Source organism: Buteo buteo, chromosome 11 (assembly GCF_964188355.1).
Source record: "Buteo buteo chromosome 11, bButBut1.hap1.1, whole genome shotgun sequence".
NCBI lineage: Eukaryota > Metazoa > Chordata > Aves > Accipitriformes > Accipitridae > Buteo > Buteo buteo.
The window spans coordinates 40,191,380-40,312,922 of NC_134181.1; the positions used below are offsets into that span (position 1 = coordinate 40,191,380).

The following is a 121,543-nucleotide window of genomic DNA, read 5'->3' on the forward strand; positions in this document are numbered from 1 at the left end:
TTACACTGTGTACACAGCACCAAAAATCTCCTGTAGCCCACCAAGCTGTAGTTTGGGAATAGCCAACCCTGCTAGACACGGAGAAGTCTGTGATGTGCAGAAATCCTGCAAAGCCAGTCACTGCTCTGCTGATATCAGCTGAAATAACCATCTATTAAAGAGAGTGCACCACAAACTCTGCTGTGTGTTGGGTGTGCATGGCTGGCCTACTGGTGGGCTGCTAAGGAAGGTCCTTGCTGTTGGTATAGAGTGGGGACCCATATATGTCTCTTAGGTCACCCTCTCTTACCCTATTTTATTGTGGAGAATGGTTCTTGGAAAGACAGACGCAGTATGGAGATCTGAATAAGGCTCAGAATACTTTTTCTCATGGTAATTTTGAGAGACCAATGACTGTTTATTGAGGACTGGAATGACTGGAACACAAAAAACTTTACCCCTCTTGTCTCTGCCATTTTCAGTGACTTTCTGGACTGTGTTAGACTGCTCATGTCTACTAAAACATGCCTGGCAGAACTTGCTCCCAGAGCCAGATGCTGTTTTGCCACCTGGAGAGAAAAGCGCAGGTTCAATACCACTGTGTACAGATACGGTGTTTCTGCTGTGGCTGTTTGTAGAGCAGTTACCTGCAGTACAGAGGAGAGCATGCAATTTATCCTAGCTTAATAGATGAAGGAAGTGCTTTTAAGAGAACTGAGTATAGGTGGAGAGTGTTACAAGTGAGGGAGCAGAGGTGGTGGCTTGCAACGGTGTGTACAAGGACAGGTCTTGAACCTGACTTCCTAGTTGTGAGGGCTTGCTGAGCAAATGCTTAGATGCTCAGCTGTTTGTGCCCCATTGAGCTGAACTGCATACTTCTGTTTAGAAAGAGCCTAAATGTTCTGTTGATTTAACTGCTCTGTCGTGCATCCTTACCTCCTTGAACTGCTGTTATGTCTTTGCAGTGAGGATGAGGTGAACTTATAGGCTATTTGTTCCCTGTTCCTGGTGCTTTAGCCTGCGACTAGCGCATGCTTCCCTCAGACCATGTCTGCATGGGGGAGGTAGGCAAAAGGCTGCTAAGAGGAACATCTGATCCCTTCCCCAATATGCCAAGCAGTAGCATTGCTGCAGCGACCAGTAGGGCAACTACTGCTGACTCCAGTTCTTCTGCGTCCCAGTAGTAAATGCCATAAAAGGAGGGTGAGGCCTTCTCTGCCCGTTATGGGCAGCTATACCTCCTTCCCTATAAAGTGGTTGAGATGATTCATCTGCTAAATGCTGCGTGCAAGCACTGTCTTGTTTTTGTAACTGTGAAGTAGTGGCATTGTGGGTTTGGTAACAGCCTAAAGGTATTTAGTAGGCTACTTCAGCAGAGGATTAAGTTAATAGGACAAGCTGGAGAGGGAAAGGCCATGCAGTGCTACCGGGTTCTTGTCACTGGATGGTGCTGGTGGGAGGAGTGGTTCAGCCCACACCTCTCTGAAATGCCCCTTCTGCCTTGCTTGCTGCTCCCACATGCTTCTCGCCATGGGAACTGCCGGTGTGAATTGCAGAAGGAGCTTAGGGAAAGCACCAGAAAGGTGGCTAGCTTTCTGTGGTCTTTTTTAGAAGATAATACCCGAGATCAACAGTTTTGCTGCTGGATACAGTATTTTATGTCCCTTTTTTTTCTATCACCACCTGAGCAGAAACCACTTGCTGCAAGTGCAAGTTTCTGTAGGAGATAAATATTCACTTGCTTTGTGAGTCATCTGGTTTATCTTCCATTTTGCAGGGCATCACTAAAACATTTCCTGGATTTTTTTGGGGTGGTTTTCATGAGACACAAGCTCCATGTTTCATCACCCCTTTTAAAACAAACTTTCTTCTTTGATCAGCTCTTCACAGCTCCAAATTTCCCTCTGACTGCATAGACCAATCACCATAAATCAGGCAGAGCTTTAGGAATTGCCTTCAACCCATTTGGCTGCGTGCAGCTCAATAAATGGAGGTTATTATTCCCCCTTCATGCTAAGCTGTGAAAACGCATCAAAAAGCATTTGCTGCTTGTCTCACCTCCAATGCTGGTTTCCCCAAGCAACAAAGGGACTCATCCTAGTGAGAAGGCAGCCTTAATCCCACTTGTGTGATAGCCTCAATTTCCTGAGGATCCTCCAGCTCTTCTTACCTGCAGGGACAGCTTCTTTATTGTAGAAGTAGTAGGTGCACAGAGAGACAAGGAGCCTTGCTGCAGCCATGGCCAGTTCTGTGCACAGACACAGCACTTGGCTGTTAAACCCAATTAAGTTCTGTCATGCCAAGTCCTAAATAGGGGAGGGTATAATGTGATTTTTGTCATATGCCACCTGCCTGAGTGAGAAGCCAAGCACTGCCACCCTCCCACCAGCAGAAGTTTGTGTCAAACTATGAACTCTGGGGCACAGATTGACTTGTTGCAGATATTCAGTCTTTAGAATTACAGAGGTCCAGTTGGATTTTCCTCTTCTTGGCCCTTGCCAATGTGAAGATGTGGGATCACACTGGAAATCTGGATGCAGCATGTGTCTAAATCTTTCCATACGTTTCTTTTTTTGCAAAAGTCTTCTGATAAAGGAATAGCAGAATGTCCCAGAAATCCTCTTTTATTAGCAAAAAGGCACCATTTCTGATTTGCATATGCTGAAGCTGCATATGTTGTCTGTGTCTTGGCAAGGGCAAGCAGCACTTAGGTCATTCACTCAAAACCGCTTGCTTGTAGTGTGTAAAAGTCACAGCTCTATATCATGAGGCCCTCTAACACAAAATGCTTTTTCCTTTTTTTTTTTTCCCTCCTCTCTTATTTTTAGCCTTAGTAATTGTTACCTGCTTGCCCAATTGCTCTTTTGAGGTGAGTGGGTATGAATTTCTTATTGTCCCTCTGTGTCCCCTGCTTGATTTCCTGTATCTATCAGGACCTGGGTGCATAGGTGACAGAGCACTCAGCTGTGCAGCCCCTGTTGGGCACCCTTGCAGTTAGAAAAGCTCACAGAACCAATACGATAGGAGCCCATAATCTTTTTCCTCCTTTGTGGTGTTATTCCAAATGCATCATCCACCTCTTTCTTAAGGCTCCAACCAAACAAATCAAAGCTGTTTAACAGCCCATGTACCAGAATTTCCTGTCCCTACAGAAAGCAAGCATCAGCCAGGAGGAATGTGGCATCTGAAAGGTATTTTCACAGTATCTGTTGGTGATGAAAATGGCCAGACCAGTAGGACTGGAGAGGCAAAGTCCTCTATCGTAAATGTACTCTCTCACCACTATTATCTTTTCTGTAGTCCAAAACCACAATTGCTAAGGCCAAGTTAATTCAGATCTCAAAACCCCTGCACTGAGACACCACAGAAAATGGCTGGGAGTAGTGATAAACTCTGACTTCAGGCATTTGGCTGACACCCTCCTCATTCCTTTCCCATTAACTCTAGACAGCCTCCTAGAACTGTAGCTTTCAGTTGCTGTTTACCTGGGGCTGCCCCAGGACAGGTTATGTTAGAGGAAGACTCCATCTGTCCTGCCCAAGCCCCAGGTTTTGAATGAATAGACTGAGGAAACCAGTAAGGTGGCACTGATTTGAAATACTTTTTTTTTTCGTACTCACAGCTGCAAAGACTGGGAAAGGGCAACATCCAAGGCAGCCACGGGGGAAGAAGCACACTCTAGAAGGTGGATTTAGTCACCTTCACTCCAAGGTTCCTGAATCTCCCAAGTTCACCATGCCCAGGGTCTTTGGTCCTTTTCCAGAAGTCGTGAGTAAGCATGTTTGTCAGTAGGAGCAATCTGACTGTAAGATATGGGAGGCTGCACTTAACACCATACCCACCAGGCACAAGTCCTCCAGGCCATCTGCAGTCTGTGCTGCCCTCACTGGAGCACAGTATGTGAAATATCTTTCCCAGGCTGCAGGACTCAATTACAAAGTTTGCTCTGAGAATTTGCCCAGAAACAAAGACAAGACTTGCCACATAGGAAGTAGTTTTTGTTTGCTTTGGGTAACTCCAACCCCACTTTTAGAGGAGTGGCAGAAAAATCTATTGTAAGACACTCTTAATATCCAGACCTCAGGAGCTTGTCCCAGTAGGAACAGCTGTAAGAAAAAGGGAAGAGCATAAGCTGTTGATTCAGCTAATTTCATGGTAAAAAACCCGTCCTTGTGCTGTTGTCTGATGTGTACTTTTGCCACACATAGGTGGACAGAGCTACAACTTCAAGGCCTGATGTAAAATACTGGTGGACTGGTCTAACAACAGTAGGCCAGAAAAGGTAGGAGAGGATTGAATCATGTGGAGGATAAGGCTGGCTTAAAGCAGACAAGGTAGATAGAAAGGATCTGTGTTTCCTTCCTGGTGATGGGGGAAGAGAACACTGCTCAGGCTCTGTAACACTCTTTTTCTGTTAGTTTCAGCCAGTAACACAAAGATTACCATCCTTTTGTTTAGTCTTTTAGGAACAATATTTCTCCCCCTTTTAAAATCCTCCTCCCTTGCAAATTCTGCATAGGCTGAGAGAATAAAACTGAACACTAGGTCAGTTCTTTTACTGAGTTTGTTGTTTTCCCACAGCATGGCTAATTAACATCCTATAGTGCTCAACCCTGGAGGTTTTTGTAACTCCCTCCAGGCTGGTAACTACATCAGTAAGCTGACAAACACGAACATCTCAGGGTAGGTCTTTGCTAGCTACCTGCAATGACATCGTTACCTTCTGATAGCTGTTATCTCTCTGCATTGCATCTTCCCACAAAAACAGTCCCCAAGGAGTGAAAGGGGAAGGTGTCAATCAGCATTAGAGTGATGCAGATCTGGCTTTTGGTGTAGGAACTTTAGGCTTTCTCTGGCATTTCTCAGTTGAGTGAACTTACTTCTCAGTGGTGTCCTGGGGAACATGCTAAGAGGTGAAGTGCTCTGATCCTGCTCTAAAAGAAGTCAATTTTAGTAGTGCTGGATTAGCTTAGCAGAAAAAAAAAAAGGGAACTCCTCTGTCTCAGCCTCATATACTTGTTGTATATGTACTCATTAACATATAGTAATAAACCACACACAGGAAATTTACTGTAATGTTCACTTACTGTAAGTCATTGTCTTAGTGACTTACAAGTATATAGTGTAATCAGTGGAGGGTCAGGGTAACATGACTCATTTATTAGTGATACTGAAGAGACACCCTGACTCCTGTCCCACAGGCTCAGCTGCTGAACTGGAGAAGAGACAGGGATAGATGTGGGAGGTTTAGTCACATTGCTAATGCCAAGTTCTCACTGGAAATGTTTTCTTGTTTTAGGCTTCTTGGCAATGCTCCCACAACTTCTCAAAATGCTGGCTCTACTGGCACTAAACCTGCAGCCTCTGTTTTTAACACACCTATGTCATACAAGTTCCAAGTTGGTGCAGAAGATGACACCGATACTGAGAAAGCCAGCCCCAGTTCCTCTGCTAAGGAGGCATAAATGTCTCTTCTTCCATGGAAGAACCTATGTGAATAAACACTGTGCAAGCTCCCTGGCTGTGTGTGGAGAGTCTGCTATGCCTTAGCAATGGTTTCTGCAAAAGCTTTGGTTAGCAGGACAGCTGTACTATGCTAAAGATGGAGAGACATCTGTGAGCTTTCTTCACTACCAAACACCAGATACCTAACTCACAGGAAAGTGGGATGTCCATCAAATGAGAGCAGAATGCAGGTAGGGGTCCTGAACTTATCTCGCTTGGCTTCTAAGTGAAGCCATCTCTCCTCTGATCCATAATAGCCAAATCTTGAAATGCATTAAATATCTTAATTCCCCCTACCTTCTGCAGAAATTGGGTGCCTAAGTATCCCTTAGGTTCTGTGCTTTACTTGCTCCTGCCTGACATGGATTTGAATCAACAACAAAGTGGAAAAGAACTTTGCATCATGTAGTCAGTTGTCCTTGCTTTGCTGCTTGACCTTTTAGCAGATGACTCTGGCATCCTTGCTTCCAACTGCTTGTTACAGTTCTTGTCAAAATATTAATACAGGACATGTTATGTGAAGAGTAGGACTGAGGCATTGGAAAGACCACAACAATTAATCTCCCTCATAGCCAGAAGGAGAGCAGTAGATTCATGCAGACGGTTGGGTCAAAAATTTAGTGTTCTAGTCTGGGCAAGATTCTGTCTTTTACTCCAGAAATGGTTTAATATGGCTTACGTTACCACCCTAAAGATCAACAAATAAATGGTTACACCCAGTAGTGATGGATCTCCTGTTTGGAGTGTGGAAAATTACATCTATTAATAGCTTGAGATTACCTCCTGAGGGAGACCTATTGTACAGATTAAATTGTATTTCTCTCTTAATTCATCAGCTGTTAGTAATTACATCCTGCATTTTTGGAATGGAAAATGAATCTAAACTGGCTATTGAGACTGTACTTAAATAAATCATAGGAGGGAGAGGAAATTACAATGCAAATAGTATAAATCTTGTAAACAATTTTAATTCACTACTTAGCTATTCATTAATTAAATAACATCTTCAAAAAACACATTCTGGAAAATGTAACAGCCACGCTGAAAGCAGTGCTGTTCAGATTAGCTTAAAGTAACTCCTCTGGCATCTCAACAATATATAATTTTTAAAGGGTTCAGATAGTAAGCAGTTTAGCTTGTCAACTGACAGTTGAGAGAAATGCTGACTTTCTCTCCTTGCTGGAAGACGTCACCCTTATAGTCTGTGCTTTCAAATAATCTCCTATAAGAGCAGTGCTCTTGTTCAGCTTCTATTTTGACACACACCCCCTTTTTTTTTTTTTTTAAATGACGACAGCAGTTCCTCTTGCCTCCTTTTCCTCTTTGCACACTGCACAGTTGCCTGCTAGTGGTATTGGATCTTCCAGCAGTTACCGTGGTTTTCCACATTGCCCTGCTGTGCTATAGCCTTAAGTTACTTGGTTAAAATCCCTGTCCCTCATTCTTCTCTGGGGACAATTATAAGAAAGGTATTTTGTTCTCAGATACGGTAGTCTGATTATCCTGTCCCAGAAAAGAAAAGGGACTGTTTACAATGGCAAAGTAAGGCAGAAAAGTACTTTTTTCATCATCACCCTGTTTCCTGTTAAGTGGAGATGGTTTCAATGGAGAGAACTGGTCAGGTCGACATATGTGAGGCTTGCTGCCCTCTCCTGGTGTCATCAGGGGCCATGCATTGGATCTCACAGCTGCCTCTTAGATTGAGGTTTTACCCTTTTGAGATGACGAGTCCTGCAGGAGTGGAGGGAAGAAGCTGCTTTATAGGTGGAATTGATTATTTTAAACAGCAGTGTTTTGATTGCGATTAGCTGGATCAATTCAACCAGGCACAGGTTTTGAATTGTCAGTTGCAAAGGCAGCAGTGTTGATCAGGTTCTCTGAATCTGCAGATGATCCCCTGTAGTTTTCTGATTGTGAGAAATGGATTGGAACTCCACACTGCCGAGTCTTCTGGCTTGCCCAGTTTTCTGGGAGCATTAACACTTAGTATGCTCTTTGTTTATGATCATGGGAAACAGTATCATGGCCCATCAGAGCACACCAGTTACAGGTGAAAATTTACAGCCATGTTTTGGTGCACACTGTGGGAACTTACTTTCAGTCAGCACATCTCAGTCTCAGCATTTGATGGGAACCCATCTTCTTACCCTGTAAGGCGACTGACTAGGGAAGGTACCCACCTTGTAGAAATAAGTTTACTCCTGATAGCTACTGAAGCTCATCTTGTTGGGTCATGTACAACAATCAAAGGCAGCAGCTCTCCACAGCGGGAATTCAGTTTTAAGGATGCAAAGTGATCTAACCTTGTGGGCCCAATGTTAAGGATCGCAATTGGTAGCTTCTTCTCCCAGGCAGCAAGAGCAAACCTGTAACCAGAGTATACCTGCAGGAATTCCAGAAGACAAAATTACTGGCAGTTTAGGCAAAAGAAGAGCTACAGAAAGGAGTAAGGAAGTAAAATAGTTGCTGTTAGCAGTGGGAAACGGGGCTGTATGTACATGCTCTGTTGGGCAACTGCACTGAATTCAGGTAGGAAATGTCTTCTTTCAGGAGTGCACAGAAAAGAACAGCTTTTAACCTCTGTCAGTGAAGGATTTGCAGTTTCATAGAAACCGAAACTTCATAGTACATTGAAGGGAAATGTCCTTGTCTTTTAGTAAATCTCTGCAGCAGTTTTTATTAGTTATCATAGGTACTTAAATGCTTCTACTTTGATGATTCTCACATGGCCCAGCTTAGGTACAAGAATGAACCTAAGGCATTTCAATCATTCCTGTACAAAGGATTATAAGCTTAAGAAGTGCAAGCTCAAGGAATTTGTCTCCAATATCCTGAAGCCAAGAGAATCACAATCAGGCAGCCTTGGTTTTATCTTGTTCTGGGAGGCGTTAGAGTGGAGTTTTTTTTAATGTAATAGAACTTGTTCCTGGAAAAATTTCTCTTACACAAACTCTAGTCCAAAAGCTTCTATGGGTTAAACAACAGGGGTTTCTACACTACCTTACCTTACAGATAAGAGGCTAATGGAGAAAACACATTGTGATACAAAGGACAATCCTAAGCAGCAAGCAGAGGTATTTCTGCTCTCTTATTGAGAATTTAATTAGGAGTTAGAGGTCCTAAAATCTGGTGTTTCACACAGTGTGCTGTGAGGCCTAGAAAGCTGCCAAAGGCTCAAAAATTCAAGCAAAAAAAATGTGGGGTGGTGATCTCTTCAGGACTGAATTGTATCAGGTATCTTGGCTTTATGGGCAATTGTGAATTTACTATATTCTGATGGAGGAGGTAGCAGAGAGGGGTCTGAATGGAGTTATTTATAGCGGCATGAAGTAGACTGGCAATAGAGTGCCAGGGAAGCTAACCAGGCCAACTGTGAAGCCAGATTCCAACCACAGTAAAAATAAAATACAAAGAAGCTCTGAAGAGGCTGTTTTGATCCACAAGCAAATAGCAGTCCTAAATTGTGGGGCCAAGGATTGTTGCAGGCAGAGTAGCACAGAAATAGGAATGCAGTGTGGGAGGAAGACCTGCTTACCTGCATAGAGGATCCTGCCACCAGCATGGAGTCTGATTCTGCCAGGCGTTGGTGCACAAAATTCACTTTTTCCCGGCTCACCGTGTCTCCAAAGAATGTCACGTCGGGCTTCAGGATTCCGCCACATTTACTGCAGGCTGGGACTTGGAAATTACGCACCTGCTCATCCGTCAGGACGACATCCCCATCTGGAGCCACACCAAACGCTTCAGCTTTCCAGGTAGGATTCAGAGCTTCAAAGCGCTCCTGAAGCTCAGAGCGCAAGATTTGGTCTCCACAGGCCAGGCAGAAAACCCTGAAATTCAGAGCAAAATCTTAATGCAGAGTTTCATGTCAGCTGAAGATCTGGAGTCTGTAACTTTTTCCTTAGAAGGCCCGGAAGGTCTGTCGTCATTATCCATGTTTATTCACCAAATAGTACAGGTCAGGGAGCTGTCTTTCTACCTCCGATTGTTGTTTTGTAGGAATGCTCTGGAGGAAGCGCTTTGAACCCTCTCTCCCAGTTCAGGCTGTGCTTTTTCATCTGGAAACTTTGGGTGATCACAGCCAGGCTGTGGTAGCCCTTCTGGCACTATACACTCTGCTTAGCCCTGGATAATCCTTGCATCCTCAGGATCCCCTTGTCCTCTTCACTAAGAAGATATTTGCTGTAGCAAGGAAAGGGGAAATTCTGACTGATGCAGGCTCCAAGGGAAATTATCCAAATAATGCTCAAAAAAACGGAGTGGTGTTCACGTTTCTTAAATGCAGTGCTGTGAACAGCACTGCTTTGTGATCTTTTTTTCCACACCAGCCCAACACCACCTTTGAGCATGTCATCTCCAGGAACATAGCATTGACATTTTGCCTCCTTTCTCAGCAGCTAACACTGCACCTGCTTGTCAGTCACCCTGAATGAGAGACCGGAGGATTAACTATCCTCCCTCTACCAACGGAGAGTACCTGTGCGTGCAGCCGTGCAATTCTGTCATGCGCTGGCTCCCAGCTTTGGTGTGAAGGGCATCCACATTCTGGGTCACCAGCCAGTGCAGCTTCCCCAGCTTCTCCCAGTCTCTTAGTACCAGGTGTGCTGTGTTTGGCTGGTGGGAGGAGAACTGGGGCCACCCCACAAAGTTCCTTGCCCAGTACCGCTGCCGGGCACTGGCACTACGAACGAACTCAGCATGCTGGATGGGCCGTCTGTCTGTCCTGGCGTAGAGCCCAACACCTTCAGAGCGGTAATCTGGGATCCCCGATTCAGTTGAGATTCCAGCTCCAGTCATTACAAACAGCCTCTTGGAGTTAGAAACAAAGCGCTGCAGCTCCTCTACTTCCACGGGATCTGGGGGAAGACAGGCTGGCACGAAAGCCAAGTTTGGAGAGATTCTGGATACGGAATGGGATCTGAAATGATGGAATCTGATGGCTCTGCAAACTCCAGACAACTTCCTGGCAGAGAACATGTTCAGCTAAAAGCCAAGAACAGAACACATGGCAGGTAAAAGAAAGCAAAGAGCACCTCCGTAATTCCATTTTCTTGGGATTCTCTGGAAAATGGTGCTGATAAGTACGCTTTGTTCTTTTTTCTTTTTAGTAAAGAAACACAAGTTATTTTGGAAATGTTAACTAAAGCCCACCATCCAAGCACAGTGTTTGTATGTTGCTTTGACAGAGGGCAACACCGAGGACTGCTCAAGGCGCGGGGACAAAATTAGCACCCTTGACTTGCAGGATTCCTGCTCTTCTATCTCGGTGTGAAGGATGGCTGCCTAAGAGGACTTGTAAAGAGCCCAGAAAGACCTGAGCATGCAGAATCTTTCCTAGGTATGTGCAACAGGGCAGAGAAGAAATGGCAGGAAGGCCAAGCACCCCACTCCAGAGGCACTGTCTGGCTGGTTCCTCCCCAAAAGAGACCCTTGCTCTGTTTTCTTTAAAATTCTGCCTTCTCCAAATCAGTCCTTTCTATCTAACCCATCCTTTGCACGTGTTGTGGGAAGGGAGAGAATAACAACCTTGAAATGTTGCTTTTTCAAGACAAAGGCCTTGACTGGAGTTACTCCCGGTTTTTTTTTTATAAAGGCCTGGTGCAGAACAGGCCTTGAAATGAGACTGAAGATGGTTAGGACACTGCCTAAATGCTCTGGCACCTCCTCCTTTGTGGGTACCACCTCCTCAGAGTCACTGGAGAGGTGGAGGGGTACTGCTTTGCTTCTCCAACAGGAACAGGGTGGGAGAAGGAATCACCCAAATGTGTGGAGGGCAGAAACAACTGCCTGGCAGGTAGGAATGGGAGGGATATCCTGCTTTAAGGGAGGAACGGCATGGCCTGTTGGGGACAGGCAGGATGGCTTTGCTGACAAGTAGCCTGGAATTGTGTGGAGGACCTGTTGTGATGGGAGTGGATTGGTTTGGACCTTGATTTTGTTTGGTCTTTCTAGCAGTCTGCAGTTCTCCTTTCTCCATTTTGCTATTTTAAAACTATTTTTTTCTGGGCCTCTCTATGGTTTTGCATACAAAGTACAAAAAGTTTTGAAAGAAACAGTACTGAGAATTGACCAGTATTTCTCCCTCCCAACATATCCCTTAGCAAGGGGCCTTGTGTGAGATCTGGAAGATGGAGGAAGGACTTTATTTACTGATAAAAAGGGATGATCTCTAAAGAGTCATGGCAACAGGCCCCAAATAGTCGAGTGCTTAAAGCTTGCTTGGTAATGTCGGACACCTGGATGCAGAGTCATGCTCACTCGTACTTCTGCCTTCACCTTGACAAATTACTGGGAGGACAGCTAAGGGACTGGGTCTCACTGGGAGTCCTCAGCCAGCTGGAGCAGATCCTTTTCAGGTGTTACAGGCAGTAGTTTGAAGGTGGGGTCTGTGCAGCTTGTTAGCTGTCAAATGGTTAAAGCACATGGGCAGTTTCATACATGCTGCCTATAGAAGACTTGCAGTGCTTGTGAGATCTGTGGCAGCTCTGAGAAAGTCAGAGGTATTCAAGTGGTGAGCTTACTTATCTAAAAGGCTGGCATCTAAGTACTTTTGATGACCTGTGCTTCAGTGCCTGGATGGTTTTTAGGCTCCTGCTGCATCTAAATTGCTTTGCCTCAAGTCCCCAGTCCCCCTCCAGCACCAGTTCTTACAGTAAATAGCACAATATTTGAATACGTTTAAAGTTTCAGTGTTCAGCTGTAAGTACCATGATACTAAACTGATGCTAGTTGGCAAAGAGTAGATTTGTTTCAGTTAATCTCCAGTTCTCAAGGCTTTGCGTCATCATCAGTTGAATTACAGGGAAGACTGGACTTCCTCCATAGTCTGAATTACTTTTTAAATCTAAGCAGTAGATTCTGTTTGCAATGATTTTTGTCTTGTTGTTTAGCAGGAGTTGTGTTGGGCATTCCCACTGAAAAGCTTTAATTTTCTATGTGAATTAATTAGAAGGGACAAAGTCTCCCAATAAACTGTAATTTGCTTTGATAATAACTTCTGTCATGATGCTCCCCAAAGGCTGTTAAGCCAGTTTGACAGTATTTAAATTGCTTTAACTGATGAAAACTCTCCATTCCTGTCCCTTATCATCGAAAGATCTCTCAGAAGGAAACATTCTGAGGGGGAATGAAATGGAGATATAATATGGGTTGGCCCACAAGAGAGAAAAGGCAATGGTAGGCCCAGCAGCAAAAATAACAGATACATTTGAGAGCTGCTGTGAAGTGTAGAAATAGGAAAAACTTACAAAGGACAGACTATTTCCTGTGAAATGCAAAGCTGCTTTTAAAATGAAAATGCTCAGATTAAAAAATAACTACGATATGTAGTAGGGGAAACTCTTTGAACGTACCTACCAAGATCCGAGGCTAAAGTTTGTTTTTAACACGCATCCAAGATGCTCCACAGAAAGAGACCGGACAAGTTCAAGGTGGAAGATAAACAAGGTTCTACAAATGGTTACAGGCCGCCAGAAATTCCGAGGGACAGCCACGTCACCCGAGTCTCTTTTGCTGTAATAATGACGTGGGGAGTGGGGGGTAACAGCCGAACCGAACGCATCTAACGAAATAAGAGTGATATGGTGAATAATGCCTGAAAACTTACCTTTCATAATGCTGCCGTGCCCGACTGCGGAAGGAAAGGGCTGGCCTGCCGGAGGAGGGGTTTTCTGGGAAATGTAGTTCACAAAGAAATCAAGCCCGAAGCACAAAGACTACAATTCCCGTGCTTCAAAGGAGAAAAAAAACCGGAGTTCCTCACTCCTGATAAAGTCAAATTGAAAACGCTAAGAGCTTCATAGCTGCCCTCAAGGAAACATACAAGAATAAAATCAGATTAGATTTGATTCGATACAAATGCAACTAATAGCTTTGATAAAATGCATTGTAGATGCTTGTCCTTATAAAAGCATTCATTTTCTTTTCACTGACGCTAACAGGCTTTAGGCTTAAAATGTGACTAAACAAATAATGGAAGAAAATTCTGCTGAGGGCTGTTAAAGACATCTCTTCTAGCTCAGGAATTCCCTGAGATGTAAATTGTTGGGCTGATACATTTGCTCTGTTCTGGCACTCCTCCTTTGGTACCTACATTTGGCCCCAGGAGAGATGGACCTGTCTGGCAGTCCTGACGTTCATAGTTCAGCACACTTGAGATGACAGCAAAAAGTGTTGGCAGATAGATGTGGAAAAGGCCCGTGGCAGCAAGGATGGACAAATAATTAAAATCTGGTCCATTGCGCTGCAGTTAGTGGGGCTGGACAAAACCCGAGAGGTCAGCATGGCACAAGTGATCTGTGTTCAGCTTTCAGAGGAGGCACGGATGAAAAATGAGAGGGCGGTTGTTTCTTTGATCTGGCTGGACCTCTCCCAGGGCATAGTCAGACACCCTAAGCCACTTCAGGATTAAATTCTTTGCCCCCAAAGGGCTTGTACCAGTAGTGCCGTTCACCACTTCCTTCCTGCGCTCGCTGGGCGCACCAATTGCTGCTACCCCTCAGCACTTCTTTAAGCGGAAGGGATTTCTTCCAGCGTTTTCCAGCTGATCCAGCAGCTCCTCCTTCCTAAGCGGGCAGGGGTGGCTACTCGTGGGGACTTTTTTGAGTCCTTGTGTGAATGTGGCCGGCGGTGCTTTGCAGAGCTGACACCACCCAGCTAGTTTTCAACCCCAGGGCTGTGCTGACCTGCTTGCTGCCTACCCTGCGCTCCCTGGCAGGAACTGATTGTGCCTCTCTGCTTGGAGCAGACATAGGTCTCGATAATCGCATGATAAACTGTGTGAATTGCTTGGCAATAAGTTTTTTTTTCTGTTGTGTTTTTTTGTTTCGTTTTTTTTTTCTCCAAAGGAGTCTTATTTTTCTGGAGAACAAATAAATAGGAGGAAGTCCAGACTGCTGCAAGGTAGCAGCCTGGTACTAGATGCTCGCCTGTTTTACAAAGGATGGACTCTTTCTAATAATTTGGACAGCTTTTCAAATGCGTTCTCCAAATTGCTCTTGCTAATTAGTTCAAAACATTGCAGGGATTTTTAATCCATTTTTCTTGCCTCTCTCTTACAGTTATTTCAAAGCCCAGACGAGCCCGAGCCTGTACATAGCAGCTTGTAATTTTGCGACCACGAAGAAGAAGCGCATCCTGCTTGCGTGGTGCCAACCCTGCCCATCCCTGCCGCCCCCGTGCCCGGCGGAGGTGTGGGGCGTGATCCTCTCCGTGGCAATTTCGTGAGCCTTAAATGACCGTGAGGCTGTTAGTGCCTGTTTTTAGCGTTTAAACGGGTTTCCAAATCGTTGGGTGGTGACTCTGCTTTGGTGCCATCGGGGTGGCGAGGGCAGCCCGGGCCCGGCAAAGCCCGTTTCACCCCGGGGGGGGGGGGGGGGGGCGGCTGCCATGCCGCCCCATACTCCACCTCCCGTGTCGGGATACGGCGATTTTTGGCTAACCGCCCCCCCCACCCCCACCCCCGGCTCGGTCCCTGGGTGGCGGGGCAGCCCCTTCCTTCCCCGGTGCTCATTACCATAGCGCTCTCCCGACACCCCCCGCGTGCCCCGCCGCCGCGCCTCCCTGCCGCCCTCCCCGGTGAACCCCCCCGCCGCCCCTCACCGCCTCCAGCGGGGGAGCGGGGTGTGGGCGGGGGGGCGCGCGCCGGCGCGGGGCGCGTGGCGGCGCGCCGGCGCGCTCTGACCGCGGCGGCGGGGCGGCGGCGGGGGGGGTGGCGGGAGGGGGACGCGTCCTTTAGCTTTGCGCAGTGGCAGTATCGTAGCCAATGAGGTTAATCCGAGGCGCGATTATTGCTAGTTGAAAACTTTTCCCAATACCCCGCCATGACGACTTGAAATATAGTCGGCATTGGCAATTTTTGAGAGCCTCTACGGAGGCTGATTTTACGTGGTTAAGAACAGAAAAGAGGAGATCGTGGAGCCCCGGGTCTGAAGCAACGGGGAACACCCGGGGGGAACGGCTCGGCGGGGGCGCAGCGCGCTGGGGGGGGGGTCCCCAGACTGGGGTGTCCCCGGGATGGACTGATGTTGGCGCGGAGTCAGTGGGGAGCCCCTCATTCAACAGAGAGATGCGCGCCCTGACGTCAGACCTACTTTGCATACTCCTTCCCAGCAAGCTTCGCGGCCGCCCCGCCGCTCGGTACGGATGGGGAGGGGGGGGGAAAACGGGGCGCCCCGCTCCCGGCGGTGCGCGGGAGGCACGGTGGCGGGTGGGAATCGCTACCGGGGAAGGCACGGAGGGGGGTGCGGTCGTGCGGCGAGGGTCGCCCCGACCTCGGCGGCGGCCCCGGGGCGAGGGGCGGCGGCGGCGATAGAACGGGGGTAGCTTTGCGCAGTGGCAGTATCGTAGCCAATGAGGTTAATCCGAGGCGCGATTATTGCTAATTGAAAACTTTTCCCAATACCCCGCCATGACGACTTGAAATATAGTCGGCATTGGCAATTTTTGACAGTCTCTACGGAGACTGAATTTTAGTGTGAAAAATAGATAAAAAAAGGAAACGAAACAGGGTTTTGTGGTAGTTTTGGAAACCTTCTGCGGGTAGAGGTTTATTACGGGAAGGTGCAAGGAGTTTTGTTTTCGCTGCTGGCGCAAGATTCTGCCAAAAGCGTGTTTTAATAAACTGAGGGCGCGTTTACACAAAAAAGCTCGGTTCTTGCCTTTTTCTTTCAAAGCTGCTGAAGGAGGAAGTGGAAGGACTGGAGTGCCGGAGAAGTGTTGCTCGTGTAGCTCTCGCTGAGGAGGATCCCTTGAGGAGCACGACATCTCAGGAGGTAGCTTAGGCAGTGAGGAGAGGGTTGGCATTTCTGGAGCAAGTGAGGGGGAGTGAAAGTCTGCATCGTGTTTGACTGGGTCCAGAAGTCCTCCAAAACCTATTAGGGAACAGCTTTCAGTGCACAGTACTGTAACCTCCATTTTGTGTGGATTTGTTAAGGTATATCCATTGGCATCACTTGCTTTATAAAAAAAAAAAAAAAAGTCTCCTTATTGTCAAAGAAATCACAAACCTTTACTCTGGAAAAAGCAGCTGCTCAGTTTGATGTAAAATCCTATTCACCATCCGTTTCTAATTTGCAGCTGTTGTCTTATTTAATACCTAAGCAAACCCTGTGGAAGGAGACTAGTGACCATTGCACACCAGCTCCCTGGGCTGAATCTCTGCTGGAGCTGGCAGCAGCTGCCCTCTGTCACTTTGTATGAATTAGATGTAGCTTATGCTCCTGACAGGTTACCTCTGAAGTTTTTCTTTGTATGGTTGTGTGCCATCCGGATGCTCCTACCCTGCTGGTAAGACCCTGAGCTAGGCAGCTGTTTTAAACTATAACTAGGCAGAGTAGAAAACTTAGTAGTGAACATTAATGTTCCCTCTTTATCGGGTTTATTTGTAACATTCAGCTGTGCTGGGGTATTATACACAATAGTGACCATAGAGTGACAGTGAAACCTCATAGATGGCATTTGTCCCCCCATTTGTACTTCCTTGCTAGCAATATCAATTTGAAATCAAAACCTGAAGCAACCCTTTGGCAGAATAAGCCATGCTAATAAATACCAAAGGCATACATAGTTTATAGTAACATGCTCCATGTAATTGCTTGATTCATATAAACTGTTGATGAGTATTGGTTTCATCACTTGTTTCTCATCTCTTCTGCCAAAATTGTCTGTGATAATACACTGGTGTGGTGCTTTCATTCTGCATTGCAAAGTCATGTCCTACATCTTATGCTAGAAACCAAGTTTGTTCGTTTTGCTGCAATAGATCCTTCCAACAAGTGTGAAGTTGGACCCTGAATGGGGAAGTTGCATGTTGAGGTTTACTGCCATTGCCTTAAGCCTAAAGCTCTGCCTGAATTTTTCTTTTATGTATTCACCTGAAGAAAGAGCTACATCCCCTTTTATGATGTCCTTGTGGCACAGCACAGAGGACACACACTGCAATGAAGTCATTCTCATCGCTCTGCAGTTTCAAGTCACTCACTAGAAAGTGTACAGGTAAGCTCTAAATGTGCCTTACAAGTCTGTGTAGCTTCATATCTGTTCTTCTCTGACATAGCTTGTCTGCTGTAAATAACGGTGTTTTTCATAGGAGATATGAAATGAGCTTGGATTGCTCCTCTGTTTGGCAGCCAGTCTGCGATTACAGCCCTGAAGGGGACAGGTGGACAGTTAATCCATCCAGTCTCTGAGTCTCAAGTGTGTGGAGGTCAGTGGGTTAAGCCACCCTTCTATGAAGCTGGTCCGTAACTGGTAAACGATGCTTTGACTAGAGGGAAAGGTGCCTTGAGCAAGTACTCTGAACGCTTGGGTTGTGTGGAGCCAGGAGGTCCTGAAGTCCAACATTAGGTTGATATTGACTCATTGTCTGACTTTATTTCCAGCTCCCAGCCCTGTTTCCTATCTGTAAATGGGGGCAATAACTTGTCACACATTCTGTGAAAGATAAGCCGAGTCATAACATGTCTTAGTCACAGGGCACAATGTCAGAGGAAGCCCCGTGTATTCCTGTGCTGTGCTACCTGCATCCATTCCCTAGCGCTTCCCATCCGGCACCAGTTATGAGGGATGTAGGTGCTCTCAGCATCAGGTCCCCCTCAGCCCCCCCTGCAGCCTCTGGGCACGCCTTGGGTACGCTGCTCTGGTGGAAAAGAGTTTGCTGGAGGTGGCCATCACTGGGGAACTGCAGCTGCTTCTGCCAGCAGCTGGCAGCTGCATCAGAATGGTGCTTGAGCAGCAAGCAGGTGTTTGTGAGTGAGAGTTTCAGAGGCGGAGCGTGGGTAGATGATGAGAAAACAGGAGTTCCAGGGCATTAGGAAGGACAGGAGAGGATGAACGTTGTTTGGGTGAGTTTAGCTTGAGCCCATACCACTAAGCAGTTGTCTTAGCAGCTTGGGGTTTAACCTGCCCCTGCTCCTTAGACTATCATGGGAGGGTTAAGGACTGGCAATTTTAAGTAAGAAATGTTATTGGGTGAAGAAGATTTCAGTTATGAACAGCATCTGGCTATGAGGAGTGCAATGAGAATAAGGTTGGTTTTAAAAGTCATGTTACCAGAGGATAGTATCACTTGTGACAGCCCTGCCTTTCCACCTCACTGATCCTTTCATTGCAGTGCTGAAGCCATAGGCAAAGCTTTAGAGGCAATGACTTTTTTTGCACTGAGCAGCTTGGACACAACCTATTTTTTGTGGGTGCAACCCTATCTGGTGCTATGACATGTTAATTTCAGCCCTGAGATGGAATAGAAACTGCTTTCTTGATTTGCACTCCCGAAGGACACTGTAGGAAGCTGCAGATAAAAATTGCATATCAGGCTATAATATGAACAGGGCATTTTATTTGTGCAGAGGTAAAAATACAACCCAAGTCAAGACAAGTGCCTGTCATGTGTTGCTAGAAGAAACAGACAGATCCCAGGAAAGGACACGTTTCTGATGACCTTAGGTCCACTATGCTACCAGTAAATGCTAGTGGTTTATGTTGCTCCACCTGGGGGGATGCATCCTGAAGTCCTCATTGCGCAGCCAGTGATAGGTTTTGAGCAAATGTAACAGTCCCTTCAAATAATGTTTTAAATTTTGCTCAGGGACCAGCAAGGGTGGATATCACGCAAGATCCTTGGCATTGATAGTGAAGCACACGGTGAAAGTCTTTACTGATATTTGTATTGTACTCAGATCTAGGTAAGGATGTAATTTTCTGAGAAGTTCTGGATTTGGAGTAAAACCCGGAATGAATTTCCTGGAGGCCGTTGATTATTCGCGAGCGTTGGCTGGGACTAGGGAAGGGATATTTCCATGCCCCCCTAGTGATAGTTCTCATTGTAGCATGTCTTAACACAGGAAATAATGATGTCTGTTGAATTGTGCTAGCTGGGGAAACTGGGTGTGTTTGTGCCTAGAGAGTGAAAAATGAAGCATCGGAGATTGCTAGCAGCTGACCTCATGTTCTGTTTTTATGAAAATGCAATCCCGTAACCTCAGCTCGACAACAGGACATGTGCTGTTCAGCTCTGAGAACATTCTCTGACTCGGTAGTCATTTTGTAAGGAAAAGCACTACAGGGGTCATGTTTCCTGCATCCTTAGCTGTTCCCACACTGATAGTTTTCGGTGTATCCCTCATCAGATTAGGAGCTGAACACTTGGGCTGAGCAACTGTTTTTACTGCCATGTCGACTTGGCCAGAGAGCGATGGTAGAGTAAACAGCGGCTCTGACGAGGGTGGAGCTGCTCTGTGGTTCGGGCAAGGCTGAGGACTTTGCTGCCTCGGAGCGTGGTTTGGTGGTGGTTTGGAAGGCAAGGCAAGTCGGAAGCGGTGGTTCGAGATGCACTGTCACGTGAGGGCTGTTACGGTTTTTAAACGAAGCAAAGGAGAAGTGGTCAGTGGCTTTCCTTTATGGCACCAACAGCTTGTGGAAAGTTGTTCGGGAAAGGTTTCACTTGCCCAAGCTTTCACGGTGCTCGGGTAAATCGTCAGGGGCTCAGAAATGTCACTCCGTTCATAGGCTTTTGGGGGAGCGCAGCCGCAGAGCGCAGGGCTCCTCGCGGGGAGCAGCACCCCAGCCGAGCCTGGCACGACTGCATCGCAGCCCCCCGGGTGGGCCGTGCCCCTCGAGTGAAGAGGACAGGGTTTTGGGTTGCGTTCCTGGCCGGGCACCGGCAGCCTCGGACGCGCGTGGGGTCTCAGGACGGCTCCCCGCGGCAGGGCAGGCTTTGCCCCGGGGACGGAACCCGGCCCTTTTCCCAGGGCACTTCTCCGGAGCTTTACCGGAGCTCGGGAACGCGGCCGGGGGCCGGGAAGCCGAGCCCGACCCCGGAGCCGGTTTGGCGGTTCCCGGTGCCCCCGACAGGGGGCAGCGCCGTGCGGGAGCGGCGCGGAGGGGGCGCGGCGCGGCGGGGCGGGGCGGGGGCGCGCGCGGCCCGCGGGCGGGCGCGCGCGGGGGCGGGGCGGGAAAGTTGCGGGGCGTTGAGGCGGGCGGCGGCGGCGGTACCGGCGGCGGAGCGGGCACGGCGGCACCATGGACGATTTGGGTGAGTTCCGAGCCGCCTGTAGTCCCCGCGGCGGGGAGGAGGAGGAGGAGGAGGGGACCGCCGCTCTCCCCCCCCCGCTCCCCGCCTCAGCGCCCCGGGCAGCCCCCGCGGCGGCCGCGGCCCGCCCGGCCACGCTGCGCCCCTCGGCGCCGCCGCCGGGCTCCGCGCCGGGGGGTTCGGGCCGGGCCTGTCGGCGCCCGGGGACGTGTCGCTCCCCGCGGACCGCGCAGGCCCTCCCGGCTGGCAGCGCTGATCCCCTCCGCCCCCCAGGCCCCTCGGTTGGGCTGCCCTGGGGCCGCCGGCAGCCACCCACCCCCGCCCGCGGTGCGGGCCGCCGGTGTTTGTCCCGAGTCTGCCCCGGTCGGGAAAGGCGTCCTTCGGTGCCGTACCCCGGGAGCAGCGTGGAGCGTGGTCGGGTTTCGGCAGACACCTCCTCCCCTGCCGCTGCCTCTCGAGCCTATTCTTGGGCGAGATGTGTAACTTTGCACGGGTGTAGAGCGATCGCTGGGGAGCCCTCGGGGGCCAGGCGAGCACAACCCCTTGCCCAGCGTCCCGCCGGGCTCAGAGCTCATCCTTCGCTTCCCTGGGTTTCTCCCAGGTGTGCCAAAACCTTCCAAAACTGTGTAGCGGGGAAATGTCAGGTCTCACTGGAAAGATCTAGAGAGTTTGAGTTCCTTTGGTACCAAGCCGGAAAGGGGGTGGATCTGCCAAAATCCCTTGTGCACTGGGAGACATTAGGGTGACTGAGTTCCGCTTATGAAACCGATTAAATCAGACACTGGGGAGGGGCCGCAATCCGTTACTTCCACCCTACCTTTAATAGAAACCAGACCTTCTGTTAAGATATGCTCCAGGAAAAAAAATGCAGTTTTATTACTGGATCTGGAAGCTCACGTTACAGTGCTGGCATAAAGCTGGTGGTCACGCCTTCAGAAAACAGACTCTAATTTGGGCTAATGATAAAACTTACAGGGCGAGGAGTCCATCAGCTGCATGGCTTCCTGGTGAAAGGGGCACCACGAAGGATTCATTCTTAGGGAGTGAAACCTTACCCTCTGCCAGGGTGAAGTAGCTGGTGGTGCAAACAGAATTAATTTCTACTGCAGTTTCTTCTCACAGTTATTGTTTCTTTAACTGGAGACAGTTCTGTTTACTGTTTCTTATGTCCCTCAGCCTGGTTATCTCTTGGAGATTTGGTGCAAGTTTCTAGCTGTTCAGGAATGCATTGCTAGTCAGAACAGGATTCACCCAGTCTGTGTATTTACTTGATGAGTTGCCTTTCAAGGTGAGCATACAGATAGCATTGTGTAGGGCCAGTTTAGTGTCTCATCAACATGCTCTTTAACGAACCACGGGAGCTGTACTGTGCCCACTGTGATGTTGCATTCTTTTCCGGTTGTCCGAATACGCTACTGCAGTTTCAACACATTTTTCCTTTCCTCTGTAGGAGGGTTGGAGGTGAACTGCAAAGAAAGTCTGAAAAAGATCCAAACTTGTGTCTGTTTTGCTCTTCTGAGGTGTTAAATGTATTGGCACAACCAAAAATTAAAGTTGTGATCTGATCTTTAAAACAGAAGTTTCTGTCTCAGCAATTTGATTCATCACGTCTTAATTACACCATGTCTTTCTCAATTTTTGTGCAGTCTTTCAGACTGTACAAGATGTGATTATCTAAAAGCAAGCAGTTGAACAAAAAAAGTGGGACCTTTTCTCTCTCTAAGCTTTTCTTTGCTGTACAGAATTCACCATGGAAAGGCACGGCAGCTATTTTCCCTCTGGAAATCATTGTTAGCCCCCAAATTGCTCACTTCTTTTTCTAAAGCCATTCACCTTGGGGTGCGTAAATAAGGGAACAATTCTGTGCTGATACAACTCTCCTGAAATAAGTCAAACTTTTGAATTGAAGTGAGAGTTGTTTGTTTTTCTTTCCTCATTATCTATGGGTGGATTATCTGAGTTGCGAATTAACTGTGCCATGGATACAGATGTCTGCACTGGCTGTGTCCAGAGTCAAGCTGGTCTGGCAGGACTTGTTGGTTCAGGCACAATGCCATGTGGATATAGCTGCACTGCTTCCAGGGCCAGTTTTGGCCCAAAAGTAGTTTAGCATTGAGCCTGAGCTAATACACCTTGCAGGTTCAGGGTTGATGTCAAGTAAAATCAGCTTAGATATTTCCACACCATGCTTCTGAATCTATGTTGTGCAGAAATGACTAGTGACTGATGGGCCTTGCTAGACACGAGGGAACACCTCACAGAGCCTGTTGGTGTGGCTGTTCTTAACTCCCTGAATTTATCAAAAATCTCCTCCCTCTTCTGGAGCTGACAGAGTTGATCAGTGTGTGCTTGTGCACTGTACAATGGAGGTCCAGAAGTATCTTAATTTCATGCTGCTTGGGCTGGAGAGGTTATGAAACATCTGTGAGAATGGATTTGTATTGCTTTGGGGATTCATTGGGAGTTAAGAAAAACTTTGTTCCTTTTGTTTTCCCCTCAGTGTTGAAGAAGTGGTGTTACGGTGCACAGTGCACACAGGAAACTGTTTCAGAGCTCTGCAGGCGGAACTCGTGCACCCCATTGCGCTGGGGGTGCACAGGACACTCAGTGCTGGGTCTCGGTATAAACTAGAATAGCACATTGTGGGAAGGGGGGGAGGAGACGGTGAATTCGAGCAGCTGACCAGACTTGTCCAGATTGTCTTCCTTGAATCTAAGGAAGCATATTTTGCGGATGTGCTTGGAGTTTGACAGGAAGCTTGGTGAATGAGTTTGCCATTCTGCAGTGTTGTAAATTGGCACAAAGAGTAAAACTTTGTCCTAAAGAGTGACAATCCTAACTCAGGGCTATCGCCCCTTTCAGGGGATTACCAAAGCACAGCGTGTTGTTACATGCTGTGCTTCCAGCACACAAGTGACCAACTGCACATATTTGCTTCAGGCTATTTGAGATATTGAATTAGATGTTGATTATTCTTGGTTCTGTGGTGCTACCTCGTCTAAGTAGTATGTGTGAACAGACCCGTTAGGATCTGCTGGTTGCAGAGGAAGAAACCTAATTTGTGTAGTGTGTCATGTATTTTATGGTGAGAGGAGCAGGAGAAAGGAAACTTTACATTTGCTTTAGTCAGATACTGTTTGATTTTTGACTTTGAATGTTTTTTGCAACCTTTTTCTGAAAGGGGTTGTTTGCAAACACTACTGTGATACTTTTTTTTTTTTTTTTTTTTTTAAGCTTTGGTAGCTCCAAACAGAAATGGTGTTGCTTTTAGAAGCTTTCTTTTGATGGCTTTGGAATTCTTGCTTCTCTTCTGCTTGATGTTTTTTTTTCGTTTTGTTAAAAGGCTTCAGATTTTTTTAATCTGGGTTTTGCAATCAAAAACAAAACAGCATTCACTAGAGCTTGTAAAAGATGTTTTACAAAGAAGTTATTTCTGTTTAATAAGAATGTATTTATGGTAGTATTTTGGCTGTGCGTGTAAACTAGACTGTAAGCTTCTTATTTTAGGTGTGCTTGCTCACATCTACAAGGATTTTTCTTTTGCAGGTTTGTCTAGCAATGTGGCTTCAAAATTCTGGGTGCAAAGGTTCAGTGGCTCAAGGGATTTTACTTTAAAAGTTGTTTCCCTCTGATTTAGGAACTCTAACCCACCCTCTCTTCAGGGCTTAATCCTCTCAAGATTGACTTTAAAGGGAGCAATCTTGCCATTGATTTTTCATGGGAGTGTGGAGGGGATTGCATGTGTTTCCATCTGTCATCTGTCCTAACATTTGGAAGATTGCTGTGCTCTGCAGGGCTATGCTGTCCGTCTCTCTTCTGAGGGGGATGCTTGCCTGTTTCTGAGTCAGTTCCTTCAATTTGGAAGTCATATGCAGTGGGTCTTGGTCTTACTTGACTGAAAGTTTAGTGTGAAATTGCTCGTGGTCAGCTACGCCCAGGAAATGGTATTGGGGGAAACGCTGGTAAAGTAATTTGGTCCCTTGGCTTTCTACTGGCTCAGGTTTCTGAGTCATTCCTGCTGCTGGGCGAGAAGACTGTAAACAGAACTAATACTCTGCACAATGGGGTTCTGACTTGTTTTAGCTTCTTAGCTGTTGTGACCGCTCATAAAACAGGGACTTCATTGTCCTGAGCAGCTCAGACAGGGAGTCCTCTGCCTCAAGCAGTGTGTGATGTAGAGAGAGGCTTCTTTTCTTGTTGCTCTATTTCCATGGAAAGTCTGGACTCTGTGCTGTCTTTAGCTCCTTTGTCCCTTGCTGGGAGAGGTCAACTTATCCCAAGTATTCAGCTGCCCTCCTGGTTAAAATTGATCCTCTGACACCATCTCTACCACTAGAGAAAGAAATGGGTAACTTCTCATACATCTTTAACTCTGTCTCTCTACTTGTTCTTTCTTTCCCAGGGAATCATGATAGTTCAATTTCTCTGGACCCTTTTTTCCTCACCTTCTTTGCCCTTGAAGTGTATTATATGCAACAAGTTGTGAAACTGAAGAAATGATGGATAAAATTCCAAAGTCTGGCAGCAGAACAAGCAATAATAATGAACTTCTAGTTAGATCAGAGTTGGTTTTCTGATCTAGTGCTAAGACAGACATACATAAATTCCTTAAATTAAATCTGTGCAACTAGAGGGGGGGAAAAATCCTGTCCGTGGCCACAAAACAAATCTGTTTGAATCGGACTAATGTGTTAGTTGTGATATCCAGGATCTGCTGCAACTTTGGAGATAGCCCAAACACATTCTGAATTCAGTTGTGTTATGCTAGTGGAAAATCAGTGCTAGTGAATAGGATCTCTGGTCTCAGTTTCCTGCTCTGCATCTCAGGCTACGCCTCCCTCCCTGTGTGTACTGATCTTCTGTGTCTCTTTTTGTCTGATGCGGAAGCTGTTAATGAAGATGCTTTTCTACTCCAGCTGCCTGAAAGCAAGACATTGTCTGTGGGAAGCTTCCCCAGGCTATGATAAGATGGGGTTTAGGGAATGAGTTTCTTGGTCAGTTTAGCCTGTCCGAACTAACTTAGGTTTAATAACAAGCCCTGGAAGTGCAGGTTGTAATGACTGCTATTATATTTTAAAATGCTAGGTAGGGAACTGTGGAGACCTTTGGGTCCTGTTCTTGTTTCAGTGTTTGCAAAATCTCACTTCACATCTCATCCAGATTCAGATAGCAGCCAAAAATGGTGATTCCAGCTTCCCCATGCCTTGTGTGCTTGCTCCTTACTTAGCGAGTATCAGGCTCCAGAGTGAACTGGTTCAAATTTCTGGTCTTTTGGAAAACCAGCCCTTTTCCCGCAAATTGAACAAATGATTTGCCATTGAATCAATAAGCTGAACTGTCTTACCCTGTGGCAAGGTAACTAGATCCAGTGCAGTGTAGAAGCAAGGAGTGGCACCATTCCTTTCCATTTTGGGTTGAAGTTAAATGGATTGGAGAGAAAGTGGAAGTTGCGATTTCAAATTGGTTTGGCCTGATTTAACTGCTGCTGTAAGGTGTGTTGTGTTTACTGCCCCCATCTCCCTTCCTTGTGTCCACAATAACTGTTGGGCAGTTAGCTGGATCAGCAAGCTGATTGTTCTGAAAGTCATTTTTTTACATGGACAGTGGACTGGGAAGTAGGTGAGCCTACCTCTTCTAGTTGTAGCTTATGTTTAATCTAGCATAAGGTAACCATTTATCCACAGCCTCAAAAACTTGCCCTGACTTTAGGCATATTGTTTCTCTGTCTGTGAAATAGGGATAATAGCTCCTTACCTGCAAAGTATGGTTAATGTTTGTTGAGATCTCTGTGTTTCTGAAATAGCTTCCAGCTGAATATATCAGAATAGTAACTCTTTCAAGCTTTTCTGGTCACCATTGCTGGAAAAGCTTGCAATGGCAAGTTTGAATTAGATTTGTAAGTTTTTATTCCCTTCTCGGCCCTGTTTAATATTCCCTCTCTGCCATTCTGATTGCTCATCCTTTCTTCATCCTCTGTTATGATAGGCTGTGAGTAGGGAGAAAAGATTTCCTTTCCCTTCCAAGTTCCCCACAGTAGTTCTACTCTAGTCTTTCCCTTTACCACAGAGCGTCATGAAGTCATTCAAAGAATGTTGTGTGCTAAAGATATACTATGGAAATAGGAGGTGGGTGATGACTTTCTCATATCACTCTTAGCCGTTTTTCCCATTTGTGCTTACTCTCATCGCAAATGGCCCCAGAGCCTCAGAAACTAGCTGTCTGGGGACAGTCTTCCTTGATTGACTAGTGTTAAAATCCATGCTTTCTCTTCTGTGTATGTGTGTTTTTAAATCCCAATAAAGCAAATGAAGTAGAAATGGCAACGAGTGCTGTGGAATAAGTTTGGTGTTGGCGTTTTGGTTACTGGAACTTGAGTCCCGGAGATTATCTGTTTGTGCTGTTTAGGAGTCTGGTAAGCTCTTTTTCTGCTCATATAAATGTAGCTTTTTCTTGTAGCAGACAGTAATTATTCTGAATTTACATGGGAAATTTATCTAAGCAGTTTGAGACAACTATGAGCTGAGGATCCAAGAGAACTTACGGCAAGCCACAGGGGGAGGTAGCCTTGCATTGTTATTGCTTGGCTCCTTTTCCCCTGTGCTGGACTGTCTCTACACTGCGAAGGAATTTAGTTCAAGTTATTTAAATGATTATGAGGTAGCCTGAAGTCTTCAAATGCAGTTTGTCATGCCACTTCTCACAGTGTTCTTATTATCATACGCAAGTTTGGTGTAGATGGCTTTGCTGGGTGAGCTACTGAGTACATCTGGCTGGCAGCATGCAGTGGAGTGTAGCTTGATTTCTTGTTTTTTACTGTTTATTGCACATGTTTAAACCTCTAACATCTTGCAAACGATGTGAAGGAACATCAAAAAAAAGTAGATGGCGCTCCAGGGAATAAACTTTCTGAATGACACTTTGCATGGGGAATTGTGCTTTAAATGGCTGAGCTATAAATCAAACTGTATGGGGTCTCCAGGAATAAACCAATCCCATGTTTTTGTCACAAAATTGAGCTGGCAGACAGAATTAATCTAGTGTCTGTCTAGATGCCTGATAGGATCTTGCTTTATTTCTATCCTTGAAGAGCAAGGTGAGCAGAGAATTTCACTTCATGCTATAGGAAACCTGTGGTGGTTCGGGGACTGTGATTAGGCTGTTTTTTTCTAAGAGCAGGAGGGGGCAAATAAAGCCAGAAGTAGAAAAGGTCACGGGCAGGAGGGCTGTAAATCATTTGCCATGGATTAGGGGCTTAATGCTCCCTTGTTCTACCCTCTTTCATGGTTCTAAACAAGTTCAGGGCTTCTCTCTGAAAAGGTTTCTTTGAGGTTGAAGCCACTAATTTTGGCTGGGTCAGACAAAAGAGCCTAAAGCTTAACTGTAAGTCAGTTGAGGTTGCTGGTGCCCCATGAGTTGGAATAAGATGATGTCCTGGCTGGTCTTCTCCACTTCTCATCTTGTTTGACCATTAGTTGGGTCTGCTGCTCCCCATTCCTCAGCACCAGCACCTGTCTTGGGACTAGGGATTTTTTGTTGCTGCTAGCAAATTACCCCTTTTCGGCAGAGGTGGTCCACAAGAGTAAGATGCCTAGCAGTAGTACTGCTGGTTTGGAGCTCTCCCTCTCGTTCATTATGGTTTTATGTGGGAGACACTTCTTGGGCTGTGTTGGTCTGGTTAGGCAGTGTGATACACAGCTGGAACTATTCTGCCTGGCTGTGAGCAGCTCCAGCAGTTAGACAGGATCCCTGCAGAGAGCTGGAGCACTGGGGGAGGGAACGAAATGCCATTTCATCCACGTCATGAAATCTCTTATCAGTGGCCAACTCAGTGTTGTGGGTGGGTGAGCGGTGCTGGCCAGAAGAAGCTGTCTTTTATTTCTGCTGTGAAATGTGAGGAGCTCAGCGCTGTCAGGCTGGGAGCTGTGGAGTAGCTCTGTGGAGTTTGGGATGAATTTGTCAGTCAGGTTCTTATAATCCTAAGTTTGTCGTTTCAATCTATCCTGCTGGTGCTTAATCTTAGATTTGCTACTTGGCTGTCCTGAGCAGTTCCCTTGGGCAGTGCCTCACAAGCACAGCTACTCTGGCATGCTGCTCCTGTACTTCTTAATTGCTTAAATCTGGTGCTTCCAGTACCTTCTCTGCCTTGGGATCATGCTTAAAAGCCTTGGCCATGCAAGTTAGAGAGAAAATCTGTTAGGTTATCATTCATTTTTCTGTAAGAGTTGGTTAAGGGCTCAATTTGTTGCATGCTACTTTCCCATCAAATGTGAGGGAGGAAACTACATGAAACAGATCACCATGCTATATGGCTTATGGTGGTGTGAAACTCAGAGACGTTCTAGGCTGTCTGGATCTGCTAGAGTCCTCTGATTGCATTGCTTAGGTTTGAAAAACACTCTGTGTTGGATGGAATAGCCGGTGTGATGTGAGGTGTTTGGTGCCACTTTCTCTGGAGTGGTATTGCTCTGGTGTGATCCTGTCTTTGCAGGGTTGGGAAGCTGTTGGGGAGGAGGGTTGAAGACAAGGGGTTGGGGGTAGTGCAGGGAGGAAGCTTTATGTAATTCTTGGCTGGCTTCTGAGTAATTGTTTTAATGAAATGGAATGCAGTGTATTCAGTGCTTGCTTGGCAGAAACAGCTATTTTTTTATTTTCTATTTTTTTGGGGGGGAAGGAGTTGGAGTTAGTCTATTTTCCAGCTGCTTTAAGCAGTTAGGCTTGGATTTGTCACAGAGATAGGAGTGGAATATTGTTCTCAGCGAGGGGGCAGTTGCACTGCTCTGTGTGTGTGTGGGAGGTTGTCTTTGTACATTCAATGTGTAAATGGAAGAGCCTGGTTCCCCTGTTTCTCTGTGCGTTGTGAATGCTGGTGTGGTTCTGAAGTGGATCAGATTAAAGTACACAACAGTAATGGGATGATAGTGATGTGAGTAGGTACACGTCCATATAAAAAATATATGCATCTAGGTACTTGATAGGAAAATGAATCAATTTTCCACAGTGCCCTACTTCACTGTATAGCAGGGAAGAATATGATCTGTTGAGACAAAGAAGTCAACTTAATTTTCAGCAAAGCAGAAATGTGGGGGCTGGGAATCTTGACTTCTGTAGACTAGTGCAAAATATTCTCTCTAGTTATCTCAGATGATTGTTGACTTTTATCATCGGATTGGTGGAGGAACAATCAGAGATCATGCTGAAACCCCTTTTTTAGAAAGTAATTTGAAGAAGGATTCCTTTCATGTACCTATGATAGGGAAGTTTATTCTCATGCTGCTTCTATTTCAGTATTGCTGACATTTCCATTTTTGGTCAGCACTGGAGATTGGTCTCTCTTACTCATCTTTACCTCTCAAAAATCTACTTTCTCTTTGGTCTTTATAATTTTTTTTTTTAATTGCGGTTTTCTGTGGTCATGAGTTCTCTTGTGAGTAAAACAGCCTTCAGTTGGTAGAATAAAATTTTTCTTTGTCTAATAACAAAACAACAACTTCTGTGCAGGGCACCAAGATGAAGAAGCTGTCATGTGTTTAATTGCTTTATTAATACTGCTCTTGGTAAAAAGAAATCCTCACTATTTCTCTTGCTGGTGACAAAACAAGCAGGAGACTAGTGTCTAATACTTCTGTCACAATGCCAGATGATAGGTAGAATAATAGGTCATCTACATTCTCACAGTCGGAAGAGATAAGAAAACCTTAAACATGCTCCAGCTCTTCTCCATCTACTGGCTACAATATATTTCAGTTCTAAAACTGTTAGTTTTCTGTCTGGCTTTAACAATTTTCTTTCTTTCAGTGGGCCTCTGTCATGACATTGTGAAACTCTTGAGCCGCATTCTTCTGCCAATGCTAAAAAAATAATAATGCAGAGCTCTAGAGCTGTAGAGCAATCACCAATCTCCATCAAATTACCACCCACATCTTCTCCCAAAGTAGACTGGGGGACCAGTTCCCACATTAATTTCTGGCACATTGTCCTCCTCTTGTTCCCAGAAGCTGCTTTTAAAGTAAAAAGAAGCTGCTTTAATTAGATTTTTAACCATGTGCTTCTTGGCCCCTTGTACTCTGTTGTCTTTCAATTATGTTGCTTGCCCATGGTCTGTAATTACTTGGGTTATCTTTTTTAGTAGAATGTTCATCAGATTGAAAGCTTCATTCTAAAACTTTATACCTATTATAGTTGTAAGTGGTACTAAGATCCACATGACTGAAAAATGTTAAATATTTTGTTGTAATTTCCCCCTGCCCTGCTCTGTGAGTTTACATTGTGCTTTTGGCAGCACTTTGTGTGAAGTCAGTTGCTGATGATGACTTACACTTTCTGGCTTATAAAGAGTTCGGTGTTGCTTCCAAGTCTGTTCCCACTCTCTGTTGCAGAGAACCCTTGCAGAAACGAAAACTTCTTAAAAAGAAAAATCCACCATTTTGAGAGTACTTTCTTAGTAATTAAATTTTTAACCAGCTAGTTAAACCACATACCACATTTGACAAAAGTTCCTTTTCTAAAAAAAGGGAAGCAACCTGCCTCAGTGGTTGGCAGGTCAAGCCGGCAAGTCTTTTTAACTTGTCTTTATTTGAATCTCAATATCCTAACCTTTTATCTGGCATCCTTAGTATCTGGGTGAGATTTGCTGGGACTTTATTTCTCCTTATAGGCACAGGCTTTTCAAACTTGAAATACCTTGGTTTCTAAGGGTAGATTTGCATTCATTGAACGCTCTTTGCATTTATGCTCTTGGGAGATATGCTTGTTACTTACTGAATGGGAAGTTCCTGGAGTTAATGAAAAATACTCTCTTCAAGGACTAAACTCTCAAGTCTGCATTCTGATATCACATTTAAGAGCCTTCAGGATAGGAATGCCTCAATAAGACTGTACTAAATATGGATACGATTGCAGTGTCTCTTTAGTGTCCCTGTTCTTTATTGCTGGAATCTTTCTTTTGCTGGTAGCCAGGCATTCTATATCTCATGGGCAGAATTTGTGCTTCTAATGCTTTTAATGAATTCAGAATTTATACTAATATTTCTGTCCTTCATTTCATCACCTTTATGTGTGTCTCAAATTTTGTAACTGGCACTTTGCCTGGATGGGTTTATATTCAGATCTGTTTATGCTGCTTGGATAGGATTTCCACTGTTTAAAAGACACTTTTTTTCCCCTCCCTTAAGTTTCGTGTCTATTCTTGCATAACCATGCAAAACTTACCCTTCCCTTTATTGGTTGTAGGGTCCACATGCATTCCTGCTTCTGTTACTTTTTAAAAGGTAGATAATTAACTTAGAATGTGCAAGCTCTGACAGCGTTTTGTCTCTGACTGGGTCCAAACCCGTTTTTACATATGCAGATGGATAGATATTTAGCAATCTTATTATTGACTATGGTTATCTGTGTGGCAAAGGTGAGATGCTGGGGTATCTGAGGTGGTGGTCCTGCTGGCAGTGGAGCCAATATAATGGCTTGCTGCTGCTGAAAGGGGGGATGGTTTTACTTTCACTCATTCTTACCCCTTTTCTGCTTCCTTGTCTGGCTGTTTGGACAGACCCCTTCCTTCTTGCTGACTGCTGTGCTCATCCCTCTTTTCTAACCCCAAAGAAAACAGTCAATTTTTTTGGCTGGGTGTATATTCTGTTGAACTGGTTCACAGAGGGGTCTTGTAAGAGCCAGAGCCAACACAAGTAAGTGGCAGCAGCACATGTCTGGAAGACGGAGTAAAACCTCTCCATTTTTGGCAGTGATGAACTGTTAATTCGCCTTTCTGCATCTTGTGAAACTGTATCCTTCACTCCAGGGTGCTCACTGTCCAGTGAAACTTCTGTGCTCTGTTCCTGTGTAAACCCTGATGTAACATGTTTCCCTTAGATGAGTTAGAATCAGCAGTTACCAAATTACCATCTCCATGTAGTAAGTGCTCTACAGCTGTTGTAAGGTGTCCTCTTAAGTGGTCAAACTTACACACTTGTCATTTCCACCTGAGGGCTCTGGAGCACAAGTAAATGAGACTTGCTGTTGCCCAAAGATTTGGAAACCACTGCTGTGCGTTTACCCTGTTCTGATTTGCCACTGCTTATGGCACTAAGCTACTGCTTAAAGGCTGCTCAGAGGAGTTATCCAGTACTGGATTAGCATGTGTTGTAACCTCAATGCTGTTTATGACAATTTTCAGTTCAAGTCAGACCCAACTGCCTACAGTTATGCAAATCTCAACCAAATACAGTCCACCCAGGGCCTAAAAAATGCCCTTGTCTTACCCTCATTTCAGTGGGCATGTAGAGGGTTGCTTGGTAGTAGCTGGATGCCACACACCTCTGCATTTGGCAGTTTTTCTCTAAGTCCTGTAGTCCAGGGCTGAGCAGTGTCTGGCACGCAAATGATGGCAGTATTTTCCACTCTGGTCTACTGTCCTTATAGTTGTTACTGTTCTCTGCCTGCCTTTTCCAGAAAGGCATGAGAACAGATTGCCCAGTTCAGGTCTCTAAAGAGTGTACTTCCGTGCTGGAGGAAGAAGGCTAGTCTGCTGGAGCAGACAGATGACTTTCTTTCCCAGCAGCTCTACATGCTGCTAAGGAAGAAGAATAATAGGTAGAAGGAGTCTTTCCTTTCATTGCACAAGGAGGGCAGACTGACTTTTGGCAAGATACTAATTATATGGCATCAACCTTACGTACATGACTTGGAGAGAGCAGCACGGGTTTGGAGTGGCGTCCGCTGTAGCAAAATTGTAAGGCATGATAAATTTCCCAGCACTGTGATGCTCTTACTGCCCACTGGCACTAGTTCCATGAATGTTTGCCTGACTGATCAGCCAAGGGACTAGAACTACCTCGAGCCCTGGACTTTTGTTTATTCTCTTTACCAGAGCTGTAGTTTAAAATCTGTAGTGTCTTGTTTCCTGCTGTTTCTATACCCATCCTTGGACTCTTTGCTCTGTTTAATGGAGGTCTCCTTTGTACTAGATTTGTTAGATGTTTGTAAAATGGCAGTGCACGCTGTGTGTTGACCTAGCACTTGCGGAGTAGCTGCGTGCTGATGTAGCAGGAAGGGTCTGGTTCTTCAGATAGCTGGCTTGGCTGAGCCCCTCTTCCTGTAGGAATACAAAGGAGTTGGTATTTTGATCAGAGGCCTTGGCCCTGGGAAATTGTCCCAGAGGGGTCAGTTCAGTGGCTGCTTGTTTGGTTTTCATGAATATTTTTGTTTTGTTTTGGCAGAGGAGAGGGGATCTTGTTGGACTTTTTTGAATGTTGATCCTAGTTTCTGTGAACTTTCTGAGGGAAGCCAGCAGCAAATAAAAATTCTTTGACATGCATGAGGAGGGTTAACTTACTATTTCGTGCATGTAAGGATAGGCAGAGGACTAAAAAGGTTAGTGTATTGGTGACTAAAATTTTTATTTTTAATTTTTTTTTCCATCTAGGATATTGGCTGAAATCCAGCCCAGGTCAGTACTGAGACAGTATTAACTGCTTAGTTGCTTGTGTAAAACGTTTACACTCACTCCAGTCTGTTCCTTCCACCAAACTCAGCCAGAATGCCACTTGACTCTTGTTCAGTTTGAGAGTTGCTGTGTTTGAACAGAGCTAATGTCCCTTACTTTTGTCAGAGTCAACTCGCCTCCCTCCCAGAGACAGTTAGGTCAACATTGGCCATTTGCTAATTCCTTTGTCTGGGACTTCCTGGAAATGACTGAAGATCTATTTGCTGTCAGGCAGAGATCAGAAATAGATCTTGCACAAGAAGAGCCACTCTAGGAGAGGATGGTCAGAGGCAGTACTTACCCTCCTTGGAGACCAAAGCTGTTTCCAATTTGGCAGTTGACACACAGGGAGTGAAATGAAGACTCTAATTTTTGTGGATCGTTGTTCCTCATAATCTTTCACAGGGCTAACTATAACTGCCCGTAGGAACAACATTCTATTTGCTTCCAAAAGGAGAGGATTCTGACAAAAGACTTGGTAGCAGGTGGAGCTCATAGCAGGCTGCAGATTCAGACTGAGAAATTCCAACTTAAGTATTTTTAGTACAGGCCTGAGAGTGAGACTTGCTTTCTATTCTGATATAATGTGGACTTGCCATGTTATGTTTGGCTGTTCAGGACTGCATATCATTTCTCCATTTCTGAAAGTTAGACGATTTTTTGTGCTACCAAGGGGGTGTGAATGTTAAGGTGAGGATTCTGATTCGTGATCCTCATTGGAATTCAGGTGCGGTGGCTACAGACTTTACTGCCTATAGTTGCTGCAGGTCACAACCTGTTACATCGATATAAAATGGAGTACATGGAGGTTGAGGGTTAGGGTGTGGAGCTGTCGACTGCTGTGACTGAAAAATGTGCCTGAAAATGACTTCCACTTCTGTTATCAGTACTGTAACTTGTGGGTGGGACAATTGTCTGAGAACAGTAGTACTTAAATCATGGTGGTCTGAATCACTGGAGGGTCATGAGTTGGCTGTTTAAGTCTGTGTGAAGCATTTCACATATCACAAACTTTTCTTCTGCAATCTCCAACTTCTCTGTCCAGTAAACCAGAACCTGTTTTTGTGCTCTTAAACATTGTACAAGGGTTGAGATTAGCTCAGCCTGCTGCTTTTGCATACGCTGTGTCACAGGGTGTGCTGGAGCTATGACTTGCAAACCCTTCACAAACTTTTCCTGACTCTTCTGAAGATTGTTCATCGAGCAGTGGAAGAATTTTTTGACTAAGTTTATCCATCTTTGGTAATTGTTTCCTGTTGTTCAGAACTTGGTTTGAGAGTACAGTGAATCTAGATAGAAAATAACTCCCTGTGTGATTCCTTTCTCTTTTAGCTTCATACAACTGTGGGTTCATCTGTCTGTGAATTGCTATACAGAGGCATTCAAGGCTTGTGTACCTGGGGATCTGGCATTCTCAGAAGCTTATGGTAGCTGTGAAACTGAAAACATTTATTTGTTTAGTAAGCTGGACCATGAATTCAGTTTAAGGCAGCAGGTCTTAGCATAGGGTGTTTGTTTTGTCCTGGCATGAGCTGTTTGCTGCTCGGGACTGTAAACAGAGGGAAGTAATATAAGATGCCTCTTCACTTCAAGTGTGGAGAAAGCTGTGCTATAAAAAAAAAAAAGAGGATGCTGTATATGACAGGAAATAACCCTTCCCTCCCTGCCTCCCCAGCGCTTTCTGGAAATGAGAAATAAATGGAAGGACACACCTTTGGGAGGGAGCAGGCTCTGAAACCAGAGATGTCACAGTGCTGCTAGTAAGTTCAAGTACTCTTCTTGGAGGCAATACGTGAAGAACACAACATCCAGCTTAAGCTGGATTTGTATGGCCTTGCTTTGCTCTATGCTGTCCTTCGATCTTCAGTGCCAGTAAGAGTTTGTTCTTCCTGATGTTTCTGTTGACAGCTCTCGAATGTGATAGCCATGGCAGTGGAGCAGACAGCTTAGGTTAATTTGAAGACCTTGAAAAGGCTACACTTGATTCAGCAGCTTTTTGGCTGAAAACAAAAAATACCATATTCAAACTATATTTTCTTTGGATATTAGTGTGGTAACCTTACTGTTTTTTTCTGGAGCATTAGGTACATCCCTCCTGAAAGGAGATGGTACTTAAATCACAAATCACTTCCAGTGTGAGGATACTCAACAAACCTGTAACATATTGACGAATATTTCTCTTTGACCATGTAAGCAGTTATGTGCCTTGTGAGACTTGAATTCCGTTATTTCAGCCATCTAATGAACTGTTCTGAGGTAGTGGTAAGGGGTTGAAAGTTTTTCTAAGGAAGTTGGAGGAAGGCAGAAGGCCTGTGCATTTCTCTTTTGTAGGTGGTGGTTCATTTCTCTCAGCCAGTTTGAGCTGGGGTCTAATTTAGTGTTCAAGAGCTAAGTGGAAAAATTCTGGTCCTACAGGAAAATCTTCTGTGGTTCCTTCACACAGCTTGGACTGTAGGCCAGGGAGTGCTGTGGATTTGTGTCGTTCTATCCAGGAAACTGTGCTGACTCAGACCTTCGAGGCAGTTGCAGTGTCTCTCAGTTTGCATGCTGTGTTGATGATCCCATGCCCTCTGGGTCTGGTTAAGATTAGTTTACCTTCCTGCCAACTCTGTGATGTGAATGGAGCCAGCAGTCAAAGGATTTCCCAGCCTGTTGCATCAAAGATGACAAGAGGTGGATCTGAGGTTCTCGCTCAAGGAATGGGAGTGTGATTCCCATGGACTGCTGGTGTCATGCTGCAAACTGGTCAGCTGGTTTCCTACAGAGTCTCTCTGTGCCCTTGAAAGCCTTGCTGCTGCGTTACACAGGAACTAGCTGACCCCTTGTGATGCTGGCGCTCTAGCACCTTCACCATTCTGACAAATACACCATTGCTGAGGTTACAGGGCAGGTCTGAGTTTCAGTGAAATGCTTGTGTTAATTTGAAAGGAAGTGGTGTGGCCAATTCCAGGAAGGATGCAGTGACCTTTATGGTTTTCCAGCACACGTACAAATAGCCCTCTTGCCCCTCAGAGGGATCCAGTGGAAGGTCTGAGCTCACATGATAGCTTCTGTTGGGTGTTTATAGAATACAAAGTTGGCTCATCTTCAAAGTTTTATGGTCAAGAGTAGTCTCTGTCAAAAGCTAACTAACTCTTAAGCTTGGTGGCACAAATGAAATAGCAGCAGTAGGTACATGAAGTATGCAGCCCTACTGATTGAGCCATATCAAAATTCTGGGGCTGCAAAGCCAAAATAAAATGTCAGTGTAGGCTCAGGTGGAAGTGGCTGGTAGTGGTGAGGGATGTCTTCAGAATTTAAGAGCATTTCAGTTTGTGCTATCTGCTCATTACTCCCTTTTCAGGCTGCAGTTTTTCTGGTCTGCATCTGAGATGCAGATTAGTTATGGGAATCAGACAGGAGGATGGGTGATCACTTTCAACTAATGGCAGGATGGGTCTGGATTTTACAGTTTGTGTCCTGGTCTGAGTTTTTGAGGTGAAATACAGTATTTCCTATTTAAAGCAGAAGTCTTATTCACTTAGTTAGACAAGGGCTAAATTCTGGCCTTGGTCTCTAAAACATTTTCTAAAAGCTGCTTAGTTCATAGAGTGGCTGGAGCTATGCTTCCAAGAAATGTAATGAATTTATCTAAAAAAACCAAGCCAACAACCCAGCAAACTTTTCTGGATTAGTAAGTTGAATTAGTTCAGAAAGCATCTGGTGATCAGCAGGGTGAGTTCCAAGAACAGTGTGGGTTTGCATGCTGGAGGAAGGGGGATTTTCTGGGCCCTTCCCTTACACTGGCAGAGTATGGTGGTGTCGGCTGTGCTGAAACTACACCCAGAGCACTCAGAGGGTTTGCATTTCATCCCCAAACATGCAGTGAGTAGTTACTGATAAACAGTTACTGAAATTGCTTTAAACAGGCTATACTTGCACACACTTTCACAGCCTCATGCTTGGGGTGTTAGTAGTGCATGTTAGTTGTGACCAGTTAGTTGGCCACAAGCTCTAGAATAAAGTCTCCAGCTTGGGTCTCAGTGGTTGGGACAGGAAGCCACAGTTATTGCTGCAGCTGATCGTAGAGACCACATCTCGCAGTGCAGTGTCTTGTCTTTGTTTAGGCATTTGCTGATAGCGGTGAGAGCTGGGTGCGTGGGCTGCTGTACTGGGGAAAGCTAACTGGTTTGGCTGTCGTATTTGATGTTTGGCAGATAAGATTCATGGTGACTGCCATCATGTGATTTTGAAAGCAGTTCTGTCTGTCATGGGATGAATTCTTGTTCAGTTTTTCTCTGCAGCCTGGTGTAGCTAGGCATAACAACTACTAGATGGTTACCTTTGCTGTTCAGCTTTTACACAACTTTGTAAATCAGTGTCACAAATGCATAGTCTTGCTTATTCTAAGGGGCAGTATTGGTTTCAAAGAACAGAGAAGCTTCAAGGGTTTAATGGATATTGTCTTCTATCAGACTTCACCATACCATGTATTGATACTAGTCTGGACACTTCTTTTTATTAAGCAGTGACACAAGGCATGACTTGCACCAATACCTTGATAATGAGAAAGCACAAGGCTTTGAATAAACATCAGTCACTGGAATACATTAAAGAAATTAGCTGAGTGATTTTTTTGACCGTGTCATCTGAACTTCCTTTAGGCAGGTCTAGGCAACGTGAAGTAAAAATGGCAGTGGCTGCTCCGTACTGGTACTCCAGCAGTTGTTAGGTCTTATGACTTAACTTTTGTATCTTTAATTTTTTTTTGTACCTTAAATAACAATTTGTCCCAGCTTCACAAGAGAGCTGAGAGCTGTTATGTGTCCTGTATTCTAACCACCTTCTCACCATATTGATTAAATTTTGGAAAACTTTTAAAAGTCTCCTTCTCAAAATGTTTTAGAAAGTAAGCTAAGCTATTTTACATGCTTTCTATATATACGAACCAGAGAACTTCAGGATTTTAAAAGCATCTAGTTACACTTTGAATTTTTAAAGTCTCATTTTGAATGTAGTCTTCGTGTTTTATTGCTTTTGTAGTCTCAGATCTTCTTGCATTTAAAGTCATTGATTAGAATATAATGCCTTAAGAACTTGTTATTACATTTCTTTTACCTGGAAGTCAATGCCTGCATTCACCTGTTTGTTCATGGTTTTCCTATCTGTGATAATGCCCTTCCATTTTGCTGAGAAAAGTCAAAACCACTGTAAAAGAGGGAATTCCTGTCATCAGTGTAGCTCTTTGGGGCTCCCCATGGCTTCCAGGCTCAAACTCGAGGGCAGTGAGAAGCCCTATAGCAAGGCTCCAACAAGTCTTTTTGATGCAGCTCTTCTAGAGCATTGCAAATGTTTCTTTTGAAAGGCTATTTAATAGGATAAATATACCCAAGCTCCCCATTCCTCTGCAGTTACTCACAATGTAAAACTGTCTTGCCAGGGATTGGGTTACAGCCCCAAGCTGTCTCCCTATATGTGAGCTGAAGTTGTGTTTGCTCCTGGAGGTGGGAGAGAGAGAAGACTTACTTGAACCTAATGAGATTTTTAAAGTTTGGATTCAGGGATTTTGCAAAGAGGCTGCTCAGATGAGTCTGCGAGCTCAGGGTTCAGTTCTGGAGATGTATTTCCCCTTGTTCTTTTAGGGGACCGCAAAACCCAAGGATTTGAATTCAGCATCTTACAGGTATTAAGAAAAAAGGGCTGGAGAATGGTGTGACATTCTGCAAATGAGGGGTCTGCAACTTGTCTTCCACCGAGGGAGACATGATTACCATGTAAAGTCTGTGTCCTCATTTAGACCTGCCCTTATGGCTGTCTTGCTTTTTATTTCTATTTGCCAATCATCTGGGAATCTTCTGCTGCCTAAGCCAGGAAAACCTGTAGCATTTCTAGTTATTTGGGTAAACAGGGACATGGGGAAGAACGGAGGAGGTACAGACACGTGTTCTCTGTAGCTGCATTAGAGGAAATACTGTAGTTTGTGCTCAGACATCTCATCCTGATTACCCAGTGTGCTGTGTCTGGGCTGTCAGGGACATGTGGCAGTAGAGATGCTGGGGGAGACGGGACTCTGTGGTGTTTGCTCTGTGTGGCGGTCGGATGAAGAATCCTGTCTCCAGTGTCACTCACTTTCCAGATGTCCCATGCAAGAAGCAGAGCTACAGGCACCGTGCGGTTTGATGGATGCACAGATGTGGCTTTCAGCTGTTGAAAATGAAAGGCTGATATCTGAGGCATTTGAAGTATCTTGCCTCAGTTATGCTTCCATTTCCTCCCCAGCAGTAGAAGAGATGTAGAAGAAAATTTGACCATCATCCTTTTGATCTACTTACTATATTGATAATCCTCTGATTTGCTGTGTCAGCATGGCTTAATAGCTCATCCTCAGTTGTTGAGAGAGGTGAACTGCATATGGAAATCTGAGGTAGTTTTCTCTCTTCTGGCACTAATGCTGTCATCTTTGAGCTGACTGGGTATGCTGTATCTCTCTAGCCCTCGCACAGGCTGGTGTTATGCTGGACACTCAGTAGTAGAAGGCTTCTCCTTAAAAGAGGAAAGCAAATTTAGATTTCTCTAAATTGCCTCACTTTAAAATAAATAAATAAAATCCTAGATTGCTTATGAATAGTGGAAAACTATTTCCTGCTTGAGAAAAAATTAGCATTAAAAAGCTGCTTGATGCCAGTTGGCAAATGCAGATTTGTTGATGCCTTGTCACATAGTTTTTTCCAGAACTAGTTCCTGATGTGTTCTGCTTCACTGTGCCACCTTAATCCAGGAGCATTTCTGAAATGCACAGAAGGCACAGGAAGAGGGGAGTGAACCAAGTATGTTTTGATATGCATGGGAAGATACTTGTAAATATCTTCTTTTTTTCTTTTTAATAACTTCACTTTATTTAAGAGGGCTGAGTGCGGCTCAGATTTATACCTGTGGGGTGTGTGTGTGTGTGTTGTGTGCATCAGTACAAAGGGGCTTCCGTGTTATCCGTTCCTGTTCTGTACCTCAGAACTCTGTTGTGATCCCTAGGCTGGTGTTACTGCTCTTTATCAGACAAACCTGGGATGTGGGAAGCTGAAGAATGTGCCCCTGCAGCTGCACATGAGGCTGTTTCTGCTGGAGGATACTGCATTTGCAGGACAGCGAGTGCTGACACGCAGCGATGGTGAAGGAGCCCGTGTCAGAGCCCCTGGAATGCGTGAGCTGTTCCTTGGCCTGATGGAGGTGTGGGCCAGGGAGATAGCGCAGGAATGTGCAGTATATAACTTGGGAGATGATTGTTCTTTTCAGCACAGCTTGAAATGGTAAATGGGACTTAACCTAAGGTATTGTCCTGCTCTTTCATCTTGCTGATTTTCTTGGTAAAAGGGATTTTTTTCTGAGCGGTTCACTGCATTGGACATCAGCTTGAGAGTTCTTGTCCCAAGCTGCCTAAATGACTAGCAGAGCTTTGGCAGATGCTAGGAACTACCTTGAAGCAATGCAGTTGGTATTAAGGCCCACTCATATATATGCAGAGCTGTGTGTGGGATTTGAAGACCAGGATCCCAAGGACCTCATAATTAATAATGATTTTTGGCAAAAGGAAGGGAAGGGAGAGAGGGACAAACTAATGCACCTGGATCTCCAGATGTCTTGGAGTGCTTTATAGCAGTAAAGGTATCAAACATGATATGATTCTTTAACTGTCCCTCCTCCACAGGAAAATCTGTGTAGAAAAAACACTTGAATGGGAACACAAATGTCCTCCCATACTGGGGAGGATGTGGTTTGAGTAGCCCTCAGTCCTGAATGTGGTTTCAATTGAGCATGTAATTTTTGTGTTGCCCAGTGGAGGGAGAAGGACTCTGTCCTTCTGTGCCTCTGTCTCATGTTTGCATACAACTTTACCAGGTGCTTGGCCAAGTTATCAGAGCCTGTGGAGTACCCAGCCATGCACACGTTGGGATGCACTGTGCTACAGCAGACAGTGAGTTAGGGTTTTATCAGCTGTGTGACTGCAACAGCATAGTGATGACAAGCAGCAGCGTATGGGTTGGTGGTGTCTTAGCAAGTATCCCTCAGTCTTCCACACCCCACTGAGCAGTGCACTGTTAATAGAGTAGAAAATACAAATTTCTGTATGCACAGCCCGTGCCTGTGGGTAGGCTGAGCCCTGCTGAGTCTTGGGAAACTGGACTGTGTGGTTCCACTCTGTCCACATGTCTGTGAGTTGACATTTTGTCTGTGGGTTGTGTTAGTAGCTTCTTGTAGAGGCGAGAGTGGAAGAAGCGGTGATCCTGTAGAGGAGCAATGGCTTGAAGATCTAGTATAACCCTGTCTGTGTTATTTTATTGCTACAAAATGGTTACATCTATCCTCTAGAGATAAATGAATCTCTGGTCTTTTAACCTGAGGAGATTCTGCCTCCTAGAGCTGTGTCTGTAGTATTTTCCAGAGTATTTGGAGCAGTGGTAAAACTAGTGAAGTCAGTGTGCATGGTTGTTCCCAGAGTACTGGGCGATAGTGCCCAAGATGCTGCAGCGTGTGCTGGTGTGAAGATGCACGTCTCCATGGGGAGGTGCAGCACACATGGCACCGGCAGAAAGTTTCTGTGTGCCTAAAATAGGGACAGGTTCCCGGCTCTGCGGGGATGAACAAGTGAGGTGAAGTTACTGCCAAGTTAGCCATTGCTGTCGGGTTTCATCTTTCTGTCCATGTAAGGATGTAGTGGTGCCCTCCGATGGCTGGTGGTTGTGTGAACTGGTCTGCGTCAGTGCGTTAGGATGATGCAGTCAACTGCTTCCTACGGCTTGGGAGAGACTAACTGGCTGATTTACACCTCCTGCAGCACTGTCCCTCAGGAGTTGCCTTGGGAAGGAACACTTCATTACCCAATAAATCGATCGAACCTTTAATATTTCTATTTAAGTATTTAATAGTCTATTTAAGGAGCAGTCACCGCAGTGAACTCAATCCTGTAGTGTGACATGTAGTGCTGCACAAGGCGCAGCATCTTTGTTGCAGTTCATCAGGTTACAGCTGTCTGGTCCCTTCTGCGAAAGAAAGAGCGATGCACCTTTTTTGCATTAATACATCTCCCTTCTTTTCATCCCATCTCTTATCTCACGTTGTCATCTGGTAGTGTTAAAAAGTTGCACAAATGCTAAAGGAGGCACAGGGCTTTGGGACCTCTTGGGATGAGGTGTTGCGTGGAAAACAAAATGTTAATCCCCTTGGTTGGGTTTTGAATAATTGCCTCGAGTTGGTCTCTGGACTGCAAAACTCTTTAGGTTGACCTTCAAGGGAATGCTTTGCAGCCCGTGCCCGCGGGTTGCAGAGCCATGTCCCTCTGGCAGGGTGAAGACCTGCAAGGTGGGGTGGACTTGAGTGGGCACTGTGCCACCACTGCTCTCGCCCTGCCCTCCTCGGGGCAGTTCTGCAGCCCTTGTCGGACACTTTGAACGGGTCCAGCAAAACTTCAAGGAACTGTGGTTGCTGATGGGATTGGATTGGAGAACAGTTTGTGCGGCTGGAAGCAGCGAAGGGGATGGATGCAAATGGGGAAGACCTTCCCTCTGTTGTGGCTGTGAGCTTGGAGGCAGCGACTGGGGCATGAGGAAGGGTGCACCCTGGGTTTGCAGAACATGGGGGTGAGCAAGCACAAGGAGGGGTCCTTTGCCCCCCGTACAACAGCGTGTGAGCGCCTGTCCCGCTCCTGGCTTGCTCCCTTTCGTGTCCCGCCGGGTGGGGTGCTGCCTTTGCGCAGCTGCTTCGGTATCAGTTGTAAAGTTGAAGTGCAGTTTGAGCAACCGAGTGATTCCTCCCCAGCCTTTTCTCCTCCCTCCGCTTCCCGTTCCTCTGCTCTGCCTTGTTTGCTCAAGTCAGGAAGGGGGAGGGTAGGGGGGAAGTTAATCATTAAACTGTAATGTCTTCTTAACTCCTTCACAACCTGGGGGCAGAGTGCTCCTGGTATTTCCAGACCCCTCTTCTTCTGCAGACTTGTAAACCAGTACATCTACCCGAACTCACTTCTGTGCCGTTAGTAAAAAGCAGTGGGTTTCTGTCCGATGGTTCATTCAGCAGAGTGCTGAGCCGAGGAGGTGAATTTTGTGGCGAGATGGTTACAGCTGCCTGTCCTGCAGTGAGGGCTGGGGGTGGAGGGTGGAAAAATGGTTTGGGTCCCCTCTGCAGGGCTGGAGGAGCCCAACACCCTCGTGGGATTTTCACTTCCTGGTGGAGTTTGATTTGCCTTTGTCATTGGTGGGGAGAAGCAAAAACCACACCTTCTCGGATAGCACTTCTCTTGGAGGTTGTGTGCACGAAACCTCCAGTCATAGGACTTGCCTGGTTGGAGGAATTGTAGCTCTTCAGCAGTTCCCTTGAGGTATGTGCCTTTCGCTCTGGAATCCACCAGCTGTTCTTTTGCTTAAAAAGAAGATTAAGTTCATTTTTCCCCAGCTGCAGAAAGCTTGTATCCCTTCGGATAATCTGCTGCTGTGGTATTTTGGCCCCTCTAGGAAAATGCCTGTGGCTTAAATGATTTGGAGCATCTTTTTGACTAAATGAAAGGTGTATAGAGTTAATTTAATGCAGTGTTTAATATGCTAATGGCTGTATTCTGTTCTCTGAGGGCAGGACTGCTTTTTTTTTTTTCCTTTCGTGATGCTTTGGTTCGTGGAAGAGTGTGAATATAAAAGCAGCACCTTCTTCGTCTTGTAATGCGATAATACTGTCCTCCATTTGACCCTTTAATATATTTTCTTGAAGCGTTGCTAAGTGCATTGGCTGATGTGGTCTGCTCTGCTCAGGAAGTGGCTTTGAGCTGGCAGGTGCCGGTAGGCAGCCATTAGGGCGAACAGTTGCTCAGTTCCTATTCTGGTGCCACCTGATAACTTCAGCTCCTTGTGACCCTGGTGGAGGATACTGCAGGAGGGCTATGCTCACGCTGAGCCCCCACACCCCAAACCTGGGTATCAAGTACCTGCTATGTGCAGGAGGAGAAAGACAAATCCTGCTGAAACTGCCTGAAGACAGTTGGGTCTGCACAGAGGGGAGGGAGATCCAGGGGCTTTCTGAGAGCCTCCTCTCTAATTCTGCTGAAGTTGCGTTACTCTTGTCTGGCTGAATTCCACATCTCCAAAGGGACCTGCCAGGTATGTCCTGATGCTCTTGTAATGGAGAGTGCTGATGTCCCTAGTGAACCAGTTCCTCTCTAATAGCCTTAAAGAGGTGTGCACTAGAGCTTGCTGCCCCAGTGGAAAGCTGGGCACCCGGCCAGCGAGGCTTTCTTTAGAAAGTGAGTACAGTGCAGACCTGCAGTCGCCTGCTGGAGTTTCCCTCACCAGGGACTGCAGTGGGCTCCGCAGGGTGGGTTCACAGGACAGAAGGTCCAACAAGTCGGGATTTGCCTGTGAGTCACTGCAGAGGAGTGCAGGGTTGAGAATGGACAGAGGGTAGTTTGCAGGGAGAATGGTGGGAAAGCCTTTTCATGCCCTGTCTCTAAGGGAGAGCATTTTTTTCCTGCTTTAAGATATGAGAGGTGCTAAATGTGTGACGTGGGTTCCTCAGCCTGGCATGAGTGATGGTGTTTCTAGCTGGGGGAAGTTTTTCTTCTCTTCAGGAATTTGTGAGCAGTCTCCACCCAGCAAGTTGAGAATTGTTTCCAGGACAAGAAATGGCCGTTTACCTGGCAGCCTCTGGAAACTAGTTAACTGTTTGTGTGATGTACTGAGGGGGGGATTTTTGTTAACAAAACTGAAAAACATACTCCTGCTGCACCGATGGACTAATTTGAAAGTTTCATGCTTCTTCCACTACCTTATACTCTGGAGAAAACCCCTCCCGAGATCTTGTTTCCTGCAGAAAGCAGTGCCTGCGGCCACAGTAAATGACTCTGTGATGATGTGGGGCCTGTAATTAGTCTTTGTCAATATCCTGTTCTGAGTTGGATCTCCTGGGTTGCTCTTCTGCAGGGTGCAGTGAGGCTATGGGTCCCTGTTGTTAGGCAGTTTTCTAGTTAAGTCAAAAATCTGAGACTGACAACAGTTTTTCTGGCTGCTTTTTTACCTCTTGGTGTTTTCTTTGTACCAGAAGTTTGATTAACCCATTCAGCCCTGGGCTGCAGTAACGTTTTTCAGGGTATTTAGTAGATCACCATAAATGAAAAGTCTTCCCAAAGACCTTCTGACACAGATATCCTGAATGAGATGAAAAAGCAGTAGTCCGGGATTTTACCATTTTGGGTTTTTTCTTTTTTTTTTTTTTTTTTTTTTTTGCTTTCCTGCAGACGCCTTACTGGCAGACCTGGAATCCACCACCTCACATATCTCCAAACGACCGGTGTTTCTAACAGAGGAGACGCCTTACTCCTATCCAACTGGAAACCACACATACCAGGAGATTGCTGTGCCACCTCCAGTGCCCCCACCACCTTCCAATGAGGCCCTGAATGGCACTGTGATTGACCCCTTAGACCAGTGGCAACCCAACGTATCCAGATACGTCCACCAGCAAGTAAGTGAATGTGTGCAGATTGGGGAGGGTGCATGCTGGTTTTGTTGGTGCAGTATCTCTCAAGGAAGTAGATGAGAGGAGGGAATAGCAAGAAGTGAGGATGAGTTTGACTACAGACAGAGTGGGGAAATGAGGGGAGGTGTGGGTTTTTAATAGAACTGGTTGGAGAAAATGGCAAAAAATAATTTGAAACCCATCGTCATTATTCTGACAAAACGGTAGTGTGATGAGATTAGTGTTAGTCATCTATTTTGTAGCTTGTGGAAAGCAGACTGGGAGTTTCCAGCACAGATCTGCGACTCATAGGCAAACCTGAAGCAAGTGGGGAACAGTTGTTCCTGGTGTAGTTCATCTGATAGAGGGTGGCTTGGCTATATAGCAGATTTTTTTTTTTTTTTTTTCTGCTGGCCTTTGTTCTGCCCTATCCATGTGTGGGATTGCAATGCAGTAGTGTACATATTTGCTTTGTATTTTCTGTTTCCAATGCAAATCTCATTTCCACAGCCTCAGTCCCAGTCTCCTATATACAGCTCTAGTGCCAAAAGCTCCAGTGCCTCCATTCCTAGAGACGGGCTCAGCTCTCCTTCTCCACGTGCCAGTGAAGAGGAACACGTCTACAGGTATCTTGTCCCTGTTAAGAGATAAGCCTGACTTAAAACTTGAGCCTGCTGTGGCTCAAGCTGCCTTCTGTAAGTGGAAACAAACACTGCTCCCTGTATCTGTTATGTTGCCTTGTGTGGGTTTTAATTACCTCTCTTGTAAGAGGCCACTGTAACTTTCACACTCATTTCGAACATTGATCTGGCCCTTTGGTTTGCTCAGCTGCAGAAGAGGTTAAGGATCCATCAGACAGAACAGGATCTGGATTGTGTTGTGGAGGATATGATCCAGAGACAAGTGACAAATCAATCCCTCTGTTAAGCAGCACAAAAGTTCTTTAGGAGGTGGGTGGCCTTTGGGTCAGTTATCCTGGGGAACTCAGTTACCAGTAGCCCAGCAGGATGTGCAATGACTTGAATTTTCAGGTAAATTCGAACTTCTTAAAACGTTCATCTCGGTAGATGATAGATAGGTAACTAGCTTATACTTGCAAAGGCAGCTGCTCTTACACTGAGAGGTTGGAGGAGTAGCCTGTATGGTAGGACAGACCTTTCTGCCAACATGGGGATGAGTGAGGAAGAGGCTGCCAGAACTTCATCTCTGATGGCCCGCTACGGTGTACTCTGTCCTGGGTACCTTTTTACAGTGTGGAGACTGGTGTTTCTCTGGTGTTGTGTTCTAAGCATGCTTGGCTCTTTCTGCTAAGCAGGAAGTTGCTTTCAACCAGAACTAATACTGGGTGGAGGCAGGCATATTCGGAGATGGCCCAATGGAAGTAGTAATTGCAATTTTTTCAGATGGCCGCATGCAATTACTACGAAATGGAGGTAATTGCAGCCATAAGTCCTCCTGTACAAGGGTCTGGCAGGGCTTGGTTCTGGTGTGAATTGTACCTTGTGTGCTTGGGTTGGGATGAAGTATGCCCTCCACAGATTGTGTTTGTGGATTTTTTTTTTTTTTTTTTTAAGTCTGAAGAGAAAGATAATAACTGCCCTTACAGAATTTCATAATTGTCACTGGTGTTACAGGTGTCAGAGTCTTGAAGCCTGTTACATATTAACTTTCTGAGCATAAAGTGGTAGCGTGCACAAGACAGAAGTTCCCACTTTGGATTTGGAAAGTATTTTTTTGATAAAATAAGAATCTCTAGAGCATTAGAAGTTATTTCTTCAATTGTAAAACTAGGAGAAAATAATTTCCCTGCCATTGATGATGGGAAGACTGTTATTACAGTGTAATTACTAGAAAAATCACTGCATTGGTGCTAAGTTTTGCTTTGATGAAATAGTTTGCAGTTGTGTGTGGTAAATGGGATCGCCCATATAGGATAAGCAATAATTACATCCGGTGTTTTATACACACTTGTGCACAGGTAAACTTCTTTTAAGGCTTGTATATTTAACACAGTAGAAAATAGTTTCAAATTACTTTCTTGTAAATTGATTAGAGTTCCCCAAATTAAAGGTTTGAGGACTTGAAAAGAGACCTTGAGTACTGCAAGAGGCTACCACATAACCTGCTGCTTTTGACTTCTTGTTGATAGCTTTTTGTTAATACTTTGCCTCTTTCTCCAGTCTGTGCTAGCCCTGCATTCCCTTGCTTCAGGGGGAAGGTTTTTGCTGCTTGGTGTGATGTCAGCAGAAACAAGTCATTTTCCTGTATGTGAGCTAATGGTTCTGCTGCTGTTCTGTGTGTCTTGGATCTGCATACGGTTAACTCTTTCCTACAGGTCTGTGCAGCACACAGTCCTAAAATCTGAGGCCCTGTCCATCAGTGCTATTTCTTTATAACTGATAACTGAAGATTTGGCTAAGCAGTGGCTGTGTTGTAGTCATTTCACAAAGCACACATCTTCTTCCTCCAGAGCTAAAAGCATCAGCTTGAAAAGAATACAGTACATGTGTAAACTTTGTGAACCTAATGTAAGTTTTCCTCCATCCTTCTGCTGTATCTTGACATAGAAGTTTCACGCTTCCCTTTTATCTTTAGTTTCCCGAACAAGCAGAAGTCTGCAGAACCATCTCCCACAATGACCAGCTCCTCTTTGGGCAGCAACCTCTCAGAACTGGACAGACTTCTTCTGGAACTGAATGCTGTTCAACATAATCCTGCTAGTGGCTTTCCAGCAGGTGAGGAATAGCAAGACATTTGGTATTAGTGGATAGTTTGATTCTCAAAATAGTAGCCTGATTTTTCCTTCCAACATCCTTACTGAGGGAGAACCCTCCAGCCCCTGATCAAAGATTCATTTAGCGTGGGTGGGATCTGTTGAGGTCTGTGGTGCAGCACCCTGCTCAAAGCAAGGCCAACTTCAAAATTGGCTGTAACTAAAGTTTCAAAGTTAGATGAGGTTGCTCAGGCCCTTGGGCTGTTAAGTTCTGAATATCCTCAAAGATGTATGTTCCACAAGATTTCTGGGCAATCTGTTGCTCTTGCCTGTGATTAACATGTATGTATGGACCTAGGGGTCTGAATGGCTTTTTTCTGCTCCCCTTTCTTAAGATGAAGCCAGCAGAAGCCCATCACTGCCCAGCGTGACTGGACCTCACTATGTCATCCCAGAGAGCAGCAGCTCTGTGGGAGGGAAGGCTGCACCCCCTACAAAAGAAAAGCCAAAGCGAAATGGTGCACGTGGGATCGAAGATGTGCGTCCCAGTGTGGAGAGCCTGCTGGATGAGCTGGAGAGCTCTGTGCCAAGTCCAGTGTGAGTAGTGTTCTGCTGGTTGCTGGCTTGGGTGGGGTGGGACAGCCTCTTGTGGGAATAGTGATTGTAGTGTAGGGGCAGATGCTGCAGGGGAGTGACAGTAGGTGGGCTTTGTCTCAAGGGTCAGAAATCAAGCAGCTGCATGAAGATGCTGGTGCTCTTTTATCTACTCCTGGATGAAAAAATACCTAAGTCATGTTAAAAGAGGTGGATTGTTCAAACTCGGATTTATAGCTGATCACAAATACCCACTGTCTGACAAAATGAATGTTTGGTCATCATCCATTTCTTAATGGACAGGGATTGTGTCTGTACACACTCGTGTTAGACTTGGCAGAGAGACAGGGTCTGTGTGTGTTGTGCTGGTGAAATTTGTGATGCTGTGCTTGCTTGGGGAAGCAATGGGACTTTCAGTCTAGGAGTGCTCTCCCAGGCTTAAATGCTTTTTTTTTTTTTTTTTTTGGTCAGCCCTGCAATCACTGTGAGCCAAGGTGAGGTGAGCAGCCCTCAACGGGTCACCGCCAGTCAACAGCAGACCCGTATATCTGCTTCTTCAGCTACACGAGAACTGGATGAGCTGATGGCATCTCTCTCTGACTTTAAGGTACCCTATCATGACAACTTAATACTTCATCTTGTCTCTCCCCACCCCCAGGCTCTCTTGCCCATTAGCCACATCTACTGACTTTGGTCTCCAGAATGCCCTCTTCACCTCTCAGACTTGCTCTGAGAAACTTCCTGTGGTGGTATTTGTGCTTTCTCAGTGCTGCTGTAGGTGTTCTGGACTGCTATAAATTCTCATCGCTGGCAGGGTAGGGCAGTTCTAGGGTCTGTTTTTCCTTTGGTTCTGCAGTTTGTTTGCCAAAGATAATGAGCTTAGTTACTGCTCAGTACAGGGTGAATTATTTTGCGGTGCTACGACTTAACAAGAAGTTAGGGGAGCATGGGACACCAGTCTGCTTACTGACAGAGACCAGACTCTTCTGTTCTGTGGGATGACCCTCCTCTTTGGGGAGTGTATTTTTACCCTGATGTGCTTTCCCTGAGGAGGATCTTCCAGGCATGTAATGTGAGCACTGAAGCCTTTGCATCAGACAGCTGGAGACTTCAAAGGTTTCCATCTTAAAACAGTATCTCTTATTCACCTCAAAGTGGGATTAAAGTCTGAGCTTCTCGTGGGGGTAGAGGATGGCAAATACTATTCAGAATCTTGTTTGGAAATCAAACTACTGTATTGGAAAAGAACTGCTACTTCAGTCACAAGCAGCACATAAAAATCCCATAATAGGATAAGCTCAGGAGTAACTTGCCCATGGTCATCTTGATATGTGAAGCACTTGGCGTATGTACTTGGATAACTTGTTCTTTATTCATATAGGTAAGTTATCATTCTTGCACTAGATGGTTAACTGTGGAGCGTATTTTCATAAGGCTTCATTTACCCATAATCATAGCAAAATGAAAAATATTTTCTCTTCTTACTTTCTACTTTCAGCTGCTTTGCTTATAGCCTTATTGAATTATTCACTTGAATTTGTTCTGAGGGAGGCAGAGAAAGCAAATATCTAATATATTCTTTTTGTCACTGTTGGGTCTGCCTTTCTTACATACACGTGCAAGTCTGCTTTCTAATCCTAAGAAAGTGCCTAACTCTCTGTTTTTTCCTCATGCGGAAGATTCTGCTGATGCTTGATGTTTCTTGTCTGTGCTGAACTCCATTTCCTCCTACCATGACTTTAGGTGGGGCAACCAGAGCTGAGGAATGTTTTGTGAGGGGAGGTAGACAGGACATTAAATGACAGCTTTGCTGTTTGTTCTCTCTGTGCCACTATTCATGTGAGTGCTTTTGATGTGTGCTGTGGGTTTCACGGAGGTCATTACAATACCTGGAGTTTTCACCAAGTGCGTGAGTTCAGAACCCAGCAGTGAGCGTGCACGCTCTGGGTCACTTCACTTGCCTTGCACTTGCTGGAATTCAATTCAGTCTGCTATTTCTGGCACATGTACTTCATTTTGTGAGAATCTAGGTGTTACTCACTGTTTTCGCTAGGCTTACTGTAGTGTGTATTTAGTCAATTGCAAATATTGACACCTTAGTGTTGCCTTTTTTCCTCCATATTAAGTCCTAGGGTAGAGTGCAGAATATCCACAAGTGTCTGTTTGGTCTGGTTGAAAAACTGCACTGTTGAGAAGCTGGAGGGAGTTCCCACCTGCTCCTTGCTCCTTCCGTGTGCTGTGGGAGCTTGAGCGCTGTGGCCTTGTGTCCCTGCTGCTTTTATCAGGGCTCAGAAAACAAGCTCAAGGTGTGGTTGCTGCCACCAGCCTTTGCTCCTAGGTGAGCTCTTGGCAACTGAGAATGACCTTGCCCAGCACAGGTTTTCCTTGCAAGATACAAGGAGAGGGCATTTCGCAGTGTGGGTGTTCAAATGCTTTGGAGTCTTGAGAAAAGGCCTAAGAATCTTTGTGCAACTCCAATAAAACCTGCATGACAGAGACGAGTTGCTTTCTGTAATACTGCCTGCCTTCCTGGCTTAGTTTCTGGTTGAGCTCTGAGAGCAAACTGAAATGCAGCAAGATTTTAAGATTTGGGCTTTTTAAACACACCATTAGTATTTTTGCAATGCATTGAGCTCATCTGTGTCTAAACATTCTTCCTGAAGCACAAAGAACATTGTTTCTGTGATCATTTACCTTTTGTTAGGATTGTCATTGACTGTTTTTAAAAGTTACTTTCCTTTTTCCTGTCCTCTGAGTTGCTTCATTTTCCCTTCAGTCTTTTTTGTTTGTTTTTACCTCCTCTATTTATGCCAACTAGTGGTGTTAGCTTGTCTGAAAATATATTTCTAGTCTGTACCAGTGGCGGGTTGTAAGGGAGAGAAGTGGAGTCTTTGCAAAGGTAAAAGATGAAAGGCTATTTTTCAAGTACCAGACCTATGTGCGGTTGCAAGAAATAGAACAGAAAAACTAAGAATGATGTGTAATTAGTTGGAGTTGGTAATTGGTACCAATTGGTAATTGGTAGAAGTTGCAGTAGATGGGGATGGGAGGAGTGGAGGCACCAATGTTTAATTTCCCTCATAACCCAGAGTAAAAGGTGCTATTACAGGCTGATACATTACTCTATCGTCTTTTGCTTGCTTTAATGAGTTGCTCATTCTTTTTGCTTACAGAATCCATTTGATTTTGGTAATCTAGCTCGTCAGTCAGCAGCCACTGAGATTACTTAATGCACTTGTTTTTTCAACCACTGCCATTTCTGTGTAATATGATGCCTGCTTAGTGCATAGCTAGATGCTTGTGTTTAACTGTTCTATTACTGTTGAGTGTTTAACCGTTGCTCTTAGTTTGGAGCTAGTATGTTTCTAATATGCTGGAAATACTTGCTTTTAAGGGAAATGGTAGTCTTGCCTTGAAAATGACTGACTGAATTTTAGGAAATCTGGAAGCTAAGTGCGAACCACAGTATAAAACCAGGTTACTTTTATAGGTGCATCCAGCTTAGGTGAAATACAGGGGGAGGGCAATGTTGGGAAGCTCCTTCATTTCGACTGCTGAATGTACTTATTAGTCCTTTTCTTATCTGCTGTGACTGTGGGTCTTGCTGTGCTACTCGAGGGGAGGAGCAATCTGTAATGAATTGCGGTCCCCTATTGCTCTTTTCTGAGTGCAATCTCCCTGTAGCGCTGCTGTTGTGACTTCACAAATGTGTGTGTGCGTGCCAGCTCCTGACCCTTCGGGATGTTAGCAACTTAGGTCAGCTGAAGGTATATGTCTCTTCCATCTGCTGGTAGATTTTGTGCATGGTCTTGTTAATTTTATCCTTTTGTTCATGATAAGTATCCCAGAAAGGTAGGTAAAGACTGAGATACCATGCATGGGCTTAGGAAGTTACACGCCCTGCTGCCGCAGAGCATAAGCATCTAACTTCTTGAGGCTTCTTTGGAAAATGTCACTAAGAATCAGAGCAGGTCTTGATAGATCTTGAGTTTGGAAGTCCTTTGTGGATACATTTTTAAAACTGGGAGGGCTCAGCATTGATCTTAGGTTGTCCTGCTGTGTGAACTTGTCCAAGCCACTGTTCTGATTTTCCCTTTTTAAGAAAAAGAAGGAATGCCAGTTTGTCTCCTAGAGTTCAGCCAGGAATCACTGAAAATGGGGAAAGGAGGACCCATGATCTTTTGTTCTCAAAAGGCCCTGTAAGTCAAAGAGAACTAAAGAGAACTCTGTATCAGTTGCTCTTGTTAGAGTGTATTTTGGATCAAAATTAATACTGATTCTATTACAATGTAAATGTGGAGTCATTGGCCTAAGGGGAAGAGGCTAATCTAGCCACCTAAGCAATGCTTACAAGGGCATGGAGTGACTGACAGACTTCTATAGATTCAGTATGTGTCACATCCAAGGTGAGATTAGTGATGTGAATAGAACAAAGCCCACGTCATCTGTTCTCGCTGTGAATGCCCTGAAGCTTTGTTTTCATTGCCATGAACTCAGGCAACCGGAGCATTTTATTAGTGTATCAAGAAGAAAATGTCATGCTTTGTTCTATTCATTGATTGCCTTTTTTCCATCTTTGAAATGTAAAATTTACATGTCTGACTATGAGTAAGTTAACGTGACCTTTACTCATAGTCTAGACATTCCTGGGTTTGTAGCTGGCTTCCCAGTGGCCGCTGCATGCCCCCATCACAGCTGCAGGTGAACACATACACATGAGCTATCACTTAGAAGGAGGGCATAGAAAAAGGATCTCGATGCATGTAGAACTTAATCTCCCATTGTACTGGTTCTGCTCTTTGGTATCTCATTTTCCTTCCTTACTCTTGGAAGTAAGGCTTTGGATCAATGTGACTCTTTGATTTGGAGGTCATGATTGCTATAATGCTTAATTCTTTGCTTTTTTTTCTTCTCCTTACCTCTGTCTTTTTCTCTCCTTATTCCTTCTGTCTCCTTTTTGCAGACTAGTTCCACTATGTCTCTGATTTCTGAACCCTTCCTAGAACCGGTTCCCAGTTCAGCAAATGCAGACTCCAGCAACACTCCTCACAGCTTAACAGTGCTTTCCCATTCCAAACACCCTTCTGCAAGTCACAGTGGGGACTCAGCAGTGCCAACATCTGCGCCCTCAGCAGTCCTCTGCATTGAGGAAGGCAGTAATACTGTAGTTCTGCCTACTTCAGGGCATTCTGCCTCTCTTCCACATATGCCCTGTTTGCCACAAATGGTCCCTGTGCCCCCACCACGAGTCTCTTCTGGTTCTGCTACTCGTGGGGAGCAGATGACCTCTGCAAACCTGGTTCAGCTCAGCAGAAAGCCTGACTCTTCTAGAAATGTTTTCCAGGCTGTGCCAGCTTCCAGTGTGGAGCTTCTGTGTAGATCTGCTAATGTGGAGGCACAAGGCCTAGAGAACAATTTGGCAAAAGAGACTGAGAAGAAGGAGCAGAGAACTGACCCCAAAATCTCAAGTGTACCGATTTCAAACACTTTAAATGGTCGAGGGAAGGGGCAGATACCTAAAGAGCTGGATCAGCAGGGAGCATTCGGGGACAATTCAGCACTTCATTCCCAGGCCAGAAATGTGGAAACAGCTTTAGATGACCTGTGGGCCCTGGAGGTGTCTGCACATGTGCCAGAGGTACATGCAAAGAATGACAGTGTTTTAAATCCTGTGTATGAACCTTCTGTTGTGGCCCTGGATCGGTGGGATGTCTTCCCAGACACTAAAAACCCATTGGGCTTTGTAGTGGAGCAAGGACGGGAGCTAAAAGCTGAAGTACCACATGAAACCAAGGTAGATGGCTGTCCTGATCTGGTCAAGAAGAGGCAGGGCAGAGAGAGAACTCCTAGGAAGGCAAGTACTGCTAACATGAACAAAGCCGGAGGAGCCCAGGAAAATGAGCAGTTCAGAAGCTCTGCAGCTGCTCCAGAATCTACTGAAAACATTTGGAAAGCTGAATGGGATCTGCCATGCATCTCCAAACCACCCATTGAGAGGATATCTGCATCAGGCCAGGCAGGCAGTGAATGAATGTAGGAGTAGGACGAGTCCTAGCTAGGACTGTTCTCACAGTGCACTAACATTTCGTGTGTGGTGTGAGTGTGCCTGGACTCACCCACACTAACAGCATGCAGCTCTGAGCAATGTTACTGACAGCTGCATGTCATGGAGTTTTGAAATCCTCTGTGTTATCTTGTGGGCTCTTCTGCATGTCAGTCAGCAGCACAGAACATGGCAGTTTGTAGGGACTTCCCCGTGAAATGGACTTTTATTCCCTAACTGGGGTGAGGCTCAGTCCGTAGAGGCCTCTGAAAAGTTAAAAGAGCTGTCTTGCGCCGCTGGAGGATGTTCCTGACTTGGGATGGCAGGTCCTCTGCTCTGCTAGCCTTTTTAGGTCTCACTGCTGGAGCTGTTAGTGTTCCTTCCAGTGCTGGAAGTATGCTTTTGTGCACCAGACATCTCTGACCAAGAGTCTTATGCCTGTAAAGGGCAAACACAGAGAGGTTGCTCTCTGTGTCCTTGTGATGCTGAGGTTTCTTTAATGCTCAGTGGAGTGGTCATGCTGCACCTCCTATCTTGGCTTCCTGCTGATTAATCTTTCCCTTCCTTTTCTAGATAGTTATTTTTGGCTGTTGTGATTATCCTTACGGGGTTTTTCCTTGCACTGAGTCACTGTTCTGGGCTGTGCCAAGAGGAATTTTGGCATTGTGGAATAAATGTCATCACTCTTCGTGCTCATAGTTGTCACTAATGGCTTGAGTTTGTGCTGTTGCATCTTGGGGCTTGCTCTGACATTGCTCCTCTCTGCTGATACTATTACCTTTGTCATTTAGATTAAATCTTTAATCAAGAGGACAAAAGAGACTGCGAATGTGCATCCAATGTATCGTGACCTCTCTCCAAGGCGTAAACTAGGTCCTGCCATATTTCACAAGACTGAGTCCCAAGATCGCCTCATTGAAGAGCTGCAGGACAGACTGGGCATCACTAAACAGGAACAGGAAGAACGGAAAAGCCAGGATGACTGGCTGACAGAGGGGGTCATTATCACTGCCAGACCCCAGGGGGAAGAGCACAATGGTGGACAGCAAGTAGAGAAGGTAGAAAGCAGGGACACGTGCTGGGAAATTCCAGCATGTCCCTCTCTTCAGATAGCGTTGTGTGGAGGTGCAGATTAAGTTTCTGAGTGGCCTAAGCAACATGAAATGAAGAACTAACTCTTTCTATTCACCCTTGTCTGGCCTGAAAAGGGAACCAGCTTGCAAGTCCTAGTTCTTGATGTTTAAGAATTGGAGTGGGATCTGAGGATGGTGGTGATGGTATCTGTTTTGCAGTCTGCTACTATCACATGTCAAATGTCCATGTGGGGATTATTTTTAAAACCACACTGGGAAGCCTGTCATAGAGGCGTGCTTTGTTTTCTCTAGTACTGTACCTGTGCAGGAAGTTCTGGGTATAAGATGGTGCTCTTCCTTGAGCTGCAGAGAGAAGCATGTTTTCTAGTTCCCTTCTCTTTCTTGCTGCTTTTTGCCCTTAGATAAACATACTGGTAACAACCAGCCTTCCTGTTGCAGGAAGTGCTTGTTGGTTCCTCTTTGGATTTATTCACCTTTCTTCTTCCTCCGTGTCTTTCTAGGTGGTTTTTCCTCCAGAATCCCCGCTCCCCCCAAGGAGGACGGTCTCTGTTCCAGCCTCTCCCCAGCTCCAGCCTTCCAAAGAAGCTGCAAAGACAGTCCCTGCTAACGCTGCTCCCTCTCATGTCTCTGGCCCTGCACCTCTCCTCCCACTCCCACCTCAGCCTTCCCATGTGCCATCTACCCCAGCTCCTAGTCCAGTCTCCTCCTCTTCCTTCACCTTGGCTCCCCAGCCTCCCTTCCAGTGGGAAACTTCTGATGATGATTACCATGAGCTTTCTGTTGTGGGCACCCCTCCTGAAGATCCTAGGCATTCCTGTTCTCCCCAGACCTGGACCCCTAGTACCAAGACAGTTTCTGTTGGCTGTCAAACTGAAGATGATGCTTTCTTCCCACAGATGCAGGCAGGCTTCTCTCTTCTGGTTTGTTTTTTTAGCAGTGTTTTCCTGTCCTATTACTGCTCCCAACTTGACAGCTCAATAGATGTAATGTTCAGGTAAAGGCTGATACTGAACTCCTACATAGGAGAGAGGACTCATTGGCAGTATCTAATCCCAGCTGTGCCTGTCTAGCACTGCAAAGTACATGTCTGTGCAATAACCTGCTGCTGTGTGTGTGGTTCCTGTCTGTCCTGATGATCACTTTATGCAGCAGGGAGTTGGTATTTCCCTCTGAGATGAAGAAGGTAACTCTGAAACACAGGCTGCAACTCACCCTGCCACAGTCGCTCTTGGAGTCGGGGGAGTAAAAGTTGGCAACATCTCGATACTGGAAGGAGCAAATCAGCAGTCCTTCCTGTGTTTGCCCGTTTAGACAGGTGTCCACAGTGCGAGTGGATTTTGGGGAGGACATGGTATGATCAAGAGCTGTGTTCTGCATCTCCTGTCAGGGAAGGGCTGTAGCTCCAGGATGCTAGGAAGTCTTAATGTATATGAGCAGTGCAGTGGTGTGCTATGTTATGTGTACAAGCAGCTCTCGGGCAGTGTGTAAGGAAACACCTCTGCATCTTGAACTGTTGTACTTTTCAGGTGACCTCTGCTCCTCCCCTGGTCCACAGTGCCAATCCGCTGGCTGCTCGTGCACCCCTGGGCCCTCCCGCCCCTGAGAAGGCAGGACCTCCTTTCTGTTTCCTCAGCATGGTGTGCTTTTCTGGTCAATGTGTGTGCTGCAGATGCTGCTATATCTGCTCTGAGAGCTCCTAGTGCCATTAACGTAGACAGTATCCTGTAGTGCATGGTTTGCTGCTCGTAGAGCTCCTAACTGAACTTGAGTGATGGCAGATCTCATGGGTGAAGGGCGGGAATTTGAAGGGCATTGGCATGATGAATTTACGTGGATGCTGTGCTGAGTGTCCCCTGTAAGCAGCAGGCATTGTGTGCAGGAGGTGGAAACAAACCTCTTTTAGGTGTGGACTCATCTGTGAGCTGTCAAGAAGACTGGATCACCAGGCCACGAGGAAATTGTAGCGTGCACGGGTGGTTGTGCCTGCATGGAGGTCAGCTGTGGCTTGCAGGAGCATGTGGTCTGCAGGCAAGGGTGAAGTGCTCTTGCTACATGTTGAATTCATCTCATCTCGTTTCTCTCCAGATAGTATTTATCATTTGTGTGTGGCATGTGTGCCTGCCCAGCCTGGTGGCCTCAAGCCCCTGATTTGAGAGAGGGTATGATGCTATTGACACAGTCTAGCCCTTTTCCTCCTGCTGTGCCGTGCAGCAAGCCCTGGCTTTGTCCTGGGACTCTGGCTTTGTGTACAAAGGCCTGTTGTCTCCCTCTTGTGAGAAGTATCCTTGCAGTGGTGTGCTTTGGAGACATTCACTGTAACTGTCTGGTGGCAAATAACTGCTGTGTGGTGGAGCGTTTGTTTTAAGCTCAGGACATTGCGGTGTGATGGGGACATTCAGTGCTGCTGGACTAGGAGAGATTGCAAGTCATGGGATGGCTGGGAGGAGAGAGGAGGGGAAAAGCTGTGTGTTAGGCGCTGTTGGTATTCATGCTGCACACGAGACAAGGCTGATGAGGAGTGTGTGTAAAAAAAGCTAAAATTACGTATATCATGAGAATTTTTATACAAAGGAGCAGAAACCAGCGTTTGTCATTGAGTAAACTGGTTGACTAGAAGTACAACCAGCTGCAGGACGGGGAATAGAGCTTCTCCTGTGGCTGAAAGGGCAGGTTCTGCCAAGGCTGTGAAGCACTTCAGTGTGTCCCTGCTCCCCTGGCTGTGCTGGCAGCAGGCTGATGGGTTGTTCACAAGTGTAGATTTTATGTCTGTTTTAATCTATCCTCTTAGTAAGAGAAAACGTGCTCCAGACCAACATCTCAGGGAGGGACTTCTTTGGGTGTCTCTAAACCTGACAGGAGCTATTGAAGTGCAAAGTCAGCTAAAATAATCTGTATTTCATTACTGCAATTTGCCTGTGTTGTGGTTTAACTCCAGCTGGCAACTAAGCACCATGCAGCTGCTCACTTACCCGCCCCACCCCCCCCCCCCCCCCCCCCAGTGGGATGGGGGAGAGAATCGGAAAAAAAGTAAAGCTTGTGGGTTGGGATAAAGAGAGTTTAATAGGACAGAAAGGAAGACAATAATAATGATAACAATAACAAAATGACAATAATAATGAAAGAATTGGAATATACAAGTGGTGCACAATGCAGCTGCTTACCACTCACTGACTGATGCCCGGTTAGTTCCCGAGCAGCCCCCTGCCAACTCCCCCCAGTTTAAATACTGGGCATGATGTCACATGGTATGGAATACCCCTGTGGCCAGTTTGGGTCAGCTGCCCTGGCTGTGTCCCCTCCCAACTTCTTGTGCCCCTCCAGCCTTCTTTCTGGCTGGGCATTCGAAGCTGAAAAATCTTGACTTAGTCTAAACACTACTTAGCAACAACTAAAAACATCAGTATGTTATCAAGGTTATTCTCATACTAAATCCAAAACATAACACTATACCAGCTACTAGAATGAAAATTAACTCTATCCCAGCTGAAACCAGGACAGCCTGCAAAAGGGGGCTTTGGTGGCCAAAGAGAACATATAATTTGTTTATAAGTTATGAACCTAAGTAAAACATTTCTCCCCCTCCTTCTTGGGAAGCCTTTCCAAGCCGTGTGTGCTGTGGTGGTGTGTTTCAGAAACAGTTTCTGAGACAAGTATCTTAATCCCTTTCCCCCCACCACCCGTACATTTCCAGCGGTCCAACAATAGACGTGGCAGTCTTTCCATTGCAGTCCTGTCTGCTGGGACTCTACTGTGGATGCACTGCCCTCTCTGTAGGTAAACAGCAGGCAACTTGAAGGGAGTTATTTCCTTCCTGCTTCCACTTGCTTAGCTCAGACTTGGGATGAGAGCCACCTGATGGGGGCAAAGGAGACTTGGAAAAAGATCTGCAGAAGGTGGTGCAAAGGGAGGGAGGGAGGGGAAGGGAGAAGATATTCTTAGCCGAAAGGGAGAAGATATTCTGGCCAAAAGGGAGGCGAGATGAGGAAGAGGAGAGGGATCTCCATCAGAGAGGAGAGAGTGACAACTGAGAGCAACAGCATAGAAGTAGAGAGGGGTCAAGGGGAAGGGGCCTTCTGGATGGCGTCTCTGCTTTGTCAGCTGGCCAGGAACTGATGAGGTAAAGGGAGATTTTTGGCAGAGGCTTAGAGAGCACTGTACTCACTGCTTGGGATCTGCTAGTGACTTCTGCTGTACGACAGTGAAGGAAAATCAAATCCTCGGTTCACAGCTCTGCTATTACACATCCCAGGGTCTCTGCACGTCTTTGCATGGACAGAATACATGTGTGTACTTGGTCCTGACTATCACTGGCTTCTGCAGAGAGTGTAGCTGTCTCCTAGCAATCTCCTGTCTGTCTCTACAGAGGAGCCACTGGCAGCAACAGCAGGCATTTATCTTGTAAGCTCAGCAGCACTCGCCTTACAGTCTTTGTTTTCTCTTCCCTGCAGTTCATGGCGCAGGGGAAAGCCGGGAGCAGCTCCCCTCCATCCACAGCCTCCAAGCCTGGCAGTCAGCTGGACACCATGCTGGGAAGTCTCCAGTCTGACCTGAACAAACTGGGTGTAGCTACGGTTGCCAAAGGTGTCTGTGGAGCCTGCAAGAAGCCTATTGCTGGGCAGGTGAGTTGAAGGTGCTGTCTCATTGCTCAGTCTTGGGCTGCAGCTGGGAGTAATGGGGAGGGCTGTTTCGTGAGGCTGAAGAGACTGGAGATGCTGGAGAAACTGAAGTACTCTATTTATCCACTGGCTAGGTACGCTGTAAGCTCCTCCAGTGACCTCTACCCTGCCCTTGAGGGACTCCCTCTCCTGAGATGATAGGTAATTCAGTTTTCATGCTACCCCAGTCCAGGGCTCACTTGAGTAGTAGAACTTGTCATTCTTGCTGACCTCCAGCTGGTATCTTGTCATGTGGTCTAGGGGAGAGGGAGATAGAGTCGCTCTTCATAGTTTTTCTTCCCAACAGGTAGTTACAGCCATGGGGAAAACCTGGCACCCTGAGCACTTCGTCTGCACCCACTGCCAGGAGGAGATCGGGTCACGTAACTTCTTTGAGCGGGATGGTCAGCCCTACTGCGAGAAGGACTATCACAACCTCTTCTCCCCTCGCTGCTACTACTGCAACGGGCCGATCCTTGATGTGAGTTCCTTGGAGGGGGATTAAGGGTGCTGGCAAGGTGCTGCAGGCCTGGGTGTCAAAAACTCCACCCATGTGTCCTGGGTGGAAGATTTTGTTTGGGGACTTCTATTTTTCCTTTGTCCTGGCTCTGAAAGGGAAACAACTTGGCCCAGTCAAATTCTTAAACTAGCAAGAGGAGTTAGTCCCTCTTACCTTCGCTGAAGTTCCTTCAGAACCCCACATCGCTCCATCATTCCAATAATGATTCCTCAGCATTTGTCTATTGGTAGCCTGTAGTAACAGGCACCAGTGCTAGTCCTGAGAGCTGGACGGGGCCCTGTATAAGGGAGGAAGCAATGCCTAAGATCCTTTTAGGGTAAAAAAAAGTGTGCAGTGGGGAAAGCCTGAATGAGCCAGAGGCGGGGGAGAATTGACTCGGCTCTCTAAAGGACAGTCTATTTTAATGCATGCTCTTGTCAGTACCAACATTAATGTGTTCTTCCCCCCACCCAGCCCCCCCTTACCTCCAAGCTGAAGCCATCATTTACATGACTTGCACTTTGTTTTCTTCTGAACAGAAAGTGGTGACGGCTTTGGACAGGACATGGCACCCTGAACACTTTTTCTGTGCCCAGTGTGGAGCTTTCTTTGGACCTGAAGGTATTGCTGGTTTATGCAATCTCCTCCCTGAACTGCAGACAAGTGTGTAAGGCAGAGCTGCTATTAGGGGCCAGTCTGACTGATGACAGGGGAACTACTGAAGATGGAAGTTCCAAGAGATATAGCAGTTTATGGGGGAAGGATGCTAGCAGTAATCTTCTTTTCTCCCTGGAGAGGAAGGGTATGCATGTGCATGTGTGCGCATGGGACAGGAAGGGCAGCAGGCAGAACAAGGAACAGCTACCTGCTGTGTCTGTGCATTAGCAGAGGGAAGGATGATCCTACCCATGCTGGTTACGCCGCGGAGCTTGGCTGTTGTTAGGTAAAGATCAAGAGCTGATACTCTTTGCCTCTATTCTCCGTTGGCAGGATTTCATGAGAAGGATGGCAAAGCCTATTGCCGCAAAGACTACTTTGACATGTTTGCTCCTAAGTGTGGAGGCTGTGCCCGGGCTATCCTGGAGAACTACATCTCTGCCTTGAACACCCTGTGGCACCCTGAATGCTTTGTCTGTCGGGTAAGAAACTCAAGGTTCTTTGCTGCTGCTGTACGACCCCTCTCATTTCCACCCTGCAGGCATCTGGTTCCTTATCGGGAAAAGGCGTCTGTGGGGTAGTGAAGGGCAGCCAGCCCCACAAGATAAAAACATGTCAGCAACCAAACACCTTCTTGTTCCTCTGCCTGTTTACATTAAACTTTCTAGCTGCTTTGGTCTTTCTGTTCCCAGCTGCAATTATGGGCTTCTGCAGCAGCTCACAGATAAACAGAGACATTTTCTGTGACCTTTAAATAATTATAAGCTAAGCTTCTCTCTAAGCACTTGCCTCAGCGATGAGATTTTGAGGATCTTCCTCCCATGCTCCATCTGACAATGTAAACTAATGAGACTGACCTTGTTCAGACAAACATGCAAGTCAGTGAAATAGTGGCAGGCTCCATACAACAGGCATAATAAACAGGAATACTGCAGATGAAATGCTTGGCACTCTTTCAGAGAGCCTTGCAAATATTAACTCTTACAAGCCCCAAGAGCTGAGCAAAATCAGCCAGTGTTTGCTAGAGTGGGAAAGAAAGGCAGAGACCAGAACAAGCAGCAGAACCGCAAGCTGCTGATTCCTGTTATGATGCTCAGAGCGGACTGTCACCGTGCTGTTGGGACTGACTGCCCAGAACTATCTGTGGCTCCCAGAGTGGTGTGCAGAGAGTTGAGCCGGAAGATGGCAGTCCTGGCGGTGCGGGGCTGCGGAGCGGTGTGCCTTTTTGTGCAGAGATTGAGACTATCGTCAAGCAGTTCTGCTTTCCTTTCCCCCTGCTGCCACACTGTGACTATTAGTGGGGCCAGCACTGATGTCTTCCAGGACACGAGATGGGATTCTCTTCCTGTTTTTGCTAAAGCAGAGCAGACTTTTCAGCTGTCCTGCTGACTGAGGGAGGGGACTTCATTGAGCTAATTGTCAGCATTAGAAAAAGTCTTGGACTTGCTGCAGACAAACTGCATTTGTCCTACTATTGCAAATGTTTAGCTATTCATGCCTCTGCATGCTGTTTGCTGGACTCCTGTGTATGTGTTGGGGTCCAGCTGTGTGATACTATGTGTCCTTCCTGGGGAAGAGGATGGTGTTGGGGCTGAGCAAAACCAGGATTCTGGAAATCTGGCTTCTCCTCTGGGCCTTGCTGCTGATATGTATGGTAATTCTGGCAGTATCCTTAACTCTCCCCCACACCCTGCTGCCTTAGCTTCCCACTTGTACAAGGAGGGGAGTCCCCCCAGTCTTGCAGGGTGAGTGGGTGCCTCTGTGCAGGTTCTGAAGTGTAGCATCCTCAGCTGCCTGACATTGAGGGAGGTGAGGAGCTCTGGATGCTAATAAGTACATAGCTGGTGTATCCTCTTCTCATCTATTCAAAATCATTAGCACTGTAGAACAAACAGCAGTTTCTCCCAGCAGCGATGCCTGTGTACCCTGGTGGATATGTTTCAGGATGGATGATCCTGTGCAAAGTGTATTGGCGGAATGCCAGCCATTCTGGAGAGATCACTTGTGAAAATGAATTGTGCTTCATTTTCTCAGTTGGAACCAGCCGCACGTTCATCAGAATTCTGCTGCGTGAAAGTTGTGTTGGTTCCCGCTTCTGCCTGCCATTGTGGGGAAGCTGGAGTGAGATTTAAAAAAAAAAAAAGGGGGGGGGGAAAGGTGCTGCAGTGTTTCCCATCTCAGGGGAAGGAGCGTTCGTTCTCCTGGCTGGGCACATCTGGTAGCTCATCTGTATTATTTTCTTTGTAGAAATGAAACCAGCTGGGGGAAGGAGCATGGTTAATTCCCTTGCTTGTGGCTGTATCTCTCCATCTCTCAGCCTTTCCTTGGAAACTCTTCTTTGTGTAGAGAGCTTGGCTCTCTGAACAGCATGACAACGCTGAAAGGCAGCAGTTCACCCTGCTCACAGTAGAGCTAGGCTGTGCCACAGGGCAGAGGAGGCTTGTGGAGCTGCCTGCATTCCCAGCTTGTTACACAATCTGTTCCCTTCTGCTTTGTCCTCCTGCAGGAATGTTTTACACCGTTCATCAATGGCAGCTTCTTTGAGCATGATGGGCAGCCCTACTGCGAGGTGCATTACCACGAGCGTCGTGGCTCGCTCTGCTCCGGTTGCCAGAAGCCTATCACAGGACGCTGCATCACTGCTATGGGCAAGAAATTTCACCCCGAACACTTTGTCTGTGCCTTCTGCCTCAAGCAGCTCAACAAAGGAACCTTCAAAGAACAGAACGACAAGCCCTACTGCCAGAACTGCTTTCTCAAGCTCTTCTGTTAGAGGCATCATAGATGGGCGCTAAGCATCTTTCTGCCACCCCCTTGGCAGTTCTGTCTCTCTGAACATTACTGTGATTTAGAAACGTTACCAGGCAGGGGAGGAGGGTGGGGTGGGGGTGGGGTGGGAGTGCTTTCTGCTGCTATGGAGAGGCAGTAGATCCAGAGATGAGACGGACCATTAAACTGGAAATGCCCTTGCTGTGTCTCAGTAGAGAGAGGCTGAGTCCCCTCATTACCGTGTGCATGTCTGTGTGTGTGACTGACAGCTGAGCTTAGCTTGAGGGCTCCAACAGGGAGATTTTACCCAGCCCCCTCCTGGCAGAAGGAATCTTTGCCAGTACGTTTCAGCCTGTGTCAGCTCCCTGAGCGAATCGTGACAGTTGCAGACAACACAGCCCTCTGCTTTGACACCTCTTTCTCAGGCTTTTGTCTGCATGTGTGCAGTCTGAGCAATAGCACAGCGAGGGCACCCTGTGATCTCCGTGCCACTCTGGCTCCACTCACTAGAGCCACGTGGCGTGTGTGACTTACTGAGATCAGAGCATCAGCACAGGCAGCCAAGACCCTGCAAGGGTCTCTCCAGTTCCATTACACTGTAAGGAGATGATACCACTTACTTTTTTTTCTTTTTTTTTCTTTTTTTTTTTAAGAGGAATCAAAATGTTACTGTGTGGGGCTTTTTTTTCCCTGGTTTGTTATTCCCTGCCTTTTCTCAACACACTGGAGCAGGAGGTGGAGTAAGCCCCGACCATCCCTCAGCACTGATATGTGCTCCTGTGGGTGACATCCTATGCCAGGGACCTCCGTCAGCACCCAGGCCTGCTCAGGGCATCTGCTCCCCTTGCCTGCTGCTCCTGGGAGAGAGGAAGAGACATTGTCCCTTCTTTAAAAGCAAGTGCAGAGAGGTTAGAGCACAGCCTTTTTCATCCATCCCTGTCATGAGTGAGTGTGATGTGTGTGTGTTTATCTGGCCTGAAACTCTCCCATCTATCAGGGCCTGAAACTGTCACAAGAGCGGGGAGAAGTGGAGGGGTTTAAGAAGCCAGGAAAAAAAAAAAAAAAATCCAAACTTTATATCCTTTCTTCTTCCTCTCTTTGCTAATGAGACCTGTCAGCCCCTTGGTATTTCCCTTTTCTGTGCTCTTGTTAAACATGTTCTACTGAGAGATGCTAGAGCAATAACCTTTTATATTGACTGTTACTGGTATAACGAGTCCCTTGGGTCAGGTGTGTGTGACGCACTTGGAGTTTTACTATCGAAGTGAATACTGTATCCTGTCTTTGATAAGAACTGTAGATTTCTACACTGATTTTGAATTCATACCTAATTTACTTTTAATCCTCTTATACAGAAATCGGTTTTGAAGTGATTTTAAGAAAGCAACTTTTATATCAAGCTGTGCTGTTCTAGGCAGTATGCCAGTTGTGCTGGTTTACTGAATCTGTAACCTCAATGCTTTGTTAAGCCTAACTAACATTCAATATTTTCTTTTTATTGTGGGTTGGGAGGGGCTGGAATCTATGGGGAAGGGAATGTGACTTGTATTTTTTTTTTTTTCCTAGCACAGGCAGGTGAACTGTGAATAGCTTTTTTTCTCTCCCCCCACCTCCCCCACAGGTCACCTAAAAGTGTGTTTTTTGGGTTTTATTGTAACCTGTAAACTGCTGTAATTGAATCACCTGCCATTCTCCCAAAGCCCAGCTTCCAGGATGTTACAGTGAGTCTTAATATGATCCTGCAGGGGGGAAGAGCTCAGACCTTGGCCCTCAGTTTCTCCTCTTCAGCTACCTGAAAACAGAGCAGGGCTAACTGGGGAAGGGGTTCCTTTTCTACTGTGGAAGAAAGGTCTTGTGACAAAGGAGAAGAAACTGGGAGAGACAGACTCTGTTCCTGACTAGCTGTGTAACTTTGGGCCAGTCACTAAACCTTACCGTGCCTCAGTTTCCCCATCTGTAAAATGGGGGCAGTTTAGCTTGGATTTGTGAGGTTATTTTGAGGCTTAGTTCACGTTTGCTAGAGCACTTCTAGGTCTCTGGCTGGAGGGTGCTATGGAAGGTGAAATACTAAGTTGAAATACCTGATGGTGTTGTGTGGTAACAGCCAAAGCAGCCCAGGGAGCGGTGTTTGGAATTACTCCTCCAGAGTGCTACAGCAATATCACCATCGACATCTGGTTGTGCTTTTCAGCTTGGCAGGTGCACTAGGGGTCCGGGGGCAACTGTGTCAGAAACCAGCCCGACCTTAGGCTAGAATCTGCGGGTTACTGTCCTGCATAACCTTGCTGCGGTGCTTTTCTGCCCTGCTTGGGTCACTGAAACTGTTTTTCACCAGTTTCCCTGTACAAATGAACCTCAGTTTGTGGTTGTGAGACCGAAGATAGCTGTGCAAGGAAAGCACTAGAGCTAAAGCTGTGTCAGCTGGGCTGAACGCAGCTCTTGAAGAGCTTGTGAGGCAAGAAACCTTAATGCGTTTGTCTTTTCATCTTGAAATCGATTTGACTTAAAATGGACGTTTCTGAGCTGCGAGTGTTTGTCTTGCTGAAAATGTCAACTTCTTTCAGCCCTGCTAAAGAGGACAAAAAGCTGTTGTGGCGGGAGTACCGGAGGGGGAAGAGGAGATGCTTCTGGCACTACCACTTGTTGAGTGACACCTGCAGACTGTGTAATCATGTGCCTCAGTTTCCCTGTCCGGGGAGTCTTTAACCTACCTCACTGCTAGTTGAGGCTTGTGTAAGTGACACTTCTGGCACGTGTGGAAAACCCTGGGTGCAGGGTTCTGCGGAGGGGTGCTGGTGGTGCGCAGCACCGAAGGGGAGGCTCGTCTGTCGTCGGTGCTTAACGGAGATCGTTAAACACTTAACCTCCCGAGCAAGATGTTGAGCGTGTCCTGGATTTATCTGTTTTCTGATGTGCTGGGGTGCTATGTGGATGCTACTCTGCCAAATAATGACTTCTGGTGGCTGTTGCCACTGTGGGTGTCCAAAATGCCTGTAATTTGATTTCAGATGCAGTTTTAGGGTAGCACAGCCACAGCGCTGAGTGAGCGGCCCGGGAGGGTGGTGTGTGGGGTGAGACGGGGTGCGAGGGCTGGGACAGTGCTGGAGGAGGAGGGACCTGCGCCGTGGGGTGTCCCCAGGGTGGGGAGAGGAGAGGAGACGAGACGGGTGGGGGGGCTGCGGTGGCAGGCAGCTCCCGGGTGGGTTTCGTCTTTAAAGGCCTCAGCTCTGTGTGCAGCCCCCCTGGACCTGGGGAAGGTCTTTCACACCACGTCCGGGCTGGGCTGGGGGATGCTCCGCTGGGTCGACAGTTAATTTTTGATATCTTTTCTCCCTTGTAAACTTCTAACTCCGCTTTCTTTTTTTTTTTTTTCCATTTAAAATTCTTGCAGTTACGCTAATAAAATTTTTACCGTTATCCTCACGTGTGCGTTGCCCTTGTTTCTAGCCCTTAAGCTTGTGAGAAACCAGAACCAAAGCGGGTCACTCCTCTGGGGTTGGGGTGCTCCCAGGGACCCCCCCCCCCCCCCCCCCGCACCCCTCTGTCCCCCTGCTGCTGTCGCGGTCCTCCGGCCGCTAGGGGGCGGCCTACCCCGAGGCCAGCGGCCTCCTGCGCCGCCCGCGCTTTCCGCCGCCGGTCCTTCTAAGCGACAGGCGCGGTGCTCAATGAGGACGGCGGCTCGCCCTGATTGACACGCGGCGGGCAGCCAATGGGTTGAGCCGAGGTATCGGCGCGGCTCGCTGCCATTGGGCGTGAGTCGCGGTATAAAAGGAAGTGGGCCCGCCCTCCGGCCTTTCTTTCCCGGAGCCCTCGTGGAGGTGGGTGCGCGGCGCGGCGGCTCCCGTGGGCCCGGGCCGGGCCTGGGCGGCCGGACCGGGCTCGGAGTGAACCCGGAGCGAACCCGGGGTCCTGGGCCGCGGCCGGACTGTCGAGCGGGGAGCGCGGAGCCGCGGGGAGGAGGCTGGGGAAGGGAGGGGAAGGGTGCGGACCCGCACCCGGCTGAGCCGCGCTTCTCTCACGGCAGGTCCCATCTCGTCTTTAAACCCACCGGGCGATCCTTGGAGCACCGCCGCGATGCCCAGGGAAGACAGGGCTACGTGGAAGTCCAACTACTTTATGAAAATCATCGTGAGTGTCGGCGCGGTTCCGGAGGGCTGAGGCTCGGCCTTCGTGGGGTGGTGCCGCCGCCCGGGCCTCGGGGGTGATCCCGACCCACGGAGAGCGGTCCTGGCGCTGCGAGGGGCAGCGGGAATCGGGCTGGCGTGTCTGCGGGGGGTGGGGGGTGCTTTCTGAAAAAGAGGTGGGGTGCCATAGGTTGTCTGTGTGAGGAAGGATTACGTGGCGGTAGGAAAAGACGAAGATAGTCCGGATCAGACCGTTTTTAAGGTTCCTGTGAGAATTTGCTGTGGCAGTTACAGAGGTAATTTGTTTAGGGATCTAACCAGACAGCTGAGTGAAAGGTGCAGCCTTGTGGTGCACCCAACGTCAGTTTGAGCTGAGCACTCTCAAAACTCCCGATGGATTTTTTACGTTTTAACATATTGTGGTTTTAATGCTGCTCTGTGCGCTGGTCCAGATTTCTTTGTGTCTTTTTTGCTATAGCAACTCCTGGATGATTACCCAAAATGTTTCATTGTGGGAGCAGACAACGTGGGATCCAAGCAGATGCAGCAAATCCGTATGTCCTTGCGTGGGAAGGCTGTTGTGCTGATGGGGAAGAATACAATGATGCGCAAAGCTATTCGTGGTCATCTGGAGAATAACCCTGCCTTAGAAAAGTGGGTAATGCTGTCTGAATGTTTTCCTGGATCCTCCACCTGGGAGGAGGAGATGTTGTCTGAGAAGTAGAACTGAAGGCTGTCATCTTTTCTTCAGGCTGCTGCCTCACATCCGTGGGAATGTGGGCTTTGTCTTCACCAAGGAGGATCTGACTGAGATCCGGGACATGCTGCTGGCTAACAAGGTAGGGCAGATCAGCCCTCACTGTGTCTCTGGGCTGGCAGATACAGAATTAAAAATAAAACTGAAACTGTGTGTGGGATACCTGATTATTTGGAGCCTTCAAGGGCTGGCAACTAGGCCTCTGCAACCTAAGCTAAACTGTTCAAGTTCAACTTCTGCCTCACTTGTGTGTACCTGGGTGACGTCCATCCTGGAGGAGTGCTTCAAGAGGGATTTGATGCCATCCCATGAGATCTGAGAGGTGAGCATTCCTTCAGCTTCTCTTTTCCCCTTTTTCCAGGTGCCAGCCGCTGCCCGTGCCGGCGCTATTGCTCCTTGTGATGTGACTGTGCCAGCCCAGAACACTGGTCTCGGACCTGAGAAGACCTCCTTTTTCCAGGCCTTGGGCATCACCACGAAGATCTCCAGAGGGACCATTGAAATTCTGGTTAGTGAGCAGCATGCTGCTGTTGTCGAAGCTCTTCCTTGACTGGAGGGCCCTGATTGTGGCAGTTGACGGAGCTGTGAAGGTCAAAGCTCCTGTTAGTGCTGAAATGCTGTATCAGCAGTCTGACTGCTGTATTTGGGGTATTTGAAGGAGGAGGCCTTGCTTGGCTCCAGTATGCAGTGCGGTGGGGACTTAAGTTTTCCATTGGATCTCAGCTGTGTGGTTAAGCTCTGCTGGAGGAACTTGCAGGCAAGCTACCTGCAGGTAATGGAGGAAGGGCGTTGCCTTTCTCCTCGCTGAGATGCAGCTGCTTGTGTGGTCTAGGGCTTTCTCAACTCGTGGAGCTGAATTTGGAGCCTCTTTTTGTTGTGCTCATTTGTTCCTTCAGTTCCATCTCTTGCCATTGGAAATGTACATTTGTGTCCCATTGCATTGACGTGCCTGAATTTCTTTGCGTGTATTCACTCCTTTTCTCTTTATTTCCTCAGAGCGATGTCCAGCTTATCAAGACTGGAGACAAAGTGGGTGCCAGCGAAGCCACCCTGCTGAACATGCTGAACATCTCTCCCTTCTCTTTCGGGTTGGTGATCCAGCAGGTCTTTGACAATGGCAGCATTTACAATCCTGAAGTGCTGGACATCACCGAGGAGACCTTACACAAGCGCTTCCTGGAGGTGAGTGCCACAACCCGTACCTGTTATGTTCCACTTCTTCTGCCTAACTGCTGTGGCAGCCAGCACTGCCCCAGGATGAAGTATCATCTCTGGTATTTTCTGTGGGCTCTTGCAGAGCTGGGAGCTCTCCCCAGTGCTCTGCAGAAACAGTCTGTCAGGGAATACCTTGTGTAGACTTTTTCCTCTGAAGCTATTTCAGAAAGCGTTTGAGGCCATTTAAATCTTTGTCTAATTTTACTGGAGCTGCATTACTTGTCTGCATTGCACGCTGTCCCTCGTTACGTTGGCAGCGTGGAAATGTGCCGTCATCTGTCGTGGTTTCTAGCCCAGGTTATTTCTCAGAGCACAGAAACCTGATTCTCTCTCTTCACAGGGTGTTCGTAATGTTGCCAGTGTCTGTCTGCAAATTGGATACCCGACCATTGCTTCCGTGCCCCACTCCATCATTAACGGGTACAAGCGGGTCCTGGCCGTGGCGGTGGAGACCGACTACACCTTCCCGCTGGCTGAAAAGGTAATGGCTGGGTCTGATCTGCTGCTCAGAGGGGTGTTAAAAATGCAGCCAGGCACTTTCACAGAAACACCTTGCGTGTCACCTAGTTTGAAAGAACTCGGACCTGCCTGTGTGCGGGGGACCTGTCCTGAAACGGGGTTCTTGCTTCCACATGTTGTGTGTGAGTGGCAGGAGAAAGGTGAACTACCTGGTTTCCTTCCTCCCTGGGGCTGTTGCACTTGAGTGTAGCTGAAATGTCTTTGATTCTTCATGCATGGCAGCGATAAGTGCACCTGTTTGGCTTCTGGCAAGCTGCAAGCATTGCCCTTAACGATTGCAAAGGTTCAACCCTTCAAAATGTTTGTTTCCTTTGAGTTTACCTTTTTTCCCCCTGCTTTTTGCAGGTGAAGGCCTTCCTGGCAGACCCCTCTGCTTTTGTGGCTGCCATCCCTGTGGTAGCTGAAGCGGCCGCACCCGCCGCCGCTGCTGCTGCTGCTCCGGCGAAGGAGGCGGTGAAGGAGGAATCGGAGGAGTCTGATGAGGACATGGGATTCGGGCTCTTTGACTAACAACAGCCGCCGTCTGTCTTATTTGTGTCAGAGTTGGTCCAGTGGGAGAAATAAAAAGCTATTTTACACCTTGACGTGTCCTCGCATCGATGGTGTAGTCTCCAGATCACTGCGAGGGTGGGGTGGGGGTGTTGCTGGGTGCAGCCGGGGCTGAGCAGAGGCCTCTCCCGGCGGCTTGTCTGGGCCGTGGAGCCACCGCCTGCCCCCTCTCCGTTCCCAACGCTCAGGGCTCGGTTCCGCCGGTTCTCCGGGCCGGCGAAGCTCCGGGTCCAGGCCCAGGCTCAGGCCCGGGCCTAGGCCGCGGCGCCGTCGCCATGGAGACGGGCCCGCCCCGGCCGGCTCCGCGCGCGCGGCACGCACCGGAAGCTGCTACCGTTTCCGGGGTCACAGGCGGCGCCATGGCGGCCGACACGCAGGTGAGTGCGGGGCGGTCGCGGCCCGGTGATGGCGGCGGGGGGGGGGGTTCCGCCGGGGGCCGCCTCCCGTTCCCGCTATCGCTGCGCTCCTTCGTCCTGTTTGCGGGGCCTGGCCCTGCGCCCGCGGCCGGACGGGGACGTGGCAGCCGTTCCCGGGGCGGGAAGGCCGCGGCGCCGGCGCTGCCCGCTGGAGCCGCCTGCAGGGAGGCCGCACCGGCGCCGTGCCCCGACCGGCGGGGCGAGGGAAGGGACGCCCCGCTGCCGGTCTCTTTCCATCTCTGAGGTGGCCGGGAAGCCGGGGCTGAGCCGCCGCTCCGTGAGCGGCTGCCGCGGCCCGGAGAGAAGCGCGGGACGGCGGCTGCCGCGCTGGGATGGATCCCGGCCGCTCCCGAAGTCAGTTCCTGATAAACGACTGGCACAAGCTGCGTCCTTGCCGGCTGCGTCTCGTCTGCGGCTGCCGGCCCAACGCCGGGCTCGGCGGGCCCGCGGCCTTCCCCCCCCTGCTCCCAGCGACTCAGCGGGGGCTGCGGCAGCCGGGAGCCCCGTTTGGAAAGGGAGAGCCCGAGCCCTGTCCCTGCTCCGGGTGGCTGAGCGGAGCCTGCCGGGGTGGAACTGCTCCCGAGTGCCTGGGGTTGCCTGTTATGCCCCGATGGGCTTTTTTTTCTCCAGCTTGGTGTGTTAGGTTGGGATGTTCCCAAGGCGGATCCCAGCCTTGTCAGGATCAGGTCCTTACTAGTACAAATGCCGCAGTTTGTTCTCTGTGTTTGTTTGCAGCAGTGTTGCTTGCGTCCTAGCCTTGGAACGCGTGTACATGTACATCCTAATAAAAAGAAAAAGCAAATGGGTGAAGCCTGTCCCAGCAGCTCTTCCCTGGAGACTGGGGAGTCATAGTTTGTGCCGTTTGTGCAAGTCACTAAGCTGTTTGGGAAGTCCTGTAGTGTTATACATCATTTATATTTTTAATTTCTAGACTGTTGGGATAATTTTAATGTGCTTTTCATGTCTGTACGTCTCCCTGCTTCTGATTAAGCAGCATGAGTAAGTGCAGCTTGGTTTGAGTTTGCATATGACAAACTCACGTAATTGAAAGGTTTGAAAAGAAGATGAGCTCTTTAATGGCGACTTGTTCTGTCAGTTCTGATGGTAACAACGTTGGTCGACCTGTGCCTTAGCGTTCAGAGGTGCAGCCCTGCTTTCAGCCAGTTTTTAAGGAGAGCTCAGGGTGGGAGATGGTCACAGGGTCGGGCAAGTGTGGACGGCCTCTCTAAATGCCGGGTAGCTGCAGCACAGAATTACCCTTCTTGCATGTCAGCAAAAAAACTTCACTGAAAACAGCTCTTGAGAAGGATGGAGGCAGTTGCCATTTCTCAGTTGCCAAGTTTCCTGTGCTTCGAAGAAGATTTGTGGCAAAACTGGTAGAGCTCTGCCTGAAGACGGAAGGAACAGTTTTGATAAAGGCATGTTTACTTGCTGCCCTTCCTAAAGATGATGATGAGTATTATTAACATATAAAGTTGCTCAGTTTAAGAAGTGAATTTTAAAAGCCTTTTCTGGAGAGCTGTGTTTTCATTTATGTAAATGCAGAGAACCCATGAACGTAGACCTGGCTGAGCCCTGTTCAGCCCAGAGAAAGTTTTTATCTTGCATATCTTGGAAGACTTGGAAGTTCATGGAAATGGTTTCAGCAGTTGAAGGACCAGGTCGCTGAGAACTTAAACTTCTTTCTAGTCTGTCCAGACAGTGTATCTCACTGTCTTGATACCACTTGAAAACTGAAACAAACTATTTATAGGAGTTAAACTCAGTAAGCAGTTTCGGTCCCTTCCAGCTGGCAGATATAGGCACTTAGTAGCACAGGCATGAAAAAAACATTTAGTTGTGTGATGTGATTTTTCATTTTGCTTGGGTAACCTTGAGCGCTACTGATAGCGCATGGAAGGAGTTTGATAGTGAGGCGCAACCTTTTGTAATCTGGCGGGTCCAATTTACAAAATCCCTGCGATGTGCCTGTTAATTTGGGAAAAGAGTGAATGTGAGCAGTTTATTCTTTTGCTTGGGCTGACTACAGAATTTCACAACTATCCAAGGCCAGGTTGGGTGGGGCTTTCAGCAACCTGGTCTGGTGGAAGGTGTCCCTGCCCATGGCAGGGGGGTTGGAAGTAGATGATCTTTAAGGTCCCTTCCAGCCCAAACCATCCTATGGTTCTATTCTATGACTGACAGCCTGAAACCACAGGTGATTTTTTCAGGATGGGCGATTACAGTCAGCCCGGGGTCATCTGCGGTTAGAAGTCCCCCTTTGGGGGTGCATGGGCTTTAGGAGATAACGTACACTGAAACGCACCTTTGCGTTCTTGAAGTGCTTTTTTTTTTTTTTTTTTTTTTTTGCTTTTAAAGGTCCTGTACTCTAGGCTCTTGATCTTACCTCTTGCTCTGTGTTACTTTTAGAGGGGTAAGCGTATCTTACAGAGCATGAGTGCCGTGACAGGGACACAGGTTAACAAACAGAAAACAGTCATCCCTCAGCCTAAGGGGAAAGTTTGTGAGTTTCTTCATGTATGATGTACAGTGACCCTTTCCCCAGCAGGTAGGACTGCAGATGCTCACATTTGGTCACTAAGAGATCATGTAGCAGCAGATGACATGTTTTGCTTGCCCTGGTTTTGCGTTCTGTGTGTTGATATCAAAGGCAGTCTGATGTTTTTTCCTCTGTGTGTGGTTTTAGATTTCTGATACACTGAAGCGGTTTGCGGTAAAAGTAACAACAGCCAGTGTGAAGGAGCGGAGAGAGATCCTCAGTGAGCTGGGAAAATGCATTTCTGGGAAAGGTAAAAGCTTTGGGGCACTGTTCTGGTTACTAGGGTGGAGAAGAATGTTAATATGTGTTGTTTCAAAGGCTGTGTGAAACTTGAGCCATAGTTTTTTGAGGTAGAGGGCTGGCAGCGTTTGTAGCCTGTGCTTTCTCACGGCATTAATTCTAAGCATGGGTTTTGTAGGTAGCACAGAACTCTGGTTACTAGCATGTGTGCTTTTTCAGTTAGTAGTTGTAGCATCACGTGTATTGGTTTTTCGTTCGTGTGTCAGTTGCCCGTTTCTCTCCTGACTCTTAGCCTGTTTTTTTAATGATTCGTGGAGTATTTATATACACACACACACATATATATGTAGAGAGATGGAGAGTGTAGAAGATTTCAGATAGTCTTAATAAAACAGTTGAAGCAAATTTTAAAAAATCTTTTAAATTTCTGCCATTTTCTGAAGATGACTGTGGAATAGCATGTGTTCTAATTTTGCCATTATTTTAAAAAATATGCATAAAATTTGTAAAGAGAGAACTTTTACTATGATCTTTGCAAGCAATTTCATAGATGTGAGCAGTTCACAGATTTCAGTTGTGAAGTGAATCGTGTTAGTGTTAAAGATTAAGAGCTCATTGATCTATGAAGAAATGTTTTGAAATACGTTCTGTTACAGATCTTCCAGAGGGTGCAGTGAAAGGCCTTTGCAAACTCTTCTGCCTTACTCTGCATCGATACCGGTGAGTAAATTGATGTGGAAAGGCTGTGTTATTTAATCTATCAGTATTTATGTATTTATTAGTTAAACTGGTGTGGAGCAGCTGTAAACGTTAGCATGCAGTGTCACATAGGTGCGTATGACACTGAAAGATGCTGTCTAGTAATTGGGCTCTCAGGTTTGACATTTACCTTGTGTTTTTTTAATTTACCTTTGACTTACCTTGTGTTTCACCTTTAATTTTGAAATTAAAACTTTCATTCTGTGGTTCAGTTTGCAAGAAGGAATGCTTGTGAAGCAAGACTAAGGTGTCCTTTAGGTGTCTTTTGGACACTTCTAGATTGGATTAAATAGTGGCCTGTTGTAGAGAAAGCCGTTCAGAACCTATGTTTTCTTCTGCAACCTGACAGAGAGCCTTGACATAACTTCTGTCAGTTGAGGAAAGGAATGGAGTTTTCTGCCAGAAACTTCTCCACTTGGAACAGCATGGATAAAATAATTATTAGCTTGACTGCTGAAATGAGAAAGTAGTGTCCTTTGTGTGACACAAGGGTAGTAATATGTGTAATGTTGGCAGGATTTAAAATGTTCATGGAGATAAATTTTTCATTCTAGCGATGCAGCATCCCGCAGAGCCCTGCAGCTGGCGCTTCAGCAGCTCGCAGAATCCCAGCCAGATGCAACAGCAAAAAACCTTCTGCAGTCGCTTCAGTCCTCAGGGATCGGCGGCAAGGCTGGAGTTCCCAGGTGCTGGATGAGTTGCTTTGTGTAGAAGCAGTTCTGAGTTGCTGGTAGTTGCTCTTGTGTTCAAAATGATTCTTCTGCTGCTGCTTGCCAGAGGCGCTGAAAACATTTAGAGACAAAGCTGTTAATGACCATTTAAATGTTCCTCTCTTACGTCTTTCATGTCTTCTGGGAAAGCAGAAGGACTATCCTAGTATTACTGCTGGTGGATTGGGTCTGAGTTACGATTTTGCCTTTGTTAACCTTCAGGTCTGGAGAAATGAGGAACAAACTCTTTTACCAAGGAACAGTCTCCAAAATGATTAGGAAAGGGGATTTCCTCGCCCATCTGGTGTTCAGCTGGTGGAATTCAAGACCTTCTTACAGGCAGGGAGATAATGAAATTTGAAGCTGAGCTGAGAAACACGTGGCTTTTCTATTGTGATAGCTTCTGGAAACACTAGTCATTCCAAAAGGTGACTTAGGGTATTGTTCAGCTGATACAGGCCACAGAGTGTCGTCCTGCAATGCCTCCATGGCTCAATAGAAGTATAGCTTTTAGAAAAATATCTGATATTGGTTTAAAGGCTTGCAGTGATACAGTATTTACCCTTCAGTTGCAGTAGCTAGCCTTGTGTGCAAGGACGCTTTCTACGTTCTTTCGCTTTGAGGTAAAGATCAAAATGGGGTGAGGATCCTCGGGGAGCTGCGAGGTGGGATCCATTACCTGAAGTGGAGGGAGGAGGTGAGAGTTAGCAGAAATGAGAACTGAGTAGTGTGCCAGGAGGGAACGTAAGCTGAGAAACAATTTGGCAATCTAAGGCTGGGAAGCTCTGACAGTAAAGATGAGCAGCAGATGAGAAGTCTTGAGTCACTTTTTGGGCACTCTCAGTTGGCAAAGTATTTAACTCTCATTTCTGTAATGCCACTGGGAAGATCCAAAAATGGTCTGTCTTCTGCTAAGGTTTTTCATTCCCAGCAGTCAAGACTTAGCCTTGTTTATGCCATTCAGAAGTTCTAAGCGTTAAACAGGAGCTGGAACATGTAGCTTATGAAGAGTAATTATTTGCTTTAAATGCTAAGACTTTAGCTATATTTTTCTGTGATAAAATTGCCTCGCTTATAAGGTGGTGTTCTGACTTGGGCAAAGATGAGTCTGTTGGGGACTAGTAGATGTAAGTTACACACTGGGAGTAATAGATTTACCTCCTTCTCCTGTTTGTACAACAGTAAGAGCAGTGGATCTGCAGCTCTGCTGGCGCTCTCCTGGACATGCCTGCTTGTACGCACAGTCTTTCCAACACCTGAAAAGAGACAAGGAGAAACATGGAAAAAACTGGTAGGTTCTTTTTGGTTACAGAAATATCCCTTTGGAGATAAGGACTTAAAGATTCCTAATGTCTTTTAAGTTGCTGAAACATTGCAAATCTGAACGTAACTGATAATGTCATATTAAAATCCAGGTTTGCATGACAATCTTTTTTGCTTTCTGGTGTATTTTGATCTCTCCTGTTCCGCTGGAGAAAGCAGGAGTTGTATAAAACATGACAGTGGGGCAGTCTTGCACCCACACAGAGTTGCTCTGCATACTATGGTGTATACCATTGTTTCTGGACTAGGTGTGCTAGTGGTGCCTTCAAGGTGCAGTCTGCAGCATGGCATGAATTCCTTGTGCCTCCCTTGAAGTATTTGCATGTGATACTCTGTCATATAGTGTCAAGTAGGTTTTTCCTTTCTTTTCACCTACTTTAACAACCTGAACCTGTGACCATGCTCATAGCACCTTGGAATATGGTTGGAATACATTTTCAGAAGAGATGTTATGTGTTATAAATCGCTGTTTTCAAAGTAAGAGTTTCCAAAGCTGCTATGTGTGGTTCTGCAAAGTGGTGTGTGTGAGATGAAAGCAATGGCAACTCATTGGGAGAACTTACACGACCTAAGGACTTTTTCCTAAGCAGATTCAGCTAGTTACTGGCATCTGACATGCCTCGTTTGATATGAGCTCTCTGAGGAGCAGGTGCATGAAGGTTTTCTCGGCTATTTCCTTTGGCAGGTGGAGGTTCAGTGTTTGCTCCTTTTGGAAGTCCTGGGAGGTTCTCATAGGCAGGCGGTGGATGGGGCTGTGAAGAAATTGAACAGGCTGTGGAAAGAGGTGATGTATACCTTGTATGACTATATGCAATAGCTGTTCTAGATTCTGTTGTGTTAATGTGCCTTGCTCTTTTTCTCTTCAGAACCAAGATCTGGTGGATCAGTACCTATCTGTCATTCTTGGTCTTGAACCAAACCAGAGTTACGCTGCAATGCTGGGACTTGTGGTGCAATTTTGCACAGCCCAGAAAGAGATTGATATTGTTAAACGATACAAGGTAAATCTGTTGTACTGCTTTTTTGGGGGAATAAGTAGTGTCACTTTACATCATGGAGAAGGGGGCTGAAGAGATGTCTCAGTGAGGCTGGTACTTTGCATCTGCCCCTGGTTTCATTATCTGACAATTCAGTAGTCTTGCACTTCTGACTAAAACAGCTGGGATAGATTTATAGAGGAGGTGCCAGATATATGGCTTTTTGCTGTGGCATGTGCATTTATGTAGACAGCCAACACTGCAGCTTTCTGCCTTCTCCCCTGTTGTAGGAATGGAAGGCAGCATTTAGGTCTCCTTGCATTTTGAGTGTTGGGCTGAAGGGTAGAGCAGAGAGCACTGATCTTTGCTTGACTGTCTTATGTGAGGATGGAAGCAAAGCTTCTGCTTAGTGGATAGGGCTGCCTTCCAGAGGAGAATGAGATGGGGTGTCAAGCCTGGCTTCCTGATAGTGTACAGGGAGCTGTGTATAGGTTGTGATGTGGCTGTAATTTGGTGTTTCTGCTTGTTCAGAGTGCTCTTCTGGATTTCTATTTGAAGACCATCCTTATGAGCAAGACAAAGCCTCAGAAACACGTGCTGGTGAGACACACTGTTACAGAGCTGTTTGTGCTTTTGTCCTACGTGCCACATCTGCTGCTGTGCTGAGCGCTTTGTACCCTTTGCAGGACAGCTGTTCCCCGCTTCTTCGGTACATGTCTCACGCTGAATTCAAGGACTTAGTTTTGCCAACTCTGCAGAAGTCCCTGCTACGGAGTCCTGAGAATGTAATTGAAAGTGAGTCTGTCATTTTTCTTCATTGTTCTGTCAAAGCTCATGAATAGTTGTTCCTTAGAGGTCTGGAGTTGTTGGGGCAGTGCGTCTCTCTGGACTATGCTTTTGGTCCTGTGAGCACAGGCAGCAGGATTGTCTGGTGTCTAAGGGTTAGATGTGGAGAAGCAACATTTGTGGTGTGATCCCAAGTGTCTGGGTATGTGATAGCTACTGTTTGCACTGAGGACAGAATTTCACAGCTGAGTGCTAAGAATAATCCTGAATTAATCTGTTCATTGGGCATCAATTTCAGTGTTTTTTTTTTCCTACTCCTTACTGACCTTGTCTGCTCTTGATGTGAACCGTGGGGAAGGGTGTATTAAAATGCTAAAAACAGTTACTTAACAAAATGTAATATGCCATTATCTCTTCTGTTGTCAGCAATCTCTTGCTTGCTTGTATCTGTGAACCTGGATCTCAGCCAATATGCTCTAGACATTGTGAAAGGACTGGCCAGTAAGTACTCGTAACTTCTGGAGGGAATGATGAGTTCAGAATAAAGCTTTCTTCAACTTTCTGGCTGTACCTATAACAGCTTGATTACTGGTGAAGAGGTTGTTTTATGTGGGAGGGAGGATGATGCTGTAATTTGGAACTGGAATAGTTCATGTGACTGTTCCAGAAGCTGAGTCAATCCACATGTAAAGATAAGTTGCCTTGCTGATTTTATGCAGTTTGTCGTGAGGAGCTCTTAGCATGTGCATTATTTTCTAGGTCATCTGAAATCCAACAGTGTGCAGCTGATGGATGAAGCAGTTGTGGCATTAAAGAACTTGGCTCGACAGTGTAGTGATCCTTCAGCTGTGGAGTCACTGGGCAAACACCTTTTTGCCATCTTAGGGGGTGAGTAAATTGTAGGATAAGCAGTGGAGATGAATAAAGGTTTGCCAGCTTCAAGGAGTTTTGTGTATTGTGTTTTGTGTTGTCTTTAGCTGCCTGTATGGTAGGGTTGGCTCAACCTGGATCAGGTATAATGGGGCAAGGTTTTGTATTTTAGGGAAGATTCTTGATGTAGCACGTAGCTGTTGTCTGTAAGTCAGCCATCACCCATTTGTTTCTATTTGGCAGGCTCAGAAGGGAAGCTGACAGTTGTTGCTCAGAAGATGAGTGTCCTTTCTGGTGAGAATCCTAGAAGAAAGCTGCTTCTCTGGTGGAAGAAATTCAGCAGAAGGCTGAACGAAAGGGATCTGTACTTAAGCCTTTAGGATTCCCTGCCTGTCATTCCAAATTGGCTGTAGTTGATGTCACAGAGGGTGCTGGATACCACATGCCAGTTCTTGACTTTCTATTCAAAGGAAATAATTGGCTGGTGGGCTAAGTGTTTTATGCAAGGAAGAAGATGACTGTGTCCCAAGTGAAAACGAAGACAGGTCCTGCAGTATTGGTACATGGTAGATGTGACATCCAGATGTAGTGACAAGAAAAAGAGATGTCTGTGCAAGGATTGCAATGTGAAGGGTCATTCTTGATTGTTTTTAGATTTTGCAGCAAGTGCTGGTAGTTTGGGAACTAATGAGAGAACTCTGTCCTTTCAGGGATCGGCAGCCTTAGTCACCATGTGGTTTCGGGATCCTCTAGCCAAGCTCTGACTGGAACTGTGGCTGAGCTTTTCATCCCTTTCCTGCAACAAGAAGGTTAGACCTCTTGCCTTTGTTCTGGGTTTGCTAAGCTGCTTTCGTCTTGAGCAGGATTTTCGTACGGCATGTTATTCGGGATAAATCCGGATTCTCGCCTGTTGTGTTATAAAATCTGTTGCCCTGTTTTGATGAGCAACCCCATGGAGACAGTGCTGTGTCTGTTAGAAGCACATGCATTCTTTTCCTGCCTCCTCCTGACATTTTTACCTGCTTTCTGGTTTATGTTCCTGTGTTTTATGCAGTTGCTGTACTGACATGAGCTCTGTGTTAATTCCTAGTCCATGAAGGCACATTGGTTCATGCAGTCTCTGTCCTGGCTCTTTGGTGTGTTCGGTTCACCACAGAAGTTCCCAAGAAGCTGGTAGAATGGCTAAAGAAAGCCTTCAGCCTTAAAACCTCTACTTCAGCTGTGAGACATGCCTACCTGCAGTGCATGCTAGCCTCTTTCAAAGGTAAAACTGTGCAGCTATTAATAACTCTCTTGACTGTGTGGCTTAAGACTAATCAACTTTTCTGCTTCCTGATATAAGTAGATAACTGTGTGGATTAAGAAAGATTTTGTAAGGCAGTATCCGTTCACTGACCTACTTCGTATTTCTCCTTAAACTCCTTTTTGCCTTCCAAGTTTATAAAGATGGTTTGTCTCCTTGTTTAACTAGCATCACTGCCCATCATGCTGTCTTTTATATACCCCCGGAGTAATTTTTGATTGCTTTATTTTTGTCTTATGCTTAAATTGTAAGGTTTCTAGCTCAGGGACCATGCTTTTGTTTTTTATAGCACCCAGCATGCTGGGATCCTGGTCTGTGGCTTTGGCTCTTGGAAGCTTTAAAAAACAAAAATAATATTACTGTGTTTGAAATGAAGATCTTAAGAAATTCTAAACTTTTGGTGGTCCTTTTGAGATTTGCATCAGTTGGTCCTATCCCCTTTGACTTCAGCATTTCATGCATGGGTCAATAGGCGATCAGTCTGCCCGTATGCAAGATCTCCCTTTCTTGTTGATGCAGTGTGAATCAAAAAGATGGTATACATTTGCTTAAGAGATCAATAACTCAATGTATTGTATAGGTACAATGGATTAGCCATCACTTTCTCAATATGAATATGAGCGAAATTGTAATTCTGCATTTTTCTATTGTAGTTATCAGGAATTTCTGTGCTATCATAGGGCTGAAAAAAACACTCTAAAAACTACTTACATGTCACAGGATGGCGGTCCTTTCAGAGACATCAATATGGCAAACCTGAAGTTGCTTAAGCTTGCTATGGGCAAAGGGGATTACTTGTGTGTGATGTGTGCAGCTGTTCAGGGGATCAAGGCTCAAGAAACTTATATTCTAAAATGATTTACTCACCACTGGAACAATGACTACCATTGTTTTGACCCATCCACTGAAGCATCCAACTGGGACATAAAGAAAATAGAGATTCTAAGTCTTATGAATTTATGGTTCAAACACTACCTGCGAATACTTAACGTAGAAAATCACAAGGTCTTTTGTTTCTTTTCTCAGTGTTGTGCGTGAGATGTTGTTTCTGGAAATACCAGGAACACCTAGCTCAGTTTCTGTGGAAGCAAGGGTTGCAGATCAGTGGGATTCCTTGACTTGTGACTGTTTGAAGTGGAACAGATGGTCGTGGCTTGCCAGGAATTTACTTTCCCTCTCTTAGGGAAACATAATCTTTGAAGGCAGACTTCCTGTGATTTGAACCACTTCCTTTAATGTAACTGAATTAGCATTTTCTTTTGCATCCTGTGAACAGAAACTCATATTGAGATGGGACTTTTCTGTCTGTGAGGAAGGGACTAAAGTGGTTGTCATCTAGCTTGTCATAGTTAAAGTTTAAGGATAGTAGTGATTGGCAAGTACTCTGGGAGATTCATAGCCTTTCCAGTATGTGCCTAGTTCCTTTGCTTGTCTCATGACAACAGAAGAACCATTGATACCCTTGTGGTGTAAAGTGTGAAGGATTATGTTGTTTTGTAACTTGTCTCTTTCTGTCTCCTCAGGTGACACATTATTACAGGGCATGGACCTGCTGCCAATGCTAATCCAGACAGTAGAAAAAGCAGCATCTCAAAGTACTCAGGTTCCCATGGTAACTGAAGGAGTTGCTGCAGCTTTGTTGATCTGCAGGATGTCTGTAATTGAGGGACAAACTGGTAAGGTCACAAAACATTTAGTAGAATCCAATACAAACAGGTTCCGAGGCTTAACACTTTTCCTTGACAGTGTGCATGAGATACTGTTCCTTAATCTTTGTATTGTATCTGCAGAGAGAATCATTGACATTTTGTAAACCAGGGAAAGATTTATTCCCATCTCTCTCAGTTATGTCAGTGAAGGATTCTTGCTGTTCTGTGGCTTTGCAAATTCCAGCTTCCATTCATTTAGGGCAATATTCCTCTTTATTCTGACAGAAGATGTTCACCCAGATCTGACATGCTAGGACCTGACTGATGCATTAAAAGTATTACTTGCTTGTTATTTGGGTAGTATTTTTACAAACCATCTTTGGAAAGCATGAGGACTGGAATTTGGTCTTCCATTAGAAGATATTACAAGAACTGTCTGAGTTCATACATCTGCTAAGATATGAAATCCAGGTGTGTTCTGTCTATCAAAAGCAACATGCCACTTTCCTCCTTTCCTTCATTTTTAGGAAGGCTTGTCCTATCAAAGATTAAGGTGAAACAGTCTTTTTACATTTCACCAGTGTAAGTCAGAGAAATATATTTTTGTCAGCAGGTGTTTTTTTGGGCATGCTTATAGTTCTGAATGAGAGGCGTGAGAGGCTTTACAACTGAAGACAAGTAAAGCTAGAAGTAACTTGAGTCAGGAGAATTCTACTGTATTTTATGACGCTCTTGAGTTCGCACTTATTTTGAAACATCCTTGATAGACATCTATTCTTTTCCTGTCAGAGTCTAAGCTGAGTGGTTTCTGGCAGCTGATTCTGGATGAGAAAAAGCAGATTTTTACATCTGAGAAGTTCTTGCAGTCTGCATCAGAGGAAGGTAAATTGTCAGTTATTGTGTATCTGATTGCTGTTTAACTCTATTACTTAGTACTTATAAGAGCTAATGTTGCTGTTGGCCCTGTTCTGTGGTCCTTGGAGGATCCAGTTTCAGATTAAAATGAACAGCGTACTCTTTCAGAAGTACATCTAGACTAGTTGTAGTCTAAGGTTGACAATGAATTAATTTAATTTGTAATGAACCTGAGTTATCAAACATTTATAATTCCAAATTTGTGTAGTCTATAAAAGTCTTTCCAATACAAAATGCCTCTATGTGGTGTCCCAGTTTGTAAGTAAATAGTTGCAGTCAATCTAAGGGATGTGGAGAAGCCTAAAATTAAGAATAAGATGGGAAAAAGTAAAATAAGGCTGGAGAAGAAAACACGTAGGTGAAAATCTGAAGATATGTGGGGGAAGAGTAATAACAGATAGGAAATCAATTGGGTTACAAATTAGTGTCCCTATGCTTTGTTTTGTTCTCTTGTGCTTAAAGATTAGTTGAAAAAAAAATTAATGGAATGTGCCCAACAGAAAACATTACTGAATACATTTTAAACGGAAAGTTTTGAAAATTAATTCATGAATCGTTTCTCTGAAATGAATTCATTTATCTTTTGTACAAAGCTTTGAAGAGGTAAAGTTTTCTAAATAGGAAATAACATTGTTTCTCCTTTGCTTCCTGCAATCCCTGTTTCCTGAAGGCAATGTGTATATCTATTCGTTTTCTCTCCCAAGTCTGCAAATATCCTGAAACAGCGTGATTTGGAAAATTTTGTATTGCTTTCTTAAGATGTTAGATCCAAAACTAATGCTGAAAGTAAATAGTGTCATGATTTGTTATTGGTTATTTAAGCAAAAACATCCAGCTGACATGCTTAACATCCACAAACTATCTGATGCCTTGAATGTCAAAAGTCCCCTGTACCACAATTAATACAGGTTATAACCCACCTCATGTTTCAGGGCTTTCTGCTCCTGCTTTTATGATATGGTTGAACACTGATATACAAACCAAAGGGCCTAGTCAGAGTTGAAGCTCAGAAGATGGTATGAGGTAAAATACCAAGGCTACTATTCAAATAGCATTATGCACTTGTGGATGGATTCAGTATACATTTTATTGTCACTGAAGACATTTCAGCAGGGTGCAGGAATTAACAGTATTGATGCAGCGAGCATGGTATTTATCGTTTGGTTTGCTCTGTTGACTTAGACAAAAATAGGTCACACATAGTGGTCAGGAAAATTCTGCTGGGATCCAGCTAACAACATTTTTATGAAATCATGGTTCTGTTTCCAGTCTTGGCAGATCTGAGTTGGGTTTGTCTCTGGCTTCACTGAGGAGATTATGTGGAGGCTTAGTTTGGGTAGCTATTTTAATGTGTCCAGCTTGCTGTTTGTTTGTTTTCAGGTAGAAAAATCTGCTTCTTATGAATTCTCATGCTATTTTAAATATTTGTCTCTTCCCACAGCAATGTGTACAGTACTGCAGCTGACAGAGCGCCTTCTCTTGGATCATGCACAACGGCTGCCTGAAAGTAAAGTTCAGTACGTAGAGTACACTTGCTGCTACCGATCTGTGTCTGATCCCTGAAAGTTAATGCGGGCAGTGGAGCGGGTGGCCTTGGGACTTTGCACAAAATGTTGAACTCTTCGTGCTTTTGTGTCCAGTTAGTTTGCAGAGCTGCCTCCCTTGCTAAACCTGTTTATTTCTCTGTTTTCAGGCAGTATCACCGTGCCCTTGTTGCAGTACTGCTGAGTCGGACCTGGCATGTTCGAAGACAGGCCCATCAAACAGTTAAGAAGCTCTTGTCATCTCTGGGAGGGTACAAACTGGCCTATGGGCTCTTGGAGGAGCTGAAAGTGGTTCTCAGTTCTCATAAGGTGAGTAGTCAAGAAGCCTAGTCTCTGCCTAGGCAGTTGTTTGTATGCTGCCAGTCACCTCCCTACCCTAGATTTGCTGTTAGTATTGACATACAGCATGATATGAAGATGATTCGGTTCCAGATGATCTCCTAGAATGCCACTTGTTACTAGATTACTGCTTACTACTGTATCCGTGTCTGCGGTGTGCCTAGTCTTCCCTATATACACAGAAGACATATTATTCAAAATTATCTGGGGAGGAAGCTGCAGTTTTCTGTGTCCTTCTCTTATTTTAATCCAAATTTAATCCCTGCTGGAAGACCAAGTGCTTTGTTCCTTTCTTGGTATCCTAGTTCTTTGGCCCTGGATTATAGCTCAGGCTGCCTATTTAAAAAAAGTGTAATGTAAATACTTTAGTAGCAACTTTTATAAAAAATAAAAACAAAATAAAAAAAGGAAACAATGAGTGCTATATTATTGGGCATGCTGCTAAGCCAGCACCATGTCAAGTTGTATAATGGATTAAATTGCAATAAGTAGGTACCAAGGCTGGGACTTTGTAAATAGTCTTCCCATGTCGCAGATACCGCCTGAATAAAGTATTTTTGAAAAGACACTGGGTAAAATTAGACTGCGGAAGTTGGGCATACTGTTCCCAGCCAGCTGGTTCAACCTTTTGCAGTCCTCTCTGCCAAAAATGATTGTTTTAGTTTTATTTTACCCCAGCTTGCCAAATCTAGTATAGTCTTCCATTCTTAGTCTTTCTGTCACTGTCACTTCTGTGCTTCGGTTCCACTGTTATCCTTTATCCCTTCTTTCCTTTGAAAACTTCAGGTTGTTGGTACTGACAGAGGGAGCTGATTGTTGGTATTCAGTATAGTGTTGCCGTGGGGTCATGTGCTTGGGGCTCAGGAAGGCTTGGTGTGATGTGTTAATGACAAGTTGTCCACTCAGGTTCTGCCTCATGAGGTCCTGGTGACCGAGTCGGGAGAGCTGTCGGAGCTAGGAAAGACATACATTCCTCCCCGTGTCCTTCATGAGGCACTCTGTGTCATCTCGAGTGTGGCAGGGCTTGATGTGGATTCCTTTGAGCCAGAAAAGCTGGCACTGGAGATGCTGCTGGTGAGCCATCATCCATCCGTAGGTAAGTGAAGGGATAAGACCATTCTCGTGGCCAATGTATGGGATTTTTATTTTACTTTTTTGTTTCATTGTATTAGCAGTCTGCTTCATATTTATTGTGATCATTTATTCTTCTTGCTAGTGGCAGTGCAGCCAGGTCTTTGGCCAACCCTCCTCATCAAGATGAAGATAGATCCCAAAGACTTCATTACCAAACACCTGAATGACATATTACCCAGGATCACTGCCTACACTCCGGAGAACCAGGTGATAAACTTCTGCTTTCCTTTTGTTAGTTTTGGGAGATACTTTGCAACAGGAGAGTTTTCTGGAGGAGTTAAGTACTAACTGGTCTGTAAGGAGTGAGATCTGTCTAAAAGGTGAGGAAAAGGCAGGTTCAAAGAGAATGTGTCTGGTGAAAAGGCACTAGGATTTAAGGGGGAAAGAATGTGTACCAGCAACCGAGTAGAATTTTAGATAAGATTCAAGTACCCACTGAACAAGAAATTAGGAGTTGGAACATAATGTGGGCTGCCTCAACAGGGCATACTTTTTTGAGACAATTTCAAGGAATACTGATAATAATGTTTTTTTCCTTTTTTTTCTTGATAGTCATCTATGAACGCAGTGGGATCTCTCTCTCTGCTCTCACCTGGTAGAGTGCTCCCACAGCTCATCAGCACTATCTCAGCATCAATGGAGAATCCAGCTCTGTGCCAGGTTACTCGAGAGGAATTTGCCATCATGAAGACACCAGAGGGAGAACTGTATGACAAATCTATAATACAGAGGTAAGACTTCATAATTTCTTTTCTCTGTACACTTGGGGATTGATTGCTTCTGGCATCTTGCCAGAAGGGTGAGGGTGGTTTGTCAGATGCTCTTTCTGGACGGGCGTTCCCAGATTTGTGTGCCTGGATCTTAGTCCAGAGCAGTGCTGATTCTTTTCTCTACTTTTCCTTCTCAGTGCTCAACAGGATAGTATGAAAAAGGCTAACATGAAGAGGGAGAACAAAGCTTATTCCTTCAAGGAACAAATCATTGAGCTGGAACTGAAGGAGGTGAGTTGATGGGAACAGGAAAGCCAGGCTGGTCAGTACCTTCACTACTGTCTCATCTGTTCTGTTACATGGCTTCTGGCATATGTGTGTACACTGTTGGGAAAGATTCTCTGAACTTTGAATACCTAAGTGTTGTCTTCTCTTATATTTGTATGTATCGGTTTCTTTTCTCTTACATCTGTATTTGTATCAATTTATGTAGTATTCTACTTGTTTGTGAGTACGCTTACTAGTTGGTAGTACCTGTTTTTTCTCTTCATCTCTTCTTATTCAGCATATCTTGTGTAACTTTTTCAGTAGGGGTTGTTAAACAGATGCTTCCATCTTGTTGACAGCCAGCAGTTCTGTTCAGTCTGGCCAGAGCAATGGGTGTAGGTGGGGGGCAAAAATCTGGTGAAAGGAAGGGAATGTACCAGGTTGACTGGAGCATTCTTTTACTAAAGGTTGACTTCTGTTTGCTCTGGGGAGGATGGCATGCCCATCCGCTGTAGAAAGGGCCGGACAACTCTTTTTGATGATATCATATAATTTGTGACCAATTTAAATGTGGGAGAAACTGATGTTATGCTGCTAGTGGGACACTACAGTGTTGTTAACCTGCTGATTTCCATTTTGTGTCTTCACTTAAGAGTGATATGCTTGGAAGAATATTTTGATACTGTTTTAAAAGTAAATTGCAAAAAAACCCAATGTGTCCAACTCTCTTCTCTACCTAATTGAGGGGATGGTGTTAGTAGCTCCTGGTTTAATAAAGTCCATGGCACTCTACTGCAGGAAATAAAGAAGAAGAAAGGAATAAAGGATGAGGTGCAACTGACTAGCAAGCAGAAGGAGCTGATGCATGCACAGCTGGAAAGGGAGTCTCAGATAAGAAAACGGCTGAAGGAGGTAAGTTTTGATGGTCTTTTTTGCCAACTCTGCAGCTACCATGACCCAAGTCATTTTGATAAAAGGAAAATGGAGTAGCATAGAGAATATTTGGTAATAATGTATTTGTTTCTTTCATTAGAAATTTGATCTTACAACTTGATTTTTTCCTGATGGAATTTTTTTATGGTAATCTTTTGAATTGTTTCTCTTACAGCTTGATAATGAGCTAGAAACAGCTTTAGGACTGCTGGACACTGTTATAAAGAGAAAGCCTCCTGGTCTAACTCAGTACATCCCTGGTCTCATCAGTTCCTTCTTGCCACTTTTTCGATCACCTTTGGCTGCTCCAAGGATTAAGGAACCTTTTCTTTCCTTAGCTTCATGTGTCATGCCGGCTCGACTGAAAACCTTTGGTTGGTATTTGCAGTTGCTATTTAAGGGCAGGGTGCATCATTTTTATGGCAGGGAGGTGAAAATTCTTGCTTTTACAAGCTGTGGATCATGACCACGTACCACAGAAAGCCAAGAGGAAAAAACACCCTGAAACAGTGCTTAGGGAGATGACTGCGATGTCCCAGAGATCCTACTGCTGGATAGGACTGGGTCCAAAGACAAGGAGTTCTCTAGTCATTGTGACTACCTCTCAGTAGCAGTTGGTCGCGATGGGTCTGTCTCCCCTGTGCAGAGTTTGGAGGATGTGAGTGTAAATCGCACATGTAACTGTTGTAAAGAAGGCTGTCCTGTATAAGCCTCGGGGCTGTGCTTCCTTCTTTGTGCCTGTTTTGTTGCCCACAGCTTTGTTATAATTCTTGGGTCTCTGTTCCTGGGGAATTTTTCTCTTGAGAAATGTTTGGTTTTAGTCCTCTCATGGAGTCTTTATTCTTTCATACTAGGTACTTTAGTGAGCCATGTGACCTTGCGTCTGATGAAACCAGAATGTGAGTTGGATGAATCCTGGTGTCAAGAAGAGCTGCCTACTGCTCTGAACAGAGTTGTTAGCCTGCTGCATGCCCATACCATTCCTAGCCGAACAGGCAAGGGAGAGCCAGGTAAAAAGTATTGTAGATACCGCTGACCTTCCCCGTGCCCCTCAATAACTCTGTGAGCTGTTTTAGTTTTGATGGTTTGTATAACGTTTTATAGGTGAGACTTCACTTGGGTATTTTTTTGTGTTTTTTTTTTAAATAAGTGAAGTCTTCATAGATATGAAAAACCTTAAGGTTTTTTTGTGATGGTAGTAGTAGAAATGATGTTACAAGTACAGTAAGTGTAGAAATGAAATAACAGTATTTTTTCCTAAAAGCGTTCAGACAGAAATAATAGTAGTGAAACTGAGGCTCATCTCTGCCAAGGACCGTTCCTGCCTTTCAACACCACTTAGCATAAGTGATTCAGTGAGACTTAAGTAGAAAGACAAAATAATTGCTTGTTATCTGTGATCTCAGCAGTGAAGTGCCTGTGGCCTCTGCTTGTTTGCTATGTAGTGCTGCAGTTCATGAATATTTTATTCTGGCACAGTTGTAGAAGAAGCAGTTCTTTCCCCCTCTGTAACATGAAAGCAAGCGCCAGTGTTTTTATAGTGCGAGAATATGATCTGGGCCAAAATGAACCTTTTTTCCTTGAATTTTTTTTTTCTTTTTTATTTTGTTTTTTTCACTGGGTTAGTTTTAATCTAGATTACTTCCAGAATCTGCTTCATGATGGGGTGAGCAAATACTTGTACCACTACATTGAAGATAATGGTACAGAAGAGGGAGGATAGGTTTGCTTCTTTTGAGGCAGGGATGGCTTAGGCTTTCTTAAAGCATCTGGTATACTGTAGCGATGGAGGTGGTTCATCCAGGCTTTGGAGTTGTTCATCATGTAGCTCAATCAAAAGCTACTGTGTAGAGGGTTTATAATTTTTTAAAGGAAATGTAGGATTCTGTTTGGTCCCTTACCCCAGTAGTTCAGTTCTCCTCTTACTGTTCTGTTGCCAGTCAGATCCACAATTGTGTGACTGTGGCGCACGTAATCTTCACAGCTGAGTAGTAGCAATTCACCATGTTGAGCACCACTTGCTGAACATCTCAGTGATAAGTCAGTGTCTCCGCTATGCAATTTATTGCCATAGTAAAAGCAAGTTCATTAACATTTGAATCCATTTGCAGGCTTATTTCCAGAAAGTAGTGGAAGTATTTCCAATCCTTCAAGATTTCCTACAGTGCTTAATTAAATGAGTGTCTGATTATTTTTTTCACTGCTGCAAGAGAAAGGAAGTAGGTTCCATAGCACTTTGTTGGACAAGCCATGTTATATTCCCAAATGATTTTTGCTCACTTTCAAAGTTATTTGGAGTGTAGTCTTGCAATATATTTAGTAGAGGTTAGTTTCTTAGGTTACCATGAGACCTAAGAGAGACCATACCTCTCTATAATGTGGATGATAAAATTTATCATTCATTGCTGAAATACCAAGATATATCTTATAACCTTTTTCGTATTGGTCAATACCAGCTACTGTGTTAATAGAACATTTATATTCTCGGATAAAGCTTTGTTCCTCCTGCTGCGTATAGAGAGAACAGTTGCTTAAGCCTAAAAATATCTGGCCAATAATTAAAAAAAAAAAGAGGAAAAAAGTGTAAAAGCAAACAGATACTGAGCAAACAGAGAGAAAAATCCCACATCAGAAATGGAGGGCGTTTTACCTAAGCTATTCATGTTAAATAGTTAAGAGCTCACAGTGTTTGGTATTTAAGATTTCTCCCTTGAACTACTTTTGCAGTGTCTGTGCCCTACATAAGCTGACTAATACTGCAGTATTGTATCTGCAGTGCTCTTTATCTGCATCTTAGAAATTTAAAATCTGGCATTCACTGACAGCACATATAGGATGTAGAAAGTAAATGTTTTCCCTAGACATCTAATACTTGAATTTTAACTGGACTGACTGGAGGACTGGAAGGAGCATTTGTTATGTCCCATAGCCAAGCCCCTGTGAGAAGGAAGGAACAAAATTTTTAACAATGGGAATCCAAAAGCTTTAATTTTTTTTAAGGGGCAGGGGGAGTTGAAACTTGCACCAGAATTAGAGGAACCTCATTCTCAAGAATCCAGCTGAAGACTGGAATGACAGGTTAGCTAGGTTGGTAGGAAGCGTTTAAGGGAAATGTAGCTGGCAAATGGGCCCCTACTTTGGGACAAATTAACTTTAAAAGTGAATCAGTTAAATTGTATCAGATCCCTGTGTGGATCCTCCTGCTCAGAAGTAAAATGATCACAATTTTTTTGTAGTTTAATTAATTTTAATTCTCAGTGTACACACAAACTTAATGCACTTTAAAGAATAGATTTTATTTCAACTTTGGTTGTGTGATGGATTTGATTTTGTGTCCTGTCCCCTGCTCCCCGCAAGTATTTCCAGGATAGACAAAACCTCAGTTTTGCCTGTCTACCTTAATCCATTGAATTGTTTCAATTTCATTTGCAGTGTGTATTTTGACGTTGTTGAAGCACTTGAAGTAATTTGGAATCCTAATGTGACTTTAATTAAAGCCAGCTCATTGGTGTTGCAAGCAACAGCAACATTAGGTAGAATCATAGAATCATTTAGGTTGGAAAAAAACTTAAGATCATCAAGTACAACTGTTAACCTAACACTGAAATGCCAAATGTCACTGTTGGAACCATACTGTTTCTGCTGTTAAGTGGCAAAAGTGGTAGAGGCTAAACAGCGGGCCAGCTGTGTGCGCTGCTTTGAACAGGCTAAGCGTTGTCTGTGTGGGTTAAGTCCAGATATACATGACACAGTGTCTTTTAGACTGGGTGTTTCTAGGGGCATAGAAGTACTTAGGTCACTTAGCATGTTTGTACATAAGGCTGAAGCTGGCCATATCCACAATGAGCTACCAAGGTGTGCATTTTATACCAGTCAATATTACAAAACAAAGACATGAGAAGATCAGCTATGCTCACAGGGTTGTTCTTCCTTTTCGCAGGTGCTGCCCCATTATCAGCTCCAGCATTTTCCTTAGTCTTTCCTCTCCTGAAGACGGTTATGACTGAGACATCCCATGACAGTGAAGACAAGGAGGAGTTCCTGGTCAAGATTCTGCAGATCCTTACGGTCCATGCTCAGCTGAGATCATCAGCAAATGGCCAGGCTTTGCTGGTGGATGAGGTAAGTGAGTGCTATGGGGATCAGATGACGTCCTTCAACAGTTGTTCAGATGAGGTATGGGATAAAACAGCTAACGTGTAAACTGGACAAAGCAGGTTAATTGTACAGTTTGGAGTTAACAATGTAAGATTGTTTTCTGTCACAGGTTTTGGTTACCTGTCCAGCCCTAGGTTTTGATTGTGATTTTTATAAGGAGTGTCATACACACACAAGGTACTTTGGAGTCACAGGACATAAGGCTTTTTCTCTTCCCTCCACCTTTTCTCCCCCCAATCTTTCAGAATGGCCCAGAGCTGCTGCCCCGAAGGGACATGCTGGTTCTGCTGACCCGGGTGATAGGAACAGGTTCACCACGGTTACAGGTGAGTCCTCAGCTTCATAACCACAGTCAGGATTCTGCCTAAGTTTCATCAGCATCTAAATGAGGGAAATACACCCACCTGCTTTAAATCTCTGAGGCTGGTGGTTGATACATTACCAGTTTTCTCCTGTGTTCATGGTATTCTTGGAATAATATGTCTGCATCTTTTTTCCTTGTGGGTTTTATTGCACCAGATAATACTCTTCAGTCTTCCACAGGTGACATTTTATTCCTTCTCTAAGGCCCTGCTCTGTCAGAAGTTTAGCAGTTGCTCCCCCGAGTGTGTTCTGAGGGGTGAGATGGCAGAAAGGTCAATAATAACAAAAAGGCAAACAGTTAGACTGAACTTGTCAGTTCTTGTCACTGTTGTCTGAGAATTTCTTCGCTTGTGATAGCACTCAACCCCCACCCTGCGCTTGCTTTGAGAGAAGTCAGTGGTGGAATCTCTAATACTTCCTCACGGCATTTTAGGTTTTGGCTTCCAATGCGCTGACCACCCTGTGCACAAGCAGCAGCGGGGAGGACGGCTGTGCCTATGCAGAACAGGAGGAGATCGATGTGTTACTTCAGGCCCTGCAATCTCCATGCATGAATGTTCGAGATGCAGCTCTCAGGGTAGGTGGGAATCATTCAGGGTCACACTGAATTCCTTAGTATTTGGGGAGGTGAATCTTCTCTAACACTGATGAAAAGAGGCTTCAGCTGTGATGTCAGTCTTTGGGCAGTGTGTCTGCAGGAGGAGGCAGTAGCTACTGAACAATAATGCTCTAAGTAATGCTCTTTGTGCTAGATTTATCTTGCAAAAAGGAGTACTCTGGGTCTATCCACACCTTTTTTTTGTTAAAACAGGTGTAATTATGACAAACTTAACACCTTATAATCGCATAGAGCTTAGTCTTAGAGAGAGAAGCTGTCAAAAAATTCCTATGTCTGTATTGGGCCCAGTGTTTTTGGAAAGCTTGAGGCTTAGTCACTTCTGAGAACATGAAAAAGAAAGAAATAAAGACAGAAAGAAAGAAAGAAAGACCAAGGGTGCTTGGTTTTCTTTGCCGTGAAACAAATTTCAGCTTAGCTCACCTGAGCTGGCTTCTCCGTACTTAGAAGCAGAAAAGACTGTAGTCACCAGAGCACAACCTCGTGCCTAGTTGCCTCTCTGCAACCTGCCTATGGAGCACTATCCTTGAGTTTCACCATCTCACCTATTAGCGTCAGAAAGACCTTGATCTGCATGGGCAGTGTGCTGCACAAGGAAGCATGAATTTTGACACTTCCAACCACTGAGAGTTTGACTTGGCAATGGTTTTAAGTGTTTTAAAGTATCTGTTTCTAAAATCAGATCCTTGCACTGATTCTCCTATAAACTAATTCAGGGACTGATGGAGCTACAAATGGTTCTACCAACCCCAGACAGTGATGAAAAGAATGGACTGAATCTGTTGCGTCGCCTTTGGGTAGTAAAGTTTGATGTGGAGGATGAGATTCAGAAGTTGGCGGAGAGGTAGGAGTTCTTCCTGGCTGATTGGATTGTAAGGGGACCTCTCTTCTCACCTCGTGGAGCTCCACTGGCAGGGGCTTTGCCTCCCTCAGGCAGAGGGCAGCTTTAGGTCACCCTGATATTTGCATGTAGCAGTGGCTTCTCTTGCTGAAGCATGATCTGTCACCTCTTTGTGTGCGCTGCAGGTTGTGGGAGTCCATGGGTCTGGAGCTGCAGCCTGACCTCTGTTCTTTGCTGATCAAAGATGTTATCTACCATGAAGAGGCAGTGCGACAAGCAGGTGCTGAAGCTCTTTCCAGAGCTGTAGCTCAGTATCGAAACCAAGCAGCAGAGGTCATGAATAAACTTACAGAGATTTACCAGGAGAAGCTCTACGTAAGTACTCTTGTCCTAAGGGGTTGACAGGCACAAGCTGGTGCTATATTTTATATCTTTTATTAATCACTTTTCATTTTGTCTGTCTTGAGGGTGTACATGAAGCCTACTGTTGCTGTGTGTTTGCTTATCACAGACTTTAATGTCTTGGTCCTGAAGTTACCAGACAGTAATGGCACTGTTGTGCGGGTGGAAGATGTGCCTTAGGTGATACAGGAAGACTGTGGCAGAGCAAGGGCTGGAATCTGAGTCTTTTGGGGCTCCAGCTAGCTCTGTGCTTGTTTTTTACCATGCTCTTCTGCTAGTGGTATCATACCTCTGTGTAGTATTTTAGAAATGGCATTGCAGGTATGGCTGACAGTATTCTCTGCACGTGTGTCCTTGGAAAAGGCATTCTGATGAATTTTTTTTCTCCTTGCAGAGGCCACCTCCAGTTTTGGATGCTTTGGGACGAGTGATATCTGAATCACCACCTGACCAGTGGGAAGCAAGGTACAGTCATCTTCAGATTGATCTCATCACTTCCTGTGCATCCAAATTAGATATTCCAGATTGTTATTCAGAAGTTCAGGCAGTGGAGAAATAAGGGAATATTAGAGGAACAAAATATATGCAGTTGTACTCACTTGCTGGTTTCATGCTTCCTTCTGGTAGAGAATATTTGTGCCCCTCAAGCAGGCTGGGCAGGCCAAACTGAAATGCTCTCAGTTTCATCAAAATATTGGGTGCTATCTTCCCTATGTCCTTCTGATAAGAGCAGTGTCTTTCCTTCTCAGACTGTCTGATTTTTGTCTTGTCTTACTGTATTCCCACCTCTGTATGAGCAATTGATTGTTTCAAGAGCAGCAGTGGCGAGCTTTAATGAACTGGACAAAATCCAGTTTGGATAATTACTTTTTGTCTACTTGTATGCCCTATACAGGTTTAATTGGAGATCATCTTGTTCACTACCTGTCTTAAGTTAATCTGTTCTTTAGTGCTGATGTACCTTGTTGTAAAGCTGCTGTATTTCAGCAGTAGATAAAGTGATCCTGATGTCTGTTGGCCCAAGTATCCCTAATGCTTAACCAGGATAAAAGGCATTACATGGCTGAAAGATTGTTGTCCTTTTGGGAACCTGTGGCATGGGGTTTTGTAATGAAATGCACGTAGGTTGGACACTCTGAAGCTCTTCGGTTTCATAGTGGATCTCTCTCTCAATGTCTGTAATGTACTACTGATAGCAAATGTGATTGTGACCTCAAGCAAATTCTGCCAAAAGTCAGTAAGCTCACAAGTTCACCATCTTTACAGGTGTGGCATAGCTTTGGCCCTCAACAAGCTCTCACAGCATCTGGACAGTTCTCAGGTGAAGCCCCTCTTTCAGTTTTTTGTACCGGATGCCCTGAATGATCGCAGTCCTGAAGTCAGGAAGTGCATGTTAGATGCAGCTCTTTCAACGCTCAACACTCATGGCAAAGTAAGTCTGAACGCTTCTCTCTAGCAGTGGAAAAAAGTGGGATAAAAATGTAGGTACTGTGTTGGAGCCCATAGATTTTTTGTAATTTTTTTTTTTCTTAGAGGTTGCTGTTACTTGTAACAGTTAAAAAACTTTCATGTAGTAGGAACCTTTGTGTGTTTGGAGTTGTTCTGTTGGTGACTAGTGTTGACTAAGAGTGTAGTTTTTCCCTGTCATTGCAATAAAAAAGAAATAGTGCTGAATTAACTGGAGTTAAAATGGTGTAAAACTAGAGTAATAGAAGTAAAATCAGACCACAGATCTTTTAATTGTGGGAAGGTGAGTTTTCCCTTTCAGGCCTCATGCAAAGCAAAACATGAAAGCTTGTTGATCGTTGGCTTAATTAAACTGAAAACAATTGAAGTAATTCAGAGAATTGAGGACCACCCTTCTCACTGCTAGCCCTTCTCCAGCAGTGTTAGATGGGGGAGGTGTGCAAGATGTAAATTGCTCAGCTTCTGATTTCCTCATATGTGCAAGTCACCTCTTCTGGACAGCCCTCTGCATTCCTGTTAAGCCCAAGACAATTGGAGTATTTTCATATTATTCATTCTTTCCTTCTGTTTCTTAGAAAAGCAGGGTGAAGTTTGTTTTAGCTTTCTGTTCTCCCTTTGCAAACAGAGCAAGCAAAAGAGCAGGGACTGCTGTTTAAGCTAGCAGTCTTGCCTAGTAGCATGCATCACTTCTGGCAGAACATCATGCTGGCAGGTTTGGGGGGATCTAATTTTTAAGAGCTCCTCTCTAGCAGGAAATATTTGTTGCCTGTCGGGTTGGCACAAGGTTTTATGTGATGTGACACATTAAATGAACTGTAAATACAGTGTGATTGTTCAGTTTGTTGGCTCAGAGAAGAGCAAACAAGTCCACTGAGCATAGCAAATCTCATTCTGAGTGGACTCTAGTGGCAAGTTCTGTGGTTTTGTTTTTCAGGACAATGTTAACTCTCTCTTGCCAGTGTTTGAAGAATTCCTGAAAAATGCTCCTAATGATGCCAGTTATGATGCTGTCAGGCAAAGCGTGGTCATTCTGATGGGTTCACTGGCAAAGCATCTGGACAAGAGTGACCCTAAAGTGAAACCAATTGTTGGCAAACTGATAGCAGCCTTGTCCACGCCATCTCAGCAGGTAGGTGCCTTCTTGGAGGAGTTCTCAGGTTTCATGCAGAGGCAGGTTAACACTATGATACTTTTGGGGATGTCAGATGAAAAATGGCTCTGGTGACAGAAAGCTGTCATTGTGGGTGCAGTCTAGGGGGAAGTTATGTTGGTGATGAATATTTTGTGATCTGATAGCTGGTGGATTGTTTTACAGGTTCAAGAGTCAGTGGCAAGCTGTTTACCACCTCTGGTGCCTGCAATTAAGGATGATGCAGGAGGAATGATACAGAAGCTAATGCAGCTGCTTTTAGAGTCTGATAAGTATGCTGAGCGCAAAGGTGCAGCTTATGGGCTGGCAGGCCTGGTGAAAGGCCTTGGCATCCTCTCTCTCAAGCAGCAGGAGATGATGACCACGCTGACCGATGCTATCCAGGACAAGAAGAACTTTCGTCGGCGTGAGGGTAAGGGACAAAAGCTTTTACCTCCAAATACCTAGTATTTCTCTTGTACCTACTACCATTGCAGTCAGATCAAATGATACCTGAACCCCTGTGCTTGGTTTATCTACATTTATTTTACTAAGATTTGCAGAGAAAGAAACGGGAGGTGTCTGTCATGAGGCCATTGATTGTGTGTAGTGTCCTAAAATTGCTCTATTTGCATTGTGGTGGAAGAAGGGTTTCTGGTCCTAGACAATATGCATGCTCTCCTCCCTCCTGTTTTCAAAGGCAGGTGTTGCTAGGGAGGCTCCTGCTTGCCGTGAGATGGTACATATTCGGCCCCAGCTGATCCGGAAGGGTTCTCGCAGCCTAGTTGTTCCTTTTGCTGCTGGAGATTTCCTGTCCTTATTTCTGATTACCTAAGCTAGGACTCAGAGGGCTGTTATGTTTTTAATGCTACTGGGCTTCTTGTCCTTTCTGACACCGGAAATCCCCACCGCAGCGCTAGCCACAAGTGCAAGAAGGCAAGAAAGTTTCAGCTGTGAGATTTAAGTGCTTTTGGAGAAATTCTACAGATATTTGGCAAATTTTATCTTCTCTTATCATCCCCTTTAAATGAAGTTGTGTTTTCTTCTGACCGTCCTTTTTGTTTCTTTAGGGGCTCTGTTTGCCTTTGAGATGCTCTGCAGCATGCTTGGAAAGCTCTTTGAGCCCTATGTGGTTCATGTGCTACCTCACTTGCTGCTTTGTTTTGGAGATGGGAACCAGTACGTGCGAGAGGTAAGATGCCTTAAATTTCTGAGAACATAGGGTGTTAAGAGAAAACTGAGATAAAATGGATATGAATGCTCTTTGTAACTAGGCAAATTGAGAAGGTGACCTATCCCTTGAGACAATACTAATAACAATTTGATCTTCTTAATAACTGAAAGCATCTTATTTCATTGGCCATTAATTGGGAGCTACTTGGCCAGCTTCATCATTGTACTGAGACACCATTTTACATGAAGGCTTTATTCCCATTGAGGCTCTGAGGAGGGAAAAAACATGCGTTGTGACACAGCTTGTAAATGTTCTCTTCTCCTTGGAGGCTGCAGATGATTGTGCCAAAGCTGTGATGAGCAACTTGAGTACTCATGGAGTGAAGCTGGTTTTGCCATCACTTCTTGCAGCACTAGAAGAGGAATCTTGGAGAACTAAAGCTGGTATGGACCAATATCTGACTGACATGATTGAGAATAACCCACAGTTCCCTTCGCTGTCATTCCCCTTGTTTATTCCTTCATCCCTGCAGATGGCTGTGATAGTTTATTGTCTCTTAAGGGACTGTGGAACTTACAGCTTTAGAGATACAAATGAGTTCCCTGACACATTTGAGCAACTTTTTTGCCCCAGCAGATTCAAGGGACACTTTTTTTACCCCCTGTCTCTCTAGAAATACTCCAGAAGCTGGAAGTTTCCTCTCCCCCCTTCTTTTGCCTGGTACACAAAAAAAAAACCCCAACACTTGTGTTCTCCGACTGGTAGATTGGAGTTTGAAGTAAATGTGATCATCTCCTCATATCTCTTCATAATGCTGTGTATTGGTTTGTGTTTTGTCTTTTTTTTCTTTCTTTCTTTTTTTTTTGTACAGGATCAGTGGAACTGCTGGGGGCTATGGCGTACTGTGCTCCCAAGCAACTCTCTTCCTGCTTACCCAATATTGTGCCAAAACTTACTGAAGTGCTCACAGATTCTCATGTGAAGGTGCAGAATGCAGGTCAGCAAGCTCTCAGGCAGATTGGGTCTGTCATCAGGAATCCAGAGATCCTGGGTAAGAACTGTCTGCATCTCTTAATGTCCTGACACGACTGTGGTTTATAATAGCAAGGTTTATGTTCACAACATTTAGGTTTAAATCCAAACTTCTATAGAAATGAAACTATTCCTAGAAAAAATATAACATGAAAGCTTAACAGCAGCTCTTTGCTTCAAGGCTTTTTGAATGTTCCTATCCATTTTATCATCTAATGTTAATAGGATTTCCTCTGTTCCTATGCTGCTAGTTGCTGTAGAAGGATCTAAAACATCCCATGAGAGAACACTAGCTTACCCTGACATGCATTTTTGTTTTATGTACAAATAAAGTATTTTCTCTTCTTTTTAAAAATGTTCAGCAATCGCTCCAGTTCTGTTGGATGCTCTCACTGACCCCTCCAGGAAAACCCAGAAGTGCCTGCAGACTCTACTGGATACCAAATTTGTCCATTTCATTGATGCTCCATCCTTAGCACTGATCATGCCAATTGTTCAGAGAGCTTTTCAAGATCGTTCCACAGACACCAGGAAAATGGCTGCCCAGATCATAGGGAACATGTACTCCCTGACGGATCAGAAGGTACAGCGCTAAAAATGCTCTCTGACTGTATGGTGTGTTTACTGTGTTGGAGATAACAGAGCAAGCACTAGAGATAATTTATTTGGTTTGGGGATTTTGCTGTTAAGGTAGACAATATTAGAATCCACACAGCTTCTTTAATTAAATGTATGTAAATGAACAGATAATGTCCATAAGCACCTGAAAATTGTCACTGTCTTTAACACTGTCAGCTTTGTACTTTGGTCATCTAGTTATTACTAGATTTACTCCTGCAAAAAGGTCTTGTAATTTTTACCATATAAGAAATGCCTTAACAAACAAACAAGCAAAACCAGTACCAGTGAAACACAGATCAGCTGCTTACAAATGGATCCAGGGTTTGTTTGAAAAGTATTTGTAGAACTTCACTGTAGGCTAAAGATCTGTGTTTAATTTTTGTGCTGATAATCTCTACCTTTAAACCTTGTGTAAATGTTAAGAGTGTTGGATTTTCTTTAGATACAAAGTCCTGGGTTGTAGGTGAGCATCAAAAAGGTTTTGAGTGGTCTGCATGGAACTGGCATTGTGTCTTGGACTTAGAGAATAATTCAGTGGGCTTATTTGCAGGATTGTGAAAGCAACTGATTAAACTCTCAGGATGTTATGGATGATTGCTAATAATAAGGGCCTGAATGCCCTTTATATGAAGGTGACTTAGGTTTCTTTCTCATTTTGAATCTAGTTCTTACTCTTTGGGCTCTTTGTTTCAGGATCTGGCTCCTTACCTACCCAGTGTGACTCCTGGACTGAAGGCATCTCTCTTGGATCCTGTACCTGAAGTAAGTCTTTTGTACAAATACAGTTTGTCTTTCAGTGCATTAGGTTAGACTTTGTCCTGATCTTCTCTAGAACTGTAATCAGACACATCTGTTTCAGTAACTTTGGATATTTTGCAAATCTCTGTTCCTCTTGTCTGTTAGGTGCGTACAGTGTCTGCAAAGGCACTGGGAGCCATGGTGAAGGGTATGGGAGAATCGTGCTTTGAGGATTTGTTGCCATGGCTGATGGAGACACTGACATATGAGCAGAGCTCAGTGGATCGATCTGGCGCTGCTCAAGGTGAGGACAGCTAATGTCTGAATACTGAGCTCAGACTTTCTCCTATTAAATCAGATTAGCTTGTTCTTTCTTGTGTTTATCAGCTATGTTATCTGCCTTTTTTCCCAGGTCTGGCTGAAGTTATGGCTGGTTTGGGGGTAGAAAAGCTGGAGAAACTTATGCCAGAGATTGTAGCTACTGCCAGTAAAGTGGATATTGCTCCACATGTACGAGATGGTTATATCATGATGTTCAACTACCTGCCAATTACCTTTGGAGACAAGTTCACTCCGTATGTTGGTCCCATCATTCCTTGTATCCTTAAGGTATGTAGCAGAGGCCTGAAGAGTTTTATTTATTAGAGAATAAAAAGAAGCCTCCAGAGTATTTTAAGCATCATTTCCAGTAATTGTGGGACATGCAGAGACTTGTCCAGCATTGCTGAACTACAGAAAAAAATAATATAAAAGAATTTAAATTATAAATTATTTCTTCTTCCACGTTATTTGCTTGCTGTCTTTTGTTTGTAGTCACTAGTAATTTCTTGAAATCACCTTTGAGCATTCACAACTCTATAGTTTGTTTACTTTTCGTGTTTGAGAGAAAACATAATTTTGTTTTCCTCCTGTTAGCTTTGTATATTGTGCTGAAAAAACCAGCTTTCACAGACATTTTTCTGCCTCTGTTCAGGCACTGGCAGATGAGAATGAGTTTGTGCGGGACACTGCCCTGCGTGCTGGCCAGAGAATCATAAGTATGTATGCTGAGACTGCCATTGCACTTCTGCTGCCACAGCTTGAGGATGGCCTGTTTGATGACTTGTGGAGGATAAGGTAAGGGATAACCATCTTATCCACAGACATTGCTCTTCCATGGTTGAAAAACCGGTGTGATTTAGACTATATGTTGCTCTTCAAGGAAATGCAGAGACCTCCTGGGAAGGAAAAACAAGTGTGTCTTTTTGCTCGTTGATTTGAATATGATGCCTTATAGCACTGAGTCTGCAAAGCCCTGCTAGCAGTGGATCAGGTTTCCTGGTACCTGCAAAGCATTCCTACTAGGTTATTAATTGTGGCAGTGACTCTGAAACGCACTTCCGAGGCAGCTGATGTGGCAATATTTAGCTGTCATATATTGTTTTTCATTTTTCAAAATGCTGAGTAAGTTATTGTTCTCCTGTGTATGGAAATGTGCAGTGGAGCACTCACAGCTAATAGCAATTGCTCAAAAATTAGTTGTACTAAAAGGCTTGTGTCAGGTGAGTGCTGATGAGTGCACATATCCCAGGTGAATGTCTTTTGGGTTAAGACAAATACTGGCAATGTTGTGTTCCTTTTTAGAGTCCAGGCTATTCCCTGACTCGTTGCTTTGATACAGGAATTCTCTCAGCCCCTTCCAGTTTGGAATCATTCCTTCCCTTTCTCTTTAGCATGCTTCTCAGTTGTGTAGGCAGACAGATCTCACATATCAGCCCATGCAGCATTTCAGTGCTGACCTAGCTCTTTGCCTTGCATTTTGCTCACATCTGTATTTGACACACTGTCATATTTGGACTGGTACTGCCTGCATACCCTGTTTGTAACACTTGACTTGCTCCTGTTGCCAGGTTTAGCTCAGTTCAGCTCCTTGGAGATCTTCTATTCCATATCTCAGGAGTCACTGGCAAAATGACCACAGAAACTGCCTCAGAGGATGACAACTTTGGAACAGCCCAGTCAAACAAGGTAAAGCTGTTCTTGTCTGTTGTGCCTATTTTTTTTTTTTTTTAATCAGCATGGAAAGCCTGCTGGGAAGACATATTGAATAATCATGTATTTTGTTCTTTTTGTAAGTTTGAGGAGTGAGTAATACAATTTTGTGATACTTCTTTTCAGGCTATTATTAATGCTCTTGGTGTGGAGAGGAGGAACAGGGTGCTGGCAGGGCTGTACATGGGCCGCTCTGACACCCAGCTGGTCGTGCGTCAAGCCTCCTTACATGTCTGGAAGATTGTAGTCTCAAACACTCCTCGCACACTGCGTGAAATTTTGCCAACCCTCTTTGGGCTTCTGCTGAAATTCTTGGCCAGTACTTGTGCAGATAAGCGAACGGTGAGAAATTGTGCAATGCCTTCCTGTTACTGCAGGCGACTGTATAAAGTAATTTCTGAAGAACACAGGATAGTTCTTTTCTGTAAATCACTCCAAAGCTGTCATTAATTTAACTGTTCTGAGTAGTATGTCTGAGTTCTCTCTTTGCTGAAGGTGACTGTGATGACAGTAAAACAGTACAGTACAAACAGTACAGTACAGTACAAAACAAATGACGGTAAAAAAAAAAAAGGTTATTTATACTAGTAGTGTTTCCATTCCTACTACTCTGTCTATACTGTGAACAGTAGTTTGTGGTCAAAAGTTAACATTTGCTCACAGTTCACCTTCTTAAGTTTTACAAAACAGGAAAATAGTTAATTGATACATTTTTGGGGACAGGTTGCAGCACGGACATTAGGAGACCTTGTCCGAAAGTTAGGAGAGAAGATCCTTCCTGAAATCATTCCTATTCTGGAAGATGGACTGAGGTCAGACAAGAGTGATGAGAGGCAAGGAGTCTGCATTGGGTTAAGTGAGATAATGAAGTCTACCAGCAGGGATGCGGTAAGTTATATGTGGAGGGTGAAATCTCCAGTTTCCTAGATATTTATGTTATGATGCAGGTATTGCAGTTGAGACAGAATAATATAGCTGGTGCTGGGCTTTGTTTTATGGACTGAATTCAGGGCTTATAACGAACAGGAACTGCTGTTCAGGCAAATGTATGCATTTGTATCTGTTGGTAAATTAAAACATTGCACAGTTCTGACTTGTGTGAGATAAAATAATAGAAATCATCCACTAGGTAGCCTTAGAGCACTGCACATATTTGTGTTGATTAATCCTGGTTTTCTTCCAACATATTTCAAGCAAACAGCAATTTAGTTTCAGTTGTGCAAATTCTGTGTTCTTAGATACTTTACTGAGATGCATGTGTCTGTTGTGCTTTAGGTATTCTGTAATTTCATCTCTACATCTTTAGGTACTGCTTTTCTCTGAGTCCCTAGTTCCTACAGTGAGAAAAGCACTCTGTGACCCCCTGGAAGAAGTCCGAGAGGCTGCAGCTAAAACATTTGAACAGTTGCATTCAACAATTGGACATCAAGCTCTTGAAGATATCCTGCCATTTTTGCTGAAGCAGCTGGTAAGCATTAGTCAACAACTTGATTAGTGATGTTGTGGGACAGGTTTTGAATAATTAGTTTAAAGGAGAAGCAGGATTGTAGTGGCAGACCTTCCAGGGAATGGCAGCTCTATTTTGTCTCCTCCGTGGAGTCATCCTAGCCATGGCTAAAGCACAGGCCTAAGAATTGCTACATCTGGCCTGCTAGGGAATTGCCATTGTCACCTGCTTAAGTTGTTTGGCCACCACTCCTGATACAGAATATCTTTCTGATGTGACAGAAGAGCTTGGTTTGGGTTTTTGCTATATAACAGGAGAGCATTTTTGGATAGGACTTGTGTGTTGGTTATACAATCATGTGGTAAATTGTCACTTGAAACAGGGTTTATCTTGGCGTGTCACAAATCATCTCTCAGGTTTGTAACTTTCTCTTTCCCTGTAGGATAATGAAGAGACATCTGACTTTGCTGTGGATGGTCTTAAACAAGTTATGGCTGTCAAGAGCCGTGTGGTTCTGCCTTATTTGGTGCCAAAGGTACAATTGGAAAGACATTTTTAACTTCAGAACTGTGCTTTTTTCCTCTGCTTGCTGCCAGTTTTCTTTAGACTGCTATGCCAAAAGGAAGAGCATAGTTTGAAATTTTCTTCTGATTTTATGCTCAAAACATTGTCATTTGGGTTGTGATGCATTTTATACTTAAATTTTTCATGTTGTAGATGAATTGAGAGTCCTTCTGAAAAAACTTTCTGCTTGTCTTGGTTTTTTTTGTTTTGTTTTATTTTTTAGCTGACTACTCCCCCTGTGAACACCCGTGTGCTAGCTTTCCTCTCATCAGTGGCAGGGGACGCTCTGACACGGCATTTGAGTGTCATCCTGCCTGCTATGATGTCTGCACTGAAAGAGAAGCTGGGGACCAGTGAAGAGCAGTTGGCAAGTAGCATGGCTCAGCTCTTTGTTATGACAGGTTGCCTAAAGATAGAGCTTTGGGTTTACTTCCCAGCACAGAATCTGTGTTCTCTAGATTCACAGATTGCATGTTTTAATTCAGTCCATTAGCTTCTTCAGGATGAGTCTTTTTGCCTGGTGGCATATTGTGAGTCGAAAAACGTATGCTTTCCAAATCTATTTGTATCCATATAAAAGTCTCTTTGGCCTGCAACAAGATACAATTCTCAGTTTACTTATTCTTGGAAAACTGCCAGAGCATCTAGTTAACTTTGTATTTATTCTTGGTATAGAAGGCTGAGAGATTAAAGGGCTGAAGGGAGGAAATCTCCTGTTTTGCATGCAGCAGTCCTCCTTTACTGCTTTCTGAAACATCTGGTATTTGGACTCCAGAGAACGTCCTGGAGTTGTGATTGCGGATAGATATGCACATAAGTTAGTGAATCAGGAATGTTAGTGACAGAGTCCTGTTGTCTGTCTCCTGTAGATGCCCATTAGCTCAGCTTGTAGCCCCAAGTCTGCCTGGAGATCTCTAATGTACCCACAGATGTGCTTGTAATTAGTATTATGACGCACAGCATTAAACTACCTAAATCAAAAAAATGTTATCTGACAAGACCCACATGCTCTGATGGGTGACTCAGATGGGGGAGACTGAGCTACTCTAATTTTTGTAAATTAGCCCTTCCGCGGCTGGAGAGTGACCTGTGCAGCAATCAGGTTAGCAGAGTGTGATCACTTGTTAAATTTTGAGAGTTGGTTATACACCTGTCTCTGCTCCAGGACTGAATTGAGCCTTTAATGGTGATGTGACCAGCTACTTAATGAGAAACGATTAGCAAGTGGGATATGTTGTAGTATTTCTCTAAGACATAATGCTGTGGATAATATGGGGAAACCCGGGGCTAAATCTGCCTTTGTTCTATTTGAGAGTTAATGTAAAGTTAATTTGGACTCTTTAGGAGATGGCAAACTGCCAGTCAGTAATCCTGTCTGTGGAAGATGATGCTGGACAAAGAATTATAACTGAAGATCTACTAGAAGCTACCCGCAGCCCTGAGCTGGGAATGAGACAGGCAGCAGCTGTCATTCTGAATATCTACTGCTCCAAGACAAAAGCAGACTATACTGGTCATCTCAAGAGCTTGGTTTCAGGCTTGATACGTTTATTTAACGATACCAACCCTGTAGTTCTGAATGAAAGCTGGGATGCGCTTAATTCCATCACCAAGGTGAGAAGCAGCTTAAAAAGGTTACGGTGGTAATGCCTGGCAAGGAGGAAATGGGGATAGCTGGTAAAATACTGCCTAAATTGAACCTTCGGTTTTGATTGTAAACTACATTTACATTTGCAAGTGCTGCAAAGATTTGAGAGTTGTAAGATGAGCTTAACTTCAGCTTTGTGAGTGAGGAGGCAGGAAACAGGTGTCTTCTCTTGACACACCTGAGAAGAATTCACAAAGAATAGCTGGTTGCCATGTTGTCTCAACTTTGTCTTACCCCTCTGTCCCTCAGAAATTAGATGCTGGGAACCAGCTTGCTCTCATTGAGGACCTGCACAAGGATATCCGAATTGTAGGGAATGAGGCCAAAGGCGAGCATGTGCCAGGATTCTGTATTCCGAAGAAGGTAAAGTATCAGAATGAGTGTGGATTTGTCACAGCCATAGTACCCACCTTTTGGGGGAACTGATTGATATGACTTTACAGCTATTAGAAGCAGTGTCTATTGGGGCATTCCAAACCTGTATGTTGGAGAGACTTTTTGTAGGTTACTGTTGCTCTTGAGTTACCCTACAGAAGACTCCTCTTGTAACAAGATCTTTGACAGTTCTGTTATGCATGTAAGTCATGGTCGCTGGCTGCTTTTTGTGGGGGAGTAAAGCTGGACTTCTGTGCCAAATTTCTCTGGTTTATAAATTCCCTGAGCCGCCACCACTTTTCTCATAGCAACTGGCTTAGTAAGCGTAGATGCGTGAAATCAAACCAAATAAAAGTAGATCTGTAAATGTGGAAGCAGGCAGCTGAAGGTCAACAGGAAATTGAGAGAAAGTCTCCACAATTGTGCATCTGGTGTATAACAGGAGCAAAAAATAAGATACATATTTTTTGCATCTTAGCTTCTAAGCTTTCTTATCCAATTTTCATGACAGGGAGTGACTTCCATACTCCTGGTGCTGCGGGAAGGTGTTTTAACTGGTAATCCAGAGCAGAAGGAGGAGGCAGCAAAGGCCTTAGGGCTGGTTATTAAGCTGACTTCTGCTGAAGCTCTTAAACCATCTGTGGTGAGCATTACTGGGCCACTTATTCGGATCTTGGGAGATCGGTTCAGCTGGAACGTCAAGGTGGCTTTGCTTGAAACGTTAAGCCTTCTTTTAGCTAAGGTAAGATTCAAAGTAATTGACCGTGGTTTGTGAACGTTTTCCATGGTAACCTTCAGAAGTATCTCTTGCTGTTCATGTAAATACAGCTAGGATGTCTGCTGGTATGGATTTGATATTTAGGAATGGCACTGTAACTGGATGGTATTCTTCCGGCAGCTTCTGGCCTACCAAAAAAGCCCCCAGTACTTGAATCACTGGGCTTCTTAGAAATATTGCTAAATGCTGATCCCACTTGCAAGTGATTAAAAACTACCATGTAATTAATCTCTCCTGTGTCCACCATTTTAATGAATTGTTAAGTCCAAAGATGATCATCTTACATATCTATGAGCTGAGCTTTTATTTAGCGCTCTGCATACAAAAGGCTGTTCATGATAGTGTAAAATTTTTCAGCAACGTTACCCTTGGATTTCAGTATGTGGAAAATAAGATTAGATTTGGAAAGGCTAGAAGTTTTGTGGTAAAGTATTGTTCATGTTTTTCCCATTTTAGTGGTGTGTTAGATCTGAATAAGGGCTATTTGTGATAACTTAACTGCTGTAGAAGAGGTCTTGCTGTTTTCAGGCTTTGATTTCTAGCCATTGTTTCAGACTCGACTGCACCACTTTCCCTTCTTTCATCTCTTGTATAGGTTGAGATTGCCCTGAAACCATTTTTGCCCCAGTTGCAAACAACCTTCACCAAAGCTCTGCAAGACTCAAACCGTGCTGTTCGCCTTAAAGCTGCCGATGCTCTCGGTAAACTCATTGTTATCCATGTAAAAGTGGATCCTCTCTTTACGGAGCTACTGAACGGAATTCGTTCCAGTGATGACTCTGCCATCAGGTAAGCTGAAGGTGATATCTCAGACCTTCCTGCTTACTAAGAATGAAAGAAAGGGCTAGGATGAATGAACAAAACCCCCAGTTCCGAGAGTGAGATTTACTTATTAGTGAAAGCAGTTGACTGTTAATCAAGGGTTGTAAAACAAAGAATGTGGATGATAGGGACTTCCTGGGTCAGAAGCTAAGCTGTGACCACGTATCAGGGGAAGCATTGCTTGGTATCTGCCCAGTTCTCCTCTGTCCTGCACACCCCCCAGCAACCCACTGCAGCCCACTCTCAGATACGAGACTGTATCAATTGTCAGTCTGACCTGAAGTAATGCAGCTGTTCTTATATCCTAAGTGCACAGATCCCTAAGAAATTAACTTCCTGATTTGAGAATTTTTTAAATGTTTGAATAGTCAGAAATTATTGACTTTGTAACAGACAGACACAAGGACACAAACATGGAAATACTTCTAGCATGGAATTTTCAGCAGTGCAGAGAGTGTCAGTCTCCTAAACTGTAAGGCATATTAGTGTAATTGCTGTGTCTTGTGGTTTAACCCCAGCCAGCAACTAAGCACCACACAGCTGCTTGCTCACTCCTCCCCGTTGGGATGGGGGAGAGAATTGGAAGGGTAAAAGTGAGAAAACTTGTGGGTTGAGATAAAGACAGTTTAATAGAGAAAGCAAAAGCTGTGCATGCAAGCCAAGGAATTCATTCACCACTTCCCATGGGCAGGCAGGTGTTCAGCCATCTCCAGGAAAGCAGGCCTGCATCACGCGTAACGGTTACTTGGGAAGACAAAACACCATCACTCCGAACGTCCCCCCCTTCCTTCTTCTTCCCCCAGCTTTATATGCTGAGCATGACGTCGTATGGTCTGGAATATCCCTTGGGTCAGTTGGGGTCAGCTGTCCCGGCTGTGTCCCCCCCCAGCTTCTTGTGCACCCCCAGCCTACTTGCTGGTGGGGTGGGGCGAGAAGCAGAAAAGGCCTTGGCTCTGTGTGAGCACTGCTCAGCAATAACGAAAACATCCCTGTGTTATCAACACTGTTCCCAGCACAAATCCAAAACACAGCCCCATACTAGCTACTGTGAAGAAAATTAACTCTACCCCAGCCAAAACCAGCCCACTGTGTAAGAAACTGTTACAGGTATCCAGAACTCAATTTCTTTTTTAGGGTGGGAGGGAGAGGCAGTGTCTGACTGTATGTTGTGATCACTTCTAGGGACACAATGCTGCAAGCTCTGCGGTTTGTAACACGAGGAGCTGGTGCAAAAGTAGATGCTGCAATTAGGAAGAATATCAGCACGGTGCTTCTAGGGATGCTGGGACATGATGAGGTACTGCTTTAGCCAGCTGCAAAGGATCCCTGCTGTAGACATTCTTAAATTTAAAATCTGAACTTTCTACCAGAATTATTTTCTAAAATAACTTTGGGGGGAAATCACTAATGATAGAGTGGAAAGAAACTTACATAAAGAAGCATGTGGTTGGGCATTACTCACTAAACTGAATACAGTGTGTAAAATCGATCTTGTTGGAGCCCTGTAGTGTGTTAGCTGAGTCAGGTGCAAGAATTAGAGATCCCTAGCACATCACTGGTGACTCTGAAAATCTGTGACTTTAATGTTTCCTTAGCAACCGTATATGTGGGTTTGACCTGCAGCTCCTCACCAACGTGTTTGAGGCAGCTCTGAAGTCAGGATTTGCTTTTTATCTTGGAGAAACCCTGCAATACTTTCACCATATGCACATATGTGTGTTTGTGGGCTCTCAGGTGGGGCGTATCATTTAGTGTGAGAAATTTTTCAGATAACGGCAGATTTTTCTCCAATGAGCAAGAAGGTCTCCAAGTTTAATACAGGGTCTTCTTTATATGGCTGATAGCAACAGTATCATCTGTGAGATTAAAATTAATCATCTATTAATTTCTTTCTTATGTTTTAATTTGTGCAACATAGACATGCAACTGTTGGCATGCTAGAAATAGAAGAATTGAAAAATTCCCACTGGATAGTAAGTTTCAGGGTGGAGAGGAGCAGTGATGGGATGGTTATGTAAGCAAGCCAAACAACAAAAGCCTGGAAGTTTTAAATTAAAAGTAGCATGAGTTTATCACAGAGATAAGCTCCTCTAGAGATGGCTAGAACTAACGCCTACTTTCTAGGCTGTGAATCTAAACTTAACTCTTAACACGTCTTACAACATTCACTTCTCCATTTAACAAATCAGAGTTTATATAAGGTCTGTAATTCTTCAGTCTCTGCTGGCTTTTTTTACTGTGGATTTGGCTTTAAGTTCCATTATGTACAAGAAACCTTGCGAACTGACAGAAATCCCCAGGTACTAGGAGTGAAATACTAGTAATGTTTATTTCCTCCTCTTTTTACTTCACATCATCCTCTGTCCCTTGCTGCTCTTGCTCCTTATCTCTGATGTGTGGTGAGCTTAACTGGTGTTACTCTTTCCTTCCTCTCCTCGTTAGGATGCCACCCGCATGGCCTCAGCTGGCTGCTTAGCAGAACTGTGTGCGTTTCTGTCAGAAGAGGAGCTCAGCACTGTTCTCCACCAGCACTTACTGGGTAAGTGAAGCTGTTTTCGGTGACTGGAACTGATTCAGAAAGCAGGGGAAGATACCTTCTTAGTCACTGGTTCAGGCAAACTTTGTGACTAACTATATAAGTTCCTCCTCTTTATCTTAAACCTGAATCTCTACTCTAGATTTTCTAGTACTTTTCTTTGCTCGTGGCTGTTCATTTGTGCACTGTGGTACATAGTTGAGCACAGGGTGGTGGTTGTAATTTGGGGTTACCCATACTTTTTTCCTGGATTTGTTTTTAGATGAGTTGCTGAAAGTACCAGCATGGCTGAGTGATTGCTAGTGCTGACACAGAGAGGATAGGAGGTGACAGGATGTTTGGGCAGGGTGGACGGGAGGGCCATTCCACCTTTTTTGATGACACTGTGATCTTAGATTGGCTTAGGCTAATTGCAGACCACATCTGATGGTTTCACACGCTTTTGGAGAATTAACTAATTTGTCTCTAAGTTAGTAAAACCCATGAAGTTTGGAGGAACTCGTAGTGGTTGGGAGTGCTATGGGATTACTCCCCTCTGTGGTATTAAAAAGGGAATCTGTTAGCTGGTTTCCAATTACAGATGACTTTTACAATATTATTAGAAAGACAAAGCTTGTGTAATTCCGATGCCAAACTCCTTCATGCACTAAGTGATTGTGGGGCTGATTACATGTGACTGAGACCATCAGAAGTAACTGGGTTGAACAATACCAAGTCACTTGTTTGTGGCTGGTTTCCGTATCTGCCCAGAAGGTGTTCCTGTCTGGTAGAGGTGTTGTGTTTTAGCACTGTTTGTATGGCTTTTTGGGAGGAGTGGAGGAAGCAAGGTATCGCTTTAGATGCTCCTTATTATTTCATTTTATGGAAGTGAATTGACAAACTGACAAAAGCTTTCTTAGATGAAAAGGAATGGATAGCAGGAGCCTAGCTATTGTTCTTTTCTCTCATTTGCAGCAGATGTCTCTGGCATTGACTGGATGGTGAGACATGGACGAAGCCTGGCACTCTCTGTGGCTGTAAATGTTGCTCCTAGCAGGCTGTGTTCCCCCAAATACTACAACAGCGTTCAGGAGATGATCCTCAGCAATGCCACTGCTGACAGGGTAAGTGCTACATGAGAGTGGGTGAGTTCTGTTGGAAGGGCATGTTGGGAGTAGTTTTAAAAGGTGTGCAGGTTCTCTGTGTTACCAAACAGAACACAAGTCCCCAAGTGCAATCTGAAGATTCTCCCTTGGCTAGATGTAGTTTTTATAATGAAATTACACGACTGTCCCGATTCTTTGAGTTCTGATCTCTGTGGAGACAAAGATTAAACAATCTTCAGCTGCAGAGTAGCTTTCATTGGGAGTAAATTACACTTCTGTTTCTCTATTAAAGTTCTCATTCATGGGCCAGGTTTGCAAGAAGTGCAAATATTTCATTTTAGGAAGAAGACTTTAAATCTAGGGCTGAATGAGTTATTTGGTGTAGGGCACTTGGGGTCTCTGTGGGGCCTGCCATTTTATTCCATGTGGCTCATACTCGCATTATGATTTTTTCATCATATTACCCAGTAACATTAACCCAATGTTTTCCTGCTTCGCATGCTACATTTTTTTTGAAAGATCAGTTTAGCCTTCTGCAAAAGCTTACCAGACCATGAGCCTAACTATAAAGGCTGTTGGAACTCGCTCTAGTAATACCAGTTTTTTGTCTTTATGTTGAAGATTCCCATTGCAGTTAGTGGCATCAGAGGGATGGGCTTTCTTATGAAGTACCACATGGAAGGAGGAGGGAACCTGCCTCCAAAACTTTCCAACCTCTTTATTAAGGTAAGACTTTTTATGATGACTACCTGGTGTTGTTCTCATGTGATCTGAATCTTTGTTTTGAGTTAACTCATGAGTGGCTTTCTCTTACCAAATTTCTGTATGGTAACCCAGCATGAAAACTAAAAGCTCGGTTGCTTTATCTTGGGAAACTCTAGATATTTCTTTTTGTGGGGAAGTACAGACAGAACCACTTTATCAGTCTGCTTTGTAGATGTGAATAATATACCACTATCCCTGCTGCAATATGGAAATGAGACTTTTGATCTTTCTGTGGTAAACTTTAGTTTTGATTCTTACAAATTAATTTTTCCCTTTGCAGTAACAAACAGCTGACAGAGAAGAGTTGAGGGGAGTTGTCAGGTTTTTAAGGTTGCTAAAGGTCAGAGGGCCTTTGTTAGAAATGCATCAAATACCAACTCTCACCTTACCTGGTTTTGCTGCAGTATTTTTTACTTCCACTATTGTGGAAGGGAGTAGGTCCGAAAGACTGAGATAAGAGAGTATTGAAGTTAATGCTTTTTTCAATTTGTATCTATTTAAATACTCTACCTCAAAATTCCTTTATTTCTTGGTTGTTCTGGGTTTTTTTGGTGAGTGGGGGTTTGTTTGTTTTTTCTTCCCCCACCCCCTCAAAGTATCCCTCACAGTAGACAGGGTCTGATGAACATTAGAACCTCAGGATGTTTTTAATGTCTTAGGAAAGATAGGGGAAGATAGTGAGGCGTAGTGCTGGAACAGAAGAGCTGCTTTTTATTTTGTCTGTCATCTTTATTGTAAATATAAACGTGTAACATTTTCAGGTTTTATATTCCTTTTCAATTTACTTGAAAAACTACCAAACATGCAAGTTGACATGATGCAAGCCATCATTCTTCAAAGCAGACTTTTTGTTGGAAATCCTAAATTTATATGTTAATTTGTATCATAGTACTGTATTAAAATATAAAATTTAAGTATGACAATTGTCACAATACCTTTATCGTGGGATTAATAATGCAGTTGACATTCAGATGTCAGCTTTCATGTTTTAAATGTGTTGAGATTTAAATAAAAAATACAAAGCTCTATTTTTTTATTTTATTTTTAAATGAAATCCACTGCTGAAACGCATCTTATACTCCAACCAGAGATTGACTTGGCTGTTGCTGCTGATTGAGTGTATTTTACTGAGGTACTAACACTATCAGCTTTTGCCATGCTTAGTGGTCATTGTCATTTCCTGAGGCAGTTGAGAGGAGCGTGTGACCCTGTCGTCAACCACATTTTTCAAAGTTTTCTTTTGAAAAGGTGTCTTGTTTTCAAGGTTTCATCTTCACTTACTGTTACGCAGTTTAGTCAAGCTTGTTGGTTAACAAGTTTGTCTCTTATGTACCCATGAGTTGAAAACTGTTTGCTATTATTGTTATAGTTTAAAATACTTAAATTAGAAAAAAAGATGAACTACTGTGTTAAATACCTGTCCTTGGTATATGTGAATTTAAGTCCACCTTTGTCTCCTTCAGTGTCTTCAGAACTCATCCAGTGACATAAAGTTAGTGGCAGAAAAGATGATTTGGTGGGCAAATAAAAACCATCTTCCCTCACTGGATCCTCAGACAATTAAACCAATTCTCAAAGCACTTCTGGACAACACAAAGGACAAAAACACCAGTGTAAGAGCCTACAGCGACCAAGCTATTGTCAATCTCCTGAAGATGAGAGCGGGTGAAGAAGTGCTTGAGGTATGAGACAGAAGAAAATGTAATCCTTGGTACAAGGCTGTGTCACGTTGCTCTGTGTATGGTTAAGTGTTGTGCCTGGAGCCTCAGAATATGCTGGCAGTCTCTTACGGAATAGATGGAGTGGGACATTCCTATTTGCCTTTAAGCCTTCTTCAGTATTCTCATGCAAAGCCTTGAGGAAATAAGCAGTACTGATACTGTACAACCTTTTGGTGCAGTATTAATAAAATCAAGGTATTTAACATGCCTCCCATGTTTAACATAATAGCCTTGCTTTCAAAATGCCTTTCAAATTTCCCTTGCTGTGCTGTAGTTACCTCAGCTAGGACTGCCAGTTTATGGCTTTTGTCACTTGTATAATCCTACTGCACCACCAGTGGTGCTAGAGAGAGAATTTTAGGATGGACCACTTCGAACATCCATTTCCAGACTGCTTTTCTAAGTCTTACCTGCTTTTGGATAGTTCCCATGTCTGGAATCATAAAATCAGATGAAGGATTTTAGTATGTATGAAAGATTTTAGATAAATACAGCTTGTAAGGCACTTAGATTTATTCTTAATTTGAATGGTATGTCATAAGGAATTGGTAATTGGTGTTATCTTTCTTCCACAGTCGGTTTCCAAGATTCTAGATGCTGCCAGCTTGGAGCTTCTCAACGAAAGCTGCAGGAGATCTCTGAAGAAGCTGGCTGGCCAGGCTGACTCTGATGAACAGATAGATGACACTATACTGACGTGATAATAAAGCTCCAGAAGACAAGAAAACACTGAACCAACCGCTGCATCAGCATTTCAACTCAAACACCTATTTTAAATGTTTTCATTTTTGAAAATGTTAATTCTGATGGGATTTCATGAAAAGGACTCCCAGAGAGTATTTTAGTATCAAATATACCAGAATAGCCTTAATTAGACCCACATTAGCTGAAAATTGAAAATTTGGTCCCCTTTTTGAAACAGATAATGCGCAAGAAACAGATATACTAATCAATACTAGTAAATTGTGGCCAATTGTGAGATGTGGCTAGAGCACATCAGGCTTAAACTCTGGTGACACCTATTTCCTTTCCAGGGTCTGTGCAAAAACTCCAGTACTGGAAGTATTGTTGGTCTTTTCCATGGACCCTATGACGCAGGAATAGAACTTGGTGAAAGTTAAAGCGTATTGTTTTTGTGTACTGCTAACTTGCTGCTTGTGACGGTTCCGAAGACTGAAAATCCCTGTAAAACAAAGTATTTAAAATAGCCTTAGATCACAAATGCGAAAGGGGGATTAAATGCAGTCTGTTTAAAGAAGGAACATTTAATAAAGGCTCTGACTTTGATCTTTCTGGTGTAAACTGTTCTTTTTACAAATTCATTTGTCAACAAACTTATACTGTCATTTACTTTTTGGACCTGCTTTTTCTAGGGCATACAGTTTGTAGAGTGGGTAGCACTGTAATCTATAAAAACCTTTTGCAAAACTGAGGCAAGTTAGGGTTTAACACCAAGCCAGAACTGACATTTAATGAAATTTGTAAGTAATTACTCCTATTAATTTCCAAAGTATTTTTGACTACAGACAGCTTCTTAGTTATTCAACTTGTGAAAAGTCCTCTATTTTTATGTCTTCAAAGGCTTCATAAGATACTTGGCATTTCCAACATACAGTGGTTTGTTTTTTTTTTTTTTTTTTTTTGTCAATGAGTTGCACTGCTCCAAGAAAGCAGCATTTTATTTTACCTGGCCACATATACCCCTTTTTTAAAAATTTCTTTTAATTTACTAATACCTTTTATGCCACTTGATGGAAATAGTAAAAATCTTGTTGCAGAATACAAATTTCTAGAAGGAAAAATGAGCTTGTACATACCATGTAGAGTAATAGTTAAGTAAGCCTTATCTATTTTATGAAACTACACAGAAGCTGGTTGCACCTGAGAAGCCAGAGCATTAAGGTTTATTGTTTCAAATAGGTGGGTGGTATGTGTGTGGGAACATTGCTTGCATGTAACTGGATGGCTCAAACCATGATGAAGGGAGAAGAACACAACACTATGCATCATAAAATTTGACAGCATAAAATGCAACCACATGGGAACACACATTCCACTAGAACCAATTTGCTGATTGCTATGGCAGTTACAGCAAACAGAAAAACATTTTATCTTCACCATACTAATGCCTCAAACAGCAAGATACAATCTCGAGTAGATATTTAGGAGTGCTGTGCTTTGTTCTGGTCAAAAGTACAAGAACCTGTCAAAGCGTTCTTGATGTTATGTCAGTTCCCAAGCCTGTGGTGTAGGCTCCTGGCAACAGAGATTTGCTGTAGGAGTCACTGGAATACTGTTGGAAGGGACTTGAGAAAATTGGCTATTTTACCCCTTACCTAAGATAGGTTCAGCTCCAACTGAACCATTCCTAACTGATTTCCATAAAATTGTTTTTTATAGTGTTGTATGATGGAGATCCCATAACCTCTCTATGCCATCTATTTCATTATATAAACTTTTCAGACTGACAGAGCTTGCCTCGTGTCTAAAAAAACCCATAATAATCTTCCTTGCTGGTACTTGAGTCCGTTGCTGCTTGTCCTGTTCCCACAGACACTGAAAATAGTTCATTTTTGCAGTAACCGCATCGTCACTTCAGTGTTCTTACCCCTGGATGAAGCAACTTTAGATTTTCTAAGTCTTTTCTCATAGATTTTTCATGTTTTCTAAAGTTACACTGCTGCCCTCCAAATTTGTTCCAGTCTGATTCATATTTGCCTCGTGGTGTCCACTGCTGGACCAGGTCTTCTAGGGGAGAGTACTACTTTGCAAGCCCTATGTAACACACAACATGTTGTCTATCCCAACGCAAGGTCTGGGTGGTTTTTTTTTTTTTGCAATAGCAGAGTGTTGCTGACGTGTTTAGTTTGTGATCAGCTATGAAGTCAAGCTGAAAAATTGTTGTTTGGCTATTTATCTCCAATCTTGTATTTATGCAGTTGGCTATTTCTACAAAATTGCAGTACTTTCCAGTTGGTCTTACTGAAATTGTATTCTAGTTATTTCATAACATTTATCTGCATTTTGAAGGTGGGTTTTAATTCTGATTTTGCCTTCCAAAATACTTGCAAATCTTAAACCATCTTAAAACTATGTATTTTCCGCTGAATTAGTAATAACCAAAGAGTGAAAACTCAGTTAAATGCTCTTAAGGATTTGGCAGTCTTGGGGCACTGGAATTAGTTTCACGTATAATGAATTAGCTGTGTTTTGGGATAACAGAGGAACAGCAGTTAAACCATGCAATGCAAAAATTTTTGTGCGCTGAAACATGTACAAAATTTTATGGCATTCAAAAACTACTAGACAGGTGGCAAAAAGCTCTGTGGTTGTATTGGAATCACTTGCTTCATCGTTGCAGATGGGAAGGAAGAAAAAAGTTGCAAGTTTCTTTGAAGAATGGCTGTTTGAGCTCTTGATTGTGGGCACCTTGGCTTACCTATTTTATCTTGGATTCTAACTGATGCTCCACATAAACATGTGAAAGAAAATTACAGTTAAATAGAAGCCTTTGTTATTAACTTGTTAATTTTAGCCAGTAAGAGCTCTTGTAATTAAGGGTATTTTGATGATTTGTATTTCCACCTTATGTAGCAGCAAGTGGAAAAACTCATTCATCTTTCCAAACAGCAGCTGAATTTCTGCACTCAGTTTAGTTGTTTCTGAGGGAGGAGTAAAAGGTAGGAGCTCACTTGCACTTATTGAGAATATGCTGATTTTTCAATTACAGCGAAACACTGAATTTGGATTTTGATAGCTACTTTTCACTAAACTATTTATACACTGCAGTACAATACATCAGAGATAACATACCCATAGTTTTTGCCACAACAGGAGATCTGATAAATTGATTGTGCCAACTTGGAGACTAAAGAATTAATTTTTTTCTCATTTCAAATGTCTTAAAAATACTAGTTGTCAGTAAAAGATAATTTTTCCCCACAACTGACTGTGATAACATCTTTGAACTGTCAAGCAACTGTCTCTGAGTGACAGCTGAACTGTGTGTATTTCAAGAAGATAAAAAAATAATTTATGAGGTGTTTAAACTTACAAAGTGCTAAAAATTTCAATGGAAAAGAGACAAAGGTGAAAGCATAAAATATTCTAATATTTTGATTTTTTTTTTTTTTTAGATAAGTCACAGTTTATACTGTCTGTTTTATTAGGTAATCTCATGTCATCTCACGCTTTTCACATGATGAGGTTTCATGAGCTTAAAAATAAAGGTAATAGGAGTCATTATCATTTGGGGTTTGAGCTGGTGATTTGTATGCTGGATTCAAGGGATCTCCCTGCAGCCCAGCAGCGTCCTTGGCTACCCTGATGCCTGGGGCACATGTTGGGTCATATGATGGGCTGCCCAAGTGCTTTACTGGGGTGGGTGATACGTGGTGAGGGTTGCTTTAGCACTGGGCTAGGTTTGGGCTAGCTGCAAACCCTTTTCTAGCAGGGTATCTGTGAGCATAAGTCTGTTAAATAACACACACTCATGTCTGGTAACACTCCAGCCTTTCTTCTGCTCCTCAGCTACATCATACATTTGAGGATAAAGCAGAATGAGCTATAGGGTGTGGTGTTTTAAATGAATGAGTTGCAGAGTGAATGTGAAATGGAGGTCATCTAAGTGGATTTCAGGATGTGTGGGACTTCACAGGGGTGAGCTTTGAAGGCTAGAATACTTTTTTGAAGGTTGAGATTAAGGAAGGTTTAGAATTAAAACCACAGACATTAGCCATATTGTTGATCAGAAGTATTTAGAAGATGCCATTTTATGTGCTAAAAAAAAATATCTTCAACCCAGACATGCTATTTTAGCCATACTGGGTTGGTTTGTTTCCAGATGAATTGCACACGAATTGGACAAATATAACTGTGGAACCATGCCACAATATCCTATGCAGAAGAAATAGGAAATTAGAGTTGGTTAGAGACAATTGCCTTAAAAAAATATTCTTACTCCTCTTAACCAAACCCTATTGTATAAATCCAGAGAAAAGAGTCTATAGCTTTTGAGTCAATGTTAAGGGAAAAAGCAATACTGCTAAAAACTGTCCGTCATTCTCTAAGAAACACGCACAGATCATAGCACAGTTGTGGCTGGACAGCACTTCTGGATTTCAGCTAGTCTAACCTGTATGCTCAAAGCATCGTTGAGCAGGTTGCCTGGGGCA

The 121,543-nt window shown here is 44.7% G+C and overlaps 4 protein-coding genes and 2 non-coding genes across 16 annotated transcripts; 5 read left to right on the forward strand and 1 right to left on the reverse strand.

The window, feature by feature from the left end:
• Positions 1–6,432: 6,432 nt before the first annotated feature.
• On the reverse strand, positions 6,433–13,138 carry SIRT4 (sirtuin 4). Of its 3 annotated transcripts, none has more exons than XM_075041776.1 (5): positions 13,091–13,138; positions 9,962–10,467; positions 9,020–9,314; positions 7,788–7,867; positions 6,433–7,215 (listed from the first exon to the last, which is right to left on the reverse strand). In XM_075041776.1, the coding sequence occupies exons 2-5, from the start codon at positions 10,459–10,461 to the stop codon at positions 7,167–7,169; spliced, it is 924 nt and encodes a 307-aa protein (XP_074897877.1). In that variant the 5' UTR covers positions 10,462–10,467; positions 13,091–13,138; the 3' UTR covers positions 6,433–7,166. The 3 variants fall into 3 exon arrangements, with proteins under 3 accessions (XP_074897877.1, XP_074897876.1, XP_074897875.1); XM_075041775.1 differs by having other exon boundaries at positions 7,665–7,867; XM_075041774.1 differs by having other exon boundaries at positions 6,433–7,867.
• Positions 13,139–15,218: 2,080 nt separating this feature from the next.
• LOC142037488 (U4 spliceosomal RNA) lies at positions 15,219–15,359 on the forward strand. The gene has a single exon (XR_012652395.1). It is a non-coding gene; the product is annotated as a U4 spliceosomal RNA (small nuclear RNA).
• A 446-nt stretch (positions 15,360–15,805) lies between these two features.
• Positions 15,806–15,946, forward strand: LOC142037489 (U4 spliceosomal RNA). Its single transcript, XR_012652396.1, has one exon. It is a non-coding gene; the product is annotated as a U4 spliceosomal RNA (small nuclear RNA).
• A 4,487-nt stretch (positions 15,947–20,433) lies between these two features.
• PXN (paxillin) lies at positions 20,434–68,897 on the forward strand. Of its 6 annotated transcripts, none has more exons than XM_075041777.1 (15): positions 20,434–20,515; positions 46,234–46,460; positions 46,965–47,080; positions 49,050–49,189; positions 49,563–49,764; positions 50,233–50,368; positions 54,725–55,777; positions 56,596–56,862; positions 57,399–57,818; positions 58,425–58,505; positions 61,347–61,517; positions 61,861–62,034; positions 62,592–62,673; positions 63,043–63,191; positions 65,216–68,897. In XM_075041777.1, exons 1-15 carry the CDS (start codon positions 20,503–20,505, stop codon positions 65,480–65,482), a joined length of 3,498 nt encoding a protein of 1,165 aa, XP_074897878.1. In that variant the 5' UTR covers positions 20,434–20,502; the 3' UTR covers positions 65,483–68,897. The 6 variants fall into 6 exon arrangements, with proteins under 6 accessions (XP_074897878.1, XP_074897879.1, XP_074897880.1 ...); XM_075041778.1 differs by having other exon boundaries at positions 57,399–57,800; XM_075041779.1 differs by lacking the exon at positions 57,399–57,818.
• A 223-nt stretch (positions 68,898–69,120) lies between these two features.
• On the forward strand, positions 69,121–72,677 carry RPLP0 (ribosomal protein lateral stalk subunit P0). The gene is made up of 8 exons (XM_075041783.1): positions 69,121–69,296; positions 69,503–69,606; positions 70,081–70,256; positions 70,354–70,441; positions 70,721–70,867; positions 71,356–71,541; positions 71,915–72,055; positions 72,439–72,677. Exons 2-8 carry the CDS (start codon positions 69,553–69,555, stop codon positions 72,601–72,603), a joined length of 957 nt encoding a protein of 318 aa, XP_074897884.1. The 5' UTR covers positions 69,121–69,296; positions 69,503–69,552; the 3' UTR covers positions 72,604–72,677.
• A 304-nt stretch (positions 72,678–72,981) lies between these two features.
• Positions 72,982–117,656, forward strand: GCN1 (GCN1 activator of EIF2AK4). 4 transcript variants are annotated; one of them, XM_075041784.1, is made up of 59 exons: positions 72,982–73,019; positions 75,745–75,847; positions 76,494–76,557; positions 77,151–77,282; positions 77,529–77,645; positions 78,489–78,597; positions 79,315–79,413; positions 79,496–79,630; positions 80,138–80,206; positions 80,293–80,401; positions 80,819–80,893; positions 81,152–81,280; positions 81,506–81,556; positions 81,973–82,071; positions 82,353–82,526; positions 84,089–84,241; positions 85,004–85,096; positions 86,571–86,646; positions 86,823–86,982; positions 87,919–88,108; positions 88,229–88,353; positions 88,699–88,877; positions 89,054–89,147; positions 89,922–90,035; positions 90,232–90,430; positions 90,911–91,066; positions 93,997–94,178; positions 94,460–94,540; positions 95,011–95,154; positions 95,910–96,037; positions 96,220–96,409; positions 96,831–96,901; positions 97,703–97,868; positions 98,838–99,032; positions 99,219–99,465; positions 100,103–100,224; positions 100,535–100,649; positions 101,078–101,257; positions 101,601–101,821; positions 102,553–102,621; positions 102,763–102,901; positions 103,010–103,206; positions 103,571–103,713; positions 104,487–104,604; positions 104,755–104,970; positions 105,352–105,516; positions 105,935–106,096; positions 106,518–106,610; positions 106,863–107,006; positions 107,984–108,253; positions 108,537–108,650; positions 109,174–109,404; positions 110,036–110,229; positions 111,445–111,559; positions 112,705–112,801; positions 113,753–113,901; positions 114,505–114,609; positions 116,112–116,330; positions 116,945–117,656. In XM_075041784.1, the coding sequence occupies exons 1-59, from the start codon at positions 73,002–73,004 to the stop codon at positions 117,068–117,070; spliced, it is 8,130 nt and encodes a 2,709-aa protein (XP_074897885.1). In that variant the 5' UTR covers positions 72,982–73,001; the 3' UTR covers positions 117,071–117,656. The 4 variants fall into 4 exon arrangements, with proteins under 4 accessions (XP_074897885.1, XP_074897886.1, XP_074897887.1 ...); XM_075041785.1 differs by having other exon boundaries at positions 113,756–113,901; XM_075041786.1 differs by lacking the exon at positions 77,529–77,645.
• The last annotated feature ends 3,887 nt before the right edge of the window (positions 117,657–121,543 follow it).

Bases quoted from the DNA above. Each gene is read 5' to 3' on its own strand.
- SIRT4 (XM_075041775.1), bottom strand. From the start codon at position 10,461: ATGTTCTCTGCCAGGAAGTTGTCTGGAGTTTGCAGAGCCATCAGATTC. The intron at 9,315-9,961 runs GTACTCTCCGTT...TCTGAATTTCAG, and splicing joins TTGCACGGCTGCACGCACAG to GGTTTTCTGCCTGGCCTGTG. The intron at 7,868-9,019 runs GTAAGCAGGTCT...GAATTCCTGCAG, and splicing joins TGGCAGGATCCTCTATGCAG to GTATACTCTGGTTACAGGTT.
- PXN (XM_075041777.1), top strand. The intron at 46,461-46,964 runs GTAAGTGAATGT...TCATTTCCACAG, and splicing joins CCAGATACGTCCACCAGCAA to CCTCAGTCCCAGTCTCCTAT. The intron at 50,369-54,724 runs GTACCCTATCAT...TCCTTTTTGCAG, and splicing joins CATCTCTCTCTGACTTTAAG to ACTAGTTCCACTATGTCTCT.
- RPLP0 (XM_075041783.1), top strand. From the start codon at position 69,553: ATGCCCAGGGAAGACAGGGCTACGTGGAAGTCCAACTACTTTATGAAA. The intron at 70,868-71,355 runs GTTAGTGAGCAG...TTATTTCCTCAG, and splicing joins GAGGGACCATTGAAATTCTG to AGCGATGTCCAGCTTATCAA. The intron at 71,542-71,914 runs GTGAGTGCCACA...CTCTCTTCACAG, and splicing joins TACACAAGCGCTTCCTGGAG to GGTGTTCGTAATGTTGCCAG.
- GCN1 (XM_075041784.1), top strand. The intron at 109,405-110,035 runs GTAAGATTCAAA...TCTCTTGTATAG, and splicing joins TAAGCCTTCTTTTAGCTAAG to GTTGAGATTGCCCTGAAACC. The intron at 114,610-116,111 runs GTAAGACTTTTT...TGTCTCCTTCAG, and splicing joins TTTCCAACCTCTTTATTAAG to TGTCTTCAGAACTCATCCAG.